Raw genomic sequence first — 121,896 nt, 5'->3', positions numbered from 1 at the left:
CTTGAAAGACCATTAGAAAAGTCATTTTTCTCTCAACAGGCCATATAATACGTTCTTGTAAAAAAACATTAACACCATTGCAATCTGGCTAAGGCGCAAAACAAGTTAGGAGAATGAAATTATCACCCATCGACGTCTATCGTATAATCATTAATATGCACTTACACGTGAATCATAGAATTATGCTAAAAAATTTTCATAGAAAATTAGTAATTTTATATTTTTAAGGATACAAAAAAAAGTGAAGTATAGAAAAAAAAAAAAAAAAAAAATTACAGCATACATAGTGGAATGTGTGCGTATGGACAGTCGATACTCGTCATGGGCAATAAGTGATTCTCCGCGTCCCTGAAAGTGCTCTGCTTTGTTCGTATCTATCACTTTTTCTTATTATTCTCTGCTATTTCTCACGCAAATACTACATCATATTTTATTAAAATACATATCATTTTGTTACATTTAAAGGCACAGTTGTTCATTGTATAATATTGTCTGCTCCGCATTTCATAAAATTTCATTTAAAAAAAAAAAAAAAATTACATATTTATAATCTCAAATTATCAATCGTCTAAACACTTCTCCCCCTTTTTTTGTTCATGAGTCTTGGTATATTTTATATATAAATATATATATTTGTATTCATGAAAAAGGTGGCATACAATTGCTTCTGTATATGTATATATTTATATATGTATATATAAAATCTGTTATAAATAGCTAGGAGGAAATAAACGCATTTTCCTCTCTGATTCATGTTTTTGTGTGCGTGAATGCGTGCGTGCATGTACGTACGCGTGTGTCGGTGTAATCGTGTAAATTATCATCTCCTAAGAATTAAAAAATAAGTAAGGCAGTCGCGCGCCCATAATTATCTCAAAAAAAAAAAGAAAAAAAAAAAAAAATCACTATTACACATCAATAACAGTTCTGATCGCTCACTGCTCGGACCGTATCGACGGCGTTGGGGGCGTGGGGCACCGGCGACACGCAGATGAGCCGCTCTCATATGTAGATAGCCTCGGAGCCCTTGTTGCTTTGGTGTCCTGTCGCGACGCCGACCGAGCCGTACGCGTGGGGCGAGGCCATGCACTCGGACCAGTCGCTGTTCGAGTGGGGCGAGCTCGAGGACCAGTGACCCGGACTGTCCGGCGAGGGCGTGGGAAAGCTCTCCGGCGCCTGCATGATGTGCTGGGGGGTCACATCCGGGCCCGAATGGTGCGACGGCGGCGTCAAGTACTGATAGTACTGCTGCTGTTGTTGTTGCTGCTGTTGCTGTTGTTGCTGCTGCTGCTGTTGCTGCTGCTGTTGTTGGTGTTGCTGCTGAAACTGTTGCTGCTGCTGCTGGGTGGGCTGCATCGGCTGTTGCTGCTGCTGCGATTGCTGGGTGTAGGGTAGGTTGTCAAAGTCAAACCCCACGGGCGGCATGCCGCCGTGTTTTTGGTGCGTCGCTTGGCGCATCGCGGCTATGTGGGTGGGCGAGGTGGGCAGGGATGGCCGGTTCTTGGCCGGCGAGGGCGAACCCATGCCATAGCTCGCTTGCGGCGACAGCGTTATGTTCGACTGAACCGAGTGAGGTGGCGACTGGTTGCTGTAAGGCGGCGACAGCGTGTTCACCACCATTCCCCCGTTGCTCGTCGGTTGACGTTGCTGCGTTTGCGAATGCTGCGCGGCCAGCAGCTGGTCGTGAAAATTCGGCAGCCCGTAGCTCGTGAAACTGTCCAAATGGTTCAGCTGCTGCAAACTGCTCGAAGGAAAAAAGTATTATTTAAAAGAAAAAAACAATTTCTCGGTGTCATTTACAATCTACCGGTGTCGTTGGAAGAATACAATTGCAATCAACAACACATACCTGCTTTGCTGTTGCATGGTCTGGCTTTTGATACAATCCTCGTAGGGGGGTGGCTGTTTGGCCGCCTGCGCGGCTTGTACCGCGGCTACCGCCGCTGCTTGGGCCGCTGCCTGGGCTGCCTGGACAACCGAGGTCTGAGTGTGAGTAGCTCCCGTGGCGACGAGGGGAGGCAGAGCGTTGCTAAACAGACTCGCGCTGTCATAGGGACTGGGCAGATTGCCTTCCGCGCCCTCGGCACCCTGCGGCAGCTCCTGGTTGGGGTTCGGCTGAGCGGCGCGCTTCGCTGGCTGCTGCTTCTTGACCGAGGGCTTTCGGCGCGCCGCGGACGCGACCACGCCGTTGACACTGATGCCCCCGTTTTCCGACTCCGGACTGTTGGGATTGCCCGAGCCCGGTTTCGCACGCTTCTTCGACTTGCTCTGCTTCGGCGCGTTCCCGATGACCGTCGGATGCGATATGAGTTGTGGATGGTTTGGCGAGCCTGTTGTAAAACAAAGTTGGAATTCATTGGTCAGCAGATACACAAGCAGGTACCAACTATCGGTACGCTGAGCAATACAAGATGATGATTGTAAGAATAATAATAATAATGAGGTATACTAAAACTCGAAGACTCACAGGCAAACTTACCCATGAGCGGGCCGTTGGGCATGACGGTCACCATTTGCGGTGACCTCGGCACGTGCTCGTCCAGTAGCCTGACGATGTCGTGGTGCAACCGCTCGCCAGCCACGTCTCTTGGCAATCTGTCCATGTGATCCGTGATCTCCCGGTTGGCAAAGGTATCGAGGAGCGCCTTGCACGCCTCGAAGCTACCCTCGCGCGCTGCCAGGAACAACGGGGTCTCGTCCTTGTCGTCCTGCGCGTCTCTGTTGGCTCCGTGAACCAGCAGTATGTTCACCGCGTCGACGTTGTTCACGGCCGCGGCCCAATGTAAGGCCGTCTTGCCGCTGTTGTCGGCCGCGTTTATATCAGCGTCCGCGTTGATAAGATCCTCGACCATGCCCTCGGTGGCGAGACGCGCGGCGAGGATGAGCGGCGTTGTGCCGTCGTGCATGCGAGCGTTCAGGTTGGTGGCGCGGTTGCGCAACAGGATCTGGAAGACGCCCATTGCGTCCGCGGCGACGGCCGAGTGCAGGGGCGTGCGGCCCGTGTTGTCCTGCGAATTTGCGTCCGCGCCTGCGTCGAGCAACCTCTTGGCGGCATCCGCCCGGGCGTACCTGTTGCACAATGATAATAATGTTAGATTCGTTAATAGAGCGATTGAGCGTGTTTATGGGTTAATGAATGCATTAGTACCTGGCGGCGAGATGCAGCGATGTTTCACCGCTCTTGTCAGTGGTTGCGTTGAGATCAGCACCCTGGGCTACGAGGTCCGCGATAACGGCAGCCGTGCCGTCGCTCTCGTCCTCCTCTTCGCCCGTGTCGAGGCCGCAACCTCCAACCGCGACCATGAGGGGCGTCATACCGCATGGTCCCCTCGCATCCACGTCCTGGCCGTGCTCCAGACTCGGAGGAGTGAGCACACCTGCGTCGGGCCTGTGAACTTCAGCGGCGTCGAGGTGCTGCTGCGTCCACATGCGTGGCTCGGCTTCCTCGTAGTCGGTCACGAGGGTGTGGTCGCTCGCGTAGCCGGGCTCGATGGCGCGCATACGCTTCGAGGGTGGCAGATCCGACTCGTCGTCGGACCACTGGGGCGCCGCGCGCCCGTTGCCCATGTCCATGCAGTTGACACCGGGCGGCTGCTTGTTGAGGTTGCGCATCTCCTGACCGTCGGGTCCACGGCGCCGGGAGCGCCTCCTCTGGACGTTACTGCTCGAGGTGCGGATGAAGCCGTCCGGGAACCAGGTCGTTATCTTGCCGGGATGGCGCCTCTGGGCCGTGACGAGGATGCCAAAGAGGGCGGCAACGAGGACGACGAGCATGGCGCCGAACAGCACGTACTTGAAGTTGGTCGAAGAATCCGGATAGTCGACGTTCGGCCCGATCACGCTCTCGACCTTCTCGATGGGGAAGTTGCGCGAGAGCGTGTGCTTGGACGCGGTGGCGGCGAGGTACTCGGCAGCTTCGGTCGCCGACGGGAAGCAGACTTTGTGTTTGCTGTTCGAGCACTTGCGGTTGTCGATCTCGAGGTAAGCCACGACCCCCGTCGACTTGTCACCATGCGTGTCCAGGGATATGCCCTTTATGTCGTAGGTCGGCATGCCACCCAGGTCATCCTCGTCGGGATCACGGCGCCAGGGGTATATCATGGCCTGACCAAAGTCGTCTTGCTTGACTTTTAAGGTAGTGCGCAGCTCGTGGCCAATGTCGCGCAGGAAGCCGATGATGTTCTTCCGGAACTGTTGGATGTCCATGCGCACGACCACCGAGAGCATACCCTCGGCCGGCGACGGTGGAATCGTGTCGTCGCAATCGAGACCATCCCAGTTGCACTCCTCGTTGTTACAGCCGTAGTCGCAATGACCGTCGGCGTAGTGCTTGCGACAGTAGGCATCGTAAAATGGACTATAAAAAGCGAGAATGCAACGATTAATGAAATATATGTATATATCCCAGGCATTTGCAAATAACAACAATTGTGCGTACGAAAATACAAACGAGAGGCAAACACTTACTTGCAAGGCTTGAGCCTGTTCTCGCAGTCCCTGCCGTCAAACAGGCACTGGGCGTTGTTGCACTCCTCGTTGCAGACGCCGTTCATAAAGACGTCCCAGCAGTTGATGGACGCCGTGCAGTTTCTCCACGGATTGATGCCGAGGGAGCAATCGTTGCCGTCTAAATAGCACGCGTAGTGGTTGCATTCCTCGTCGCACCTGTGGTTGCCCGATTTCTCATCGCAACGGTTCAGCACGCACTTTTTGCGCTCCCGCTCGAGATCGAGCTCGAAAGCGTTGCTCGGCATCGATGACTTCTTGCGCCCGTACAGGCCACCCCTGGACTCGGGATCGAAGAGCTCGCAATTCTTGCCGGTCCACTTGGGCGGGCAATAACACGCGTAGTCACCCGCCAGGTTCTCGCAGATGGCTTCGGGCTGCTGGCACGGATTGCTCAGGCACTCGTCCTTCGTGTCGATCTCGCAATGGGTACCGCCTGTCCCGGGCAAACAGTGGCAGCGATAGCCGACGCTCGTATCAGTGTCACGACACGTGCCCCCGTTGCGACAGGGCTCGGTTGCGCAGTACGAGCCGGATAACTCGCAGTTGTGGCCGTAGTAGTCGCTCGGGCAGACGCAGGTGTGCCCGGCCTTCTGGGCCGTGCAGACTCCGCCGTTCTGACAGGGCGAGCTGTCGCAAAAGTTGACCTCGACCTCGCAGTGCCGGCCCATGTAGCCGGGCTTGCAGTTGCAGTGGTAGTTGTTGACCAGCTGGACGCAGTCCTGGGTGCCGGGGGCCGAGCACGGGTTGGACAGGCACTCGTTGATGTCGCCCTCGCAGCGCGGGCCCACGAAACCCGGGGGACACTTGCACTCGAAGCCCCCGACCTTGTCGACGCAGGTGCCATTGTTGTGGCAAGCGTCGAGCACGCAGTCGTCGATGTTTATCTCGCAGAGATAGCCAAGGGTGCCGAACGGACACGAACAACTGAAGTTGTTGATCAAGTCGTGGCAGATGCCGCCGTTCTGGCAGGGCGATACGGGCACGGGACTGCCAGCGTTGAGGCTACAGTCGTCGATGTTGAGCTCGCAATTCTGACCCTGGAAGCCCTTGGCGCAGTCGCACCTGTACGAGCCAACGAGATCGCGACACGTGGCCCCGTTCTGACAGGGCGCCGAGTCGCACTCGTTGATCTCGGTCTGGCAGTAGCTGCCCGTGTAGCCCTCGTTGCAGAGACACGTGTGGCTGTTGCCGATGTCCTTGCAGGTGCCGTTGTTGCACAGCCTGCGCTCGGGGGCGGCCTTGCGCAGAGCGGCGTCCTTGCACGAGACCATCTCGACGTCGCATACCTTGCCCGTCCAGCCGGGCGAGCACTTGCACTCGTACTTGTTTCTCTGCTGGACGCAGGTCGCTTGGTTCTCGCAGGGCGACTCGGCGCACCAGTCGACGTAGCTCTCGCAGCGCTCGCCCGTGTAGCCGTACATGCAGTGGCACGTGTAATATTGCACGTGGTCGTGGCAGGTGGCACCATTTTGGCAGGGATTGCTGTCGCACTCGTTGATGCGGTACTGGCAGTTCGAGCCCGTGTAGCCGGGCCGACAGACGCAGGTGTAGTTGTTGATGCCGTCGATGCAGGTGCCGCCGTTCATGCACGAGGACTCGGTGCAATCCTCGTCGTTCGTCTGGCAATTGATCCCCGAGAAGCCGAGCTTGCACTGGCAGGTGTACGAGTTGACGTACTCCTTGCAAACGGCGCCGTTCTGACACGGGGACGAGGTGCACTCGTCAATGTCGACCTCGCAATGCTTGCCATTGAAACCATCGACGCACAGACAGTTGTAATCACCAATACCGTCGAGGCAGGTACCACCATTCTGACAAGGATCTGAAAAAAAAACCAAAAAAAATTTGTTTTATTACCATTGCCATTATATACCCACATTATTATAATCACAAAGAAGGTAAATATTAAACTTACACGAGGCGCAGTCGTCGGTGTTGATGATGCAATCGCGTCCCTCGTAACCCTTGGCGCACACGCACTGGTACGAGCCATTGGTGTTGCGACAGGTAGCTCCGTTCCTACAAGGCGACGTGATGACGCACTCGTCCACGTCCTCGTCGCAAAGCCGTCCCGTGTAGCCTACGGTGCACGTGCACACAAAGTCCAAAAAATTCGATGACGGCGAACACTTGGCTCCGTGAAGACACCTACGTGACGATTTTTGTCATTAGCCATCGTGCTCTGTTGAAGCAATGATTAAAAAGAAAGAAAGAAAGAAAAGAAAAACTCACTTGTTGGGCGAGCAAGGGTCAAGCTTGTTCTCGCAATTCCTGCCCGTGTGGGGCAGCTCGCAGACGCACTTGTAATCGTTGACGAGGTCGATGCACGAGCCACCGTTCTGACACGGACTGATGGCGCAGTCGTCGACGTTGGTCTCGCAATTGACGCCCGCGTAGCCGGGCAAGCACTGGCACGCGTACCCGTCGAGCCTGTCCTTGCAAATGCCCCCGTGTTGGCACGGGTTCGAGCCGCACTCGTCAATATCGGCCTCGCAACGCTTGCCCCCGTAACCGGGCAGACAATGGCAGATGAACTGATTGACCCCGTCCTCGCAGGTGCCCCCGTTGACGCACGGGTTCGAACTACACTCGTCCACGTCGCTCAGGCACCTCGCGTCGTAGTAACCCCGGGGGCACTCGCACCTAAAGCCGTTGATGAGGTCGACGCAGCGGCCCCCGTTGGCGCACGGGTTTGAGGCGCACTCGTTGATGTCCGTCTCGCAGTGCTGGCCCGTAAAGCCCGGCTCGCACTCGCACGAGTAACGATTGATCCCGTCGATGCACCGGGCCCCGTTGCGACACGGATTGCTGTAGCACTCGTTGACGTTGATCTCGCAATTGTTGCCCGAGGTGCCCGGCCGGCATATGCACTGGTAACCGTTGATCCGGTCCTCGCACCGGCCACCGAACAAACACGGACTGCTCTCGCACTCGTCAATCTGCGTTTGGCACAGGTTGCCCGTGAAGCCGGGGAAACAGCTGCAACTGAAGGAGTTCTCGCCGTCGATGCACGTGCCGCTGTGGCACGGGTTGGATTGGCAATCGTTGATGTTGGTCTCGCAGGAGGCGCCGTTGAAGCCGGCCGGGCACTCGCACGTGTACTTGGCGATGGAGTCGTGGCAGGTGCCGCCATTGCGGCAGGGTGAGCTCGCGCAATCGTCGATGTTTATCTGGCAGTGGACGCCCGCGAAGCCGTCCGCGCACTTGCACTTGAAACCGTTGATCAGGTCCGTGCAGATGCCCCCGTTCAGGCACGGCTTCGACGCGCACTCGTCAATGTTTATCTCGCACTGCGTACCCGTGAAACCTGCAAATACGATATTCGCTGTTAACTATCGTCATCATCATTTTCATTTTTACTTTTCTATTCACCCATGAGTCGCAACCAAGGTCTGATGCATGGCTGTTTGTTTTTCCAATCGCAACAGTACATACTTACCGGCGACCGAGATTTTTCGCAATCGGCCGAGCTAACCGTTAATCGGCAACGCAACAATTACCGCTAATTAGCAAAAAAAAAGAGAGACAAATACCGCTCCCTCGTACATGCATGTGTATAAACACTCGGAGGGGGGTCAAGCTAATTGCTCCGGGTCGCGATCCTTTGCGCCGTACGAGTACACCTATATACCAGGAAGAGGAAAATATAGTCTTTCTACTCGGTCATCGCTAGAGTGCGTGGTACTATTCGTTTAGCGGGTAAATATTATATAATATTCGAATATCCTACGTTTCTCACGTGGAAACCAATGGTACAAAATGGCACTTAAAACGCACACTGCTGGAATCGAATGATGATGATCTCTTGTTTTTTTTTTTTTTTCCACCCCTCGTCCCAAAAATCGATCTCCTCCGTTGAGAGTATATATACGGAGGAATGGCCGGTTCGAGAGATCGGCACGCACACTTGATACACGCGACGGAGAGCGGAAACGCCGCGGATGACGGAGACTGGTTTTTGGCTGCGCTACGCATATGGGAACGCTGACGGGGGCCGCCCGTCTTCTTTTTCAAGGCACGCAAAACGGTACACGCGTTTTTTTTTTTTTTTTTTTTTTTTTTTCATCATCCAAAGGATTCAATAAAATCCTTCTCTGGGCGGACCTCTCAAAACGTGACGCTTAGGCACTTTTGCGCCACTAATCGGTAATCGGCGCTGTAGGTAGACGAGTTCACATGCATATATTATACGGTATCACCTGATTCGCGCAAATTTCACGGGCACGCATAAGTAGGTACATATACATACATAAACGTGGATGTGTGTAATAAAGCTCACTGACGGCACGGTGTACACGCAAGAGGAGGATATATATATATATATATACTTGTACACGGGGCCCTGCAATCTTCACGGCTTTTCTGCGGTGAACTAACCGGACGCGAGCGATTTCCATAATTATCGTGTATATACGTATACATGTGTGTGTGTGTGTGTGTGTACCAAGGGGGCAAATCTCTCTGTCTCTCTTTTTTTCGTTCTCTGTACATCCTCCTATGTTGCTCCTCGTTACATTACCTCACGCATACACCCACAAAAAACCGTATTATGCACGTGTGTGCGTTTGCGTGTGTATATATATGAGAGAGCGCGTGCAATTACGCGAAGCCTGTATATGATGTGTACATATATATGTGTATGCCCGTCTATGCAAAGATGATTCGAAAATAATCTTTTTTTCTTCCTCCGGTTGTTGTAGCACTTTTTACATTTTTTTTTTTTCTTCTTTTCTTTTTTTTATTACCGTGCTCTCTCTCTTTGGACTGGCTGATCGCGTGACGCCGATCCCTCGTGTTTGTGCAGATTTAGAGAGGCGCGGGTCAGCAACGCCAAGTGTATACAACATGAAAGTGACCAATCGGAGAAATTTTGCAAAGTATGCGTTTCAGATTTTTCTGCCCCGCGCGCATCCATCATTAAACTCGTGTACGTTTGTGCGTGTCTCTGTTTCTTTTTTTCCCTCTGTCTGTCAGTCTCCCTGAGTTTTTTGTGTGCGTATGTACAAAGTCGAACAACCCGATCCTCGACAACTCAGTACCTATATAGTTCTGCATGACAAGATGCATTTGCAACCGATCGCTTTACGGTTTGCCGTGTTTGAGTGCATCGGGTGCATAATATGGGCACCGCGACGAGCGGATGTGCGTACGTACACACACACATGTACACTATTAGGGGGCGAAATTGGCTCGTTCATGGGTGCAGACGCGATTAGACCTGGCGCGTGCACCAAAGCAAGGCGAAAAAGCGCTGCAACAACCTGCATCGAGACGAAGGCACTTTTGTCGATGCCTCAAGTGAGAGAGTACCATCTTTTTTTTTTTTTTTTTTTTATTTCCTCGACGTATACCAGAGCATGATGTACCGATCGTGCGGGCAATTACTGTACGGGTATGCGTGTGGTTGGTCGGGGCCGAGCAGAGGAAGCGCAAAATTTCGGACGGGTCATTACACATTATATACTGGTAATGGGGAGCTGCTGTTTTTTCCCAGTGACGTGATTACTTTTCGACCATCGATCGTGCTACATACTCATCCCGAGGAATCGTCGTTCCGACCACGTAGCATGTACCTATACGTGCTTTTGCGACGAAGGTTTTTATTTTTCAAAGATATACTTGTGCCTCGCAACAGTGGCAAGTAAAAATACAAATCGAAAAAAGAAAATAAGCTCGAATAAATCACGGTACGGCTACAAGACGCAAACAGGTAATGTATATATAGGGTACATTTTGAGGATGCAAAACGCGAAAGAAGAGCGAGATTTTCCGCACCTGCACGCCTGCACATCGGAGCGCCCGAAAAGATTAACGAGAACGGAGCGCACACGCAAGGCATATATATACACACGACACACCATGAGCCCCGGGGTTCTTTTGAACGCCATCAACTATACACGACTCCCACGAGAAAAGGCACGAGGAGTGCATCCTTAATTGCAATCTATTGCACGGTACCTACTATACTGCTACACACGTGTTGGTGTGCCTGTCTGCACACACATTCGCGTTTCACGCGCGGACCAGCGACACGTGAAAAATCGTCGACTAATGCTCAATTGAATTGACAAAAGAGTCCTGTACCTTTGCTCATTTTCCTTTTTCGTTGTATTGGACACTCGAGGGGGAAAATTAATTCACTCGAGTTGCCTGATGCATGAGTTTTTTTTTTTTCCCCTCCCCAAGTTTCCAAGCGAATCGTTTTTGTTAATGGGAGACGATTTGTACGTGCGTACCTATACGTATAAGACAATGTCATCGCTCGCGTGATTAGGACTAATGAACGCGATGGGGTTTTTTTTTTTTTTTTTTTCTACGCCTAAGCGACCCACGATTTCCATGGATGACGGACTGCGAACGAGGCGGAAAAAAAAGTAAGATCGTGAAACGCATTCCCTTGGCTTCTTCCGCATCAGAGACTTTTGGTTTGTTATGCAGGCCACGCGTGTAAATTGTGTTCGCGACGCGTGCATAAATACAGGTATTACAAAAATCGTGAAAATCCACGCGTCCGTCGAGGTGTATAACACGCGTTTCTGAGGTGTCCCGGCGAATGAACCCACCACTGGTACACAAACAACGAAATAAATCGTGTACTCTTCTTTGTTCGCGCTCTGAGTGAACCGCATCGACCATTGGTCGATCGCTCGATTACCGATCGGCTGTGACGGGATTTTTTTTAAAAGCCACCCGGCTCCTCGAACCAAATGTACCGAAAATAACAAAACGAGTGCTCGTTGGGACAATCCTCCGGCTTACAACCCTCGATTTACGGTAAAAAATTTACTTACGATTTTTTTTTTTTTTTTTTGTAATCTCTCGGCGCTCCGAAGCTCAAGCTACAAATATCGAATCGCCGCGCGTACGGCGCGAAAGAGATCAGGGGGTGAGGCTTAAATCCTCTTGATTGGCACTAAGACGAGGGGAAGAGAGAGAGAGAGAAAGGATGAAAAATCGACGTCGGACCGCTACGGTGGAGTGTTATCCCGCACAGAAAAGGTCTACCGTATATATATATGTATGTAGGTACTCGTCGATTCGCGTCGCCGTTAATTCCCCGTGTCTTCATTTTCTCGGGCCGTACACGTGCCCGACGCAGGGTATCTATTAAGTATAAGTTGGTTCGAGTTCTTGACCCCAAGATTTTTTGTCGAAGCGTAACAGTAACCATACAATGAAGGAATACTGTGCGCCCCCCCCCCTCCCCCCGTCATTACCCATCAAAACTAGAACGCGCGCTTTATACGTATATAAGTGCAGTGTACCGATCTCGAATGAAAAGGTCACGTCTGAGTAGGGGGTGTACACACAAGCGCGTAATTAGGTGTATTAGACACCAACGCACAGCAGAGAGAGCCAAGAGGACTGATGGATCGGCTGGAAAATTCACTCGCTATGGTACAGGGTATATATGTAAGTATGGGCTTCCCTTCCATACAGTTTGTCAAGAGTATAATGCGGCCGGGGGGGGGGGGACACCAGACGCGAACCAAATAGCTCGGGGTCGAACGGTAAATCGTAATTAAGGGGCACCTTCGGGTGCCATTAATGTCGCCTTCTCGATGATTTTTTCTTCTTTGGCTCCGAGACTTTTTTTTTTCTCTTGTACACCTTCTGACGCTCCGTCAAGAGTGTGTACACGTGGATCAAGAGGAATTTGACGTTCGACGCGTACGCGTATTAAAATTGCATTAAACACCATCATCATCATCACCATTAAGATGTAACTGTAAAGTGTGTGTGGATACACGAGAGCTTATTAATCGCTTTTTGGCTGAAAATTGTGTAAAATGTTATAGCTGTGAGAAACGTGAAAAATCGGTTGACAATCGGTATATTAACTCAAGGACATATTACACGCTGTACCCGCTGTTTCCCAACTTTTGTCTGATATGTACTTACACGCGTTTCAAAAATATATAATTTTCCTTATCAATGAGGACTAAAAATCCGTAACGATCTCGGAGCTTTCGCGCGCAAAGAGCCATCAGGGGCAAATAAAAATGAAGTATCAAATGAGCGCAAAAAAAGCACACGAGAAAGCTCGGGTCGAGCGAATGAACGTTAATGCGGTGAAACAATGTTAATCCCATCGTTAATCACCGCGTACCACCTGATCTCCCTATGCTATACGTACACATTTACACACCCGTCCAAACGCCGATTTCGCGTATATAGATGATGCGCGCAAGAGCTAAAACTGCGCGTTAATATCAATTTCCGCGCTTTTTCTTGGCCCCTTTTCCCCAATGAAGAAAGTCAGCGGGTAAGTAGCCTGATGGCCTCGCAAAAATCTATTTGCCCGAGAGATAAGCGCCTCCCTGGCTAGCGCCTCGTTCGAGCTGCATCCATATACACTCTCGCAGCTACTGCTGTACCCCAACAAACTTTCACCCATCCATATCCAGCGTTTTATACCACTGGTGTACACAAGGCTCTCTCCCTCTCTGTACTCGTATATATATGTATAATAGGAAAAGCTTTATCTCCCAGAGAGATCCCGCCCAGCCGCCAAATAAATCAGAAAAAAGTATCGAAGCCCGTGTTACACACGTCTATGCATATATATATAAATATACGCTAAACACACGAACTCACACTGTAAGTGTGTCGGACATACATATACACACGAGAGGCGGACACACAAGTACATAATGGCTCTCGTCGGTTGACCTGGGTGTGTCTCGCGAAATGCATGCAGTGTATATTTATAATGTATACTGCAGGTAAGTGCGCAAGAGCACGTTGCTGCGGGCCACGAGTTCACGTGCACGGGGAGAGAGCGAGGGCGGCTTTATCATTGCTGTACACGTTGGAAATTCATACGCAAGCCGATCGATCTTTTTAGCGGTGGGTTTTTTTTTTTCATTTCGGATAATGGTATAATGGCACGTATCGCGTTTTTAATTCAAGTCGATGTGAATACGGAGGCCAAGAGATTCGTTAATGTTTCGATTGGTTGTTTTTTATTCAAATGAAAATAAGATGAGCACGGGAGGTGAGTGTAGCTATCGTATGGAAGATTGATTAACGCGCACCGCACTCATTTCGATCGACACGAAATGAAAATCTGCCCGTGTTTTGTCGACGCGTCCGGTTCGTGCTGTCATAAGCCTCAGCGAACGAAAATCGAGCAAGTGAGAGGAGAGAGATGTGGAAAAAAAAGAAAAAAAGAAAAATCATAGCATAAGCTGTGTTGTACGAGGCCTCTCTCGACTTGATTTACAGACGCGACTCTTGAAAAATATGGGGAGGCAAAGAGAGAGATCGCGAGAAATCGATGTATACGGCAATGAGGAAACGACGATAAGGACACGAGCGACGACAACGACACTTTACTTGTACCCATGGAGTGAGTTTTATACGCGCGCGATAAGGAACTAGAGCTGCTGATCTTTTTTTTTTTTTTTTTTTTTTTTCTTTTCGCAGCAGGGACGACGTGTATTACAAGGTGCGACAGAAAGGGAGGCAAATTAATGCTCGAGACAACTTTGGCCGCTCGAATTTACAAGAGAGATAGCCATAACATATACCTGCTTGCACGTATATGTATATACACATCCGCCAGTTCGGACTCGTTTGTCCGGACAATTATTTTAATTGCGCAATCACGGGGTATAGGATTCACGAGATCGAATTTGAGTGCATTTTATCTATCTCGATACTGCAAGTCCTGTTTGTATAAATACGCAACTAGATACCTTATTTCACGTCTCGAGGAAAAAAAAAAACAAAAAAAAAAAACTGGTCATCCTGGTAAACATAATACAGTGCCAAGGAGAAAGAATTTCCCAAAGCAACGTCGTGGCTGGTTTTCCGCGCGCGACCGCAGTTAAGTCACATGCAAGCGACAGAGTGCACGCTTGGTTTTCGAAAACCAAAGAGAAAAAAAAAAAAAAATAAAAAAATAAAATAGATAAATAAAGAAAGGCTTTTCGAGCTACTCGCGGCGCGAGATCTCGTGATTTATCGTCATGGCGCGGTGTAGGCTGTCGCTCGTCGGTGCGAGTTATACTTTCGAGAGTCGACGCGACGCGCGATAATTCACCACGCTGGTGTCCATGACGGTTCTGGGGCCTTTTTTTTCGCCCTCGTGTCTTTTTTGCACTGCACGCCTATACAAGAGCGAAACCCATTAAAGTTTCGCTGATTACACAGCCGCGGCGAAATCAATTGAACTTAGAGAGATGAAAAGAAAAGATCCTAAATGATGTACCTTATGTACTTAGAGGGGCCTTTTTTTTAATCCAAAGTCACCAAGGATGGCTTAAAAAACAGGTACACGCGTCCGCCTCAATTACACGTGCTGTGTACATTTTCACGCTGCATCGCGTGCAGACATCATACGTTTTGCAAACCGGTCCTTTAGACCTAATATACTCTTTTCTTTCGTATATACCTATACCTGGTAGATACCCGTGATCGTTATAGGCGATGAGACGATATTTAAAATTATAATTTCAGGAGCGTGTTGCCGCGGATTAAGGAAATAAAAAAAAAAAAAATGGCGTCAAAACTAACCGAGATCAATAATCATCGACGATGAATTATTGCCTACCATATAAATACGTGCAATGAAAACTGAATACCACGACTCAATCGAAAGGTGCCGAATGCCGAGATGCATATACAATTGAGTTTATTCAGTCGAGCTAGTGTTATCGTTTCGATTGTCTTTTGAAATGAGTAAAACACAAGGGGTCAACATTGCAGACTTAAAAAAAAAATCAAATGAAAGAAAAATCACGTCGCATTTTACATTTCAGCAACAACGACCGAGACTTAAGTATCTCGCGTCGTCGCAGTTTGAGTAATTGTTCGGGGCGCGGCCGCGAATCCACGTATCCGCGGACTCCCACGCGTGGCCCAGGCCCCGTGCACTCGACTGTTATAACCCGTCCCGTACGCGATTTATCGACGCCCGAGAGTTGGGCCCGATCAACACGAACGCGAGCAGTATATGCAAGCATGGGACCACAGAAGCTCGCGGATAAGATAACGTATAGGTACACCAGATCCGGATCTCTTGGCTTTTCCAACGGGTGGGAAGGTTTTTGGTGGCGTGGACCTTTTCGATTTTTTTTTTTTTTTTTTTTTTTTATTGGTAGATGTGTACGGGTGTGAACGAGGGAGTACCGAGGTACCCATAGGATATTGTTTTTTATGTTTGTTGCATCGTTATCACGTAATCGTACAATACATTACGCTTAAAAAATCAAATAATAGAGATTACGAAAGCAGAAGTACATGGCAACGGTTACAAGCCGATGGCGCGAAAAATCGTATTTATCGACCGATTGTGTGTATTTATATTTATTGTGTTGTACATTCGGTAGCAATAAAAATAAAGGTAAGAAGAAAAAAAAAATTCGCCCCAATTATAACAGGCATGCAACACGTATTATCAACAAGCTTTCGCTTCGCCGTGAGCCACATATTGCGAAATAAAATCGTGCGAACTGTGTACATATATTTTCACAAACAGCTGCACGGGATTATTTTATAATCCACTCAAATAGTGGTTAATAAAGTTGCGGTAATGTTTATAACGGGCCGCGTTTTCCCAAGTGCACCGCACGCACACACACGCGCTGAATCCGATCTGAAAAAGAGAGATAATGAAAATAATGTCGTACGACGCAGCACTGCAGTCGGATCTAAAAATTAAAGATATACGTATCTTTTTCATCACCCTGCACCCATACACATCCATCGACACAGTCTCGAAAGATGGAAAAAGAAATTATCGAGGCCTACGGCGCAAAGGTATAAACAAATTCGTATCTCCCTTGCTCGATCTTTTTATATATACAATCGTATGTATAGGGTGCAATAAATACATTTCCTCCTACGACTATGCTTCTAAAGTACACTGCACCGAATCTATAAGGTGGGAGACGACGATCTCGTTAACGATCTTTCTCAAAATCGGCAAGTGCCTTTGTACGAGGCGAGGAGTCTTCCCTTCCCTAACGTAACAGCTATGCCGTGATGAAATTCGCCCATGGGAGAGAAACTTTCTCATTCGGCTCCCACTAGCGCTCGCAATCGGCATAAATCGGCAGTATCTCGACGCGATATAACGTAATGTATTATTTACGTCTTCCTGAAGCTCAGATCTCTTAAAGGTAATGACAATTTTTAAGAGCGGTTCATAAGCTTATTTTTCACTGCAATTGAGTGGACGCGTTGTTTATTGGGATATACGCGAGATCGCTTACGATTGCTCCAGGGTTGGTTCATGGAGTTACGGATTTTTCGACAATACCGATCTCATCGAGTTTATCTATTGACAATGTGTATCTTGAGTTATTTTTCCTCAACGAATCGCCGTCTGACGTAGTTCGGTCAGTAGAGTGTAGGTATACACGGAAAACAAAAAGCGAACGCCGCAATAATTTCTCCACGTTCCGCACGACCAAATCGCAACTGGGTCGCGTCCATACGGAGCCAGCGCCCGCGTACATTACACGCGAGTGGAGGGTCATACGTACACACGTGCAAGTACAGATCGGACCGAGCGAAAGAGAGATCGTTGGATGGGAGGAGGCGAAAATAATCCACGGGGCGCCCCCCTTCACGACGTGTATATACATATATTATACCGATAGAAAAGCTGGATAGCGCAAACATTCGCCTGTATGGCTGAGTACTCATGCAATATACTATACAGCCATACATCACTGCTGGCTGCTTATCGGTTGCAACGCTCGACCCGAAGAGTTTCGCCCTCCTCTGCTGTATACGACTCTTTCTCCCGTGTAAACTCCGATCGAGATCCGCACACGCTACGGGGTACATAAGTGCAGCGCACGGGAGGCACATTGTGCACCGAGTCGAGAGAGTAAAAGATCGTTGTGTGTGTGTGTATGTTTAAGTGGAGCAGCGGTAGCTCGGATGCAAATGGGCCCGACGTCTGTATAACTCTGTCGAGTGTGTATGGCCCGCATATCGTGCAGGCGTTTGTGTGTGTACGTATAGGGTACACAATGAGAAAACGGATCTCTCTTTCTCTTGGGCAAAACGAGCGCTCGGAGGCCGATATACGTGGGTGTGGTCCCTCTGGTTGCGCTAGGCCACTCTCTTTTGCGCGAACTCTCGTTCTCCTTTGCAATTGCGCGGACCCGGTGTATCGTGCTGTTGTTCTCTGGACCGTTTGGTACACCCGTGCCCTGTCTTGGAGTCTTTGTTTGCATTAATCATTCCTGCGGTCCATACTATTACATTAGACTGCATATAAATGCGTTATAATTTGATAAGTATAATTTTGCATGGAGCCGCCGAGAGAGGTATCGTTGAAAGTAAAAACAAGTTGATATAGGGATTAATTAATAAGTATACGCGAGCGTCCGGAGCGAATGCTTTGTACACACAAATGATTAGGTGTATATAACGATATTTCCAGATAAAATGCACTCTCACCCGAGATTCAACGCGATGATAATATCTTGCGCGCTGTGTGAACGTATACATTGTAATGTATTTTGTATGCGCCAATGGTAATTTTATTCAATTCAATCTTTTTTGCGTTGCGAAAATATTGATTTAATGAGAGCCTCATCTTTATCGATTGTTTTACTGGTGTGGCAACATTGTACTGGCAATTTGTGCGAAAAATTGGATTAAAAAAAAGTGTGCCTGCGTGGAAAGGCACTGGAAACCGGTTTATCATACCATTTATTCCCGTATTTGTATCACTTATTGCAAAGACCCCCATACATTATATTCTTTTTTGTCTCACATTGCCGGATTAGGTCGATGATTGAAACTTAAACCCCAATATATTGAGATCACGCATGTATACAAGATGTTTTGCTATTATCATCTGACCAAAGAGAACCAGCACGACACCTTAGTAAAAAGAAACTGATCAGAGAAATGAACAACCGCACAAAAAACAACGACTATTCTTAAATAAAGTTTTTCGAACGTATATAGACACACTTGTACATCCGATAGCTCATCGGTGCACATTGTCAGCAGCGCTGTATAACTGCAGTAGTCAAACACGAGTCATTTTGTCGTATACCTCGCGGACAATCTTCCGTTGTGTATATGTACATGTATATATATATATATTACAGGGGACGCGTAATATCGTATACGTTATACCGTTACACGCCGTAAAAGTGAGCGAGCGAGTGCACCACGGTCGGCTTCTTTTGTACGACGTGACGAGCCTATATCGCGTAATTAAACCCGACGTTATCTCGCGCGCGTACGGAGCTGTATACACACACACACCGACTTTTTCTCCAGTTCCGATCGGACAGGTTTTAATGACGGGCTTTTTTTTATGCTGGAAGAGACTCTCTTCGTGTGGGGGCAAAAAATTTCCCATCCGACCAAATCAATTCCAGCTGGGGGCAGGGTTATTGTTTGTCCACCCGATGAATATACCCCGGGTAATCGAATTTTCACCCACCCCACTTTGACCATGAATGTTACAGGGACCAACGCAACCGATAACTTTTACGGTACAAAACGGCCAAGTTCTCCTGAAAAGTTTTCGTTTAACGAACAACAGGGGATACCCTGGACGGGCCAAATCAAACGGGGTGAAGGATCGTCGAGCCGATGAACAACCGATTGGAAAATTCAACGCGACGCGAGGATAAATAAACAAGGTGTGTTATAAAAGCTCCATCGGCATGGTTTTTCATCCCTTCGTTCATGGCTCGTATGAAAGTGTATGCAATGTCATTAACAAAAACAAGCTCGGCAGCTCAATGGAGGTGATTATGATGTACCTCTGCGGGGAGGGAGCAACGAGAAAGGCGAATTTAACGGAGAGCCGGGACGGTATGTAATGTACACACATAGTGAAGTAATCAACGACCGGGAGTCTCGTTTACCGGTACGTCTGTCATCGTTGACGTTGTCTCGCTCGAAAGTCAGAACGGGATTGACGATTGTACGCAATTTTCCCCACATTACCCACTGTATAAGGCAAAGTAACACACGTCAAAGGAATATTATTTCCTCGCGTGTATATACCTTTCGCGGCTAGCCGCGATAAAAATTACGAATCGAAAATCCCACCGCAGCTGGACGTTAAAAATACGTTGGACAGTCGTTGTTTTCTTCTATCTTCCCTCGCCGTTAGTTTATAAAAACTATTATTGCGTATTTTTGGAACTGTCGAACACTTGACACTGCAAAACACAGGGATCCAGAGACGCCCGTAACGGCATCCCGAAGGCAAATGCGTTTAATTTAACACCCGGCGTCTACAACATAATAAGCTATCATTAAAAGCCCATTGGCGAAATGTAAAAATCAAGGTAATCGAAATAAAATCGTTACAAGCCGCGCGCGGACGTGTGCACGCAAAGAGGGAGGATACGTATACGCATCAGGTGATCTAACGGTGCGAAAAACTTGGCCATCTCGCCGCTGTTTTACTATAACATATATATTATATGTGTGTATACGAGCTTTTTACAAAGATATAGCCAGATTCAGTGGAGTAGGTGTGTACAGGGGAAACGAGAGCGAGGGAGAGTCGAAAGTTATGTACGCTATACCGGTGCGAGTGCCAATCGTATCCGCGCGACCTGTGGAGAAAATTTACAGTTCTTTGGTGTTACGTGTATCGGAGAAAGATCGAAAGATCGGTAATAAATCCAAGAACTTCCACTGTACCTATCCCCTGACTGCGGCGGTCACGCGTGTCACGTAAATATATATATATACACATGCGTGGTATAAGTTATAAGAGAACACGTCTATGGGAGGAGGGGCTGGCGCGTCCGACCTTCGGCCCCGTAAGACCACTTCTCTTTCTCTCTTCATTTAACCACGGAGTATACTAACACTATATACATGTACACTCTAACCATCTATGTCGCTGTGGAATATACTTGTGAACGTGTGTGAGTATAATATGTAGGAGAGAGAGAGAGAGAGAGAGGGTACGAGGTGCGACGTGTCGGACTGGATCTAGTGGTCGGTTGGTCCACGGTACCGCTATCCCTGGACCGCTGCACTCGTGCAGATTGTAACAACGTCGCGTCGGGTCTGTTTTATACGTTATATACACCCTACCTGTAATATAATATATTTATACACGTATACGCAACTAAAGCTGCATCGGATGTTTGGTTGAGAAAAATTGAGGTTTCGCGTGATACGTTGTACCTCTGTGTATCATTGCAACGATCCTGCACGAACTTGTATTATTATTTTTTATTGAGATCAATTTTTATTGAATGCAGTGTACCACGTATAGGGTCATGGTGTAGTGTAGGAGATGCTGGATGCGCGATTCCAGCTGGTCTGTTTTCGTACACGAATAAAAGTGTTGGAGCATGCATTGGCTATACGACGCCAAACTTGTTTCGGTAAAAAAAAAAAAAAAAAAAAAAAAAAAAAGATGAATGGTGTGAAGGGTGGACGGAAAAAAGAAGACAATAAAAAAAACCAAAAGGCGATGAGGATGTGTTTTAGGAAGGAGATGCTAATGAAAGTTGAGCTCCGCATGTGGTACCTACAGCAAGTGTATTACTTTTAGTTCTTGAATGTGTGTGTCAGAATATTTTTTGAGATTAGCAGATGTGACTTTGAGTGCCATGGTGATGTCAAAATTGTATACTACAGCATTTATGAGTTCATGCGTTGTCTCTTGATATAGCTGCTGTTTTTCTTGGTACAGTGAATTTTTCAGCACCACAAGCGTGAATGCACATAAAAGATATTTTTACACCCGTATACACACTTGTTTGTACGTGTGGGAAAGGAACTCCACTTGCAGCGCTACAACAGGTGTTTGCTTCGCCGCCTGCGCATTCAAACGTCAGCCGGTCCCCTTTCTCGGATGAAATCTCTCAAACGAATAGCGGAGGAAAGATACAGGATTCACCTAGCCGCTTATCTATCCGTAGTTGGAAGCCGCAGTTTGTGACTTTGCCTTGGTTTTATTTTTACTCCGTTCCAACTTTGCTACATTTATCATACTTAAATTTTTGATGAAAATCGATATCTACCTAATACATGGTACGATACAATGGTCGCGCCCACAAAAAGCTTGCCCTCCCGCTCATTGTTGTCTCCGGCTCCTTAAATATAATCTTCGCGTACGTCGTGTCCCCTTGTATCCACAGTGGGTAAAATAAGGCCCCCGCGTACGAAGCGAAAAATCAAAGAAGAAACAGAGAGCGGGACGAGACGGTGCTTGTGGGCGTGTCGATGGGCCACACCAATGGTCCCCGCGTTCTCTCGTCGAGTTACCCTCGAAATCTAATGCCGGGCTCTGTATACTCTCGGCAAGGGAGCGCGTCGGCGCCAGTCGCCGGAAACCTCGGCTTATTTTTCACGAGCAAGGCCCCGTCAGCTACATAAACCCATCATGTATACAATCTACTCTCCGGGAATCGAGGGGTAATTTATGAATTTTTCGACTTTCCTTCGATACATGTACTTATTGGTCAAACGAGAAGCACGAGTTTCAACGTTCCCTTTTCTCAATTTACGGCACGAAGTTTCGAGAATTTCCACAAAGCCACCACCAGTTACAGTTTCAATTAAAACGCCGAGAGCTCGATTCGATTTAACAAAAAAGTAATGTGTACAAGGTGATGAGTTACGCGTACGAAAAATCAATTAATCCAAACAATATGATATAATGTAACGTGCCCGTGCGAAAAAAAAAAAAAAAAAAAAAGATATAGCGACGGCGGTGATGATGATGACCCCCGAGAGAGCCCCCGGCTTGTGGACGTAATTCACTTCAACTTCGCGTTACTTGCGAGTACCGTTACGCGTCGGTGGAAACAAACTCCCTCCCTCTCTCTCAGCCCCCTTTTGGGGAAAGGATACACCTCCCGGAAGAAAAAAAAGCCCCAGAAAAAAAACCCCAGTCAAGTAGCGCAAAAAAGAAGAAAAAAAAAAAAAAAAAAAGATCGGAGGGAAGGGAAACCAATTACGCGAGAGGTGTATGATTTTTCGTCCGCGTGCAAAAGGTCAAGCGCGGGGGGCGGCTCTTAACGAGGGCTCGGCTGAAACTCTCGCGCGAACACGACCGATTTTCAGCACCACCGCCTGTCCTCTCTCTGTCGGTGATAAATAATTACACGCGTAATCGCTCGTTCGCTCGAGTCTCATTTTTTTTTTTTTTTTTTTTTCGTTGCAGAGCTTTTGAACGGTGAACCACTCGTGCTCCTGATGCGACTCTTCTCTCACGAAAAACAGGACACCCTCGAGGATATCCTTCTGATGGCTCGTGTGAAATGGGCATAGTGGGGATTTTCGAGGAGCTTTTGAGAGTCCAAGAGTTACAGTACTGATGAAATCGTAAGATCCCAAGTCTGTACCATTAAGATATACCCAATAATGGGCCACGTAAGCACGAGCTTGAAAAGTTTTATCAATAATGCCTCACTTGTTTTGCTCTGTACATTTTGCTCGACATTTTGTAAATTGTAAATCATAGATACAATATTATTACAATTTCATCGTATTTCAAATCGACTTTAACAAGCCTTACTGACCTCCGTAAACAATTTAAAAAAAAAAAAAAGGTAAAAAAGAGAAAACCACTCGCGTGCGAGCAAGGCCTGATTATCGCGAAGAGTCCGTCCAAACGCATTAAGCTCCCATAAGCGACGATAATTAATGCTGTTCTCGGCGTCACCGCTGCACTTACTTCATCCCTCCCTTCTTTGTGAAAAAAAAAGAAAAAAAAAAAACTACAGGTATACTCTCGCGTGCACGTATAGTATACAAGTGCCACCCACTGTAAATTACAGCCTCTCTCCGCGGACCGTATATAACCTTACCGATATTTCTCTGATGCTTCACCGAAAACGAGAGGAAAAAAAAAAAAAGGAAAAGAAACGAGAAGAGAACGACCTCGGTGCTGCGCCACGGGCCCCGCAGGGTTTCGTCTTTCTTTTTGATTTATACATGCACGTACGTAATAGTGGTCCTGTGTGAAAATATATACATATATACGTTTCGGAGGTTACATATACTACAAATACTGTCAAGAGAGGAAAGCTTGGGTGTTTTAACTTGCAGAGCTCGGAAAATGCCCCGGGATGTCAAGTATTTGGGAACGACATGCTCAAACGCTGATGGTAAAAGAATCAAACGACCGATACCCCATCACCAATACTGAAAACCAGAAAAATCGACGCATCGGAATTTTGTACCACCTTCCTTTTTACCTCTATACGGTGCGCTAGACCAACGAGAGCCGCGCAATAATCAAATAATTGGCTCATTACCGAAGGTACCTATATATATACATACTCGCCCGATACCAGCGCGTGAGCGTATAATATATAAGCGAGCTTTAGCGCCAAAGGGGTGGAGGGGGGATCGCGTATCTCGCGGCTTCAATTAGTCAGACGCGGCATCTCGTGCCATAAATCGGCAGAGCGACGACGACGACGAAGAGAGAGGGTGGGATATATATATGTGTACGTATATGCGTGAACCGCGATGTGTTTACGAGGCCCCCACTTCTTTTTTATTCGCGTACCGATGTATCTTCGCTTTTTCTTCGAATCACTTGGCTAATAACCTTACGCTCAGCTCTGGAATGTAGCACATTATACGAGGAGGGTGAATATTACATTTTGGGGTGTTTTTTCATCATACACCATAACCCACACCTAAGAGGCAATGTCTGCAGTACTTTATATGTACGTATAAGCAAGATATTTTTTTTTTGTACCCGCGCTCCTAAAGTAATCCAGGCCGAGCTGTCGGTCTTTCGTCTCGGAAAATCTTCCACGCACATATAGGTACTTACATCCAGGCAATTAGTCCATGCGGTGTTTTTTTTTTTCTCTTTTACCTCCCACCCGTCGTTTAACCTCCGCTGGCGTAGGAAGTAGCACTACTGGTGTTGTATGTATAGGGGAGACCAGGTTTTGTTTTTGCCCCGACACACGGTGGGACTCCTCTCGTCCGTACTACTTTCGCGCGAGCTCGAGAAAAGCGCGCGAGTTCGTACCTTGGCGTGGAAATTTCCAACGCGAACTTTTTTTTTTTTTTTTTTTTCTTTTCTTTTGTTACAGCGGATGGGAACAACGTCGATTTACATGATCGGAGCGGCGAACCTGTTGGTACTGCAACATATTTGATGCACGTGTACAACCACGAGGAGCGTCTATATACACGCAGGCAAATGCGATTTCTCGCGAGCGCTCTCTTTTTCCCCTCCGCCGAAGTGGCGTTGTAATTTTACCACGAGCAATATTGCAATTTTATCTTTGCTCCTCTCCTCCCGAGTATCGCCCCCGAGCCATCCGATCTCTGTTTTCCATTTGGTTGGATCGACCCTACGTGTTTATAAATGTATAATAGTCGAGCGATTTATTCCGGATCGAGGCGATTCGAGGCTTTTTTTCAATACAGATTATCGAATCGATCTGGTCGACTTTACTCCCTGTATGAAATATGAATCGCGTACTGAAGGCAAAGAGGGAAACTAAAAAACATATTTCACCCATGACCGGTACGTAATAAAAAAAAAAAAAACAAGGGTATGGTGTCCCCCGCGTTTACGCGTCTCTAGTCTTTTCTCAAACATACGATGAGAGCTACGTTGTATGGAACTCCACTTCAGCCTCCGCCGACCAATTTCAATTCCAGAATCTCCGAGCCGCATTAGCATAAGAGAGTACCTCTCATCTCTTCTTTCGCGAGCGTGTACTCGGCGAGCAAATATTGCGTACAAAGACACGCAAGCACTCGATGAGGAGCATGTATAGCTTGTAGCGGGCTACCGGTTGCTCTCCGTCCCCTCTGTATACTTTTTTTTATTTTTTTTTCCCCTCCAAACTCTCTTTTTTTCTTTTGGCGTCATCGAGGGCCTTCCTTCCTTTTTGGTTCGCGAATAAATTGCGCTTTCCAGTTCTTAAATCAAAAAGCGCGCGGTTTGATTAATTTTCGGCAAAATGGGATGGTTATCAACTCCGTGCGTTTCGCCCTCGCGTAAAATATTATATATATATATGATCTTCACCATAATGGACATAAAATTAGACGGTGACGAGTCCCCGCAAGCGTATATTATACAGTGGACGCTCGTCATCGCGACAAGTCAATCTCCGCTGGAATTACGGGGAAAAACACCATCGGACAACTCATCGGACTACCTTGGGTTAATTACAATACGCAAGCACAAATACGAGTATGGAAGAAGACGTTTACACCTACATAACTTTATATACAACACATCCAAGCGCACAATAATCTTCATCTGAATTTTATTTGTAACGTATATGGTAATTGTGCTACGGAAAAATCTGACCTTGGTTGTACTAATGATTCTCCACTGCAACCCTTGAATTTATTTCGGCTTACCTGTAACAGAAAAAAAACGAGAAATGAATAAAAAGTACTGTAAAAAAAAAAAATAATATTATTCGTAATTTTTTTTATTCTGAATCAGGTATTGTATTGTATTGTACTTTATTGAGGCCCTGTGGCTATGCCACATTTGTATTAGTATGTGTGTATTCATCGCAAGCACAAACGAGCTCGATACTGAATAAACCATACGAATGGATCTTTAACGAACCCTCTCCACTGCAATTATTATTATTATTTCTCCGTAAAAACATCGGCTACCCCCCAAAATCAGTCCAAGGGCGTGAGATCGGATTGATTTTAAAACCACGAAAGAGAGTCGATCGCGATTACGAGGACGTAGAGTCGCGGGACTTTGAGGTCCCTTTTTCGAGGTGGAGTGCAACCAACGGCATCAGAAAACAACGAGGGCGCGAGGAAAGGGGGCTCTCCTCCTCTCAATAATTTTAACGAGGGGATATGGAGGAGTGGACCGGACACTGGTGCAGAACGCCCAGCCCTCCCGAATTTTAATTGGTCACGAAACACTCTGCCGGTGGCGAAGATGGAATAACTCATCCCCCCCCCCTCCCCTTGGGGATGCATTTTTTTGGAGCCGCGAAAAAAATAATGCAGCTCCCTGCATAGGTACAAGCCTCTCGAATTAAGATATCGAGGAAGAAAAGGGAGGGACGGGGGAGGCGGTGTCATCGGCCGAATCGATCTCCTCCGGGTGGTTAAGATACACCGAGAACTCCAGGAAAGTAATTTATAGTCAAAACTACGTTTCATTTCATCCCTACGGTGTATATATACACTTACGCACAGTGTTGCACAATTCGTCCAGACAAATAGATCAAACCTTGGTTGATTTGGATACTACAGCATTTGTATAGTAGTCACAGCGCAAACTCCGGGGTAAAGTTACCAACAAGTAACTATGTATATACGTGATATAAAAGGAGTCCGAGAAGAGTGAGGGGGGAGGGGATACCCGAGAAAAATGATGGAGAGAGCGAGCCGGGAGTGTTGGTCTTGCATTCCCCGGTGATGCAGCGGTGGTGCACGGCTCGGGCCAAGTAAATCCGTCCGCGGTAGCCTCGGGACATCACGAGCTGCCGCCGCATGGACCACGAACCGGCACACCTCCCGTGGCCTCCACTTCTTCTTCTCCTCCTTTTAAAACCCGACCCTCCTCCCTCGCGCTCCCACGTCGATCTACTCTCTCTCTCTCGAGCTCTTCGTTTTTTCGCTCGCGACTCTGCTTTGTCCGTGTGGATTGTATATACTTGCTCCTCCCCTACTTTTTTTTTTTTTTTTTTCAATCTCCACGTCCGCGTCCGGGTTTCCTTCCAACCTTTCGCGATGCTCTTGGACGAATGTTTATGCACACGCACGCGCGACGCGCTTATAATTAACGACCAAGTGCAAGCGCGAACAGGAGGAGAAAGCCTCCTGTGGACAAAGTTGTTCTTTCCTCGGTGTTATTTCTGAATCACAATGTTTGATGTGTATTCCGTTCGTGCGCACCCCAGAGTCCATCTTTTTCGTTATTCGTTAAATTTTTTTTTTTTTTATTTGAGTTTACATCGTCACTGTAAGAGAGAAAAATGGCAACTTTATAGAAATATCCATGCAGCCGGTATCGAAAGAGAGGGGGAGGAGGTCAAACCGATATCGTTGTCTATACTATACCCATCGAAAATTTCGCGCGAGCGAGGCCTTGCTACTTCTACAATTATAACAGCAACAAACAGTGGTACAATACGCATGCAGTATAGTTCCAGGATGACAAGGGTATAGGAGGGAAGAGCACACAAGCTCTGCATGTATACTCCCGTGTATCCCGACGCGATTACGACGTTTACGGATGATCCCGAGGATCATGAGCGAGGAGCGCGGGCGGACGGGAGAGCGGCACCGAGGGGGATATTATTGTATATACGAGCGGCATAGGCCACCGGAGTTGAAACGCGATCTCCTCGCGGTAGGTATACCGTTTGCATATGTATATGTGTGGCGCTCTACTATCTCGCATCGGGAGATTCAGCGCCCGGAGAAAGTATAATATCATCGTTGCGAGCGAGCTGTTGCGGTCCCCCGAGTTTTTCCCGCGGGTGTGTGCGCGACTCGCCGGGGAAAATAACACGTATTGGCCCGACCGCAGGGTTATGCGTAAAAGTTACACGCGCCCGGACGTATTATATAATATGGGACTCGAATGTTTTCGCTTACGCGAGCACATTGGAACTCGAGATGAGCTTGTCGCCTATCACATAATATACATAATATACGCGATGGGTACTGTATTCCGCACGTACGATCTCGTATACGAGGGTGCGAACCGGTATCGGACGACTCGGCGCGGTCATTAGCACGAGGGCGCGTATCCGTGATCGGTACGAGCGCAGTGCCTGTGTGATCTCATGATCGGAAATACGACAATGTAAAATGAAGCAACGGAACGGTATGTAGGTGTAATATCTCCCGGGTGATCCGAATGTGTAGCTCTCCCCTTGATGGGCAGGTGCAAAGAGTCGATGTTTACCGTTGCGCAGCTCTCGTAGGTGTCCGGGGTATCAATTTTTTTTTTCTTTTTTTTTTTTTTTTCACACATAAATGCCAAGCTTCCTGCAACGATTAATTGTTGAAGAGAAACAATGCCCTTGCGCATACTTTCGCCAAACGAGCCGATGATGCAAGTAATGTGTGGTGCATTCGGCTCACGCGCGCTCCACATTACACGTGGCTGGGAAAAAATGCCTGCGGAGCAAGAAAAGAGAAGAAAACGTCATATTCTTTCGTTTGCGCTTGGACGCGGTGTAGAACAAGCCAGGGGCTAATTGCACGGGATACAGTATAGGCGCCTATACTCGTGTGCAACGAGAGATCGGTAAAACGAATCGGGTACACTCCCCGCAAACTTCCGATGGGACGATGTATAGGGGATGTGGAGCGACGTTAATGACGAGCAGGTCAATCTCGGCTGATATCCGAGCGTGAATAGCAAGTGTATCGCTCCGTATGGGCCCTGTGCAAGTATAGCTACAGAGAGAACGGCTGGCTAGGACGACCCCCGAGGGCAATTAATTTCTTCTGCCATGCGTATACGCGAGTGTATATTATAATACACGTGCACCGCACAGGGTAGAGGAGACCGAACGGCTGCGGCATGTAATTCCGAGCGCGGCCTTTCTATTACGCGAGATGGCCTTTTAATTGCGGCGGTGGCTCTGGTTATATATATATATACGTATATGTACACGAGTTGTGCTCATCTTTTATGAATTTCCCCCGTAGGTGTGCAGCTTCGCCGAGTAATACGTTGTACACATAGGTATAGGACGGTCCTTTGGAGCTGTAATATTGTTTTCGGGCGAAAGTCCGAGAGGTGCGTTGTTAATTGCGTTGTCGCGCCTATATCGAGAGAAAGACCGGCATCTCTCCGATAGATGGCGGAGGCGTCGTTAATAACGTCTCTTTACGGCGTCCCCGTGCGTGATTCATTATAACTACTACTAGCCCTCGTCTATATATTGTGCCGGTGCGACTTTTTTGAGCGAGTAATTCTGTGGATTTTCACATGCGCAACGCCCCTCGTGGGCGATCTCGCAGCAAAAATGGCCCAATTTTCACCCTACCCCCCTCCCAAGTGCCCAGTGCCAAGAGTAGAGCCGTTATTATTGTGGTCGCGTTGAAATTACACTCCGAAGTTTTCACTTGCACCCACAAACGGTGTTTGAGGCCAACTTTTTTTTTTTTTTCTTTTTCAAACTTCCTCCATTAGGTAAGTATTGCGTATACTATAGCATCTTGCAGGCCTACGGTTCATGATGGAGGATATCAAAAGTTCAAGAGAACTTTTTCCCCCCGTTAACGAAGCCACGTGCTCCCTCGCAATTAGCCGGCCTTTTCTTGCCGATTCCTCAATGCACGCGCAAACACCGCAGTCACACAGCGAGTCTCCTCGTGCATTATTTTCCTCCCTCGAAGCCTCTTCTCTTCGGACACCACATACGGGGATCTCTCCCTCTCTCCCCCTGTCATTTTTTGTGCAATTACCGTACAATTACGCGCACATTACTGCTCGGGAGATTCAAATTAATTAATGCGAGTGGGGCGTGCATTTTGTCGTAGACCAGAACTTGGAACTGAGGGTTTTTTAGGGGTGGGAAGTGGTTGGCCTGTTTTATGTCCCATTTTTTCCCTTCCCTCTTTATATGCTCTGGCTTTGGGTAACGAATGGTATATATATATATATATATATATATATATATATATATACACACACGAGGAACAAATCGACGCCACGCACCGTCAAAAAATCACAAGCGGATACAAGTATTTTCTGTTTTGTGCATCGAAGAAGAACAAATATTACATTCAAGGACCGGAACAAACACCATGAATCTCGATACAAAAAAAAGGTACACCCTATTATCACGGATACAACGTACCGTGTCTTTTCGAAAAAGCTCCTCAAAGCTCATGGACCGCCAACACGCGCCGGTCAATTTTGTGATTATAATAAAAAGCGATTTATCGCGAGCTATATTATAAGGAACACCGAGAGAATACCTGCAGAGCGTATAATATACAGAGCGACAAAAGGTAAGAAAGACGCAAGAGAGGATGAGTGGAGTATAGCGGGCGCGATGAACCAATTGTATTGTTCTCGGATCGTGTTATTCATAATGACTCGGTATTATTGTTGTATTTACCTCATTAAAAAGAAAGAAAGGGAGCGAGAGAAAGACGAAAAATGATCGTAAGAGCATGGCTAGGATAGAGGATACACCCGCATTATCTTCATCGAGATTTATTCGATTGGGCTTTCTTTACCGCATAGTATATACACACGCAGCGAGGGTCTTTTTGTCATAGAATTCGGTGCGTTGAATTTCCGAGCTCAAATATAGTCTATATTATTGTGGTACCAAGTACCTCATAATAGTTTTTCAACGCGATGTATGGCATGTTAGAACCTATACATACATTCATTCGTGCACTCTGCATCCAATGGTAATGCGGTACAATGGAGAAAACGCGTCATCGTTAGTATCGTTAATACGTAGTCTCTGAAACGACAATGAAATACATTTAATCGAGTCTCCATGGGATACGTGGGTACTGAATAAGGGCCCAAGGCGGGCCGGACGCTCCACCGGTTTTGTGACACTCGTAAAGAAATTCTCGTTCACCTACGATGATGTGGTTTATACGAATAAATGCGTTTTTTCGAATCGATCGGAAGAGTTGAAAGGCATAAAACGGCAGTGAGTGAAACAAATGAGAAGCAGCGGGGCGGCCCCGATGATGCGTTTAATAGCACTCGTAGCTGTAAACGTCCATCACTAGGTTACATACTTTATTCGCTTGTACCGAATATCTCCCCATTGGTTTTTAAAGTTGTAGGTATACCTAAATTTCCCCGTTTTCTAGCCAAGAAACGCTTACTCGTTGATATCTATGATCCTCGTTCGCGCAGGCGTTGAACTCTCCGTCGATTCCCCCCTACTTCCTCGTTAGCTGCGGAGAGGATGATCATGAGGTTTCGCGGCGATCCGCCCTTGCCGAAGATAACGAGAAGGAAAAAGTGGATGTATGAAAAAAAAAAAAAAAAAAAAAAAAGAAGAGATTGGCCGGTCTTAATGGGCCAGACACGCGACAGTTCCGAGCTGACGTGCGCGCGCGCGTGAATAATGTATGCAAGCCGCGACGATAAACGCAAGTTGATACATGTATGGAAAGGATTATGAGTTATCGGCTTAGCGCATAGTATACACGAACGACTTTTCCCTTTCGTTTATTTATTTATTTTTTTCTTTTATTTTGCGGGTGATTGATAAAAATAGAGCCCGATAACGACAGATCGGTGCGTTTTACCCGTACCGAGAACCAACCGATCTTTCATCGGTCGACGGCGCGCGTGCAAGAAAAAAAAAAAAAAATCCCGAATTTCCGGTTGCTCTGTGGCCACAGTCGCACTAGCCGCGGCACGTCACGGTAACATAATTAATAACCATAGCCATATAGACCCGTACAGGGGACTTATGGCCCCCTTGTTGTGTCGGCCGAGCTTTTTACGAATTTTTTTTTGTTTCCTCCCCCCTCGTGGCCTTGGCACTGCTGCCCACAGCCACCTATCGAGCGCGCGGATCTTCCCAGAATTCCCGCTTTCTTAATCTTCAAGCTCGTAATCGGCGCCCCCCCCCTTTTCGTGAAACGAACGCAATTATTACGACTCTCCGGCCTCCACGGTTTTGGACTTTTTTTGGGGAGGAGACCGCGAGAGGACCGGAAACGTTAAAATTCGGAAATGACTCTAGAGGTGGCGCAAAACAACGAATCCTACGCGTGACCTCCGAAACAACCGATTTTTTCGACCTCCCATTTGTGTAGTAAAAGATCTCGCAAAAAAAAAAAAAAAAAAAAAAAAAAAACACCCGGAACGGCTCTTTGACGCGCAAATCGATGGCCAACGTTAAAATCTAATCGGCATCGGCACAATTCGATACGCTCGTTTTTCGCACCCATCTCCCGTTTACGAGGGAAGATCGTAAAACGAACGAGGGAAAACAAGTGTACTACGATCACTCGAACATATAATACTCGGCTAATTGCATTTTTCTGGTAGAGGTGCGTTTTTTTCCTATTAGTCACGTCGCAAAAGAGAAGTCTCGAATTTCGCGGCCCTTACAAGTACCGGAACCGCGAGGAAGACCGAGTTTCAATCGGAGCCGCTCCATCTTTAACGAGTCGAGTTACGTGATTTCTTTTTCTCTTCTTCATCCGCCTTCGTTCCCTTTCTCCTCAACTTTAAGGATCAATTTATATATACATCCCGAACGTACCAAGCCCTTCCCCCTTTCATTATCTCTGCCCCTATCAAAGGAAAAATAAAAAAAAATCGGCATACGAGATTTCGGCGGCACACACCTCATGCATTATTCAACGCACCGCTGTACTGTGTCCCTGTCGCATCGGTATCGCGAGAGTGTGTACTATATCGAGTTTCATCGCGCCGATTTTCGAGCCCACTGGCCCGGAAACCGAGAGATCGATTTTTAATTTGGCTTCGCGCCGTCATGCATACCACATCGCACGCTGTGCCATTGGTTTGCCGTAACAAGGTCTCGTTTCGCTGTATACGTGTGCGAATCCGCAAGTCGAAAATAACGATCATAATAATACCCTCAACTGCTTAACCCACACGCGCGCGCGTGTACAGTTTTCAAAAAAAGCCCAATGGAACAAAGGGCCCCCTCGTCGATCGGGAAAAAACGAAGCAAAGAAGGAGCGCATCTTTCCTTTCTCGGTTCCCCTTTCGCGCTGAAAAAGGCAACGCATCCGCGAAGGGAGAGAGCGGGAGGACTACGTAAAAGGCCCGATACTCGCCTCCCTTTTGCCCCTCTGTTCGGGCTTGAAATGCAAACTCGTCCGGAGACCGTGCGATTTCTCCGTTTATCTCCTTCCTCCTTCCACTATGTATATACATATGGTCCACGTATTGTACGTTTCGCTTTTATACAATCCCTCGTACGGACGACGACGCTCTCGTTCTCCATATTTTTGTGTCGAGCTCGGGATGGTTTTTTTTTTTTTTTTTTTTCATTCGGCAAATCCAATGAATCACTACTTATGCAGCTTGAGTTTTTTTAGTCCGAAACACAAAGTTACTAAGCGATGAGTACAGCATCAAGTGTGGAAGATAATTATAATTATAATAGAGCAAACTACCGCCTGCACCGTAGCAAAAATATAAAAAAGAGGACATGGTGTGCGCACAATGTAATATTGATCAGGAAGTAATTAAAAGTCACGTATGCGTATACGTGTTTGATATGGTCTCAGCATTGAGGCGAGACAAGGATGCGGGAAGTGCATTAATCATCGTATGATAATCTTTGTGTTACTCGCGTGCGAAACGATGTTACATAAGAGGGGGTTATATTAAATTTTTCAACGCAAATGATTGTGCACAAAATTAAAAATTTCAAAATCGAATTACACAAAAAAATGCGAAAATCTATTTCACGCGAAAAAAAATGAACTGTCCTTTATACGCGACATCTCCTTTTGCCACAGTCCATACAGAGCACTAACTTCTTTCTCGATTCATCATTCGTAGTATATATACGTATAACGCCAGCCATACCCATCCAAGTAACAGATAAACATACTCTGTTTACCCCAACTAACTCTGATGGATCATTATTTTGTCGACCAAAGTGAAAAAATATAAACATAACGTATAAAAACTAATGTCATTCACAATAAAAAGCTGTTACCACCTTTAGGTTGGAAAAATTAAACAAAATGGAAGCCGAAGGCGAGTGAGTGAGCACAGAAGCACGTATAGATGTGTAAGCTTAAAGGTTAATTGCCGCGTTCGCCGTTTAAAGAACACAGCACAGAGCTTTCTCCGCCACATACACGCATCGGTGCCCTCTCGTAATTAAAAAGTAAACTCGGCTAACAAGCCGATACCGTTTTCGGTGCCGGTATAGCTGCAAACCAAAAGGGGGGGGCTGAGATTTTCGATTATCGGCGATTCGATACACGTCTCGGCTTTGGTTCTCTCAAAGTTTTCGCCGCCGGTGCTCTCCAAAGACGTAATTGAAAAGCCAAAGGGATGCAGTAGCGCGTGTTTGCTCGCGCGCAGCGATTTGGACGCGATTATTCTTACCTCTTCTTTTGCGAAACGAGTTTTGGATCACCGCCATGGGATTTTTTTTGCTCCATTGTTGAATCGTACAATCGTCGAGTGCACGAGGTATATATATATATATATCGATGATCATCGGAGGGTAATGAAATATTTAATTCTCATTACGTGCACCGCATGACGAGATTAATTGGAGTAAACGTTTGCAGTAGCAGCTATGTCACCTGTTCGTTTAAATAGCCGAAGAGTTCGTTAGCGACATATTTTCGAGATACGCGAATCCACCCAAACAAAGGTCGTACAAATATGCATGGGGAGTTTTTAACGAGTACGGCGGAGTGAGCAAAAATTGGCGTATTTATTTTTTGTCCTTTAAAAAAAAAAAAAAAATAAAATAAATAACGAAACAAGGAAAAAGAGAGGTAGGTGGATATATATAAGACCACGATGCTATATGCGACGCCTGTACCCCAGAGCAAAAAGAAAAAGACGAAGGGGGGGGGAGACCCTCTGGTGGTGGCCGTACAAGCCAGACACATTGTCCTGTCGGTGGGCTGTTATTTATTTTGCGAGTCCTTCTCCCTGGCTATATACATATATGTGCATGCAAGAGAGGTAAGGCGATTGTGTGTCGAATCTCGCGAGTCGTGGACTTAAAAAGCTCGAACGAGAGACCGAGAAATCGGCAAGGAAATGGCGTTTTTTTTTTTTCTTTCTTGAAACGGGTGAGCTTTGATTTCTCACTTTTTGCGATTCGTCGAAAAACGCGAGAGCTCCCCAAAACGTGTGAACGTGAAGAAGAGTCATCGGAAGGGCGGAAACAAAGGCTGCACGGCTTTCGACAACTCGCGTTACTTTCAACAATGTAAGTGTACAACACACGCACACATACAAGTGGAGGCAAGTCGATACGATACGAGCAACCTCCATTGTGTGTATATATACACAAGCGGTATAAAAGGACGGCAACGGAGGGGAGGAGACGGAGCGTATAAATGGCGAGTCTCGTGGCTTGCTTCACTTTTTCCTCCGTCCCATATGGGCTGCGCACTGTCCCTGTCGCCCGCTCTCCTCCTGTCTTCCCCTGAGCACTTTGCATACAAGCCGCTGTGACTTTTTGCGTTCATCGGCAAGGAAATACTCGATACGAGAGAAAGAGTGTGGGGGGGGGGCAGTGCGTTTACGGGGAACTCGATCGGAAAGCCGAGACGTCGCCTCGGGGAAAACAAAAGATCTACCCTTTTTTTTCGCCGATCGCGTTCCAATGGCTGTACTTGTACCGCGAATTAATTTAAAGCTAAGAGGTAATGAACGCGAGGAGTCGAGTGTTGCGAATGAAAAAAAAAAAAAAAAACATCATCGACGTGCTCGACGAGAATTTTCAACCGTCAGGTTGCATTTCTTTCAGCGCACAGTGGTCTTTCCATGTACCATTTCGAAAGCTCGCCCTTATCGCCCGGGAGATGACGGAGGGTGCGATGGACAAAAAAAAGGGCCGCACCTCTTGACTTATTCCGCGAAGGAGGAGCTTACTTCGCGCTATCAAACCCTACCGATCTGGTCTCGTTTGGGGGGGAAACGATCTGCGTGCCTCCTCCTCCTCCTCCTGTGGATTTTTTTATAGTTTTGTGGGTGTTTTTCCAACGAAAAAAAGGGGAATGAGCCACAAATGCTTGTCTTTTTCTTTTGTTCTTCTTTATTGAAGGAAAAGCAAAAAACCTTTCCATCTGGTGCAAGGTCCACGCGGTGTCACGTAGGTACACTGGGAGACAATCTTGGTTGCGGAAAAAACAAAAGAGTCACAACGGGTAGGGCAGGACATTGGGGGAAAAAAATGCGAGGAGACGAAGTGAAAGAAGAAATCCGAGAGGGAAAAAGCTCGGTGTGCGGGAAACGGAGGAAGGAGCGAGAGACATCGCACGCAGACATGCGCGAGGATGGTCAGATCGGACCGGATAAAGGAGATAGATCGGCCGAAAGATAATGACACACACACACACGTGTGCGTATATGTAACGTGGGCGAGGAGGAGGAGACCCCCTCGCGTACGTGTGCGCGAGCAGAGATAGAAATCTTTCTCGGTCGCCATGCTCGAGAGCTTCAAAGAGACAGAGCGTATATATATATATACTTGCTATCTGGAAGCTGCACGTGGATATATATATATATATATATGTGTGTATATATTTACGGTAAGAAGGCATGGATACATTACGTACGCTGCCCTCCCAAGAGCTCGCGCTGGCTTTTCCCTGTTACGTAGTCGTCGTCGATTTTAAATCCTTCGATCGACCGCAAGTGCGCTCCGGAGTAGACGCGAGTATTGAGTTTCCTGGGGGGTTATTTTTTTTTCCTCAGTAGAAAATACGATATGAACTTGTATTGAAAATAAAATAATTTCCAAGATAACCGCGCGCATCGCCGCGTATGCATAATAATACCATGTCACTTTCCCTCCCGCGAGCAGCGCCAATAAAAATTTTCTCACGTATAAAAGGACGCACGCACGCACCAGAGACACCCGAGATAGGCATCTCTCGCACACCTATATCCTCCTACATGTACGGATATGAAGTGTATACTTGTATATTCCTTCGTTGGCCGCGGTAGCTGTGCGCGCGATAAGAAAAAATAAAGGAAAAAGAAAAGGCCCATCGGTAGGGGGATACACTGGGAGAGACAAAAGGGCGGCCATTGTCCTTGCTCGGAGAGTGGACACAATGCAAGGCTGCAACGTGCATCATGCACAACTTGGGTATAAGTTATATAAACTATATACGTCGTGGGCTGTGTGTATGGATATATATGTATGTAAGAAAGTACACGGGGACAATCTACATCTCGGACGATATATTTCATGTGTGTACGTACGTGTACTACGTGCATACATGTGCGCGTGCAAGGTATATAAGGGAAGAGGAGGCTCGAGGGGTTCCTCCTTTGAATATAAGTTCGCGCGAGCGGAGCTATATATATGCACCTCTCCTACTCCGTATCTGGTACACCTACTTGCATGACTGACTGCGGAACATGAAGATATGTGCATAAATACGTACATGGACGGGATTGCACGTATAGGTGCTTGGCTTTTGTGCGCCCTATAGGTAGGTTTTACAATGAATCTCGCACGCCCGGGAGGAATGATTATTCTCTTCTCCTCGAATTCTTCGGTCTATATTTTTTTTCTCGTCCAACTGAAAATATCGTACTAACGAAACAGTGCAAATATTATATTAACAATACATTGGCAAGGTATTGCTGAACGATGACCAATGTCGCACGTCACGTTTTGCCGGAGCTATTGCCTGTATATATATATAATTATTATTATGGCCAAAAGGGGCAATGGGAGAAAAGTATTGGCAATTGTTTAGCCAATGTATTTGTAGTGGATAAAAGCCATACGTTGGCAACACATTCGAGAGCTTATTGATTATTCCAGGGGTCTCTTACAAGTGTAGTTTATCCAAACGATTGAGACGAGCTGCATGCGGGGTGCACTCGGAGACGGTATCTTTTTTATTACACTGTCAACACGGCGGTAGCGTCTCGCGTTCCCGTATATCTTCGTGTAAGTACACTCGACAGTCGACTTTGTGTCATCTCTCTGCTCGGAATAAATCCTCGGAGGCGTGGGCGCGGGGACGTATTTATACGCTGTGTACATTACGCGACTCGAGATATACTTAACGAGGTTCGCCAGTCGACATCTAACGTGTAAACTGAGTTAAAGGTCTGGAAAATAAACAAAAGTCCGTGTAGCCGATCGACGAGTATATTTTATCCGGGGGGGGGGAAAAAAAATCTGGTCGTCCATGTCGATGATGTTGCGGGCACTTATCCGCCGATAATACTTGATATTACACGTGGTGTCCGTCAGGTCCAAGGCATGTGCCATCCAGCTAAACGGGAGCGCGATGTCGTTCCCGAGTACATAATATACGCGAAGCTAAAGTTTCGGTACAAAAGAAGATCTCGTCAACGTCTCGGGGATATGGTGCACACGATGGGGGTCCGCTACTGCGAATACAGACTGTTATACGAAGAGCCGGGGCCATCGACTACTACTCTTGCTCGTCTCAAAGTCCCGAAGGATATCCCATTTCCTCGCGTTCAACGTACACTCTGATGGCCTTTTTTTTTCCTTCGCAGAGGCTACGAGTGGACGGAGATCAGGTTTATTCGACACAATGCTCGCTTTAGGTATATATATATTTGAAAAATTGCGGAGAGAAAACGAAGAGTGTTAAAACAAGCCGCGCAGGAGAACGGGAATAATAAAAGCGAAAAAAGATCTCGCTCATCGGCGAATCAACTCGTTCAACCGACGCAAACCTCGCGTCTCGGCCATCACTTATACCATCACGCTGCTGCTGTGTTATCTCGGAAACACGAGAGCCAAAAGATGATGGGGGGGTGGGGGAGAAATTCCTCTGCAGCAAACGAGAGATAAAACAGGAAGTCCAGGAGTACACGTAAGAGAGAAGGAGGTGGAGGAGGACGGTGCGATGAGAGGGCCGAAAAAGCGGGAGGACAAAGAAGAAGGGAGCAAAAGAAGAGGAGGCAGTGCGCTCGAAGGGAGCGCATACATATGCGCGCACGGAAGGAGTGAAAGGAGAGAAGGAGGGAGGGGGTGGTGGTGGTAAAATATGATAGCGAGATTCGCGAAATATGAGACCGAGGCGACGGGATCCATTGCGCTGCGAGGAGAGAAAGAGAACAGATGGTTCTTATCTCTCTCTCTCTCTCTCTTTTTCTTGCTCGGCCTCCCTTTTCGCCTCCACGCGAGGCAGTTTTTATTTATTTATGCATTTTATTTTATTTTTTTATTTTTTCGAGCGAGCGAGTGCTTGATTCATGCAAATCTATAATTTCCATCTTAACGATCGGACTCTGCTGCGCGCACGCACATCCTTTCTTTCCTCCCCATGTGCTTCTCAAATTGAATCGTACGCGCACGCACGCGCGTCGTTCTGTTTTACGTACACGCGGATGGTGTATGGGAGTCGTTTGTTTTAGTATCAAGGGTGCCATTCCTCTTTCCTCTTTGTCTGCAATTCTTTTTTTTTTTTTTTTTTTTTTTCTTGCGATAAAATTTTTAGGGAAAAGGTGTCGCGTTACACAATATGCGTTTCAGCCCCGCATCGGGAAATCAGGAGTACATTTATTAGCTCTGAGCATCGTGTACCTACAGCTCGAGCGGGTTAATCATCGTTGCGGCACGTATGTCAGTATACAAAGGAGAAGAAGCAGCATCTTTTTATTTTTCGTTTCTCAATTTAATTGACAAAGACAAAAAAAAAGAATAATTTGCCATGGATATACTCGGTCAAATTTACCGTCGCAAGAATATACCAATGATGTATATCAGCATACATAGGGTGATGGAGTGCGCGCGCAAGATTTCCAGAAAAATAGAAAGAGAGTGAAAAAGAGAGGGTGGGTGCGGTGTATTGTCAGGAAAAAAACCGAAAAATCAAGTGTCGGTGTATAGATACAGAGCGTAGCGGCAAAGGGGAGCTTTCACTTAACGAGCAGCGCCACGGCTCGTATGGCAGGGTGATAAGGATCGCGATTTCCCCCCGGTGAGGTTGGCTCCCGTGAGAGACAAAAGTGCCGGCTCGCCGTGTCGCGTAACAAGAGGGAGAGAAGCCATTGGGGCGTTTTCCACGCGGCGAATGTCAAACAATTAAGGCACCGCGGAGAGCTGAACAAGCACTGCAGTATATACACATATACATATGTTGTGGCTGCATCGGATGCCTTGTCATATGTGCCCTCGCGAGGGGAATTTATCGGCGACACCGCAGCTTCTCTCCTTTCGCGTGGATTATGGGCAAACCTCTGCCCGACGACACGGAGGGACAGCTCGTTGCTTTTTGTTTGTTTTCCACTGAAGTATAGTGGTTGCACAAAAAAAAAAAAAAAAAAAAAAAAGCTCGAGGACTAAATTTCAAAATACACCAGCTCTCCTGTTTATTGGACACTGATTTTGTTTTAGCAAGTATTTGGAAAGTAAGAAAAAAAAAAAAAAAAAAAAATTAAATAACAAGCCTTTTCTCCACATGCTCTCCATTACGTTGCACGTCCAGCAATCAAACATCCATCAGTTGTTTTACAGCCCCCGCGGTTCTTAGTGACCCTCCCCTTGACTCGTTTTAACGACTCAGCGGCACTAAAGACTCCGGCAATGGCTACTACTGCTTATCTTTTCGTTGCAACCGCAGTAATTAATGGAAGAAGGAAGAATAATTCAAGCGATTGTAAAAGAGGTGGATGAAAAAAAGAAAATCATCGTAGCTTACCTGGCATGCAGACGCATCGAAAGGTTCCGGGATCGTCGAGGCAGGAGCCGTCGTTTCTGCAGGGAATCGACTCGCACTCGTTGACGTTGGTCTCGCAACGCGGACCCGTGAAGCCTTGCGTGCAGTTGCACGCGAACGAGCCGGGCGTGTTCACGCAGATGCCGTCGTGCTCGCACGGTGAACCTGGAATAATCAAAATTTGGACGAGTTTAAATAACATTGCGTGCAAAACAATATGATGTCTTCGATCGATCGAGTAGCTTTATTTGTGGCCAAAATGCTTTTTTTACCTTGCTTTGCAGAAATTAAAACGAGAATCAGTTTAACTCCTGTAATGGGAGTTTCTGTTTTTTATAAAATGCAAGTTTTTTCAACCTACATTGGTTTTTTCCATTCAAATGTGTCCAGTTTAGTGCAACTGTTTAACCACTTGGTGAACCATAGATGTATGGCTGTCCTTAAAATTATTATCCACGCCACCACGATGTGTTTTATAAATAAAAAAAACTTCAACTACCCGTTATAAATATAATATAAAGTATAAAGATGTACAAATATTGTACAAATTTTGTTTTCAATTCCTTTTTGCAAACACTCACACGTTTCCATCGAGAAACATGTGTTGTGTAAAAGCCTTAAAAAAAAAAGCCGCAACTGCTCGAGAGTCCCCAAAGAGCATTCTCCTTCCGAAATTATCTCGATCGAAAGTTTACGGCACAATTAAGCTTGTCGATCTCCCGTCACCGGAACTCCAGCGACAATCAACCTCCCAAGGAGCGAGCCAAATGAGAAAAAAAAAAAAAAAAAACGCCAAACAACCAGCAGCCGTTCAGCAGAATTTTTCCCACAACGCATACCTTCGCACACATCAAAAGAGATCATCGGACTGACTTTCTATCGATCCCTCATCGTGTCCTCCTCAAAGTACGTATAGGTACGTATACATATACGAGCATACCGATACCGGTCATCCCATCAAAAGCAGCAACAGCAGAGATCAGCCTCCGAGGCTGAGAAAAGCCTCCTCGCGGACTTTCACCCGACCGGCAATTATCGCTTATACGTGCGTTTGCGCGCCTATATATACATCTATACATGCGTGCGAGCACACCTTTTTTTCATCTCCTGCTCCTTAGATGGCATACCGACCAACCAATACGCACACGTGGACATATTATATGTGTGTTATACGAGATCTTTTCGATCCCCAACTGCTTCTGGCGCGAAAATTTTCAATCTATACCTACGGGATTCTCCAACTGTACTTGTCCATACACGTGCAGGTAATTATTACAAATTATCGTCAACTTGATGGCTCTATTCTGGAAAACATCGCTCTCACCTAATGAGCGCGTGTTTCTCTAAAAAGCGATGCGACGAATACGTGAATATAAACAAAACGAAACAAAAAATATGCGAACAAGTTGAACGAGAGAGAGAGAGAGAGGTGGGTAGGGAGTGAAGGGACAAAAAAAAAAAAAAGAGACGTGTACACGCGGTCGCTGGATCCGAGAGGCGAATTACGCGCCATTTAAATGCTGATAACCGGTAAAAATCCAGCGACATCCTTATAAAACGTTTATATATACGTCCACCTCTTACCTGCACGGAGGAGTGACTATATACGTGTACTCGAGGAGAACTGGACGAGCTTCAACCACACGTGTAACCTACGGACTCGTGTACTTGCGCAGAGAGAGACGCAACGACAAGAATTAAGGGAATAACGAGCCAAGAGAGAGAGAGAGAGAGAGGCAGCGGCAGTAGTGTATTATAGTGACAATTAAAGGAGAATCGGTAAACGTGCGCGGAATGACAAACCTACGCTTTATATACGTGTTGCGTCGCGTCATTTGTGCGTACGACGTGTATATGGCGAGCGTGTGTGTAGGGAGCAGAGAGCGAGAGCTGCTACTGTTGTTGCTACCGACCGCGCGCGCGGGAGACGAGAAAGACAACGGCGACAAATGCATAATAAACCACCTTAATTGGCGAATTCCCGTCGAGTTGGTCTTTTCCTCCCCCCTCCCCCCCCCTTCATTTCGACGGGCTTTTAAACCTCCTGAGATTGCTCGCCGCCAAGACGCTTTAAACAGCTTTGCAGTCGTTGCTTGTGATTTAGTAGCACGGCTTTTTTTTTCCCCTCCCCGTTTATTGCCATCGCCGAGTTTTTCGTTGATGGTGTATACTAAATGTGACCCAAGAAAATTCCTATTCCGTTACCAATGCCCACGATTGGTCATTATTATAAAAAAAAAAAAAATTAAAAAATTAAAGAAGTTTCAAGTATATGACACTATTGATATTGTCCATCCCCTCGATTCGTCAACTAAAAATAAACTCCTATTCGATCCAATGCTGGCGTAGATGTTCTCACTCGTCGGTACGACAAAATGACAAATAATTGGAACGTCATTGCATCCCATGAGTATCAGATGGATCGAAATACGCAAGATACGCCAAATTGTCGCTCCTAGCGCGCTGCTGCAGCGAGCAAGTGCTATTATTACTTAATGTCCCTTGATAAAAACAAAGCGCGTCTGCATACCACGTACCGACTGCGTATAGAGTTCTCTTCTCTCTCTCTCTCTCTTTGCCATTATATCGAGATTGCATATTTCCTGCTTGATTAAGCCGCTGCCTCCTCCTCCTATACTCTTATATACTTTCTACTGTGCACCTACTGCCACTATACTCCCGCGCTCGCGCACATCCGGAGTTTGTGTTACATACAGATTGCATGTACTTACCACGTTTACCCGTAGAGAGATGAGAGAGGGACGGAGAACTGCTCTGCTTCTATATAGTTTTATTGTGCATATTTAGTTGATACATCCGAAGGAAAGTGCTACGATTTGGTAATGTCGGATTCAGACAAAATATTTTATATGTGCATTTAATATTATTATTATTTTTTTTAATTAAGTAGTAAGAATAAAAATTTGAAAACAACAATGAGTCTCGAGAAAAGGGAATAAAGCAACTTAGCCACACCACAGTAAGTAGCTATTACAAATTGATTTTTCGTACACCTCTAAGGTAACTATCACGAAATTCTACTGTCTTAACAAGCTGTATTTGCAGTAATAGAAGACCAAAGACACGTTCTCCTAGATTTTTGCCTACGTATAAGCATTACCATCTACTCCCTCGTAAGCAGAATCAATCTTTCAACATCAGCAATGTATACGATACAATTATGCCAAGCTGTATGCACGACCCTTTCGAAAGATGCTGTACAGTTGAAAAAAAAAAAAAAAAAAAAAACATAACTGAGGTGATAAATAGACATGTTCTTATTTGCAATAGGTCCGTTGTTAAAATTTATCGACAAAAAATAGTTTTTGAAGAAAAAACCCTCAACGTCACTATGGTATGGATATTATTATTGTGTGAAAATCTGATCGGATAACGCGGTAGCATCGGCACCTATACATAAAAACACAATCCACACTCAGGAGCGGCCCACGCAGATGATGTAAGCCGACTCCCCTGCTCGCTGTCTTCTCCTCCTCCTCCTTTCCTGTACACCATGCGCTCTCTATTGCCTATACCCTCACAGCGGTGCACAGGTATATTGGCCACCAAGGGTTCTTGTACCAATACGGGGTATCGGGAAAGAAACAGGTAGCCGCGTCGAAGGAGGGCTACGAGAAGAATGAAAAGTAGAGGGGCATCGAGGAGCGATGGTACCTATATGCGCGAGCGCGCGAGGCGACTACCGACCCAGGAATATCAGCTTACAGGCAGCCAAATTTCTTGGCTATACGCCAATACATTACACCCATGTACCCGTACACCTAACGCAGATGCCTTTGTTTGTGCTCTTTCTGCTCGAGAACACCCGAGAATGGGGGGCAAAAATAATACAGTACACTGCAGGGTTCTCTTCGAAGATTTTCGAGGATATCGTGTGTGCGTATTTCGATCGGAACGCGGGAGGATGGGCCATTTTTTTTTTTTTTTTATTCGGTCTAGATTTTTTTGCCAAGTACTGTAATTAGTTGTGCCTTTGAAAGTACAAGGATTAAAAAGAAAAGTGTCCTGCGTATGGAAAAGTGCCCATGCAGTAAAAAATTTTCCAAGCTATACATGTCGAAACGAAACACAACACTTGAGAATTGTTCTCGTGGTAAAAGCAAATGAAAACAATTGATTGATAAAGCGGAGTGAGTTACGGATTAGTCGAAGGGCAACGTGTATACATTTGAGCTCGAGAAATAAATGAGATTCTTTGAGAGGAGCATTACACCGGGAGAGTTTAATAATGACCGCGCATACCGTACGCTGGATGCATTAAGAGCACCTCGGCAGATAGAGGCGACGAAATTTCGGCATCACTCGACGATAAGAGCAGCTATACGGGAGGAGGGAGTGAGGACGCTATTAAGGCGAGTACATACACTCAGCGGCAGTATATAGCTTGTCAGCGCGCCTTCAAAAGCCTTTCGTCGCACTCACGCACAATAATGCCACTGCATGTATATATACATATATATCCGCCCGTCGACTCCTCCGTATACTGCACCGACGGTGGTCCCCCCGTATACGTATACATATACATATATACCTGGTGCGCCGTGCACACAGCCTGTTCCGAGTTTTTATTTTACAAGAATGCCGGTTAAATATTTATAAGCGGCAGGGCAGAATGAAAGGGACGCGGTGTCGACAGCTATACTCTCTCTCCCTCGTGATTTAAGGGTCTACTGGATTTTTGGTCGTCCCTGACGTGTTGTACCGTGTATACTTTTTTTTTTTTTTTTTTTTTTTTTTTTTTTTTTTTTTTTTTCCTGTCCTTCCCTTCTCGTTTCGCATTAATGCGAATCGACGATTACAGTTATTTCGGGAGGAACGGGTTGATAAATAATAACTCGCGCTTGCTCCGATGGAGTTATTAAAAGTGCACTTTGAAACGACTTTGCGGACGAGAGGTAGGGGTGTAACGGAGCGCATTACGTGCGAGATTTTAAAAGCTGCACCGCTGGCGAAGGATGGCAGCGAGCGAGAGCTCGTACGGAGAAATTGCCTCAATTAGTATCAGCGCGGGGTGGGATATTTCGATTCGTTTATTTATGACGTTAGGAAATAAGACGCGCTTGCAAGGTTTGGAACGAGTGAGGGAAAAATTTCGGTTCCGAGAAATTCGCTGTGAATAATCATTCGTGTTTCACATTGGAGCATAAGCGTGTGCGCGGGTATACGAGATTAGAAATCAGAACATGGGAACGGGATTATCGTCTTTATGTTGCATACGAATTTTTGTTTGAAAAGAGAAATAAAAATGCATGATGAATGAAGTCTAATCATCGAAAATATTAAATTAAATGCTATGGATGCGCGTACATAATATATACGCACGAGGAGAAAGTTTTTGATCTTGAATTAAATTATTGTGATTATTGTGGTTGTTGGAGAAACTCCTGAATAGCAATGCTAGTACGTACAATTATTGTTAAATATAATATATTTGAATTATTCGTACGTGGATCAGAAATTTTAATGAGTAACGGCATTGAGTTGTAAAATGCTCAAAAAGTTTCATTGTCGCGTAAATACTGTATGTTATTTGCAATTTTCTAAGTGCATTATTAGCATATGAAATAAAATCAGGTACTAACTGAACTTAATAGTGCCTATAATTCGTGTAAAAGCTCTGGCTATCCTTTTGATCTTAATATCCACCAACTCCGATCTTCGAAAAATTAAAAACTTAAATAGCTGTGCAAATAATATATTATGTAAGTACACAAACATGTAAGCGAAATTTCGTACCACAGATTTTTGGCAGAGGCAAAGAGAGAGTTTAAATTAATTTCTTGGCTCTCATATAAATAATGAATTGTAAATAATAATCACTTTTGCAACAGTTCATAATAAAAGGAAAAAAATAGATGGTCAATATCACTCTCTTGCCCTACTATTTAAATTTATGTATTAAAGTTAAATCGAGATAACCGAATATACGAAATGTTTATCAATAAAGCTGTTCTATTCAAAGTTACAAAATGATTGTTAGTTTTTTTTTTTATATTAGTCATAAGCATGAATAAAGTCCAGTTTCAAAATCGTGGGTTATCTAGAAAATAAGTAACACTTAAAACTTTCTGTAATTAAAGATAAGGAGTCTACTACGAAGTTGTCAAAAGTGAAAACGTTTAAAGTTAAAAATCGACGTGGAATTTAGCTACAAAAAAAAAAAAAAAAAAAAAAATGCAATTAACAACAAAATTTATAGAAACGATCGACACGATTATCTAAAAAATTTAAAGAGGCTTTGCAAAAGTTGCGAAGAGCATCATTGATATTTCCGAATCTTTCAATGTTTAAAGTAAGCGGCTGGCGAGTTGGCAAGCTCGACACAGAAGGCGCTAGAGAGAGCCTCCAACCAATGGAATTGAAGCTCTATTAGAACAGAAAACATATCCGTATATTGTGCAGCGCCACGTTTATAATAGATATGTACAGACATACTTCCTATTGCAAGACGGAGGCACTTTTCTCTGGTGTCCTTTAGGCTCAGCTTGCCAACACGATAGCCCCACAAGTGATAAGTGCCCATACCACACCTCGAAGTGGATACTAGTTTGACTCTTCTCACACCTTCTACCAACACTGAAGAATCATCTCAAAACACGCAATCGAAACGAGTGCATTATTAAAACTTATTTCGAAGTGTACCACTTAAATAGTATCATACACGGTCGATCCATTGGTTAGTCAGTTGGTTTTACTCGCGCAAGCAGGTACTTCTAATACTCTTTTTGTAATAGCTCATTACTCCCTTATGAAACATAAATAACATTTTTTTTTACAGAAATTAACATGTATGAAATGTTTGGTCAACAAGCAGCACGAACTACGCCTCAGTCAACTGAGAATCCTATGAACGATTTTGAAGTTGTATCACCACCGGATGATTCGATAACAAGTATGGCGTTCAGTCCAGCATACGTGTCTCAAAATTTGCTTGTTGCTGGCTCTTGGGATAGTTACGTCAGGTGCTGGGAAGTGGAAAAAACTGGAAAAACTGTTGCCAAGGCCATGCAGAGCATGACAGGACCTATCCTGGACGTTTGTTGGAGTGATGTCAGTTTTTAGATACTTTTTACTTGCCATAAATGCCATGGCAAAGTTTTAGGGTGTTGTAATAATGCATCGTCAAATACTTGTTTTAGGATGGGACCAAAGTATTTATGGCATCTTGTGATCAAATGGTCAAGTGCTGGGATTTAGCTTCCAATCAATCAATCCAAGTAGCTGCTCATGATGCCCCAGTGAAAACTTGTCATTGGATCAAGGGTTCAAGTTACTCATGTTTGATGACTGGTTCATGGGACAAGACTTTAAAGGTATTTTATACTGCGTATTGAAAATACTAGTAACTAATATCAAGTTATGTACGTGATATTTCAATAATTTCTCATTTCCTAGTTTTGGGATCTCAGAACACCTACTCCAATGCTTACGTTGAATTTACCAGAAAAATGTTACTGTGCAGCCGTTGAGTATCCAATAGCTGTTGTAGGCACAGATGGAAGATGGTTTTTAACCTATAATTTAGAAGGCCAGCCAACTGAACTCAGCAAGGTAGATTCCATTTTACAACATCAGAGCAGATGCATTGCCATATATAGGGATAAAAAGAAGGCTTCATTTAGATACGCTGTGGGCAGTGTAGAGGGCCGTGTCGCCATTGTATCCTTAAACAGTCCCAAAGATACTTTTAGATACAAATGCCACAGATCATTTGATGTAACGGGTAAATTTCTGGATATTTGTGTGGTACGTATTCTTATTATCGTCACATTTTTTATTAAATGCAGCAGATTACGTTAAGAATGAAGATTCATTATTTTCAATAGGTAAATGACTTGGCGTTTCATCCGGTTCACGGTACTTTGGCAACTGTTGGCGGTGATGGGACATTCGGTTTTTGGGATATAAATAGTCGGATAAAATTGAAAGGATCAAAACCAATGGGGAAACCTATCACTAGTTGCTGTTTTGATCGCAACGGGGAACTTTTTGCTTACTCTGTCTCCTATGATCGGTCCAATACGGTACGTATAATCGTGTAGTTAAAAATTTATCAATACATTTTGCTTATTAATAATTGATGTTGCTTTTAGGGTGATGAGCATTTTAATCCTAATATGATAAACCGTATCTTTCTTAGATCTTGTTTTCAAGAGTTAATACCATGATGCCATAAACAGCATAACTATTAAAAATGTACATGAAGCCTATTACATATGAATTAAAAATAAAACTTTTGTAGGTGGATACAAACAATAAATTAGTAATAGTAATCGTTTTAATTGGTACATTACTATAAAAATGATTTTATAAATTTATTGAATTTACATTTCACGCATTGTTTTACAATGCACAATTTTTCTTTAATACTAATGTTAAAATAAAAATTTACTGAAAATGTCACGTTTGGATATGAATCATAATAAATACACTCAAAAACGAAACAAGCAATGTAACTTTTACCTTCACTAATACATACGAATTTTCCAACTAACTTGTTAGGTATGAGTAAATATTAAAAACACTGATGAGATCACGATGAAACATAGATGGACGAAACCACTGTTACAAATTTTATAGTTTTCGAGACAAGGATCAAATCAGAGAAAAAATATAATGAATATCATTCTCGAGAAGCCACGTGTTCTTTTATGCCAAAGATACGTTTAAATTTAGGGTATAGTTATAGCTTTTAAGTAGAAATCTCTTTTGTGAGTTTTTAATGAAAGAAAAAAATAGAGGGCTAGTGTCACTCTCTCACATAACCAATAAACTTTATGTATTGAAATTAAAACAAGATGTTAAAATAGGCAATTTTTTTATCAATGTATGAAGCTGTTTTTTTTCAAAGTTCCTCAAGTTTACAAAATAATTGTTAGTTTTTTTTGGTTTTTCTTTTAAATTAGTCACAAGCATAAACAAAGTCCAGTTTCGTAATCGTGGGTTATCTAGGAGATAAGAAATACTTAAAACTTTCTCTAATTAAAGATAGGATCTACTGAGAAGTTGTCGAAAATGAAACTTTAAAATTTAAAATTCGACGTGGAAGTTAGCTACAAATTTTCAAGAAAAATAAAATTGATCATAAAATTTATAGAAAAATATGATTAACGATCTCTCCGAATCTTTCAATGTTTAAAGTAAGCGGCTGGCGAGTTGGCAAGCTCGACACAGAAGGCGCTAGAGAGAGCCTCCAACCAATGGAATTGAAGCTCTATTAGAACAGAAAACATATCCGTATATTGTGCAGCGCCACGTTTATAATAGATATGTACAGACATACTTCCTATTGCAAGACGGAGGCACTTTTCTCTGGTGTCCTTTAGGCTCAGCTTGCCAACACGATAGCCCCACAAGTGATAAGTGCCCATACCACACCTCGAAGTGGATACTAGTTTGACTCTTCTCACACCTTCTACCAACACTGAAGAATCATCTCAAAACACGCAATCGAAACGAGTGCATTATTAAAACTTATTTCGAAGTGTACCACTTAAATAGTATCATACACGGTCGATCCATTGGTTAGTCAGTTGGTTTTACTCGCGCAAGCAGGTATGTTATATATTTGATACTTGAATATTGAAAGGAGCATTTTTTAAAAGATATTTTACAAAGATACAGATAAAGCATGTCGATTATAATAAAAGCAAAGTAGATGATTTAAATGATAAAACACTATTAAATTTTGAAAATATACATTCTACCAAGAACTTGTAAATATTAGCATAAAAAGTATTTGTGGTTATACTCGTAGGACAGGTTTTAGTATGCGTTATTGCCGCATGATGATTTTTCACATTACAACGTGGCATTAAATTGGCACTCTTCTTTTCATCAAGTCGAATAGGACAGGTTTTAGTGTTAACTTCGGCCACTTCATTTGGTTTTCTACAGGCTCTTCGGCGCGAGTAGTCGCGTCTCACTTCAAATACCTAATAATATAATGCAGAAAATTGTTCGTGCTTTGTGGGATAAAGGACGGTCTTGACCATTACTAGCATAGATATATTAGGTATACTTTTTCTTCCTATCGGGCGCGAAGTAGACGAAGTACTTTTTATGCTTGCGTCAATGGCTTAAATTTGAACCAATTGACCCAATTTTGGATATTTTTTTCAGAACGATTACTTCAGTTGTTTTTTAGTCGGGATAGGGAGGGGGGGGGGCAAGCACCCTGGACATCGCACAACTTTTCTGGAAATCCTACATTTACCTAAATTTTGAGTACACACAACTTTGAGTAACGAAAAAACGTACATCCATTATTTACGAAGTATAGCTTGGTATTCATATGAATAATGCAAGGTGCATGAGCCTTAAACATACTCATGTGATTTACTCACACTCGATGTCGGTGCCACTGCGTGATCAAACTCGTGTCACACAATAATGTGATTGACTGGCACTCATTCCCGTCAACTTTGATCACTAGTACGAGTCAAATATAACTTGCTATGTTTCGTTATTGAAGTACAAAAAAAAATTATACATGTGAAAATCATATAACGTACTTCAAGTTTCACATGCTTTGATTAAAAATCACTTTGCACCCTTAGAGAGAACAACAATACACGCCACTTGAACGCAAGCCTTTACACCCTAACGAAAACTTTGCGCCCTTCGACTACTTTGGGCCCTAATGCAAAAAATACTTTTTCCTACCTTTAGCGTTTTTGAGAGGCTGGTATGCTCTCGGTAGGAAAAATGGTATTCGCCACATAAGCTCCATCCCTCCGGGGCAACCTTACAAACCCTCGGGCCTGCTTCGCAGGACCCTCGGGCCGCAAAATAGCCCCAGAGGCGATGGCGCTAATCTGACGAAAACTACCATTCTGCCCACGGTCACAAAGTGAGACTTTGCGCATTAGTGGCGAAATATACTAATTTTAATGGCTTATTACTCTCTTGTGAAACATAGAAATTTAATTTTTTACAGAAATTGACATGTATAATATGTTTGGTCAACAAGCAGCACAAACTACGCCTCAGTCAACTGAGAATCCTATGAACGATTTTGAAGTTGTATCACCACCGAATGATTCGATATCAAGTTTGGAGTTCAGTCCAGCACACGTGTCTCAAAATTTGCTTGTTGCTGGCTCTTGGGATAATCACGTCAGGTGCTGGGAAGTGGAAAAAACTGGAAAAACTGTTGCCAAGGCCATGCAGAGCATGACAGGACCTATCCTGGACGTTTGTTGGAGTGATGTCAGTTTTTAGATACTTTTTACTTGCCATAAATGCCATGGCAAAGTTTTAGGGTGTTGTAATAATGCATCGTCAAATACTTGTTTTAGGATGGGACCAAAGTATTTATGGCATCTTGTGATCAAATGGTCAAGTGCTGGGATTTAGCTTCTAATCAATCAATCCAAGTAGCTGCTCATGATGCCCCAGTGAAAACTTGTCATTGGATCAAGGGTTCAAGTTACTCATGTTTGATGACTGGTTCATGGGACAAGACTTTAAAGGTATTTTATACTGCGTATTGAAAATACTAGTAACTAATATCAAGTTATGTACGTGATATTTCAATAATTTCTCATTTCCTAGTTTTGGGATCTCAGAACACCTACTCCAATGCTTACGTTGAATTTACCAGAAAAATGTTACTGTGCAGCCGTTGAGTATCCAATAGCTGTTGTAGGCACAGCTGGAAGATGGTTTTTAACCTATAATTTAGAAGGCCAGCCAACTGAACTCAGCAAGGTAGATTCCATTTTACAATATCAGAGCAGATGCATTGCCATATATAGGGATAAAAAGAAGGTTCCCACTAGATACGCTGTAGGCAGTATAGAGGGCCGTACCGCCATTGTATACTTAAACAGTCCCAAAGATACTTTTAGATACAAATGCCACAGATCACTTGATGTAACGGGTAAATTTCTGGATATTTATGTGGTACGTATTCTTATTATCGTCACATTTTTTATTAAGTGCAGCAGATTACGTTAAGAATGAAGATTCATTATTTTCAATAGGTAAATGACTTGGCATTTCATCCGGTTCACGGTACTTTAGCAACTGTTGGTAGTGATGGGACATTCGGTTTTTGGAATATAAATAGTCGGATAAAATTGAAAGGATCAAAACCAATGGGGAAACCTATCACTAGTTGCTGTTTTGATCGCAACGGGGAACTTTTTGCTTACTCTGTCTCCTATGATTGGTCTAAGGTACTTATAATTGATTATTTAAAAATTTATCAATATATTTCGCTTATTAATTGGTATTGATGTTGCTTTTAGGGTCATGAGCATTATAATCCGAAAATGATGAATCATATCTTTTTTAGATCTTGTTCTGAAGATTTGAAATCTGAAATGAAATAAACAGCATAACTATTAAAAGTATATATGAAGCCTATTATACATGAATTAAAAATAAAAATTTTTTATGTGGACGCAAACATCATCATTTCAATTGATACATTTGAAATAAATAAATATAATAATTCATAAATTTCATTTTATTCTTTGTTCCTTTTAGCACACTAATAAAATTAATCAGTAATGAAAAATACAGGGGTTTGACATTAACAAATATTTGAAATAAACGCATTATAAAATAGTGTAGACGTAAAAAATTTAATCTCCGAAAAAGTAAATGTACAAGTATATATAACACAAACTCATTAAAGAAAGAATGTAATAATCATGCTATCGTTAAGAAAGTTACGAACTCACTAATAAGTAGCAATGTCCATTAGCTCTATCCAAATATCCTTGAAATGCTTCGTGCTTTATAATTATCGATGTGTTCGAGTGCGCTGGAAGCAGTTCTATACTGACTGTTTCAAGTATCAGTTCTCCAGCAAACTTACAGCACGTGATATCAGTCTCGAAAACCAAAGCGTAATTTGTGTGCAACAGACGGACTTAAGGTAAAATCACCTCTTGTAAAACAGGCACTATCACTACTAACTCATCTTTTACTTGAGGATTTATATATTTTTATTAAATGACAACGTCAATATCTCGGACCAACGTTTTTGCCATTTGAACTATTCTGTTTTATAAATGAATTTACACTTCGCACAAGGTTTTTTCCCACTTTCAAAAGATAATGTAATACGTAGTGATCACAAATATTAATATTAGATTTTGAAAAATTCATAACAATCCTATACCGACTAAAATTTTGACTGCTAGGTTATACTTTTATGCGGTTATCGAGAATGCTACGCTGATTTCATAATTTTTTTGAAAAACCAAGAAAAAATAGCCAATGGATGGAATTTTTCTGAAAATTTTTTTGTATGACTTCAGTTCTTTATTACTAGCAAATATAACGCAATTTCGTGACGAGCACCAAGTGAATGTTTCTGGTTTATGAAACAATATTTCCAATTTGAAATTGAAAATAAAGATTAATATTTTAATGATTTCATATCATTCGTACAAAAAATACAGATAAAAAATTATAAAATTTTCGAATGATCTTAAAACCGGTTTGTACGTATTGTATCTTAAATTTGTAACTACCTTTGAACTTAGAAATTTTATCTTATGTGGATGACCTCAACTTTTTTTTAAAACTTATGTCACGCAATACTTGTTACAAAATAACAAAAAAAATTTTTAATGAGATAGCGTAAATTAATCAGTACAAAAGTATTCTACATTTGTAGTCCATGTATACATTAAAGAGTAAGTTTTTATCGTTTTTATCACAAGTATATATATTTAAATACAAATCGTACGTGTTGTATCTTGTGCAATGTTTTCAAGTTTTTGTTGTTAAATTTATTTTCCGCATCATAAAAAAATGTATGGATTTTATAAAACCTTTAAACTCCAAGATTATTGGAAATGTTAAACATAAAATCATAATTAAATATATACTTTACAGAAGAATAAATGAGTATCACAAGCAGAGAAGTGCATAGCTAACTAAGCTACAATTGCTTTTCGTTATGATAGTACCTAATTAAAAATTAAATATTTTCTAAATAATTATTGGTTTATTCGTTTTCTATGATCAACTACATCTCTGCATCAACTAAAATTTAAGATGGATGACTTCGAGAGCCTATACAGTAAAATATTGGACGTTGCTGAAACACCTGAATATTTTTTGAGGTCCAATGTCGAGCTGAGGATTTCTACCGATAGCCTTGATCAACTGGGCCTATCACCCTATCAGGCAGAGATTCGGATGAATAGGCTGCTGCCTTATGCCGATCAGCTCGACGAGGAAGCAGACAAGCTACTCGCCACTGTCAAGGCTAAGCTGGGAAAGTGCGTGATGTATGGGGATATATATCCGGGCTTACATTATTGGTCATCGGTCTTCCATACGTAAGTACTATGCTCTTCATGCTTTAAATACAATGTCACAGCGCGAACCTCATTTTTATAGTTTTATTCGTCATCTTAAACGTTGTTTAAAGTATGCACCTTACCCACTGTTACAGCTATATTTATCTTTATGGATTAAGATTTACGAAGGAAGAGCACGTTGCTTTTGTTAAGCTATTTTACGAATTGACAACCATTCCTGGACTTCAGGCTTCATCAATACAACAGTTTGCCGAAATTTTAATTTTACTTCTCGTGTGAGTAACAAAGCAACGTTTATAACTGTACCACTCGTTTTGATGAAATTAAAAAACTTAATTGTTTCACCAGGAAAAAAGAATTACTTTCACCGAAAGATTTAGAACTGCCATGGAGACCACTTTATAATTTGTGCTTAAAAATAAACAAAAATATGCATGCTATAAATGTGTATAAATATTCTTGGAGCCTAAGAGATATTATAAGAGACGTGGCCGCAGTGACAAACATTTATTTTCCAGTATGTGATTCAGTTTAACATAATTTTAACTTCAGGATGTTTTTGATATTCGATTTTGTATTTATAATACTGTTTGGTTGACAAACTGGAACAATAATTTGAAAATTTAGTTATATTTTTATTTTTTACTTGATTTTTTTCAGTTAGCAGCAACGCAAGAGATATTAGATGAAATAAGACCTCATTTTTGTTCCCTGACCGAAAGATTTATCGGATATTTTAACTTTTTGCAATGGTTTTTACCAGTGGATTTACCTGTTAATCATCATGGAATAGGTCATGAATTGTGGTTTGACGAATTTATGAAATTGTGGGCAACTCGATTTATGAACACAGTTTTAGAGAAAAAAATGATGCGTATAATGACAAAACTAGCGTCTCGTAATATTGGCTACATCGATTGGAATCCGTATATTCCATTTATTTTCACTACGATTCTTCATAGTTTGAAAATGCCAGTAAATTACAAAGAATACGGATATGAACGTGACCCAAAAATTGATCCAATTTTAATGGCTGAGTGGGTTACATCGGTTCTGGTAGGTTTTGTAAGCTTTTTTTTAAATAAATTATACGTTATCATTTTTTATTTTTAGGGTGGCAGGAGCACCGCTCAATTTCACTTGGAAAAACTTCTCAAAACTGTTGAAACATATTTTCATCCTGCTAATGTTGGTGAATGGTCTGATGTACTATGCATATTTCTGAATCATCTACCTTATTATGCTTCCTTGAGAATTTACAAGTATGCAATACAGTTTAAACAGTTTGAATTAAAATTTTTTAACTCTTATTTCATAGTATGATTTATTTCAGAGAGCGTTACAAGAAGGAAACGTGGGAAACTCCAATACCTGAAAGTCAGAAGCTTACAGACACAAATATAGATGCTTTTGTTTCAAGTATGATGCCATTGGCCAAAATCTCTATCTTTAACACGAGTTCTGGAATATTTTTATACAAAATGATACGCGATCTGTCTGCAATGCGACCCAATATAGTTATTCCAAAGATACTAACGAATCTTTATGCCCTACTTGATAAGAATGCAACTGAATATGTGTTTCTTTGCATTACTTCGATGCTCCGTCCATTAGTTTTAGGTTCTCGCTACTTTGACAAAAGTACTCATATTTTTACAACTTTCGTATACTTTATTGTACTTGAAAATTTATCAACTATATCTAAATCTGATTTAAATCGTTTACAGAGCATGCCTATCCCGAGGGACCTACTCACGTGATGAACTTTCTGTATGCAGCTTTGTCAGCAATAAATATAAATGAACCAGATATATGTTTGACTGCAATTAATTTTATTAAAACTTGTCTTTCGGTCATTCCTGTGGTCGATTGTTCCAAGACAAGGTTAAAAAGAAGTGAGGATGATAATATCATCTGTAAGCAAACAACACGTTTCAAGGACTTCATTCTACAGCTTGTGGATAAAATTTGTTTACTTATAACTTCGGGTACTCATGCAGTCGTTAAAAATGATAATACAGAGCCCGAAGAAATGGACAGTTTTGAGCGTATGTTGTTGCAATTTTTGTACGATATCTTCTGTGTGCTCCAACTGCAAACGAGTAATGATTTATTTACTACTGCATTCAAAAGATTTGATTCATTTGTAAAATTCCAAAATTTTGAAACAAAAGTTGCTATCGAAATGGTAGCAACCATTTGCAAAGCTTTAAGTTTGAAAAATGCCGAATTAGTTCTTCGCTCTTTCGTACCTTACTTTACAAAAAAGATTGAAATTTACTTTGAAGATTATGACACTTCTGGAGAGCAGTTGGAAAATCATTTAGTTTATCTTCTAATAGTACTGAAAAAAATACTTTCCACTCAGGGAAAAGTTATCTTGCCATACTTAAATTCTCTTTTACCAGTAATTGACAAAGTTGTAATGCTAGAGAATCAAGAAATTAGTCTGCTAGGGTGTGATTTACTAAAAAATTTAGTGCATTCACTCTGTAATGTTCAAGTTGTGTGTTGTGAAAATGATGCTATCAATAACCATGAATATCCACATTGGGAAGATTGGGGCAAGGGTGTGGATGCCGAATCAGCACGAATAAAGTGGAGTGTACCTGATGAAAAGGAATTAGATGCAACCCAAAAAATATTTCAGCGTTATTTCTTGCCTGCTGTTAATAAAATTCAAAATTACATCAGTAATCCGAATACCTTATCTCAGTAAGGGTTTTTTTTCTACTTTATTAAAGTAGATTTCTTGGTTCATAAATCTTGGAAAAATATTTCTGAAGTTGTAAAAAACATCTAAATTAAATTTGATTTTGTTTTCAGAAATGAGCTTCAAGGAACATTGAAAATTATTTATACTTGCTTGTATGGGTGTCATACAGTATTACCGTTTTGTAAAGAAGAGTTTATACTTTGCGAAGAACATGAGGATTGTGACTTTGAGTTTAGCCCTACAGTGGGAATAAACTATGAAATAACTATGCCCGATGGTAAAAATGTTAAACGTTTTATGGTCCAAGTTCTGTCTGATCTACAGGATGTGATGTTTAAAAATATTGAGCATAAAACAGAATGCTTTAAGCTTTTAGTGATGGTACCGTGTTTATAACTATTAATTATGATTTTTTCAAGTGTTCATTAGATAAATACATATTTTTTATCCAGATTTGGTCAATTTTGAGTTACAACAGAAAGAATCCTCTACAAAACTACAACAATGATCACATGAAATTTTGGAAAGCAGCGTTAAAAATGAGAATTATTGGTGACAAAGGTGTTTCATCTTTTGTTTTGCAAGAACATGTAGAATTAAGGCATGGACGTCGGAAAACAATTTTTATACGTCGACTAACTCAAACGACTAAAACTGCTATGATGAACTTGTTAAAATTAACTGGGCATAAGTATGAAGAAATTCGTAAAAGAGCTTCAAAAATCCTTGCAGATAGGATGGAATCATTTCAATGTTCGTATGAAATATTTGCTCCCTATATGATAGAACTTCTCCAAAGTTATACAGAAACGAATAAAGATGCCTACATTGTAAGTAAATATTCATCTTAATATTGTAACTTTGTTAATATAAACGATTGTTCGTCTGTTATATGTAAAACTAATATAATTGTATTTTCAAGGGAGTTTTGCGTTTAATAATAAAAACATTCGATGATTTGATGGAACAAAATTTTCAAATCATAACAAAGTTATTAACAGCTATAGTATTCGCTAATCCTACAGAAGATTCAGAAACTATGGAATATCTTGATGAAATTATCATATCATTCAAAAATATCTACTCAGTGCCTAATATCACTCCAAATCATATGCCAGATGGTTGTACAGCTACTGCGTCGCAATTGTGGAGGATCGGATTGAGACCATCAGAATTACATCCTAATGAAGACAATATTCAAAGTAGATTAACTCTTGCTCAAAATTTAGGATGCAAAAGTTTGAAAGCTTATTACACTTTTTTGGAGGAGCTGATCGATGCTTTTGTTTGTCGAAAACTTAACTGGCGATATCAACTTATGGTCACGCAGATCATCACTGCGATTGTCCAACCAGACCACTTGCTGCCAGCAAAAGTTGTACGGTATTTTCTGAGTACTTTGATTCACGATTCTTTTTATGAGAGACAATGCGCTTTGTGTTTAACAGAAATTATTTTTTACCAACTCAGACGAAAGAATCTAAAGGTAAATCATAATTAATACATTTTTATCATTATAAGGATACACTTTCACTCACGCAATTATAATTACATTAAGAAATTTTGCTTACAACTAAACACTACTCATAATTTTTGTGTTCAATTGACATAAAACGTTAAAATAGATAAAAGTGGAACTTCCAAATCAAGAAAGAAATCTCAAGACAGGAATCAGAGCTGATAACGAGTGGCTACTTTACGATTCTTCCAACTGGCCAACCACAGCTGAAAAATGGGATAACTCGAACTACGTGCTCGGAACAAACATTGGTTTTTATGTCTGGCCAAGATCACTAGAGATGTATGCGCCATACGCTAAGCAGCCGAACTACGATCGTACAGTTCGTAAAATGTGTGAGCAGGAAAAAGAAGTGGACGCGTTTTTCTCTGACCCAAATAATATTACTCAGTTGATAAAGTTCTCAAGTTTGGATGACGAAGGGGATGAAAATGAATTTAAAGATTGGTATATGTGGCTTTTTCACGGTTTATTCAAGAACCATGGTGATGATCACTTGGTCCACTTTCTGCCTCATTTGTCCCGCTTGGTAAAAGATGATTGCGAGAGTTCACAACGTTGCGCCTCCGAAATAATATGTGGACTCATTCGTGGTACGAAGCACTGGCCCTATGACAAGACTAAGGCTATGTGGACCAAGTTGTTACCAATTATCAAACTTGTTCTCGATCACGCTAGCATGGACACTTTACGTAACTGGGAAACTTGCTTTTCATACGCTATTCGGGACTATAATCCGAATAGGCTATTTTGGTTAATCGAGTTCATTAAAGATGAGACGATAAAGAACGATTGCTTTAAAAGCGTTATTAACACACGTACGAGACTGTCAATTTTTATTGGAATCTGTATATCAAACTTATGGCATATGATTCCATGGTTACATCGGCTACTACCGCAGTTTGAATCTCATTTATTTAATAACCCTTTGGAAAATGTAAGACATGATTTGGCTTTCATAATATATATGGTATATGATTCGGAAATTTATTATGAAAAAAAAGACACACATGAAGGTAGGCGATGGCTCTTGTACACAGCTAATATGTATGCATTCATGAGTATGATTTTGGATAATTTGATATAATAGCAATTGAAACGATTTTTCAGGAATCCGAAAAACAAGTGAGTTCATAAATCCTAATCAACCGCTTCTCCAAAACTTAATGGATGAAAACTCAGAAAATGGTCGAAAATTCCTACAAACGCTATGTGATTTTGTGCGCAGGTGGTCGAACTCGTATGTCATAGACAATGGAAGTTTTTACGATCTTCTTCCTGTATTTGTTAAAATGGAGAACAACGATGCCCAGTATCCAGAACTAGCTGAAAGCTGTAAGGTAGCGATATTTCTTCTGGCCTCGTCGCGAATGCCTGAAAAAATTCCGTCTACCCTCAAAGTTATTCACAAAATGTCGAGAAGTAAATTATGGTGTGAGCGAGCTAGCACCGTTCAATTTATCGAGCTTGTCTTGTTTTACAATATGAGCCTATTACTCCGCAACCAGGACTGGATTGAGGAAATTCGCTTGGTGATTTTAAATTTGCTCGAGGATGAGGTTGTGGAGGTTCGTGAAAAGGCTGCCACGGTTCTCAGTGGGATGCTGCATTGCACTCTAATCACAGATCGACAAGCTCTTCTGGTATGTAAATTTATTTTACATTATTTAATTGATTAAATGAGGATGAATAATTCTTTGAATACAAAAAAAAAACATGGAAATTAAAATTGAAAATTATAATTGAAAAAATCGACTGTTCCTTATTGTGTGGTCAAACAACAATAATTTGTAAACAGAGTAATAATAATATTGGTACTTTATCATGTTGATAACCTGAAACTAAATGATCTTCAAAAAACCAACTACGTGAATTAATATTGTTTGCTACGTAGATAAATGATAATCCATAAATCGGAACGTGATATTTTTATTATAAGTTTAGGTATACTAAGGACATACTTTGTTCTTCAAAGTATACAATTTAGAATCGGTAGTGCCAAGCTTGTAAGCACATGCTATTAATTAATAGATGTTTTTATAAAAATGTATTCGATACGTGTGTGCAGGATAAGTTTGTCAAAATGGCCAAAAAGAAAGAGATCGGTAAAACAAAAGAATCCAACAATGCTAATTCTATGGAAACGATTCGTTTACGACACGCCGGTATACTTGGAATGTGCGCTTTTATCTTAGCTCATCCTTACGACATACCCGGAGAAGTTTTCCATATATTCGAGCACTTGAATACACACTATAATGAACCAGAGCTGATTTTAGTAAGTACATCAATTTTCTTACTGATATGAAAAAACCATGCAAAATTTTTAAATACACGTTTAATTTTTTAGGCCACAATACGCAGAACGTTCAGTGATTTCAAGCGTACTCATTGTGATATAGAAAATGATCCTCTAGCGGGACAACTGACTCCGGAACAAATTGAACTTTTCAGAAATATAAATATCTCTTACTCGTATTATTCATAGATCCAAGTGAAAATTACTCGATGAATGGCATGGAGTCGAACAAAAAGTGCCATACTGAATTTTACTCAACTTTATATACGTGTAGAGAAAAAAAAATGATGATGATCATAGTTTATTTTTCTTATATAAATTTATTTCTCACGAGTTTATTAAATTTCAAAAGTAATTTTTAAATTGTGGTTGTTATTTTTTTTGGTTATTACTTATACGAGTACGAGGGGAATTTCGAAGCGTCAATCGATTTTACGCATAAAATTGTGCTCCATTACAGTCATTGATGCCCGAAGCTGGAAATCATATACACACTTGACTTCGAATTGCACATACAAGTAATCCTTATTTATCTTTCACCAATGCTTGTGATCAAGTAAGAGTACAACTAGTTTTGGATAACTTGCAGAGTTACAATCATGAACGAATGGGCAAATTAAAAGATGCAAGATTAGGCTTCGAGACACTTGTACAGCTTTTCCCAAGTGCTACATCACACTGTAAAAACAGCTGGTTCAGGAAAAGGTTGGAGACACAGTGACCGTAGGACCGTATGAAAAACGAAATCAGCGGGGGCGTGTTATCAACACGAAGCATCCGACTCTCAATGAAGTGCACAGGTGCTATCAACGCAATGACCCTCAAAGAATTTCCAGAACCAATAATATTTCCATTCTTTGCAAATAGAACGATAAATAATCAAGGTCGCGGTAACAGGAAAAGATGAAGCGGGAGAGAGAGAGAGAGAGAGAAAAGGTCCAATTGGCCGAAATAGCCCGGAGGGGGACGGTCGCGGAATCATTATCGAGAAACGGCCGCGCGAAATAATCATTACCGGACACAATAGCCGGCTGTAAACAAAGGGGAAATTTTTGCGGCCCCGCGCCATGTATTTCCCAGCACCGGCGTAATGGGCAGAACTACCGGCACGCACGTGTACTAGTGGTGGTAGCTGCGACAATGAATAGAGCTGGCTCGAGAGGGAAGAAGTATACCTGTGGGGCCCTCGCGCACGAGAAGCTATGTGCTAAACGAGCCGGCCAGAGACAAAGACACTTCATTAATAATCGGAAGCATCTCCGCCTTTGTGTCGCCTCTGGAGATAGGGTCCGCTAATATACCTCGATACGTGTGTAGTTTATGGCCCTTTTGGTATGGATGCTTTGTTTTAATCCGAAAGTGCACGAGCATGTAAACGGTACTGCTGTGCGGCCTTTGAAAAAGAGGCTTGAATTTTGTGGAAAAGCTCGTTGTTTATTTATAGTCACGAATCGACGGCCAAAAATTCACGTTATCTCGTACTTTTACAAGTATTTAAAATACGGTATCTTAGTGGACTTCGTAAAAGCTCGGAATTTTCTTTTTCTCCGGATGCTTTGAAATGATGTTGTACTGATGTAAAAAGTCAGAGATCAATTATAATACGATTATATCCACGCGTGCTCCATGCACGCTCGGAGTCACTGCATCGTAAGGCTCTCTAGTCATCAATTCGACCTTGTAGTATGCAACGAACATGCATCCCTTGGAGCGAAAGAGACGTTTCGAGGTTAATGTCGGGCCAGCTTGGGTTTCGCCAAAGGCTGTGAGCGCCGACGAAAACGATAATTTAATTAAGGACGTCGTTGCAGTGGAATTTCCATACAGTTTTCTGGTGGAACAAGAGTCGTTAAAAAGTAATTATTACTACGCTGTACAAATAGCACTATCTGTTTTTGTTGATCCATCGCTGAAGTGTAATTTGCAATTTTTTTTTTTTTTTTGCCCCCACGTATAAGTGCATGCCGCACTTGGATTTGTGTATCGAGGTCTCAACGACAAAGTAGGAAGTGTGCATCAGTGAATAATATACATTAAAAAAAACAAAGCGTGCGTAAGGAGTTTTCTTGCTGAAATTAAGGCCCAAGAGGCACAGCACGAGGCGCACTGCACGAAGTTGATTTTTCTTCGACCATATTGCTACTGTTGATCTTCCTGCTGTAGATCTAAATAATTATACGCGTCCCCCGAGTCGGTGACGAGCTGAAATTTCACTCGATGCTTCGGTACAGCGTCACCAAGGCCCTACTGTCTTGCATCTTCTGTCTTTTCCCGCACACGATTCTCTCCGCGATTTGGCGAGCATCCACATCTCTTGTTAGCCAAATTGGCGCATTGCTCATGTTTCATGCATTTATTCAGATGGCCTGTACCCGCGAGGAGCCCTCAAAATACTCGTTCCGTCCCTCGTTGGCCATTTGAAAATAAATTTTCGCAGTGTTCCCAACCATTTCTCAAACGATACTGTTCCAACGACTACAGTCGCGAAACTGGTTATTCCTGAGAATCGAAAATCATCCGTGCAGAGAGGGATTACAAATATACCATCGGAACTGCCATCGATCGCGGACTAGCGCGAATTTTCAATTTTTTACCCTATCAAACAAATTTGGATTTTGATAAAAAAATGTTAAAATCAGTGAGGTCTTTTGTATCCTAAATTTTTTGTTCAATATTCGTACCTAACGCTGCTAACTGATTTTTTGTGAATTTCAATCGTTTTTTTAACGGTATAAAAAGAAATAATGAATAATCGATACCCGCAGTTGTTTTATCCATACCTTGTAATAACAGACGAAGCCACGATCGATTTTCCAATAAATCGGTAGAAATGTAACGACGATTTTTTTCTTTACCTTGAGTTTTGAAAATGAAGCGAAAAACAGTTTTCAAAATAAATTTAAGCCAATTACCACTGATTGGTAAATTAATCTCAATTACCAGTGGATGATCTACCAACCTTTGAAATATTTCGGCGTAGAAAAAAATTAATAAAATGATACCTTTTTTTTCTTTGAATTAAATCACAGGGGAAATGAAAACAAAATGGACGAGCTTGAGCAGCGTATATTTTCATTGACAATGCAGTCATCTTTCATATACTATATGAATATTCACGTCAAACGCTCAAATTTAAGGTAAAAAAAAAAAAACATATTGGCCATCAAATGCAAAAGAGACACGAGTATAAAAGTGTACAGCGACTTACCTTGTTTGCACTCGTCGATATCCTCGGAGCAGTCGATGCCGCGATAGCCACTCGTACACGAGCACGTGAACGAGCCGTTGATGGGACTGGTTTCACAAACTGCGTCCTGGTGGCAGGGGTTGGATGTACAGGCGTCGTCCAGATGGCACAGGAGACCTTGAACAAACAGACGAAAAATCGAGATTTTAGTTTTAAAGGTAATCCTCGTCCTCCGAATGAAATGAAAGCCTGATAAAAAGACAAAGTTGTGCGGAAAAAAAGACAACCAATGTCAATAAAGATCGATTAGAGCCGAGGAGGAAAACACAAAAAGCTGCTTTTCGCGATTTCAAGCCAGCACGAGGTTTTCTCGGGAAGGGGAAGAAAAAAAAAGTAAAATGAAGAGACCCGAGGCGATCAGCAGCAGTGGCGGCAATTTCAGCAATTTACCCAACGCGAAAAACGAAAGTGGGACTCGTCACTCGATCTCTCGCGCGGCTGCAATTACTCTACACATCTCTCCTACTCCCCTCTAATGATCACAGGGAGAGAGCAATGAGCTGATGCTCTCTCTCGTTGTCTCGCCCGCAAGCCCCTCTTTTGTTACGTGCTCTGCCAAGGAATTTCGTACTCCACAAACGTGCGAACGCCCGCCCGTGCTCTCTCTCTCTCTCTCTCTCTCTTGGGATCGGTGCTGAAATTTTCCCTCAATTTTTTAAATTTTCGTAACCGCGTGCCACTCTGTTTCCGTACGCGTACGTCCTCGCTATCTTCGGTCGACACGGTAAAGCTCTGTACCACATAGTCTCAAAGTACTCTTGATCAAAGCTTCCGGGGCATCCATACAGTAATCGATTGAAAAGTTAAAAATCTTCCTTTTGTTTTTCATACATTTTTATAAATTACGCACAACGAGCGTATTGAAATTTACTAGCACATCTTATGGTACGCTTGGCAAGATAACGAGAAGCCCTTAGAAAAAGAAAAAAAACACACTCGGCTGCATCTGTTGCGTGAATTCTTCAACGCGATGCACAGCGCACGGCTTTCTGGGTGACGGAAAATTTCGTTCCACCGACAAACGCAACGTATGTACACAATCCATGGCCGGACGATTCACCGGGGGAGCTTTGAAAACGATATCACGGCGAACAATCGACATCCCAATTAATCGCATCGCTCACGAGCCTCCGTTATACACGTGTAGCCGTCGCGCCGCAACAACATCGAATCAATTAATCCCAACCGCGGACGATAAATCCAACGTAATCTGCAACAGTAGCGGCTCTCGCTCATCGGAGTATATACAGGCATGCACGGATGTTTCATACAACGCCCGTATCGCGCTCCTCGAATCTTCGATTGTAGTGCTGGCTTGTGCGCGTTTTTTCACGACTCTTTTCGTCCACCAGCCCGTGTGATTTTGTAACCAAACAGCTCAAAAGAAGCCAGTTGGCTGGACATGATTAATAACGAGCTCCCGCACGTCTCGCAATATCTGATTTGCCGTAATAAGGGAAAAGCTTCCGCGGCCGCGACGCACTTTGTCGTTAACCGAGTCGATTGGCGACTGCGTTTTATATACAATGGGAAACACCATCTCGACCTTGCTAGAACCGGTGGACTTCTCGTTTTTCTTTTTTTTCCCGACTCTTTGCGCGGCGACGAGAGAGAAAGTTCATCCCGAAGGTCATTCATACACGAGGCGTCGCGTGGTGTAGGCATAATAAGCACACGTGGCGTGCACTATCATACCCTTTCAACGATTGCGCGATCGAGGGAGATGAAAGAAAAGCCGCTCCGTCGCGTATGCGTCTCGATTCATCGGTGAATCGAAATTTCGGCTGCGCCGACAAACGTTGGATTAGGACGAACGAATGAATGGAAAAAAAAAAAAATTGTCGACTCACCGGTTTTTCCCTGCGTGCACTGGCAGTAGAAGCTGCCGACCCTGTCGATGCAGGTGGCCCCGTTGAAGCAGGCGGCGCTGGCGCAGTCGTCGATGTTGACGCTGCAGTCGGGCCCGGTCCATCCGTTGACGCATATGCACGAGTAGCTGCCGTGGCTGTTGGTGCAGGTGGCCCCGTTGTGGCACAGGGACGGCCTGACCGAGCACTCGTCGACATCGTGCTCGCACTGGGGACCCGTGAAGGCTGGCGGGCACAGGCACGAGTACTCGTTCACCCGGTCGATGCACGTCGCCCCGTTCTGACAGAGGTTGCCCACGCAGTCGTTTATGTTGGTCTCGCAGACATCACCTTGAAAGCCTGCAAATCATACCATGCGTTTTATCATCATCATCACATCGTGCATTAACTTTACGTATATGTACATATAAGTGTTGTTGTTGTTGTTGTTGGTATTGGTAAATTACGAGGCATCATGTATACAGTGCTGAGTACAGTGCTCAGCTGGTTTCAAGTGCATGATCGTTCCAGGTGATATTTCCATTATGAAATGAAAAAAAAAAAAAAAAAAAATGGTTGGTATATACATTCATTTGAACGCAGTGGTTGCTCTTGCTAGCCAAGACCCGATTAATTGAGCGATTCGATTTGGTAATCGATCATCTGCAAATTGATTTAACGCAAAATAAATACTACGAGTGAACAAAAAAAAAAAAACCCATCCAAATTTAATGGTCCCTCCCGTATATACATGAAGTACTTACAGCATACAAACCTAACTCTTATATGCACAAGTAAAGAAATAATGATAGAGATAAACCTCAAGTTAATGGCACGTAATGGACAGATCGTAAGAAGAAGAAGAACGACACAGGATTATCTGTTGTGTATACATATACATGGAGTACCATTGGTAATTGGTAATAAAGCCATTATTCAATGAATCCACGTCGCGCACGTTAGGGCGCTAACGAGGCTGAAAAGCCACAACTACAGTTCCTCAAGAGGGAAGGAGGAGAATCCGATGGATCCCTTCGCAGGAGCGGGTACTTGTTTGTTGAGAAAAATGGTACCGATTGCATATACAAAGGATCGCCCGATCGCTGACGTTTATTGAGACGACGATCGAGGCTCGTTCGGTGGACGGGTTTTGGTGCTCCGACAAGTATGCCGATTGGAAATATATGACCACGTGATTGAAGTAACGATTGCGCTACGACAACGAAGATTGTGAACCACGAGGTTATTGGTTCAGAGGAGTTGAAACGGCTTTAAAAGATAGGGATGGTGCTTTCGTGTATACTGTTGTCTGAAAAGAGGAGCTTATCAGTAAGTCGAAGGGGGTCATAATCGATTGAAGGACATGTCATGTGATGTCACATTATTACGTATATACGCACTGCACGAAAATCAATTAATCATAAGTCACTCTTGAGACATGGACCGCAGGTGGGCAGCTGATGAGCCTCATCGTGCGTTGGACATCGGTTGTAAAGGAGACACGAGTCATTAGATTCCGTGTACACCTCAGCGGGGCGTCGATGGGCGGAAACTTTTCACGGCTGCATTTTGCTTCTTTATTTGCACTTTGTTGAATAAATGCAGCATGAGCTAAAACAACCATCCATCCGAGTGGTAAGACTGTTCTGCTCTCGTTCGATTTCCAATGAATGTGCTCTGTTTTTCTCGCGCTGTTTTTCACCGGCCATCGATCGCCTTCTCTATTGCTTCGATCCGTCTTTAATCAGTAGCGAAATCAAGCGTGGCGCGCGAAAACGACGGGGAAACAAACTGCAAACAGTCGCCGTCGTCGTCGATTGTAAACGAGGAAGAAAACGCAGATTAGAAGATGGTGGGAACAGCGCATTACTGCCTATATATATTATACAATGCACGCCCGCATTGCTGTAAAAAAAGAAGGCTTTTGTTCTTCCTTGTGATTCCAGTAGCCGGTGTGCGAAAGCCCGTCGATTCGTTTCCCCAATAGAATGTCCGGCATCAGGTCGCGCGCGAGATAAAATTATCTTTTTTCGTCGAATCAACTTTTTTCACCTCTAAATCCGTGCAGTAGCACCCAACGGTGTCGCGTGACGATCGCATTTTCTTCTTTTCCTCGGTAAATCAAATATTTGAGATGGCAAGGGTCGTTGGATCGGTCGGCCTCGCCGAGTCCGGTATGGGTTTTTCCGTTGAGCACTGGGTGTGAGAAAAAACACGGTGGGACGTTAAAATTAAAAAAAAAAGAAGCCGGAGGAGGAAACCGCAGAGATAAAGAGCAGACTCGAGAAGTAGAGCAATGACAATTCAAGAGGGAGGGACGAGGATGACGATTGCGGTCGGTGTATCAGCAGCTGCTGGTGTGTATCTCGGTCGCGGCGACAAGTTCGTTCGTGAACGCTCGTAGGTAAGTGGTCCCAGAGTACAGCGATAACAGCGTAATTTGCTCCCTTTGTTTTTTATTTTTCAACGGGTCTCTATGGTGATTAAATTATCGAAGTATAAACTTCCTTACATTCGGTCAAGAGCAAAATTCCTGAAGATTTCCGAGATCACAGGATCACAAGCTTTACAAGAATAGTGAAGACAAAAGGACTCGTAGCCAATCTGTTGTTTGTACTGATTTTTCGAGCCAACCATATACTGAAAGTTCTTGTCGTAATTCAAGCCCCTCGGTCATTACCATGTATGTACGGTAAAAAATCACCATCGATGCAAAAACACACGGCGTTCAAAAGCGTCGTTTTTTTCAATAGACAGTAGAAGTAGCGCACGAAGCGACTGTAAAACGGAGCACGTGCAAGTTTCGCGATACCAAATGTTCGTTAAAAGGAAGCGGCGTGACCGCAAAGAGCTCCGTATACCACCGATAAGAGGAGGTGCCGCGTGGATATATATATATATGTGTATACATATAGTTAGGTTGTTGTATACGTGTGCGGGCGATTTCGAAACGCGAGCGTCCCTTTAACGACCACAGGCAGGCGCGATAAGAGCAACCACCATCGGCTACAATAGCTATACACTACGTGGGAAACGAAAAATCATGCCCCCCCGTTAATCTCGTTCCGTTCGCGCTCCGCTGGCTGCTTCCGACCGTATATTATATACAAGTACGTATTCACACTCCCTTCGTGGCCTTGCGCTAATTGTCACCATCTCTCTTTCTCCTTCCATATGCGTTTCGAAGAGTGTGAGAAAACAATATCATAAGAGCCCGTGATTTTTCTTTTCGCGCAGTATAGTCCTTCATCCCTTCTCCCCTGCCCCTCTATATTACATACTCATAATTATTATCTCGGTCTGTACGAGAAGGAACAGATATGATTAATTAACGCTTGTCCCGCTACTTTTTTTTTGTTTTCATTAACTGGTAGGTACACGTGAGTATATTATAAAAGCCTGTACCGCGATTGGCGCTATCGCGTGTCTCGGATTGTCAATTTTTCGTCCCTAATTTGAATCAACGTCCCTTGCTCGACTGTTACCGCAAAGGCACAATGGTCCTCGAAGCAAATAGTTTTCCTTGCCCTTGTTCACTGCGAACCGACTATTAGGAATCCAATTCCGACGGCAAGGGGGCAAACAAATGAGAAAAAAAAAAGGGAGCAAGGAAAAATGGTAACAAATGGCAACAACGAAAATCCTATCGTTCCGAAGCAAAAGCGAATAGCACGGATTCCGGACACGATATACGACGACGAGAGTGTTTGCGCTCGGTGCTCCCCCTTCTCGATACCCTCTCGAGAGCCCATTTCGTATGTACAAAGTTTATATATATAGACAGAATAAGGAGCCCGAGAATCGAGAGGGTACTTCCGTATTTAAGCCAATGTCGGACTTCCTGCTCGCCGCATCTATTAAACCGCCTCGGACAGCTCGCAGTGGACGCTCCAAACTTGGGCCTGGGGTTTTACCCGCGAGGAGTACTCTGCTCTCTTTCATCGCGCGTGAGCTCGTATAATACACGTTACATCTATTGAAATATGAGGAAAAAAGAGTTGGCAATAGACGGTCGATCCCTTGGCTGAGTATGTGCGATTTTGTGTGATGAAGTAGACGTTACGGGTGGCGGCTACGGTGCAAATAATCGACATGTCCGTCAATAGGCGCATCCAAGCTTCTCACGCGATCTTTTTCTCGATCCGCATAGCTCAGTCGAGCCTAACTTTATTACGGCTCGGAAGAGAGAGAGAACACACCGTGGAAAGGAACAGAGAGCCATCAGAGAACGAAGAGCATATAATATGATATACACACACGATCTGTACGTATATGAAAATGAAGAAATTCATAAACGGGCAAACAAAGTCCGCACGATTGTTCGAGTCTCGTCCGGCACACGTATAAGTATATGGGCACAAGGTGCAAGAAATGAATGACTGGTGAATCGATGTACCAAGTACCCGTAATCCCACACAGCTTTTTTGTCTTTGTGCATACATATTGGACTTTGCTGCATAGAGTCAAGAGGAGGTGGTGGAAACGTGCCTTCTCGCATCGTGCATGTGCATGCACACGCCTGCATGTATGCACATGTATACGTAATACAAAATCATTAGGCTCGATAACGATTATATGCGCGCGGGCGCGAAGAGGTTATTACGAGGCTTTTGTGTGCGCGTATCGAGTTATGGGCCCCGGTGCGCTTGTATGCTGATTCAGGCGTGATTTAGTGCCGCACGAGGGTATAATATAATATGTTGGTATGTGTGTATGTACACATATATAAGCATCCTGTGAGCTAACTGTACATATTTCCGAGAGGGTGCCGAGAAAATGGAAGGGAGGTTGTGGGAGTGCGAGTTATGATAGGCAAAGTTTTCTTTTTTTTTTTTTTTTTTTTCTTTTTTTTTCGTTCCTTCGTACGGATACACACATTCGTTTGTGGGTAAGCACGTGAGAATCGACTTTTCGAGCCAAGAGCTCTTTTTGTTCGACGCCGCGGTCTGTTTCGGAGTATGAGATCGTGCTGGTTTAGGCGGTGTATTATTGCACCTCTGTGTACTTACATAGGGATATAGCCCACGGGTGTAATGGATAATTTTACCGTCGAGGAGGGACGATTTATGCACACGCTCGCTCGGGCCGATCAATCAGACCGGGACACGGAGCTCCATATACACCGTCAGCTGTACAGTACAAACGAGATATAAAGTACCCTGCATCTACCTACGGTGAAAAAAAAAAAACAAAAAAACAAAAGCCAAAAGCCAACACTGACGTAGAAGAGGAAGTGAGGCTACTCGCATCCCGCAAAATCCACGTCAACGCACTCGATCGCGGGGCATGTGGGGGTGAAGTATAGGAAGACCGCATTAATTCCGAGGCGACGCTTGCGAAGAATGTCCAGGCGCCGAGACTTCTTCCCCAGCCCCCCTTCTCGCGTTACCTGCAACAGTAGGGGTTTGCGAAGGCGGAAGGGAAAAAAAAAAAAAAAAAAAAAAAAAAAAAAAAAAAAAAAAAAAAAAAAGAGATCACGGCACATCGTCACCTGGACGACGACGTACAACTGCACGTGTATCCGCACAGAGCGTGGGATAGATATACCCCTTTTCCAAGGGGGCCCTTAAAACCCATTACACGCCGTAGCGCGCGTGTTTTTCTATATGGTGTATACATCCATGTGTGTGCACGCGGTCTATTGTACGGAGAGGTGTGAAAAAAGAAAAGGGACGAGGTGTGTCACGCGCGTAGGCGTGCTCGGATGATTTTTGGTTTGTAACATAACGTATATGATTTTTTGATCGAAGAAAATATAAGTACAAAAATCACGTGCGCGGCAACAAGTGCGCGTATACTTCCACCGACCGCGAAGGAGCGGAGGTGACGCGCCAAAACACATAATAGCGAAGCGTAAGAAATCGGAGGGAAAAAAAATTAAGCACGAACAAAAAAGAGTTGCACAGCAGCGGGGAGAAATCGAGCGCGACGAATCAGCGTGCCCGCGTTTGTTAATGTTATCGATGCAGCGGACGAACGATGAAACAGCGGTGTGAACAAAGCCTCGCGTGTATCATATATATATATATATATACATACGGTACTTGTTTGCCCAGCGATTGGATTCGCGTTTTTTTGCGGAAAACGGCGTGCCCCGTGTTTTACCTGCAAGGGCTCCTTCATGTTGTTCTTATTATCATTGCTCCCCCTGTGCTGGAAAATCGATTAGCTTTGAATGACGTGGATGAAAAAAGGGGCGCACGTGAAGAGCCTTTGTTCTCCACGGAATTTTTGCCACGGGGGATAATTAGCTGCGCCACGAGAGATGAGACGAGAGGGTTAATTAAGATCGATGACTTAACCGAAAAGTTAGCATCATCACCGCGGCGGTGTATTAATCGATCGATCCTCACGTTCACTGGCACCTCTTTGAATCTACTTCGCCTCTTCTATGCATTGTTTTGTTATCATCACATTGTTTTATGAAAAAACTTTTTTTTTTTTTTTCACAAAGAAGACACGCGATCAAATTACAGTGAAAAATGCGGTCATTTCCGTAAGTCCAGCTCAACCGCAGGCAATAATTGCAGCATCGGCTATAGTCGAAAATAAGAGCACGACGGTGACGACGTGTCCGTTTCCCACGTATACTTACAATGGATTTTACCGAGACCTTCGTATAGCAAAGAATAATGGTGTAAAAGGTGCCAAAAGTCTCTGGTGTAGAATACGTTTGTATGTATGTATAGGCGAGCCATGTTATTCATGCGAGTCTGCGAGAGACGTCAACACAGGACTGGCTTTCGTCTTGGGAGACAGGAAGAGGGGAGCATCGGAGAATAAGACACGTACGCATCAGCAGCGCAAAGGAGAAGGCGCCAAATTTTTTCGGCTTTCCAGTACAAGTGTACGTACGTATAGTTATGCTTCACGAGCTGATTTCACAAAAAAAAAAAAAAAAAGAAATTAGCAACTGTAATTAAAAGACACGAGATTTTAGGTAAAATATCTAAACATCAACCAAATGAAAAAAGGATGAAAATAGAAGAAAATAGATGACAAAGTAAGCGCGCACTGCTGCACATCACATACACTTGTCCCATACGTCTTTCCCACACATGTGCTTTTCTTTCCCTCTTCTGCTGGCATGCACGCATGTTCCTTCTTGGGAAGACTTTGCTTATTGCATTTTCCACCCACGCGTACGAAGCGTCACGGCTCGATGCGCACGCTCCGCGCATCGCGATGGCTACACCGAGTTTGATTTGTATGTATACACACCTACAAAGTACCCGTAGATCGCTCCTTTTTTTTTTTTTTTTTTTTTTCGTTTTATTGCTTCGGACTTCATCTTTTTTCATTCGCCTCTGTAATACGCATACGTATGCTCGTTTACAAAGTATTTGACGCCCGTGACTTTTTTTTTTTTCTACCTCGTTTAAAGTACCATGTACGCGATGTTACGCTCCCTGAAACTACATTCACGTAAAACAGCTCTCCATATCCATACAGGGCAAAACGATCGATCTCGTCGTCTAGCTGAGTTGCGTCGGTGATATACTTAGTGCAAAAGCATGGGTGCAAAGTTACAGAGGAAAAGCTCGAAAAAGAGAGAATAATGTGGGAAATAGCTACGGAATGGGTTAAGAGATGAACAAGGTGGGTTTGTCGAAGGAGGAGCAGGCCTATGTAATGGCATGCCCTATACGTGCGTGTGGGTGGACTAGTCCTGAGATCGGAGCTAACCATTGGGATTCTTATAAACAAGTGTGTGTGTGTGTGTGTGTGTTCTTGGGTGCGTGGGTGCATGCGCCTCTCCTCTATTTTCTTCCCCTCCGAGTCCCTCTTCTTTCTTCGGGTAATTACGATTTGTCCACAGCAGCTACATGCATACACACGGTGATGGTGTAGCCGATGATTATTCATGCGCGTTAACCGAGGGGTGTGTAACACCCTCCCTCGTTTTTTTTTTTTTTTTTTTTTTTTTTTTACCTCTAACGAGGGTACACGAGCGCGCAAGCGTCTGTATAAAGACTTGGAGCGTACACGCGCATATTTTATTCGTTTCGTCCGAAGCGCACACACATATATAGATATTTTATCTTCGAAGGATTTACGACGACCCGATATTTAACTAATCCAGCGATGGTTAAATATATAAAGTTAAATGAGCGCGTACAAGTGCTGGAGTTGTGTATCAGTAAATCAGTCGCAGCGTATCTTGGTTGGGAAGGAAGATGTGTAGTTTTCGAGGGAGTGCATTATCTCTGCGTCTTTTGAGGAACTGATCAGAAAGAGAGCGGGGACTCATGGACCCCATCTAAATATTTCATCCAGATCTTTCGGGCCCGAGTAATTTCCTTCTCCCCCCCTCCCCCGTTCTCATCGAGTCGCTCGTCCCGTGTGCACTATCGCCTCGTTTCATCCTCTAGATATATTCAGCCTCGAGGTACTAATGCACTTTTGGTAGATGAGTCCCCTCGTAAGCAACGATAAAGTGCGTCCCTCGTGAGATATGATTATTACTCATTGGCAGCTCGCTTTTATCTCGAAAAGAACCTAAAGTGTGTACCCTATATTTTCGACCCAACAATTGAAACTGCCACACATTCGAGCGCAGAGAGTTACAGGGAGCAGCCACTTGACGCTTGATAGCATACGATGGTCCAAGTTAAACAAGCTCCTTTCGAAAAGGTGCTTCGTCACCGATCAAAAGGAAGATTTGCTTTTCCGCCCGTCTCTGAAAACAGAGAGAGGGAAAAAAAAGTTACATCCGAACCTCGAAGAGCAACGGCCACCCGTGAGCTTATCCACAAACTCTCTCTCCTCGGCATCAAGGTGGTCAACCCCTTCAATGTCTTCATTAAGGAGACTATATACAACACGCTGCGGTGGATGCCTGTAGGGGTTGTGTGCCGATTTTCGTTCACATGGCTCTACGATTGCCAAGCTGCGGCCGAAAGGAGGGGCTTCTTCGCGGGCACTTCCTCGTCCCGCTTGTGGCTTGTTGCGCTATGGTTCCTTCCGCCCCGTTTTCTCTCTCTCTCTCTCTCTCTTCCGTCTTCTGTTACTCCGGTAACGGAGATACCTACATGATACATATTATGTGCTCTTTTGCCAAAATGACGGTAATCAGAGGGCCAAAGTTATGCATTATCAATTTTGGACTTTGACTCGAGCTTGCGTGATTTTGCCGTGAGAAAAAAAAAAAAGAAAAACGAAACTACACTTTGAAACCCCGACTAGGTGGTTTTCGGACATTCCCGAGTTTTGTTATAGTTGTGTACATGGCCAGCTGTTGCCGATCTTATACTTGAAAAATCCGTGTGTAGGTGCCCTCTGCGACTGTATCCTCCAATAAATGTAAAATACCGGCACATAGGGTTGCCAGGTGCCTCATGAAATTGCTTTCATCCCCGATTCCTCGATAGAAATTAATCACCGACTCCCTAGCGGTATATCCAAGCCAGCAGTAGCTCATCCAATTAACCCCCTTCCCATTAAAATGCCATACTTTCGAAAATTTTCTTCGATTCTCCTACATCATCTATACCTCCCGCACGGGCGAGAGATGTGAGTCGGTCATCTTATGTGCAGGATAAAAAGATATAGAGAGTCCTCTGCTCTTCCTCAGGCGCAGCGTCATCGGCATCGGGGCACGTGCGATCTCCTTTTCTCGCAGACTCCTCGGGTAAACAACGGCCCACCGCGCTCTGGCAGCCATACGGCCCCAACTTTTTCTCCCTCCTCTGCTTTCGCAGACTGCTCCGAAGGTGTGGCAACGCCGCGCGCGCCCGACCGAGAGAGAAGAAAGAGAGAGCGGGTGTGTGCGTCCCGAGTCCCGGTGTGCTGCTGTGCAGCGCGCGGCCTGTTCGCCCGATGCTAGAGGGACTGTGGGAAAATTCTCATGCCGCGGAATACGTCGCCCGCTCCGTCGACAGTGGCGCCCAACCAGCGGCTCCTCCCACCCATTAAAAGGCCCCTTTACTTCTATATACTTATAGCTGCGGCTGTATCATGTATAATGTATACACATACACGCGACGACTGCCGCGTTGTTTTCTATATGCTACTTGATTATTATACTGTACGAGAAGCCCGATGCTCTTTCTTTGGATCTGCATGTTCTTTTCGCTCGACTTCTCCATTTTATCATATTCTTCCACTTCCATAATTATTCCATTTTCACTTTGTTTCCTCATTCGGGCAGATCAACACTGGTGGTCAAAGGCACTTTTCATTAAAGATTTCTGGGACTTTTGGGAGATCTAATACCATCCCAATGATGGTGACACGAAATGAACCAAAGCCCGAAATTATCATTATCATCATCGGAGGGGGAGTAGGAGGAGCTCGAAGTGAAAAGCTCATGTGTGCACATACCCGCGCTGAAAGTGTATACAGATGCATGATGTATATACACAAGCACATATGGATAGCAAAAGCCGGAGCGAGCCGTGCGGGCCAGGTATATACCTAGATCTCTCCTCTAGGTGTACTTTCTCGTCGTCGGTTCTTATTCTTTTGTGTGTCTCATTTTTGCCGTTCCCCACCTCACCGAGGCTCTCGGGGCGACTGACACACACTTACACGTACACGTGTACACCTACATAGGTAATAAATGTACACAGAGAGAGGCACGAGAGGACTCCAAAAAGGTGGGAGCAGAGAGAGAGAGGGACTGCCCCGGTGTAACGAGGGCTTCCTACTTTCACGATTCAAGATCGATCAGCCCGGCTGTAACAGCATCGAGAGAGAGTGACTGTGGATACATGTGCACGTGTGTGTGTGGATAAGTACCTCCCGTTCATTCACGCTCGATATCGCAATGACGAATCCACTATTAGGTACAATGTATAGAAAACGCCCGTCGTACGGTGTACGTGCTTACCACATGTATTTGCAGTTATTCCAAGGATATATGCAAGTAGACCAAGAGACGTACCATATGAGGATTTCAGCTGCACCTATCGGTGTGATTGTCGTCGTGATTATTGAGACCCCGAATGATTCGGGTATTTGATAGAGTCGGTACCGAGTTGAGAAGATCCTCGTAATTCTCTTTCGAAATCGAAAACGGAGTGAGTGGTACACGCGGGAGAAGAGATAAGTTGAGAGCCCCTGGGCCGAGAAGGAGACAGAGAGCGAGGTGCCTTGGGCCCGCGCTGGTTCCCCTTACGCTTGGGCCCATCTTTCTCTCTCTCTCTCCTTCTCCCCCAACTTCTCCAAAAAACCACTGGCTATGAGCGCTGCTGCGCGGCCAACGACGACGACCAAGCACGCCATGGGGGTGCGCGCACGTAGAGCGAAGGAGGAGGGAAAAAATTATTTGCCTGACGGGCGCAAGGACGCGGCTGCAATTATTGCCGGGGTTTCGGATTTAGGATGCCGTAGAAGCTATATATATATATACACACACGGAAAAAGAAGAAGAAGCAACCTGTTGCGCATTAGCATCAAGTGGTTGCTCGCATGTGCGATTGGGGAGAAGCTGTTCGACCAACTGTCGGCACTGAGATGCACGCATGAAACAGATCCATGCTGTAAGTTATCGGTGTTGATCTTTCGATGGGCGTAATTGATCGTATAAGTATCGCAAAGTGATGTCCTTATCGCTAGAGATAACAGCCACGTGTTGGTGCAACCTTTGGTGTGCGGATTGATAAGTCCTTTGAAGTTTACTGTGTGGAGGATGGAAAGTTATCCGTCTAAACCCAGCGAGTGATGCGAGGGGTGAACCGTGAGGATACAGAGAAAGCGTATACAAAGAACTCATGCCGGGGAGGAGGTAAGGAAAGGGGGAGAAAAAAGGAGAGGGGTTCGCTGGTTGGACAGGCCAACTCGGATGGATGGATGGATGGATGGACAGACGGCTATCCTCGGGATTGGGAGTGGTCCGAGGGGGCAGGAAGAGAGGAGGGAAAAGCAGTCGAACGAGATTGAAACACGCGAGCTCGAGCGCAGAAGAAGCCGAGGATGAAGGAGAAGGAAGAAAGAAGGGCAGCACATGGGAGGTAAATTTAGGGAAACGCTGGGTTCTTCCTCCTCCTCCTCCCTCAGCATCATCGAGCCACGGGCAATAGGGCATTCTTCTATACCATCTCCTCTCTTCGCATTCGAATGAGCATGTGTGTAGTCACGGATTAATCAGATCTCTCTTTTTCTCTTTCTTCTGTATGTTCCTGGTGCCGATGCTTTTTGCCGACATTGGTCTTCTACTTTTCTCCAAAACGAGTTTGTTTCTCCTTTTTTTTTGCAACTTGTGTTTCAAGCTCGCCAAGAGTCCTTAAAAGGACTCTCTCTCTCTCTCGCACCTACACACCAACTTATCGCATAGCACACGGGCGAAGATAACTACTACAGCCTCATATCATAGAGCCTCCTCTTTCCGTGATAAGCACAACTTGAATGGGTTATGTGTTTTGAGCGTGTATTTTTTTCTACTCTGTGGTGCTCCAATGGAAGAGCGTTATGGTCTTCTAAGTGAGACGAGAAGAGAGATCCCTCTTGAGACGCTTCCAAAAGGATATGCATCGCTCTTTCTCTGCTTGACAGGAGTGTCTTGCGAGGTATAAGGACATCGCGCTCTGCGCGGAAAAGTAGTGTCGTGAGAGCTAACTTTCGCATCCAACGCGTAACATTAGGTGCGATTCACTTGTTTGCTGGATTTAGACAAGGACAAGTTGTTCTCGACGACTAATAACCAATGGTCCACAGTGTTTTTGGCTAAAGTTTAGACCAAGGACAATATGCACACGATTGGCTCCCGATGGAGATCTGGACTCGATTAAAACTGGTGATTGTCTCCTCCTGCATTGTGGGACGATGTAAAACAAGAGGAGGAGCCTCGAGCCTTCGTTCTCTTTCTTTTTCAACTCATATGTATCTCTAATAGCTGCGAAACAAAGCAATTTATCACTCCCTCCCCCCCTCGGTGTCGCAGTCCGAAATAAATTTTCCTCCTCTCCTCTGCTCTCTCAAGAGTCGCCAGTTCCAGTACGTGGAGGAGTCGCCAAGAGTTGAAGACTTGCAAAAAAAAGAGACGTCGCATAAATTACCCAACTAGTCTCAGCGTTCCTCCTCGGATCATAATCGATTGGGGAATTTTTTCCGAGAACTTTAGTCGGAGAGTAGGTGGTATCCGAACACTGCTAATGGAAATCAATCTGCTCCAGTTCATTTGAATGCAGGAGACGAGGGACGATCGGGGCTTTCTGGGGTGTTTTTTGTCGCGCGAGAGTAAAACAATCGTAATTAAACGCATTTTCTGGTCCCTCGAGGGGCATAGAAACAAGAGGAGCATAATGGCACGAGAAACTCGGGATATGCTCCAGAGAAGTGGTGTAAAAAAGAAGAACATCGGGAGGAGGAGGAGGAGGAGGTGGAGATTGAAGCACGCGAAGATTGCGCGTAGAGGTATACAGAAATAAAAAAGGCTGACTGCTCGAGGAGGCAACAGGTATATAAGACAATCAACAGGTTGTTTCGCATGCCGGCCATCGTAAAGGCACGCCGGATCCCTTCTCTCCTAGGTTTTGCCTCTCTCCTTCTTCCTCCTCTCTCTCCCCGTTTTCTGCCATTGGACGCCTTGCTATTCAGAAATTCCCCTCTCGCGCTCAAAAGCTTCCTTCGTGTGTACCCACATATACACATCATCATCTTTTTCTCCCTTCTTTCTCTCGTTCGCGCGCGCGCTCAGCCCTTTCTCTCTGTTGGCGCTCGCTCGTTCGACGTGTACACCCGTGGATGTATACTTTTCGCTATTTTACGACGCGCAGATTACCGTAAACTGTACCTTCGGTAGCGAATTTTTCGATCCGCAAGCCAAACTGGAGGTATTCTGGATCATAACGCGAGTTACGGGATCGCGGAGCGCGCAGTTGCGAATATCTATACATAATATGTACACTAGAACGCTGCGAGTTGGCTGGAATTTCGTTTGCTACTGTGCACATTCTTGACCATATACCTGTAAAGATGGATGAAATGGTAATCGGTAAAAGCCAAAGTTACGATGATGAGCTAACAATTAGCAAACGTCACGGGTTAATCCATACTCGAACAAATTGGTTATTATTCGTCCCCCTAATCGGAGTGATTCCCTCGTCAACTCTAACGGAGCCCACTTACGGACATACACACACACACACACACACGTATATCCACGTAATGCATAACACTGTAACGAGTGACTAGACAAAAAAGCCGACACTCGCGCGATTATGAACGCGATTCACGTGAAATCCGGTGAGTCCAGTCCCATAACGGCTTTCCCCCAACCCCCTTATTTTACGTGCACACAGATCTCGTGGGCTTGTATCATGTACAATATGTATATATACACACGATACATATATACATACTTGCGCGGGAGAAAGCCAAGAAGAAGAGAAGGAGGAGGAATATTCCAACGCGGGCCGAGCAGTGTATATAAACACGCACACACTTGCGGCCCGAACAATGGCCCTACCATTTTTTACGGGCAATCAGTGTGGGGCCTTCCTCCTACTTCTCCCTTTTTCGCCAGTGTGTGTGTGTGTGTGTGTGTACCCAAGGGCTCTCCGAGGGGCCGCTTAAAAGGACAATCGCGTCCTTATTTACGATTCGGACGCACGGCATACGGGCTGGGCCTCTTGTAATCCTCCTCCTATATCTCGTACAATATACATATATACATACACACCCTTCCTCGTCGTCTTTTTTTTTCTCTTTCCTGTCCGTACATACTCTCCCCGTTTGGCAGGTCCAACGAGAAACACGCGCGTGTGTGCAGGGATATACATAAATACATGTGTGTGAGATCGAGCGAACGATCTCCGGGCGCGTATTATCGATTTTTGTCCCCTTTTTCGATGCCTTCGTCTTCACGCGCTTCGACACCACATTTATACCAACAACAGTCTCTCGATCCTTTTGGTTCGGGTGTATTTTATATTTCTCGTGACGGCGTGTCTTGTTTTTTGTCGGATTCTCGCTACGTTTTCCGAAAATTGTTTCCAGAAAGACAATGTTGCTCGATTCAAAAGTCTTTTGGGGCTTGAAATGTTTTCCCGACGCGTGTACCCCAATACCCAACAACGTCTCTGTCTCGATGTTTGCAACACTCGGTCGGAGACAAAAAAAATACACACACACAACCGCACACAAGCTAATAATTACGTGCGAAACTCGGCTTTCGAGGAGCTTACAGCAACAATGGGCTCCGAGGCGGTTCTCGCTGCGGATTTTGATTTACGAGAGCCGATCGTTCTTCGGCCCTCGAATGGCGCGTATTTCCTCTCGTCCTGATTTCGAGTTTGAAGATGACGAAAAAATGAAAAAAAAAAAAAACCCTGAGTTATCGACTCTCCCTCGACGGATATCGTGGATCCAGCCTATACGTATAAATACTCTTGCATCAGGGAAGAAAAAGTATAAAAAACCGAGAGACACGCACCCACACGTACGTTCATACATCCCGACGGGCAAAAACCGCGTGCGGCATTAGATTTTTACGCGGTTGAAATTCGACGGCCAAAGGTACACGAAGGAGGGGGCTATAAACATTAGTCAAGGATACAAGTGAAAGGCGCGAAAAGAAAGAGCTGCAGGCCAGATTCCTCGGCTTGAATCACAAGAACGCGGCGTTTAATTACCTATATACGGCGAGTTTCTACCATTGCGTATCGAGCAACGTGTGTTTTTTTTTTTTTTTTTTCCTTCGTATCGTCTGTACACGAAGCAGGGCTTTTGAAAGAAGAAGGAAGCCAAGGGTCGAGATGGGTGATTTTGTAAAACGCGCTCTAATGGTACGTCTCTAAACGCTCCGCGGGATCCTGTGCCCTCCCACACGCATATACAGTCCCGGTCCAAGCTTTCCGGCTCATCGCGAGGGTATATAATATCTCTTCTCTTACTCGCTTGGGATAAAGGCGACACTGTGTTCGGCAACGTACATACATACGTGCACGCGAGAAGCAAGGAGGGGGGGGGGGATATGGGAGAAAAAGAAAAAAAACGCATGAGGGTCCGTGGGGGTGAATACAAGTGGGCGTGGGCCAGTGATTTACATACATACGCTCGCGCGCTATTCCGTGTGCGTTACTTTATTTACGGCGTCGATCATCCTAGCGCCGCTGCCTTTATCTCGTATACCATACAACGTGTAAGCGCTTGTGTGGGTATATATACCTACGAGACGTTGAGAGGACTTATGGGGCAAGCGAACCGCGATAAAGAGGCCCTTGTGTGTATGTGTGTTATGCACTCGCGAGAGAAGAGGGAACAATCCGAGGCTTTGAGCGGGAAGAGATGTATTCTCTCCTTCTCATCCTTGCGAGCGCGTTCATATACGTATATGTGTATACACATGCACGTATACTTTTAGCCGGTTCCTCCTCCTCCCTTTGTGCACCTACTCGTGAGTTGTGTTAATTTTTGCAATTATGGGCTCTTGACATTGTTATTGTGCATTGTTATTCCGGACGAATGCGCGCGCTCGCGAGGTTGTTGGAAAATCGGTGAGGAGTAGCGCATAGCGCGGATAAGGAACTCGAAGGCTGGTGCATCACGTCCTTCGAGTGTATTGTATTGCTCTGAGAAAATTTTAAGGATTTCTAATGAGAAGGAAAAAAAAAAAAAAAAAGCATACGATTCGGTTCTTCATACTTTCGTGGAGATTGATGGTCTTGACCTACACAGCAGCCTCATTTGACGTACGTATACTTATACACCGTTGCGTAACACACGCAGCTGAAACGAGGAACCTCCGACACCCAACTGAATTCTAATTCGACATTCCATGAGATTTTCATACAACACCTACAGGATGTCAGGTCCATCCGAAGGATTCTGAGTGAACAATCTTTACTTCGCAAAGGGGATTCAAATGATTCATGCATAATGAGGTTCCCAATTATAGTATTAAATTCAGTCCAAAGGATATTCGGCTCCTTGCTAGCCTCAATCTCTTATTCGAAAACCGCGTAAAAGCAACAATATTTTGTAACTTTATCACAGCATCGTTACTGAGGATTCCACAAGTTGGATTCCAACACCGCGAAATAAATCAAGTATCGGCCAAACCGTATACACGTATATCGCTGGATGGTGGAAAAGAAAAAAAAAAAATCCCCCAACAGCGCGTTAGCCGACCAATTGGCAGTCGTGGCAGGGTAGCAGCCTCGCGAAATTTATATCATCGGTAGCTGCGATGTATGTTTTTCGTAAAACAAACCATCCCCCCCCCCTTTCTCGTTTTCTGGTGTACCATGTATACACATATCCAACACGTACACCACATTATAGAAGCGCGAGAAGAGATCGTTTCTCATGGGGGCGAATCTATATATATTATATACGAGCGAGTAATTGCCCGCGAGATGTACATATACGTACAAATGTACGAGGTGCTGTTGGCGCGCTGAAGGGTTGCACGTACGAAAATTGATTTTTCGACGAATGAACAGCAAACGTATATAGGAGCTGAGAGCCAGTAGCCGTGTTTCGTGTATTTATAGAGGGATGAGGGAGATTAACGATGACGGGGGACTACCGGTTAATTTATAGGCGCCATCAGCGAACGATCGAGGGGTCATCGTAGTACCTATACAACAGACTCATTGTGGGATCGATAGTCCATCCAACTTTCAACTCTCAAAAATGATGGCGCATACAAGTAACTGGAACGATCATACCTTGATTGATCCGACAACGATCGAACGTTAACGTATGTGTGTGTGTTGGGTTGAAAGATCGGTACAAGTGATTTAGTGCATCTTACCTGCAACAAGAAAAAAAAAAGACACGTACATTAGTCAACGTATTTACACATTTATGGGAAATATTGAAACAAGAGAAATATACATATATGCATCACGGTAAAGGGCAAAACATTTGCAAGTGCAGCGAGTCGAGTCATTAAATTTAAAAATATCGCCGCTGCGGCGCAGCCGTTCTCGAGAAAGCCATTATAAAATCGCAAGAAATGGCCATTAAAGCAAACGAAGAACAACAACGGCGGTGGCAGCAGCTTCTGCCCCCCCCCCGCCCCGTGTGGCGTGTAACCCTTTCCGAAACAAAATGAAAAAAAGAAAAGACCCTCTCTCACGAACTATCGCGAAAACGCAAATGCAGCCGCAGTACAGTACGGGTCGCCGAAGCAGTGGTTGTGGTGGTGGTCGTCTATCCGCCATTAAAATCCCTCGCTAACCGGACAATATCAGCCGCATCAATCAAGGGACGTCGAGCGAGAGAGGAGCAGCTGACCGGACAGTGATGACTGCCGAGTTGGGTCGGCGTCACCGAGGCAAGCGCCCGCTCAATCAATCGGTGACTTCTCTCTCTCTTCTTTTTTTTTTTTTTTTTTTTTTTTTTTGCGATAACAGGAGGGTCGCGCTCGCCAGAGAGAGAGAGAATCTCTCTTTTTCTCGTATGTATGTATATATGTCTCCTAGGGCCGAAGCGGGAAAAGCTGGACGATCGATAAAAGCGGGAAGAGCGAGCGGGCGCGAGAGTAAATCATGAGAGGAGAGAAGAAGAGGGATATTCGTGAGAGCCGCACGACTCGGCGGAAGAGAGAGAAAAGTTTCGGTTCGACATATCAGCCCGAGGTGGTCACGAGAGAGAAACCGTGTACACGTTTATGCACATACTTACAGAGTAGAGAGAGAGAGAGAGAGAGAGAGAAAGGTGTAGTGGTTGTGGGTGGGACCCGGTACGCCTTGGCTTCATGATCCCGGCTTTATCTTTCTCTCCTCTTTCTTTCTCCTTCTTCTCGCGTACGTATGGGTATACACGGCATCGCGGGTTCGGCTATTCCACTATTTACGATGCCCCTCTCGAGGGCCTCGATAATCTATGAAAATATATCAAGAACCGAAGGAAGGAACGATTGCGGGGGGGTTGTTGCGTCTCTACGCCATATAACGTGAACCTGAGGTGAGTACGAGATCATTAAAACTTTGCCAACCGGCCAAAAGAGCCCGGGATAAACCACCTCTCAATCTGATGCACCGCTGCCGCACTGTGTGGGAGGGATAACATGTATTCCGCTACTCCCCCCCCCCAAAGGAAATTCAAACTCACGTCGTGTGTGTGTTGCATAATACGGAACCTATGGCTCTTTTTTGCTGAGCTTCGGGCACTCATGTGCACATAGATTGATTTCTTTTTGCGATTATCCATACTATACAAGCCGTAGCCATTATAACAGAGATAGAGATCCCCCGTACGGGTCTGGCTATCGAAGGCCCAACTAATTCATATCGGGACTATGCAAAAACACTCGTTAAGTTGTCCGGTGGTATATGTTGTATACGTTGGGTATATATATATATGCACCAACGAAACGACGATCGGTCGCGCAGACGCTGCAGGATAATACCACACTCGCAGAGAGAGAATCGATAGCCAAAGCACGAGGAGTCGCAGCAGCCGAGAGCAAGAGAGTGTGTGTTTTTTTTCTTTCATCGAGATCGCCAAGGACTAACGGTACGCTATACAAATACGACGACGAGGACGACAAAGAAGATGATGATGATGATGATGATGATGATGATACGGTGGGATGAGCTTTCTTTTGCATAAAAGGCAGGAGAGGAGGGAAAGACAATTTCCTGTGGATTCGTCACACAGCTCTCGGACTCCCCCCGCCGCCTACCCCGTTTTTTTCGCTTCCCTCTGGCGATGGTTCCACATTCGCCGCGTAACGAGCTCGTGTGCATACCACCGGTCTTTTCTCACAGCCGAGTCTCAAGAAATGATGACTCTGGAATTTTCTCGTGTTTGTACAGTGTTTGTACACTGTAGAGAAAAAGAGGCGCGGGATGAAGCCACAACTTTTCGCGCGCGACCGTGGAGAATGGAATTTCTTTTTTTTTTGTTGTTGTTGTATCATCGAGTCGGGTATAGGTATACACAGGGACCCATTGACTCCACGGATGATCCTTCGTGCAATGTTTTTCATGGATTCGTTTCTCCCGTGCATCCAAGAACAGCACCGTTCTACGGTCCATAATGTACTAAAAAGGGTATATTATACAGGATCACGCATCCTGCGCGCGTATACGCCCATCGTCAATCTGTGACCCCCGACGTAACGGCCTCTGCCTCGCGACTCCTCTCCCGAGGACGACGGCGAGTCAGGGTTGGATATGGAGGAGACGAGAAGGGAAACGGGGGGGGGGGCAGAGCGCGTGTCTTTAAACGTCACCGATCCACCGATCGATACCTGTGTGGGATATATCCCGGGTCGGATCTTGAGGGGGGGGGGGAGACGTCGCACGGCGAGGATGAGCTTATCTGCGTTTCGACATCCGTCGAAGGATCCGCGAGGTTGACTCGCCGCTCGGTCGGGAGAGCCAAAGGGAGTATAGAAAAGTGGAACGAAGGACGAGTAGTCTCTAAACGCTCGGGTTGTACCCTCTGCCGAAGCAGAGGAGCAATTAACGAGGGCAATCCAAAGTAGTCGAGATACGGTTGTGAGTGTAACGGCTGAGGTTGGCTGGTGGGAGGTGGTGGGGTACAGTTTGGCACCGATGCCTAAATAGTTTATGGGATCGGTGACGATGGCGGAGCTCCGATAGCGGACATTCCGACCGCGGGACGTTGATTGGCGGCGCACGCGGACCTCATCTATCCTCGATCGTGGAAACGGGGTTGATCGGCGAAAATTTGCAAAAACTGGGTCCCCCATCTCCCCGTACCGGTGCAATGGAACTTTTACTCATGGGATTTTCATGGTGCTTGTGTAGTCGCTGAATATTTCAATAAATAATAAGCTCGTCCTCGAGAGAGGAGAAAATGATAATGAAATAACATTGCACACGCGTCTCTGGCATCCAGTTGCGGGGTACGTACAACACCCTCCTTCTCATCTTGTCGCGCAGTAGAGTCGTACATATACACACTAGAAGTACAGAGAGGGAGATTAATAGCTCTCGTCCCTTTTTCAAAGTGATATTCGCGCTGCTTTGCAGTGCCGCGAAGGAAGAACGAAAGACGACGACCACAAGGGCTTCGGTGGAAAACGAGGTTTTGACACGCCGTAAGCTCTACCGTGCGCGCTCTTTGTACCTCGTATATGCAAGCGGAGGTGATAAATGACGAGGCTCTTTTTTTTTTCATTTTTCACTTTAAGGCTCGTTTATTCGCACTGAAACTTTTCGCACCTGGTTTCGGTGAAAAATCGATCCCCCCCACAAGGTACGTCCCAGCAGCTTTACGATCTCGCATTAGCACCCGAAACGTATACAATATACCAATAACAAAGAGGAAAAATAATCATACGCGCGCGAAGCCGTAAGTAAACACGGGCGATAAAAACACGTACGTCCCGTGGGCAGTTGTATACGTACACTGTCTCCTCGCGTATAGTACGTAGTATAACACAAGGCCGGCATATGGGGAGGCAAGAGGGGGGGGGGTGTCTCATTCCGGGCACACACATAAGAGCGACCGTTCCGCGGATATCTCTGTAGATATGCTAATGGTGAGGGGGTCGACGGACGACCCCCATTATCCTTCTCGCGCGCATAAGGTAAACATGCGTACGCCTATGTGTACATGCGTATATGAAAACAGGTAAGATGGAGAGAGAGAGACAAGGTGCCGTGTCGTATATACTTGCTGTTCGCGTACATGTTCGGGTATGCGCGAAAAAAAAAGTGTTGGACGAGGTTGGCTTGTCGCTGCCGCTTGCTGCTGACTGACTTCCTTCGCTCCGCAGCGGTCTTTATCATGCATTTCCTACCCATACGAGTGTACCGAACGACTTTCTTCCTTTTTTTGTTGCGTGTTCTGTTTGTACGCGGGTTGTTTGTCATCGATGCATCGGTGCATGTACGATTTGTACATGCCGAGAGAGACTTTTCATTCTTTGAGATCGGATGATCCGTGTGTTGTGTACGATTATTTGGGAAATCCACGTCAGCCAAACAAGTTTGAGCATCCTTTCTTTTTTCCATCTCCAAACTCGATTGATTGACGAGCGCGAGTATACAAGGCAGCGCGTACTTTATTATCTCTTTGGCCCTGCTTCGTTTATTTTTTCCCCGATCACCGGGAAAAATCAGGGTTACCTCCACTGCAGATACAAGTAAATGGCAAACTCGACGAATCAATATTCCCTTGTTTTAAGGGATGATCGTCAATGAAGTACCACGTATCCACACCCGTACACAAATTCAATCACACACACACAATAGCAGGGACCATCGAGGATGCATGGAAGTCACCGTTCGCAGCATGCACGTACACATACATATATACATACGTGTAAGTGTATATACAAAAGAAACGATTCGTATCTCTCTTAATTACCTCGAGAACGATAGAGAGAGCAGAGCAGGGGGGGGAAGGAGGGTACAGTGGTTTTTATATATAACGGCGAGCAGCAGCCAACATTGCGAAAGGAGGGGTTGGGGTGGGGGGTACACAGAACACGTGCATGCGCTCCGGGCTTGTATACGCGCTTTCGCGAAAAATCGCTCCCCCTCGACGTGCGCTCACTCCCCCCCCTCCACCTCAATTGCCTTTATATTCATTATATATGTAGGTGAAGGGAGGGGGGTTGTTATAGCGAGGAGAGCGCGTTTGATTATTACTCGCGATTAACATGCCGCGCGCTATCTCGGGGTATATATGGGCCTACACACTCGGTCCCTGCGTATAGACGTATACGCGCTGCTTGTTGTCGATTTTTGCTTGTATGTATATATACTTTCTCCCCTCAAGTTCCGTGATTTACGAGAGAGTTAGTTTTTAAAATGTTATATGTATGGACTTGAAATTTTTTTTTCCGTCAGAAGGGAATGAAGGAAAGAAAAAATGAAGTGTACGGTTGCACGCGGAACATGTGGGTCGCTGAAAAACTGAATCAACCGTAAAAGGTATAGGATTAATTAATGAAACCGGCTCGGATTTTTGTATCGGTTACCCGGTGAAAATTCTTGACCGTATAGCGCACGATTGTCGCGAGATTGCGATTAATTAGCTCGCGGAGAGAATATTATGATACCTACAGCCGTTGGGGACCCTCGAGAGCTTAGATTTGCATCTGTACCTCGCGGAAGTCTTGCACGGGGGAAATAAATCAGATCGGACTCGTGCGTACGCGTGTATGTATATACCTGTAACACACATACGTGTGTCTCGCGTACAGAGAAAGATAAGTAACGTCGCTGCGTATATTGATGTTTGTACGCGTACGTGGTGGAGTGGCGTTATCTCTGGTTAGGTGCCACACGTGTGCGTGGGGGTTTCTTTTTTTTTTCCTTGCAAAAGGAGGGGGAGGAGAGTAAGACAGACCCGTTACGGGTGAAAAACGGTCGAAGCGAAGATGAAGAAGTGACATTTTTCAACGACAAATGAAGCGACATGCTGCACAGCCACGCATGTAGGTTACCGAAGGGTCCGCTACTTTTGTCGTTTTACTTTATCTTTGCGTATATACAAAGTGGCTCAATGGCTTTTTTTTTTTTTTTTTTTTTTTACATCTCACGCTCCCATAGAACGGAATGCTCGTATAATTGAACATGTAAGAGCATAATTTAATCACGGTGTAACGAGAATCGAGGAATATGGAGCCTCTGAGAATTGGGCCAAAAAAAAATAAATCCGGCGCCACTACGAATCATTTGGTCCGATAAATTATTCATAGTCATCACTTCAACCCTTTGCTGTTCAACAGCTCGGTTTGGCAAATAAGTCCGGATTTACGATTCGTTTGACGACTCCGAGGTTTCCGATACAGAGTGGCTCACTAATCGTAAAAAAGTATCATTCAAAATGTTCTTCTACCATTACCTACCCCATTTTTTTTGGTATAGTGCTGACCCCCATAATCCAAAGCTCATCCGGGGCCCCGCCGATACATATACATACATGCACAGCTCGGTAGATCAGAGCACAACACACACACACACACACACACAGGTATGGGGAGCAGCGGTGAAATATACCCGTCGATAGATCCTATCGAGTTCACCTGCGCTCTCTCCGGCCGCCGCCAGTATCGTTGCTGGCGCACGACGCCTCTCATCTCGGGAGAAGAGAGTCCATACGGTCGGCGCTGTCGGATAAAATCGGCGCGACCCTTCAGCGGTTTCTTCATTTCTTTTTCTTCAAAGTAACCAAGAAGAAGAGAGAGAGAAAGAGAGAGAGAGAGCCAGAGAAATGAGCAGAGAGAAGAAGGAGGAGGAGGAGATGGGGTAACGGGGCATGTAAAGTAGAAAAAGCCGATCGTTGCGCGCACAGCGAGGGGGGAGGACAGGGAGATGGGCTTTGATGAAGAATTGGATTTGGTTTCGCGATGACGCAAGACTCGTATAGCCCCCAGTGGTTCCTCGATACCTACTCTGATCAGCCGGTTCCGATAGCAGAGTTGGCTACGTTTTTTTGTTCCTACCTTTTCGCCCCAACTCCCCTTTCCCATACGTAACTGTAATCATTAGAATGTACTACCTGTGCATGCATACACATTTGTTGGATCATTGTTGCGTTGATTTTGGATGAGCTGTCTGGGCTCTTTGGAGAATTGTTATTTTTAATTACCTGACATAATATATATACATATACCTATGCACATTGTTCCCCGTTCATAAAAAATACAATCTCGGGGGGAAATTTTATTTAGTATAAAGCAAACCGACATGGCACGGGGAGAAGGAAAGGATCAGTGGTATACACATAAATTATTCGGAGGAATCGAAAACGAGAGGAAAGAGAGATGGGGAGAGGGGAGAACTCGAAAGATGGAAAAAAAAAGAAAGAGAAAGAAATAAAGAGAAACAAAGAAAAAGAAGACACGGAGGAAGAGGCGAAGGTAAGGAAGAATCCCCGAGAGCAAGAAAATATTCCGCGCGGGCCGTGTGTGGTATATATATGTGGGTCCTTTTCTCTCTCGGTGCGCGCTTTCAGGGTCAGAATCGTGTTCCAATTAGATGGCATTCTGCGCAGGGAGAAAAGAAAGAGGAGCAAAACCCCGTGCGGCTACTGCATTTTTCGCCGGCCACAAGGTGTACGTGTATATACATATATACATGTACACGTGTAGAAAGAAGAGAGACGCTGCACCGGACCGACCGATGGTTTCTACGTTCTCTAATAAGGTGCCTTATTCGCCTTTGGTTGCTCTCTCTCTCTACGCGCTCTCTATACTTCTCCTGCCAGCGGCTTCTTACAAGGGGTTAAAAGGCTCCTCTGTGCTCTATAATACCTATAGTTGGAGGGAGGGGGAAGAGATGCAAAGGAGTAGCGCGCGCGTTTGCACAACAGTAGCTGCTAATACCCCGAACGTGTATATATACGTGCACACGCTTGTGCACAGAGGGTATACAAGGGGGTATATAAGGATTAGAGGGGGCTCGGGGTATTACGATGTAGTTGCTATATATACGAGAGAGCAAGATCAAAGCCAGGTATAGGACGGGGATAAGGTTCGACGTGGGCCTGTTTGATCGTATAACCGAGAACTATGGCTGATCTCCGTTTGCGCGCCGCGTTATACGTATACGGGCAAAATAGTTCCACGGAAGAAGAGACTGTTGGGGGGGAGTGGGATGCTAATTAGATGATGCTTCGTTGTGCGCGCAGTGCAGTCTTGGAGAACGGTTTCGCGCAATTTCATCGCAAGTGCGATGGATACGGAGTAAGACTCGAAAATCGGAGCCAACGAAACACAGCACTCGGAGATCCACTACACGCGTCGCCGATGCGTTAGACAACTCGTCGTAATTGAGAGGAGGATCACGAGGCCTTTCTCCTCTTTTTATATACGATTCGGATGAGTCATGCGGGCGTACATATAATGGTACTTACTGTCCCTCACGTGTATATATTATGTACACACGTGTAAGCGTGGCGTGCGTACATAATATTATACACTCTTTGGAGTGACAGATTCTCTCTCGTCCCGCATCAGTATACTCAGGGCGTGTGTGTGTTGAGTGACGGTGAACAGCTGTGGTTCATTGGCTTGTCCGAGGGCGGTCTTCGCGCATTGTCGTACAATAATGTCCGGGTTCATTAGAAACATACACGCGCGAAGGTGCCGTGTCAAAAAAAAAAAGCACGAGCATGGGATTGGTTTTCGTTGACGATGACTCGACGGAGTCTGCGCGTGTTCGTGAAAAACGTTCGCACGAGGGGATCGTCAATTGGAAACTGTATATTGTACATCGCCAATGTTGCCCAATAATGTTATTTATAAAATACAGTCATTTTACTAAGCCTTGAAATGTAATTCGAGCAACTGGTCCATTAAAAAAAAAAAAAAAAAAAAAAAAACGAGTGGACATCAATACACGTCCGATGGAAGCTTTGGACCAAAAAATTTCAATCCGAAGCATCGTTCGGGTATAAAAAAAAATATACTTCAACTTGCAGCAGTGCACCTAATAAAGCACGGATGAGTCAGTGTATTAAACGAGCTGTATATACCCACACACATACGACGGTACAAAGGAGCATCATTATCCCCCACGAAAGTGACACTCGCGCGCCGATAAATAATCACCGAGAAACAACAACTCGCCCCTATACATACCCTACAACTAAATAATAAAGGCTCCCGTGTACATGTACGTGGGGATTAGAGAAAAAGAGAGGCCATTAGAGAGCGAGATCTCGACACGTCGTCAAAAGGAATGCAGTAGCACCGATGCATCTCAAAGCTACTCGAAAATTGGCTGGACCTCGCGCACATTATACACACATATATAGAGAGTAGGAGGAGGAGGGTCTCTCGTTGGGAGAAGAAAGAGCAACGCCGTACGTATATACAATACATATTTATATCTCCATCTGTCGGAGAACAAAACACAGTCTGGTGGGGTGCACAAGCCACGGTCACGTTTTCCAGAGAAGGAATCAAAGAATGGCTCGTGTATATATATATATATATTATTATATTGCATATATACACGAGGAGAGGAGCAACAATTGTTGTTGGGGGCGGGCTCTGCGTATGTATCGAAATACCAGATCGATCTCTGCCTTCCTCTCTCTCTTTCTCCGAAATCCTCTTTCATTCGTATACATATACACTCTTCATGCGCGAATCCTCTTTATCATCATCATCATCATCATCGTATACGATCAGCCAACGTTTTCCAAGTCAGAGGGAAGAGAGAGAGAGGGGTATAACATTCCATCAGTCAGAGATGCTCTGCTGCGTCGGGTTGCATGAGCTAGCGTGCGTGCGAGTCGTTCGATACGTATCGCCGGAACATCGGGAAATAACGAAATAACGCGAAAAATGGTCGCTGACTGGCCGCGAACGGGGATGAGAAAAAGAGAGAGGGGCACCTGTATGGCCGTGCTGTCCATCGCGAGAGAGTAAGCACACATGTATATACGCGTGTGCGCGCTAGAGATACAAAGGGGACAGGCTGATCTTGATAAAAGAGAGAAGGGAGAGAGAGAGACCGGCTGGTGCAGCGGAATAGTATACGTGTGCGCACGCGGCGAATGGACGTTGTTTTTATTATTTTTTATTTTTTCCATCAGAGGGAGATGACGCGGGGAAGCGATGCATCTCCTAAAGGGTATACAGACGCGCTGTGCCACCGCGACGGGGCTGATATTGGATTTTTGAGTCAATTAACGAACGATGAGGGAAACGATGAGGCTTCATCTCTTCCTCCAAGAGAGAGAAAGAGCTAATTATTTTGATAACTGTACAAGTGCAACGGTAGCACACGCCGAAGGGCTTTTGTCAAATGGTTTGGCTAACGAATGGCTTCCTCCAACCTGCGTAATTACGCGAACAAAAAAAAAAAAAAAAAAAAAAGTACCATTAAATCCAAGTGGTGTTCAGTAAATCCAACCTCTCCCTGATGCACGGTACACCTGAAAATGAAGCGAGAAACTCATCCTCTCTCTCTCTCTTTCGCTATTCAGTTGATATAATTTATGAAGTTAAATGGCCCGACTGCGCGCACGTGTAAATGCACGGCCGGTATGACGGCAACGATGAAAGTAAACGCCGCGGACGCTTAAATTTCCAAATAAGCCGGAGAAAGAGAGATCTGATACCTATGCGTGCTCGCTGGCTGCTATAATATATATATGGCAGAGGTAGGGGGTTATACGCGATACTTAAACTCAGGGCAAAACACACGCGTAGCATAAAAATATAGCGATCAACGACGCAACGGCAGCACAAGGAGGATGGTGGGGTGGCCTAAACCTTTGAAGCTTCCTCCTTTTTTTTTTTTACACGCGAGTGTACCTATATATATGTATATATACCCGGGGTGAAGGGGAGGGGGGAAGAAGAAGAATCGCGCGCATTCCGCGATGGAGCGAGCGCGATAAGTCACGCGAGGAGGGAAAAGCCCTTGCGCGGTGGCTGGTCGTTGTGCGCATTAGCGCGTACGCGTAAGTATGTACGTATACACCCGTCGAGTTTTTCGCCGCTTTCTGTGAATATGGCCAAGAAATGCAAAAAGGCCGCGAGCGATGCCGCGCGCGCCTCCCATAAATCTGCGGACGTCTTTTGATTATCTCTCTCGTGTGGTGGTGGCGGCGCGCTTGCGATTCGTACGATTTTCATTTCTCGGTTGTTTTTTTTTTCCCCTTCCTAACTTCTCGGCTTATTTGAATGCGGCGATGGCGGTATTGCGGGGAAAAAATGAATTTTCAAAATGTAGGCACTCGCGGAGTCGCCACGTTACACGTCTCAGGTTCACCACGAGCTTCCGGTAAGTCGTTCCCTCGGGGGTTTTTTTTTTCCCACCCTCCTGCACTGAACCCTGTCTCTCTTTGAACGCGCTGCCCATCCGCGAGAAAGCACGTCCGCGCAAGACAGGCTGTTGTACTACTCCCTTGTAAGTCGCGCACCGAGGTGGTATTTAATCATCATCACCGGCTTTATTACCGAGAGGCTGTTGCCTCCTCTATTGGTCCGGCTAATGGGGCAGTTAACTTATAAGGGCCCTGTATACTCGCTGTTTTCTAATTGCATACCTTTGCACGTGGTTCTTAGGTTTATATACACGCGCGCGCAGGTACATTGTTTTATTTTGTTGGGGAATAACTTTGTATTGCTACACTATAAAATCAGTGACAACAAACTCGATTACTCAGCCTGATTATGGTATAGCCCTGTGTCCTTGATACCAAGTTTAAAAAGCGTGTGCTTACCTGTAACAAAAAAAAAAACACAAAATCCATTAGATCACCAGTAAAACTATTAATAGGTTCGTACTATAAAGAGTGTAAAAAATAATAATAATAATAATAAGAATAACGATACGAACGACGTATTCGAAGTAATCCTAGTCACTCAGAAGACTCAAGCACACTGTGGCAATCAACTAAACAAAAAAAAAAAAAAAAAAAAAAAACACCTCGTCACGGTAACATTGAAGTTATGCGTTGTTTCCGTGGAGGATCGAGGTTTCCATCCAATTCTCAAAGATTGAGTGAGTAAATGTTACACGTGTAGTGTATACATGTACATATGCGTGGGCTCTGAACTAGTGACGAGCAATCAAGGGCAAGGCAAGACCGAGCAAGACGCACCTTGCCCCATGTACACCTACGCGCGATTTCTTCCATGTTAGTTACGCTCGTTTATGGTACAGCTCACGCGATGAAAATTGTAAGCAACAAACACGTACGCCTAGGGTATTTTTGTTCTCGTACTCGAATCTGTAAGCTATATTGTTATCATCAAATGGCTAAACGCAATTCCTCGTTGGAAGAGATAAAACAGTTTGCGAGTTCCTCGTGTCTAATGCGAGTATTGTGCATACGCTAAATGCGTATACTGTATTTGTACGAGCGCCGCGTTACACGCTAGACCGAGCGTATAGTTACAAGCGTGTACATAATAGCTACGCGATGCATATTGAATATGCAACTACGATGATTTCATATATGTATGGCATAGACTGTGTGCGTGCACCGAAGCGAGTCGATAAGAAGTGCGTTTTGATTGTATACGTAACTGCTTGCGCGTGTGTTACAAGCGTCGTGTCGCTCTCGTTGTCATTGTGGCGTTATACATTGATGGCTGCTGCGCTCTACGATGATTTTACAATCGCTATTACGGAGCACAGGTGGTTCGCTAACGACATTGCATCGTCTCCACGAGTCGAATGATGTGCGTGACAGTGATGAGATGAGATGCATATCTATATTCCTTGTTTGCGAGCTTCTTTGCATCAATAATCAATCGCAACGCCAAGTATCAAACGTAGGCGTACATTACGCGCTATATTTTTCGCGATGGCGAAAAAAAATTCACAGTCCTCACAACGGAAGGGATATTATAATAAGCTTAACGTAGACGAACTCACTTTTACGGGTAAAAGAATGCACACACGCTGAATCAAGTCATAAAAGCATCTACGCAGTGAAAAGCGGTGCAAAGGTCAAGAGACTCTCGTCACAACTCCCTCTGATTATCAATTTTCCTATACGTACACCATTACACGAGAGTCTGAAGTTACTGCATGCTCGTACATCATAGGTACACGCCTTGCATTTTGAAGGCGTCGAGAAGAGTCGGAGGTGCTTTTGTCGGATCGGAAATATTTCTAGAGAGACAAATAGAGAAAACGTCGCGACGCTGCATAACTCGGACAAGCCTCGGGGGTATATATGGACTCGTGATCGAAGATGCGGAGAGGATGGGTTTCTTAATAGGAAAAGTAAATCGAGTCCCTCTCTCTCTCTTTCGTCTGTCTTGTGGATCTTGTTTTTTCCTTCCATTCGCTATGGTGTCGTGCTCGTCGAGAGAGGAGTACCGTTTGAAAACGAGTCACCCGGTGGATGATGTAATTTAATTGGACGCGAAGCATATGAATTATCTTTTTTTTTTTTTTTTTTTTTTTTTGCTCACGTGAAGTAAAAGTCGCCGATTTATAATGTATGCATAATTCTCGGTATGAGATTCGATAAACGTGCAAATGTGAGAGTTTTCAAGTTAAACGCACAATATACTTCGCGCAGCTGATGACGGGAGGTTTAATTGAGAAATTTGCATAAAAGGCAAATAAGCGAAAGGAAAAGAAAGGAAAAAAAAAAAATAGATAAACCTCCCGTTGCAAGTTCGACGCGAGAGGGTACGAATGAGTTATGTGATTGAACGATGATTTCGAGTACACGTATATAGATTGTGTGTAAATCGTAAAAATTCATGGAGCCGGTTTTTGACAAATGCTTGGCCCGAAAACCTCTCAGCCACGAATGTATAGTAGTAAAGGGGGAAAAAAAAAACGAGTTTCCGTGTCTCGAGAAACAACTGTACCTACCACGAAAAAAGAAGGTAGTTTCGCTCTAGAGGTACCTGTTTTTCAGGCTCTGTACTTCCTCGCTGTGTCCATTTTAGAAACGTATGCATACGATTATCAAAAAAGCTGCCGTGTACGATGACGAAAACTAGATCAACGCTCGAGGTACTCGTTCGTAACAGGCACGTACAAAGTAAGGAAAAAAAAAAAAAAAAAAAAAAAAAAAACTAGCCGAGGAATCCAACGAGTCATGATTGTGTAGTTTGCGCGAGTCTGATGACCTGCTTTTATCTTAATCGTGATCTCGTTAGTACAGGCCGCGTTTTGTACGTGCACTGTGGGCGCTATTCCACGATGATTTTTTTCACTCCCAGCTTCGAGGGAGTCAATGAAAGCACGCGGTTCGCCGGCACCTCTGTGTTTCTCTACTCAAGGAGTGCTTGCACAACTGTTGTACAGGCACAGGTACAAATTTGTTCCACACCGTCTACTGATCGATTGGACAATGTGTATATACGAGCCAGTCTCGTAGGCACGGTGAAACTGCACAAAGTGTGTACACGAGGTATATAATGAGTTATACATCAGCCGTTACGAGCGCATTTTTATCAACTACCACCTTCGTTTCGACAACACCAAGTAAATATCGTAACTTTCGGATGGTGCATCGGCTCTCTTGGCACTGACCACTGGAAAAACGCGAGGAATAAATAGAAAAAAAAAAAGTCGCGCAGTACTTATCTCCGTGCTGCAGCCGTGCGATAAAAGTGTCACTCTCTGGTTGTACCTATACCACACGCGCGCGCGACTGTCTTCCGCGAGGATCTAAAAATATCAAATGCATCTAGCTCCGTCCTTTCCTCCTATAGGGTCGAGTCATCGTAACGAGGGAGCAAAAAAAAAAAAAAAAAAAAAAAAAAAAGAGCGACATGGACTCGTACGAGTCGGAGCACGGTGCAGTCGTCGTCATGGATATGTGGCACAGAAGGAGAGAGAGATGGAGAAAAGTTGTTCTCCGTATACATACTTGGGAGGGCGTGTGTGTACACGTACATGTATAATACACGTGGTGTTTAATAAGTGGCGGCGTCGATCTCCGCAGTCACGGGGAGCCCAGTTGTGCGCTATAATGTAGCTCGAGGGGAAAACCTGATATGGTAATGGTATATAAAATGCGAAGACCACGTACAGGTAGGTGTACACCTAAGCCAACGTGTGCTCGTACAGATGATATCGAAAAGTCTACATAACTGTATATATATACGACGTGTATAGCTTGTCCATGGTATACTTGACGAGACGAGAACGTGATGGTATAAAGACAGAGAGAAGGAGATACAGAAATATCTCGGAATATCGGAATTAGATGACGAGTATGGGTGATCCAAAAAAAAAGAATAAAGGTAATTGGGTTAGGCTCCATATATTACATTATGTTTGTGGAGTTCAGCTAGAAAAATGTTTGAAATCCATACCAGGCACATACACCGACGTGCGCGCTCTGTTCGGTGAACGGTCCGGAGATCGCGGGAGGCTCGCTGAATCTTATCTCTCGTCCATGTGCTTTCTCGAACCGTATTATATACACGCGTATCTGCTGGCAATTGTGGGTACAAGATCTGAGTTTTGCATTGCGATTTGCCCCGTAAAAGCACACAAAACAATGCAATCGATCGCGGATTATCAAGCAACGTACGAAAGCATAATTAAAGGATCTATCATCTCGGCTTGTTATTCGCATGGACTGCCCCTATATACCTGCACTCGAAATCGAGATAAGATTACCTCGGTTACTTCGTAACGCGCAAAACAACTCTAAACCAAGAGTAGGTATAGTAACATATTTGTAGATCCGAGTAGGGAATAAGCTTTCCACGGTGTAAGGGTGTGGTCCTTTCTTTTCTCTCCTCTGCTTGAAAATGCAGAAGAGCGCGATTGTTCTCTCCTCCTGCGCACAAAGGATCCTGCTGCCCCGGACGATTTTTACTCGTAAGTGTCAAAGCGTCCCTTCTCCGCTTGGACGCACGATTTCCATTATCTTACGGCGTCGTCGAGGACTCGATTAATTTTCCCTCCCGAGTGGTCCAGCGACACGAGGTTTCTCGCAGCGTCCAACGGAAGCCAACGATGGGAACGTCTCCAGATAATCAAGACAGAGAGAGCTATACGTGAACTCTCGCAAACAAACACAGCTCGATCGAGTACTTTTGGATCAGTCCAGAGGAGGATGAGGCTGCGATTCAAGAATCCCTTAGCTATACGGAGAGGGAAGTGTATACGTTGTACATGTAAGTTTGCAATATCGGAATTTCGTGACGCCCAACTCGCTTCGATGCATACATTGCACCTATGCTTGATAAAAGCACGTATATGTATGCGCGCGTTGGTATTATCCCGAGAGGATGTAATACGCGCGGCAGCTGCGAGCGTGACCTTAGCCTCGGAAGTGCTGGCTGCACCTCTTTTTCTCCTCCCCGACCTGCCCCGCCGCTATGCAGGATTCTCCTCTCCTCGTTTTACACGAGAACACTTTCGACTCCAGAGAGAGAGAGAGAGAGACCGTTCCACCGTGGAAAGGCTCGAGCTTGTGCCCGTACTCTTGAAAAGCTGACTTTATGCGCGAGCACTCGCCCACTTCTATGGATATTATACACATGTATATAGGTATGTGTACACACTCGCCTCCGGCTGCGGCTGCATCTGCAGGTATTTACGCCTCTCTTCTGACTCTTCCGCGCGTCTTATTCTTTTCTCCTCGTCCCGACCACTCGCGTGTGCGTTCCTTCGTTCGAAAAGTGCTTATGTGGTCGCTGCCGCTCTCCGCTGTCTCTGAATGGCCACCTTTGTGTGCGAGTCCGGGGTTAGCTTGTTGGAAAAGTCAGAGGAAAGATCATAAACGAGTCTGCCCCTTCGTGCGAAAAAGGAGTGCCTTATATATATACACAACATACGCGAGGATAGTCGAAAAACGGTAGTCGATGAGCGCTCGCTCGGCGAACCCTATCTTTCCCTGCTCGGCCTCGATTCCGTTTGACGACGGGCGTGTGCAACTCTATGGGAAACACTACCTGTTGTGCGTTACATATATAATACGTACACACGAGTCTCTCGAGTGTATCTTCTTGTACCTATATATATACATGCATCCGTACATATACCTATACCTACTCGTCGAACGAACGGCCTCTTATCGGGCAACAAAGTATGTATGCTCGAGCAAAGTATCGTGTGCATGTACCCATGTATATACCTATACGCGGACTATAAATGGAGGTAAAAGGGGAAAGGAGCCAGCTTTGGAGAGGCGGAGGTACTCGACATTAGTGCAAGTTTCGCCTAAGCTGGATGTATATATACATAACTTTTCGTATGGGGGGTATACATAATACGTGCACGTGTGAATGTCTAACTTTCTCCGTTCGCTTGTATGGGTAATGCACGTACGCGGTCCAAGCCTATGTGTATCGTGCATATTATATCTCGATATCGATGTTCATTAAAAACTCTCACCCCCCGTACGGAGGGGTGGGTTGTTTCGCGCGTTTTGTACCACGTGTGTGTATATTATGTACACGGTCTATCGACGGACTGTAAGAAAGTAAGCCACGAAGACTCGTAGGCGCGTGCGCGCACCCCAACAACGCCACCCCCTGCCACACACCCTCGAAGAGCACAAACCTCCTAGGTAGACGTGTTAGCCGGATCGGGAATCCCGCTGGTGGAATCTCACGCGAAATTTCCGGGACCGCGGAAAATATATTGCCCGCTCGGGCGTGCAGACTCCGCGACGCCATTATCGATAAGTGCAGCTGTGTTGGGGTTTCGGGGGGGTTGGAGGAGGGGTGTTTTCGTATGCACATTTGGACGGAGCGGTGGAGTGCAACTGTGTTTGCAAGTCTTTGGGTCTCCTCCTTCAAGGATAATTTGGTTTCAATGTTTCTTTGCTTTTGTCACGTTATTTTTCTTTCCGAACGATGATGACATACATACCTAATGCATTGTGCGGTTAAAATAAGACAATTTATTTTTCAAGTGTTGGAAAACGTATGAAACGATTTCAGCCATTGCTAAAAGAAGCATAAAAACTAAAGAGGTGAAATCAAAGCGTATATTATTGGCAAAGGATCGATACGGGCGTCACAGCAGTGACCTTATAAGTATCCAGAGAAGTGGTGCATCGCTTGATACAAGGAATAAAATGTGACAAGTGAAGGAAAAAAAAAACATCAATACGGTAGGGGGTTAGGCGAGTATAATACTCGCTCATCGCGGTCGTACCAGCGGCTCGCGGTCTGATAGGGTAGAGTATCACCCAAGGAGGTGGTCGCACTGTTGAGGTTCCAGGGGCTGCGCGCACGTACGCTCGTTTCCCTTTTTGGGCGTGACGCGGAGTAGGAGAGAATGAAACGAGACTAGGTCGTTCAAACTGTTATATACGTGCACGTGTACAGTCATGTGTGGTATACGTAGTGGGGGATGCTCGCAAGGGTCGTTTCGACGTTGGGGTGGGACTCTTAATGGCGATATACACGCGAGCTTGATGTGTTTTAAACATGGAGTACTCTGGTAAGATTTTTTTTAGCAATTTTTTGTTACGATCATCTGGTTTTTTTCATTTTCACACTTTGGCTTATAATGATACACGTGAATCATATCACGTTGAATTTTTATTGACGAAATGCTCTCTAGCTCAGCTCTTCATGAAAAAAATAAAATAAAATAAAAAAATAAATAAATAAAAAAGAATCACGGTAACCCTGAAAACTCCAGCCATTACCCAAAGGAGTATCATAAACTTTCGTGGCCGGACGAATCAAGCCACACTTGATCAACTATACAATGTCCTTAGAGCTCAGCAACGCAAAATCCACTCGATTAACCACACAGTGCGCTATTCCCTACCCAATGGAGATAAAACAACTCGTCAAAGTCCTTAATGACAAAACATCATGACATCCGGCAACGAAACAAAACACATCGTACGAGGATAACATAAAGTCCTGGCGATGCAATGTCACGATGCACCGCGCGTTTTGTTGCTTGGCGAAAAGTGCCCCGGCAATCATCGAATGACGGTACAAGTACGGCCGCGCGCGCCTTCATAATACCCCAATAGCGAAATGCCACGGAGTCACCTCCTTTGCCGGCACTCACGGAAGGTGCACACGTTACATTTTTCTCTCTACAAGTATAATTTTTCACGGTGCAAAGATCAAGGAACTGTTATCCAAAGATATCTTCTTCGTCGCGCCACCGTCTCGCGGAAGCGCAAAGTAACGTCAATCGTAAGAAACGGACCGCGCAATCGGCCATTACCACCACTTGAAAGAATAGAAGGAGAACGACGCAATGGAGACGATTAACGGACGCGCGTGGGCGCTTGCAAGTGCATAATATATGATACACCACCTCACGCGGGAAAGGCTCTATTCTCTCACACACAGCGACACCGAGCCGTACACCGTACCAATTTTCATCGTTGGTGGTGTACTTGTTATAGTCTGGAACGACGAACTCTCTTTGTGATACGTGCGCTGTTTGGGAACGTCTCTCCGAGTGTAAAATTCATCCTCGCGATGAGAGCCTTTATTTGAAAACGATGAGGACGAAACGTCGCTACCCTGTTTAAGTCCCCCACAATCGAGTGCTCGTGGTAACCACCCAAAGCGATGTCGCATAGTATACATCGCGTTAAGTGGCGTTTAGGGCAGACGCGTGTTTTAAAATTCATCAAAGGGGAACGATCTGCTCTCGCAACGTGTTTCAGAGTTGGGGTAAGAAGAGGCGCTCGCACACATACACATACGATAAAAAAAAAAAGAGAGAACCGAGGGGTTTCGACTCGACCGAGAGACGGACAGAAGGCAAGAGGGGGAATCCCCGTATACCGATATATGCCTCAAAAGGGGAGGAACTGACTCGACCGTGTGATCTGTTTACCGCGCGGTGATGGTTGCGCCATCGCTTGTCTGGCATATGGCGCGAATGCGTGCTTATAGGTATACATCTCTGCGGCGATTGAAACTGATGCACCAGTGCTTTCAGTGGCTCCCTTGAATGTTACGTGCACAGATTTTTTTTTTTTTTTTTTTTTCAATCACTCGTGCAAAAGCGAGCCGAAATTTTGCAGATGAAATATCTCATTGTCTCGAGAACTAGTTACCGTACGAAAACAAGATACGAGAAAAACCCCCGAAAGAGGAAGCAGAAAGTAGAAAATCAGGCGTCAGCCGGTCACTCCGTTCGTTTCTGCCACCCTGGTACTCGTACCACGCGCTTTGTGCTCGCGCACCGAGAGCGCTCCCTCTTTTCTCTCCTCGGAGTGTATAAATCAGCGCAAGCGCGCGTGCGGTTACCGCCAGCTGACTATAATCTAATTTTTTATTCTTTTTTACTTACTCGAACGACAGTGTATGTGTGTGTGTGTAACCAAAGGGTTAGGGAGAACTCGACAAAGTTTTGAATATGTCTGTACGAAGTAGCCTACGTATAGGTACAATGTATACCTGGTTGATAAAACTAATAGTCGTTTGCCTCACCTTTCTCTGTTCAAGGAAATCACAAAGTTACGTAAATGTATTATTCGGTGGAAAAAATGCTTAATTTTATTATCACTGATCTAAGTAAAACTCTCATGTTTGCCTCTATTGCTCGTTGTAGTCACCAAACTTTGATTTAATATTAATCATCACGTGTAAAAGCATATCTCGAAGAGAGAAAAAAAAAAAAAAAAACGTGAATGTACGAAAGTACACAATACTTCAGTGGTCAGACTTCCTGTTTTTTTACGAGCCGCACACGCAAAAAATGCCAAAGCGAAGCTGAAAAAAAAGGATACGCCAACGGAAAAAGGGGGGACAAACGCCTTCTTGGACATGGGAATCAAAAAAGATCGAGTGTGTTTTCATTTTCGCCGCCGTTGTACCATCGGGAGAAAATTCCTACCGAGGGACCGCATTATAATGCCACTGAGCTTAGCGACCCTTTCCAATTGAATCGCACGAAGGACCCCGATTATCCTTCTCGAGTGATTGCCTTGTCTTATTTTTATACCCCCTCCCCCTCTTATGCACCTTTCGATCGGGTGTGCATGTATTGTCGTTGCAAACGTGTAACCTTGCACTGCTCGGCGCATATCATATTTTTTCCACGCGTTTTAAAAACCCAAGTAAAAAAAGAGCAACTCCGTCCTATCGCTCCGAAGCATTCCGTCTTATTAACATTCACCTATGTCGGGACGATAAAATACCCGAGTGAATTCCTCGGGTGCGAGCAACGAGCCTCGCCCCAAGTTTATCAAAAGGAAAACTTGGGGAATAAAGTCGTGCAGAGGGATACTGCGCCTGTACGTACATTCACAGGCCTGATGCAGGCCTCCTTTTATCTCCTCTTGTGCCCTTCGTGAGATAACCACGTTGGACCAAGAGAGGCGGCTCCCCTGTGCGTATATGTACGCATCGCGTCCGAACCAATTAATTCGCGGCGTCCCCCTGAGGATCATTTGCATCGATACAACCGCGCGGTTGTTGATTTTCAACCGCAATTATAACAAACGAGCTGTGAGATACGAAGAGTCATTTATCCACAGCCAATGGTACATATACACGCGGGACCATCTACCGTTGAAGTGTAGACGTAAAAAAATGCGAATGGCAGTGATGGAATGTCCATTAAAAAGTTGGTTGTGAAACTCAGTTATCTCTAAATTCAAACTAGTGGATGCTCACTCGATGGCTGCCCCGGAGTATCGATTTTAATCCATCGTACGGGAGGGCATAGTATACACGAGGTAAGTATAGGATGAATAAAAAAAGCATGAGACTAAACGACGCGTATCAGGAGACCACGACCGAGAGGGTGACACTGTACTTACGTAGGCGCGGAAAGAGGAGTGACGGAAGGTGTATACCTATTTATGTTCGTCTGCTCGGCAAGGCCATCCCCGAAGCAACTTTATGGCCCATACAGTGTTAATGTACATATACATATACACTTAGGGATCTGCCCATGTAAGTGAGTATAGCTCAAAGACCACGGCGACTGTGCGCATCGATTAACATTCATGTATACCCCTGTCTTTCGGTGCTCTCTCGCTTTATCTATCAGCGGGTATTCAAATTTCACAAGCACCATCCTCTCGGGAGATGATCCTGCACGGACGCCTGTGCCGAAGCTTTTAGCCGTGTGAATAAACGCAAAAAAAAAAAATCCACGTTGAAGGTCCGCCTGTGTACGATGTATACAGTTTTAGGGGGCGGGGTGGGGAGAATAAAGAGTAATTATAAATACGAGCGCCGTAGCTCGCGATTACGAGCTTTTGACTGCTACAGCCGATTATATTTGCCGATACGTAAGAAAAAAAGGTCGAAATTTCGTGTGGAAAAATGGTATAAAGAGACCGTGGAAAACAGGTTCCTTCATCAATGAAATTAAAAAAAAAAAAAAAAAAAAAAAAAGGAAGTCGGAGGAACGCGAGCGAGTGCGTCCCCGTTGAACTGCAGAAATCATATACATCTCTCGAAAAGCCGAAAATTTTACCCGATTACTGGGTATACTTTACGGCGATCGAGCAAAGAGTGTGGAGGAAGATTCCCGTCCTCCGCTCTGTATGTCGGCGATGCCAGTCAACGCGTACACACGAGAGAGATGATACGCTTCGAGAACGAGGATGTGATTATGAGCTATACTTGTACGAGTGTGTCGTGCAGTTAATCATCTTCTGTGCACGCGTGTATGTATACATATCAAACCGTATAAGACTCGTAGTGTGCGGCTAATTAACGACGAGTGGAGAAAAAAAAAGGTAATGGAGGTAAGGAGGATACGCTGCCGCTGCTTCTTATTGATTGAGATATTTTTTTTTTTTTTTTTCTTCGAGACCTCCCAATTATAATTGTACTCATCGGAGCCTCGATTCCGGGGGTGAGTGTGCACGGTAGTTATGTTCCTTTAGCGGTAATGTTCGGAAGCAAAAAGAAATCAAGAAAAGGAATAATCGTCTCGGCCGAAAATTTTCACACGCAACGGCAAAAGAAAAGAAAAAAAAAAAAACAGGTACGAGGCAAGAGTAATGGCTTATATCGGTGGGTGGGGCGTATAGGGCAGGTATAGGATAAAGAGTCATCGAGCCGTGGAGCCGGCAAGATCGCGCACTTGCGCCCGCGGCGCGTCGAGAGCTGCAGACGCAAAATCGAGCCCTCGAAGCACGGAACGGCGGGGGAAGGAGACGAGGAGGTAAAGCGTGGAATAAGGCGAAGGAAGGGAGGGAGGGAGGATAAGGTGAGGGCGAAGACGGGCCCGCGAGGTATATGGAGGCGTAGGTGGGGTCGCCACGGTGCCGTGGTCCGCCTGGGAAAGTTGCGCCGCGGAGGGACCACGCATTGTGATTCCAAGGAGGCCACGCTAGGCTGACCCCGACGCCGTGCCGCTATACATAAGAACCACCGCGCGAGCTGCCGAGGAGGAGGAGGAGGTGGAATGAGAGAAAAGACTTTACATTAGCTACCCAGCCGTGTCGAGCACGCACGCGTTTGATGGTTGTGTGTGCCACATTACATTGTGTACGCCCGCGAGGAATAATACATCGGGGATATTTATGTATACATGTGGATGTGTGTATTATTTTGTACGCGAGTAAGAGAGAGAGATGGGGAAAAAAATTGACGTGATATTTTGTTTTTTTAATGAGGCGAAGGTAAAGGAGGGGGGTGGCGAGCGCGAGAGAACGAGTTAATGATCTTCCTCGTGCTCATTTTTGTTGTTGTCTCCCCACTTGCAGTCTGAATTTTTTTTTTATATTTTTATTTTTAGTCAACTTCAATGTTTTTGCCATCAAGTCATGGATTTCTTTTTTTTTTTTTTACACCGTGTTAAATCTTTAAATGACTTACGTTAATTTTTTATTTATTTTTTTTTTTACTAATAAGTCACTCAGTTTCAACCTATTGTAGCCTCGATTAATCTTTCATGAAAAAATTGTAACCACCACCCTAGGGTAACTTGTATCCTTATTAAAAAAAACCAAAAATATTATTCACGGTTTGTTTCTCAAATCGCGACGTGACGCGTCCGATTAACGATATGAATTCGCCCGCTTATCTAATTAGATCCAAGGCCCAAGCGCTCGAGCAGAAAAGAATAAAGAAACAGAATTAAAAAAAAAAAAAAAAACGAGAGAGAGAAAGGGATATAGGCGGATGGCAAGGTATGTATATACATACCCATATACATATAAAAGAAAGAAAGAAAGACGGCGCTTGTGTAATTGAGAGAGACGGCGCGGGTGAGTTTCCCAAGGTATGCAGCACACCACTGCCGCGGCTATACGGTGCACACACACACACTAAGCACGTGTGAGCAGTCTTTTCGTCCTCCCTCCACCCATTCATCCATCTACCCACCCACCTACAACGAGTGCAAGTATCCATACATATAGTACGGCCAAGACGTTGCGCAACGCGAAAATGCCGCTCGCGAGCTCCAAAGAAAGACATTATATTATGTGGAAGGGGGTCGTCGCCGTCGTGGGGCTAGTCTCGAAACAAGCCAAAAGTAAATAATACAAGGGGACCGTGATTTTCGGACTTTCCCACGCTGCTCCCCCTCCTGGGATGTATCTATTGTTGTGGCGTCTTGGGTCACCTATGGGACCCTCGCCCTCAAGACGAGGAGCTTCCGCGTGACAGACAGAGTCCGGCAGGTTATTACACCGGCACAGTGTTACCCTCGTCTCCCTCCCCCCCCCCAATACAGTGCATTAGCCTCTATGTTACTTTAATGCTGCTCCGCTGGTCTCGTTTAATTGGAGATCGAGACTGTGTTTAGGTGTATAAAAGAGAAGGAGCCAGACAAGGACAGGGAGGGGGGGGGCATAGGATTCTCTCGAGCGTTGCAAAGGAGGCGGTCTTTGTGCAGCGTGTAAGTATATGTGTATGGGATACGGACGTTTGGCCACTCGTGAAATTGACGTACACCGTGTACAGTATTTACTATGTCTGTAGGTGGTGGTTGGAGGCGTACTCGCAGTACTTAACACACGTATGGATTTAGTTTGACCTTTTTTTTTTTTTTTGTAAGGAGGAAGGCTTGTTTTGATTTCGGCCGGTGTGTGGGAATTTTTATCGGGAAGTCGGTGGCTCTGCTTGGATAACTCTTTGTACGCTTCGAGTGTTTGTTTTGACATCGGTTTGACTCGTACAAAGGGTTATGAGTTTTTGGATGAGCCACGATTGTCTGGATCTTTACGGAAGCTGACGAATGAAAATATTTTTTCAAGAAATTCCCAATTGAACAATTTTTACGGGGTTTATCGTAGCTCATCTGTATTGTTTTTTTTTTTGTTTATTATCGTGAGCCTTAGTGTTTCACACTGGATTTATAATCAAGTTTCCTGACTTAAGGTTTTCCTCCAACTATGGTTTCTACGCGTGACAAGTTTCGTACGTATAGTTTTTGAGCATGACTTGTGCGAGTATAGAATATCTACCTTCAGAACCTACAACTAGGAGGTAGGGTTGTTGTTTTTGCCCAAAATTTTAGTTTTCCCATAAAACTAATATTGAGGGGACAAAAAACTACTCGACAGGTCCAAATGAAAAGCATTACCCTGAAATCGTGAATTTTAATTATTTATTAAATCAATCAAGAAAAACATCCCTCATAATTGCGGCTCGCTAATGACAAGTTAAGGCGTCAATTTTCGTTGTGGCATTTAAAAAAATCTTTCATTCGTACGTTGAATAGACGTATCGCGCAGTGGTCAAGCAAAATATAACTACTCTCGATTAACTTTCGCGCTTTTTCCGCATGGCACACACGTATATGTGGCACGGGTGTGCGAGTGTCCATCCATGGGTTCCCCTACATTCTTTCATTTCCTTTAATCTTCGCCGACGCCCTCGTTTCCTACACGAGGACACACAAAGCCGCACAATCAACGACAGGGAGAGAGACACGACCTACTCGACTTTTATTCGAAAGACGGTTCTCGTTTACGGTCGTCTCCTCTCTTGCACTGATGTGCCTATTTTGCTCTCGACTCGACGAGAGAAGCCCTCGCTCTACGTGTATACCCGGTGGTTTCGTGAGTAACACATTACGTACGGCGCTACACGTGACGTGTACACCGTGAAACCGGCAAACGTACGAGTTCAAGCTACAAAACAATTATCCGCTTCTTATATCCATGGGTGCATAATTAAACGTCCCCTGTGACCATTTCATCGAGCGAAACGAAACAAGTTGTTCCGAGTTGTTGGCCAAAGAGCGAAATGACGACGTTTCATTGTGCGGCTTTCACGATCGGTATTTTCGAAGCTTATGGAGTTCCGTTTCTCCGTTTTCTTGGGTACACTGTGGGGAATTCTTTGGTCAAAGGTTCGCATAGTTTTCCCCCCACTGTCACGTCTTTTGTTTTTTCTCATTCCTCAAATCTCAACGGGAAATCCTGTTTGTGTGCGTGCACGCAAGTGTGTAGGTGTGCTTACGGAGGGGAGACAAACAGAGTGACTTTCGAAAGACATTGGGTCGTCCGAAGGAAAACTATTGGGTTGTTTCGTTTAGCTGTGCGAAATTTTCCACGAATACGTCGTTCGTTCGTTCGATTTTGTGAGACCAAGATAAATATGTATGAGGTGAAGGAAAAAAAAATAAATAAAAATAAAAAGTAACTCACCTTCTGGACATGAGCATTTGAAGGTCAAGTTGTCGATCTCGTGGCAGACGCCGCCGTTTTGACACGGCGACGGACTGCAGGGTATGTACTCGCTTTCGCAATTTTGGCCGGTGAATCCGCTGTTGCACATGCATCTGGAAAGAAAATTGGGCCATTATAGAGGGAATCACTGTGCAGGCACGTGAAAGAATAAATCGTGAATCTTATGACTTGAACTTGATTTGGGGATTGTTAAAATATGGTTTTGTTTGGGTACGACATAATTTTACATTACTAAAGAAAAAAAAAAATTTGCTCAGCGAAAAGCCACGTTCTCTCGTCTTTGTAGTGAAAGCAAAGCTACGATAAACTGCCTATTATGATACAATACCTCAAATATCCACCGTAAGGTTTCGGCGAATGGAAAAAAAAAAAAAAAAAAAACTAAAAGCTGATAGAGGAGAACCAAACGACGCAGTGCACGAGTAGGGGGTGTGTTATCGCTCGCTTTCCGAGGCAAAAAGGAGACTACTGCTACTATACTGGCGTTTATAGTGTCTCGCATTACTCGGAGACAGCACACACGCGCGGCGTTGGATTACGCAGAGAAGGACGACGACGACAGCGTTGGTACGAGGAGTTTCGAGTGATTGACGATTGCGTGGTCGATGTACGCTTGATTTTCATTTATTCAGACACCGACGTTTCAGTGAATTGTGGGTATGAACCAATAACCAAGAGGGTCTCACGGCATCTTCTTAGATACGCAAAAGGAAATTTTAATCGTTTTCCAGTTGCTCATCATTGCTCCGAGTGTCATGCTTCAAAGGAGTGATTGAACGACTATTTTTTCTGTCAACGCCTACTTTGTTTTGTATATTGGAAATATTAAGAACACAACGGCATATACACCATATTTTTGTGTGGTAGTAAAAAAAAAATAATGTACTAATGTTACCAATCGATCTGATTTCGTCAGATATGCTACACTACACCAAGAGATCAATCGTTGCGTTGCGTATGATCACAAAAAACGAGGAACCGTAAACAAGTAAATTAAAAAAAAAAAAAAAGCACAAACACAATGCGACTGGATACATTTTTACACAATTTGCGTCACGCCACTTATACTTGCGAGCCGTTTAAATCACATGCGATATCGGCAATAATACAGCAATGTGTAAACGCGAAAAAAGGACATTGGAAGTATCATTTTTCTCGATATCGTCACATCGTCATCATTTCAAAAAGTAAGAAATAACAAAGCTTGATTAACCACGAGTTTTTCGTTCCCACAGGTTTCAGTTTGATGTTCACACGATGAGGTCACATATGGGAAAATATCGATGAATTATATATAGATGGCCCTAAACGTTTTTTTTAAATTGAAAAGTCATAATTAACAAAGTACTGTTTCTCTTTGATACCGTTTTCGTATTATGATGGAACATTAAATTTGTCAATGGGTAACATTTTTCTATAAGATACGGATCAATGACAACTGACTTTTATGATTGATATCAATCGCGATCAAATATGATTTTCTAGACATTGAATCCAAGTGCATTTGATGATGTCCCACGTAATAATTTTTACGTTTGGCCAAACTTGCGCAAAAGTTCTTGTGGTCAACGTTTGGCCAAACTTTGGCCAAGCTTAGGCAATGAGAAAATCCCAAACTTGGATTTTCGTTGGAATATTTGACTCAATATTTTTCGTAAGCAGACCAACTAATATCCTGATGCAACAAATTAATTTTTTAGACGTTTGGATGAATATTTGCTAAACTTGAGTCAAATATTCCAACAAAAATCCAAGTTTGGGATTTTCTCATTGCCCAAGCTTGGCCAAACGTTGACTACATGAACTTTAGCGCAAGTTTGGCCAAACTTAAAAATTTTTACGCAGAGTTTGATGGGATTATTCGTGTAATTTTTCAAGGTATAAAGCATAGAAATATTACATCAAATAGAGACAACATGTAAATTACAGTTATGTAAAATTTTATGTGGTTATTCGAATTTTTGCACTAAAAAGTATTTTAAATAAAAATGACCAATGGACAAATAATAAAAATTACCATACAAATAATAATAAAATTATCATAAATAATAATAATAAAAAATACCAAGAATTACACAATTTCGTTAAAAAGTATTTCTGTAATACATTCAACACCCTTGCATCACATGCATGTTATTGTTTCAAGCGAGTTCTCGGTTTTAAGTCTATGACGAAAAAAAACTGGTCTAGCAAATGATCTTTTTTACCATACGCACGTTGGAATCGCGTAAAAATTTGAGTACCAGTTGGTTTGTCAGTCAAAAAAAATAATAAACAACCGACATCTGGTGCACTACTCCCATCAGGTCTTGTTTAAGCTCGAGGTAAAAAAAAAAAAAAAAAATATATATATAAAGGGAGATGGGGGTGTAATATGGGGGTTCGCACCTCGTGCCAGCAGCGAGCAGTAAAAGCAGAATCACGCGCGTGAGAATTCTGGTCGTCGTCGACGTTGTCGTCGTTATTGTCATCATGATGATGATGTGGTCGTGCCTGGCTGACGCTCAGCGAGAAGATATTCCTCATATTTCGCCAAGCATATTTTTCCCCATCCGTCGAGGGCCCAGGCTCTTTCTCTCGGACACTGTTATATATACACGCGTTTTCACGCAATTTTCATTCTTATCCCACAAATGTATGTAATCCGTACATCCAACACTTATTTCGTACCTGTAGGCACGATTTCTCCGACACTCGATATATTTATATTTTTCTCCTAGCGAGCACACTGTATACTACTTATTAAATTTTTTTTTCCTTTTTTTTTTTATCACACACTAGAATTGGTACTTTGATATTATCATTACTATGTACTACTTCAACTTTTTTTTTCTTCTTCTTTTGCACTTTATACACGCGCGATTGCACCACTATACCTGTAAACGCTAATTCTTATCCTGTTTTGCACACAACTGACTATATTCCAAAGAACTTGTTATTTGTACAAATTTGTGATATTATTTTTCTTCTTTCTTGTCAAACTCACGTTCACAATTATATATTTATTGCACTCAACAACAACAACAACAACAACAACAAAAACAACAATAACAACAAGAAGTATGGATCATCAACAGCAGCAGCAACCAAAAATTTTTTCCAAAACACTTTCACGTCCTACAGTATCCCTTGTCGATTTTTCTTCCTCGTTCTCAAAACTCACGGGGCAGTGCATAGACATACACACTCACCGACAAATCAACAATTTATCAGACTCCTTTGCACTGGAGAAACAAAAAAAAAAAAAAACAAGGCCAACTCGTGGCGGTGCGGTGAATAATCACGTCCACGAAAATTTATCCCCGAAAACTCTCGGTCTCAAGTCTCAGCCTCCGCTCGGAAAAACACGAGAGAACCAGGCCCAGAGCAAACACGCACGGCCGACGAGATGGCGTCGGGCCGCCGGGGTCCTTCAAAAGTCCACAGCGCGCCTTTCTCTCCTCTCCTCCTCCACGAGATCTCGAGCGCCGCTGCTCTCCAAAGCCGGTTTTTCTTCCTCGAAAAAAAAAGAGGAACGCGCTTTTTCACTTGTGCTCCACCCAAGGTGCACACGAGGGGGTAGTTTCTACCCTGTGTTTCGGACCGCAGGTACCGGGGCAATCTTATCCATGACGGCCGATGGTGCGGCGCGCCGCGACAACCACGACTGCCGGGCGTTGCCGTCGACGATCCTCGACATGAGCGACCTGCTCCGATTTTCCGAGCATAACGGTGTGTCCCTCGATTGCCAAGTACCGATCACCTCGTGCGCTTCATCACGGATTAACAACAGATCGGTCGAACTGCACAGCACCGCGCGACACTCAAAGGTACGATCCGATGGCACTTTTCCGGGAGAGGGAAAAAGTTGGTAAAATCCACAGATTGACGGGTCCAGCGAGCCAACACCAGACGAAGGCGCGGAGAACGTCGTCGTGCCTGGACAGATGCAGGGGAGCTCGCGCAGCGAGAGCCAGAGAGAAAGCCTCCTCGTATATTACACAAGGTATTCTGCACGGGGCTCGTGGCGGCTAACGATCGCTCGATCGGGCATGCGTCTTGTCCCCGGACGGCTGGCCGACTGACTATGGAGAACGGGACGGGGCTCGCGCGACCCAGCCTTCCTTACTCGCAGATGGAGCCTCTATAGGTGGTATGTGTGTATATAATACCAAAGGACCATGGGGAGTTGGGGAGAGAGAGGGACCTCAACAGACGACGGGCACACATATACAAGCGGCGGGGGCCCGTTCTACGTGTGTGTGTGTGTGCGCGCCTGTCGCGCTCTCTCGAGCACACACCGAGAGCCCGTCCCCTTCCCACGCCCGTGCTCGACAACCTGTATATATATATATTTCCCACTCTCTCGTATATATATATATATATATATATATGTATATATTATCCATGGGTTCTCTTCTCTCGGTCCTGCTCTTTCTCGCGGGGGACTCACCATACGGGGCACCCTACGAGACTATACTCCTCTGGCTGACTCTCGTGCCCGTGTGCAGGAGGCTTTAAACGACGGCACGGAGAGTATAGTTGCTTCTCTTCGCCCCTTCGGTGGACTCGTTGCGGTGCAGATCGGAGCCTGATGCTCTCTCTCTTTCTCTGCAGTTGATGCTGCTTGCCGATGCCTCTCGTGCACACATATACGATCTTTCTTTCGGAGCTTGTCCCCTACTCGTATATATATTATATGAGGGTATTCGTTCCTCCTCCTTCTTCTTCCTCTTCTCGCCGAGAGAGGCCTGAATTTTGAGATCGCCTTCTTCTCCGCGCGCATGCATTATAACATATACACTATATCTATACTTATTATACATGTGTAGTCCGAGGTGTGTGTGTGCTTATTTGGACTCTCTCATCTTCTTCTTCTTCTCCTTTTACATGTATATTTATATGTAGGTATAGGCTTTTTGATTCATCCTCGATGACGCGCCGGCGAGGCCGATCGCGACGACGTTTTCTTGGAACCTCTTTCGAGTCCGCGGTTTCTTTACCTCCTTCGTCCTTCCCTTCGTTCTTCCATGCAATGAAAGGATGGAGTTTTTTTTTTTTTTTTTTTTAAATTCTTTATTTCCACGTGGTTCCTCTGCTTTTCCTCCCTCTACGCGAGATCATCGCTGAAATTCACTGTAAGTCGATGTGAACGATTTCAATGGGATCGTCGCTTATACTTGCAACTACCCGCAGCTATCTGTACATCGGACAAATCGAGGGAAAAACGGCCAAAATATCATCCAGACAGGGACCAAAGTGCCTACACCACGATCGCAAACAATGAATAAAACTCGGCACGTGACCTCTTCTTTCGTTTCTTTCTTTCTGTCGCATCGTTACCCAAAAAAAGGAGGGAGAGAAAGAGAAACAAAAAAAAAATTGGAATCGGAGAAAAGTAGCAGAGACAACAACCGCCATCCATACGATTTCCCTTCTACAACGCACTTAACGCACGTATAAAATACATGCACGTATACATACGTAGTGCTTATATATTCCCAAGTGCTCATTTTCACTTGTTTGCGCCTATATACATAATATATACGGGGAAGGTACGCCCCTCCGTAGGGTAGCAGAGCCTGTAACAACCACCACCATCGGTCGGGGGGGTGGAAGGGATGCAGAAAAAAAAATACACCGTCCACCGAACCACCCCTCCAGCGATTCTCACACGTGGACGCGGGGGAAGGAGAGCCCGAGGCGCAGCTCTCTTCTCCCCCTTCCCCCCCACCCTGCGCGTGCTTCCTAAATCTATTATATCGGATGATCGGCACCCCGTGAAAGATTCGCTCTGATAAGTATCGTGGACATGTACGCGCACCGCTGTCGCTCATTTTTCGACATCGTGCATGTGTTTTGTACGTGTATATTATACTATACTGCGTTGTACAGTGTCTCCCCGGGGTCACGAGGTGCCGACGATAGTATATATATATATATATATATATATATATATATATATATATATATATATACCTACACCTATTCGTCCCGTCATTGTGCCGATCTTATTGGTTTTATTGATACACGCGCGCCCCTGTGATGTACAACTTTATTGTTCTGGTTATTATTTGCGGGAGGGTGCACACACACACGCCACAATGGCTGAAAGCGGCTGCTCCTGCTTGATGGACCATTAAAATTTGTCGAGCCGATGTCCATTGGTATTGTACGCGCGTGTGTGTGTGCTGGTACACGCGGATTTGAACGAATGACTTCTTCTCTCTCTATTTTTTTACAAACCTTTTCATCGCGTGTAATGTAAGCTACTGTGTTCTTGACTTTGATGAATCGGTGCGCGTCGATTGGCCGAGGATCGGTCGTTATCGACGCTCAAACTTTTCGTCCTCGGGAATAATAGCACACACGTCCCTCTCGTTTCGCGCGACCGATCAAGAATTTTGATGGCCTCGGGTGAAAAGAGAGAGAGAGAGAGAGAAAAATAGCGGAGGAGAGGCTCGCACCCGAGAGAGAGGGTCCCTAATGACCGGCGGGGCGCATAGCGTTGGAAACTGTAAATTTTGATTTATAGAGGCCCGCGTCGCAAGGATCAGATCCCAAGGCGCGAGATGTGATCTCGAGGATTCTGCTCGGGGCACTCTAATTTTCGACACCTCTCCGCAACACATCATCATCATCATCTCCGATCTCGAAATCCAACATCAGGCGAAGAACGAGAAAAGTCAGAGGGACACCGAGAACCCACCTCGACTCGTCACACACTCGATCATAATATGATCCCTTCGCGTGTTAATACGAGTCCCAAATATATTATAACCAATACCAGCAACAGCCGAGGGTCGAGATCTTGTGTTCCTCGAAAAAATCGCTTTCCTCCCACAAGGTGTGTACATATACGTGTACGTATATATAAAACAGAGATCGACGCCTCGGGTAATTAATCATTGTTTTCCGGAGCGACTAATTAATTAGGCGCACTCTCCTACCCCTGTACTCCGTTCGAGGGAACGATATATATATATATATGTACACACGGCCAATTAAGATCTCAGAAGCTCGGCTATACGTGTCGTCGCGGTACCATCGCGCGTAGTGCCGTTAGCTTCTAACACCGCGAGCACTTAATACGTGCCGTCGCGAAATTACCCGCACTTCTTCGTACACACTTTGTACTGTGTGTACGTAAAAAAGGCGCTCGAGTCGTGTATAAGTGCGCAGCCGCGAGTGGGCCATGTGTGCCCGCCCGCTCGAGAGCAACAGGTGGATTTCTGCGTCGGAGAGACTTCAATAGCACAAAGTATGTACCATCGTTGCTCGTCACCTCTGCATCGGCCATTCAGCTTCTTTCGCCACAATATGTTTTACCTGGTACCTTTGACGATGGAAACAAAAAAAAAAAAACAAAAAAAAAACAGTGGTATATATTGCCTGTACCGGCAACTTTATACACAAGTCCGCGCGTAAAACGAGTCCAAGCATCAGCGACGTTAGCTGGATACCTGTATACACACGCCGCGAAACGTACAGAAAGAGAGACGTTTCTATCGGGTGGTTTTGCCGTCGTCCAACATTTCCGGTATTATACCCACGCGCGTATACGTTCCACCTTGTACTGTACTGGGACGACTCTGCAATGGAATGCCGATGCGGGGCTTCTTCCCTCCCGTCGTATATAGGAGGACGAGGGGACGAACGCGCGTTGCTTTGGTGTATTTAACCGTCCCGGGAATCTTTTGCACTTTGGGAAACTTTAAAGCCATCGAAAGTCCTGGATTTGACTTTGACAGCTTGTCTTTGTGTTACCACAAACGACTCGAGCGTCTTTTCGAGACTTTTGCAATATTTTTCAATGACTTGCGCAGCCCCTCGGGTTTTTGATGTTTTTACCACGTGCGAATCAATAAACCACCAAGTGACACTACTTTCGAGAATCCGGTGGGTTACGTAAACGAAGAGAAACCTCCAAGGTACACGAGGTATGCGAGCAGGGAAGCGAGCAAAAAGTGTCATGCGATATACCGCCAAAAAGAAGATCGATGTAAAGAACAGAAAAAAAAAAAAAAATGAGAATCCGAGCCAAAGTCAAGTCCGGTTACGTCGACGCTAACGTAGAGAGACACAAGGGCTAGTCGACGTAAAATGACGATGATCTCGGCGGACGGGGAGAATATTATATCGAGTACGGTGTAATTTTATTTTGCATACGTGCAGCAGAGGCGGTGACATCGTGTAACGAGGTTGGAAAGGGAGAAGGACGCAAAGTGCATTCCTCGTTTTTCTCTCGTACTAGCGTGCTGGTATAATATATATGGTTTTGCTGTACCAACAAGACGACGGCGATCGACGTTTCACGGTCGCGTGGTCTTTTTATATACTGTTGAGCTGTGCTGTGCAAAGAGACATTTTTTCCGATTTTTTCATTACCGTAACGCGTGTATGTGTAAAGCCCGGTTTTGAAATCGGTATACTGGGAGCCAATTTTTTCTCCACCGGATCGGAGTGCACGTGTGGGCTGAACAATGCGAATCATTTGTCATACTCGACTCTGAAGAGGAAAGGAGACTTTGCTTCCAGTGACGTACAGTAGTGTGTATTTAATACGTATAATACGGTTCTACTGGACGATTGCGCCGGCGATACGGGCACGCTCTCAAAGTGTAATAAAAGACGCGTTGCGCAACCAGAATATGTATATTATAAAAGCGAGAGAAAGAGAGAGAGAGAGAGACCGATGGATGTAAAACGACAGCGTTGCGCATTAACGGGCGGAAAAAAGCGTGGAAGGATACAAATGTAGACTGCTGGGATGCTGGTGCCCCGGAAGAAGTCTAATGTCGTTCATCGGCCGATTTTTATCGAGCACGGAAGTTGTTTCTCGCGGGGCTATTTCTACGATGCACGTAAACTGCATGGAGAAATTTTCTGTTTTCGGTAAACAGCTCTGCATCACATGAATAAAAAATAAAAAAAGAAAATCAATGTGAATCATAAAAGTTGTAATATTCGTTATTGGCGATAAAGGTGACATATCAACTCTCGATTTCTCGGACTGTCTCACAAACCATGCCTCGGACGAAAAAATTTAACAAAAATACAAGACCATGGAAACCTTCTCACCAACAGAGAGAGAGAGAGAGTCCTGCCTCCCGGCTGCTTTGTCTCATCAACGCGCGACAATTAGGGATTAATTGAGCATCGTCTGCTTTCTCTACACAACAGAGTGCAAAGTAAAGGAAAAAAAAAAAAAAAAGAAGATCGAGCAGCGTGCGAATTCGCCGTAGTTGTTGCGCGAACAGCCGCATTGTGTCGCTTGGTCTCACGTTGATTCGTTAGCTAATTTTTACTTTTGCTCGATTCAATTCAACGCAAACGCGTACATGGGATGAGCAGCGTTTCCGTGGCTTTTGGCGTGGAAGCGGGGCCGGTCGAACTTTTCCACCGCAATGATGCGACAGCAGCGTTGTTTCGAGCGTTTTCATCTAAATTGATGATGGGAACACGGTGACGCAAACCCCAATTAATCCCGCTACCGATGAGTACATCACAATTGAAAGACTGCACTATGCAAATTCCGTTTGGTGGGCAATTTTTTTTATTTTTCATCTATACATATTTCACACTTTGGATACAAGCTCATCGCCTCTTTCATCTCGAATAGATAATTTAGGACATGTTGAACTAGTGAATATTCACTATTTCTACCAAGTTGACGTTTCACGCTATTTAAATTAGTTGGTAAACTTATTATTGATACCACTTGAAGTAATGTGTACGGGTTGTAAAATTATCTTCATTTGGATCAGTATAATTTATTGGATTATTGATAAATATTTAGAATTGAAATTAATATCGACTGGGCGTGAGTAAAAGATCGTAATTTTTCACCATTTCACCAGTGAAAATCTTGTTTACTTGTGCAAACAGTGAAATTTTCACTATTTCAAATTTAGAGAACAAGTCGTTTATCGAGAGCAAATAAAATCATACTTCCATGATCCCCATGACGGAGAGTAGCACCCGGTAAAAAGTTCGATGACGAGACAGCCGCGCGCGCATTCGCATTCCCAGAGACTCGGGCTTTAATTGCCTGAATTGAAGCGACTCCGATGATCACCGCGTGGATCCGTCGACGCTCCCTCGTTTCGCTTAATTTTAAAACAACAGCAGCAGCGTCCATCTATCCAGACGGCACATAGTTGTGGTCTCGTTTCGGTGATTTTCCATGTGACGTCGCCACGACTCTCAATTGATCGTTAAGTACGCGGGACGAGTCGGATTGTTTTTGTTTATACATTTAAATTGAGCATATAAGTACACACGACTCGCTGTTGATCAAGCCGCTTGGGACTCGTGGCAATTGCTTTTGGTATACACCAGTGCTCTTACGGAATAAAAATGCGAGTCGATGCAATCGGGGATGCTCAATGGAGGGCCCAGTGGAATACTTTTAAAAACCAAATATTTTTTACAACTTGGAAAGCTTTTTCAAAAATAAAATCTAAAGACACAACTTACAAGCCGTTGAAGCACTTAATCACCTATATGATACAAGCTTAATATATATATACATCCTCATACGGTCCCACCCACGTAAACTATATTCTCAAACGCTTGACGAGTCTTTACCTGAGATACACATTTTACACGTGACAAACAAAAATATAACAATGTAAGTACCCCCATTTAACGATGCATACAAGAGAGTATTGAAAGACGCATGTTACACGGGTGGAGTAAAAGAAACGACGACGGAGTAGCCGATTGGCGTTTCAACGTAACGTGCCAAGCGGTGCGGAAAAGCGCTATCGATCTCATCGCCCGCGTTTCCTTTCACTCCGTGTGTACAAATATATATACTTACATGCTGCAGCTGCGCCACTTGTCTCGCGACTGAAATTCCGTTTCCTGCGCAGCATCGTCGCTGCCCAGACATTAATTTCTATCGCCTCCCGGTTTTTTATGCTCCCGGTAAATAAATTAATGGAAGCTCGGAGCACGAGGCTTTTTCACGAGCCATTCCCACGCGAGTTTGAACCAATTAATGCGAATGTGCGCACGAGTAGCGTGAAATTTCGAGAGTTGATGGATAAAAAAGAAAAGTGCACACGTACGCGTGTAATGCAAATAGCAGCTCTCAATGGGTATTCAAATTAGAGAGCCGTTGCAGATATTGAGAAAAGAGAGAGAAAAATATGAGTCATTCGCAAAGGCTAACAGCTGTAATTAATCGACTAGAGAAAAAAGAAAAAAAAATAGCAACACTCGACAAAGAGCTCGACTCTCGATATTTTCGTACATGTATACATATCACAAGCTATCGATGGCCGCCCATCTGCTCAGG

At 44.5% G+C, this 121,896-nt stretch overlaps 4 protein-coding genes across 5 annotated transcripts; 3 read left to right on the top strand and 1 right to left on the bottom strand.

Annotated features, from left to right (window-relative positions):
* Positions 1–572: 572 nt before the first annotated feature.
* Positions 573–113,855, bottom strand: N (neurogenic locus Notch protein). Its single transcript, XM_089588438.1, has 12 exons — positions 113,001–113,855; positions 110,571–110,704; positions 66,741–67,097; positions 64,852–65,007; positions 40,783–40,965; positions 6,742–7,816; positions 6,425–6,657; positions 4,468–6,331; positions 3,149–4,357; positions 2,480–3,069; positions 1,850–2,330; positions 573–1,741 (listed from the first exon to the last, which is right to left on the bottom strand). The coding sequence occupies exons 1-12, from the start codon at positions 113,084–113,086 to the stop codon at positions 1,003–1,005; spliced, it is 7,107 nt and encodes a 2,368-aa protein (XP_089444564.1). The 5' UTR covers positions 113,087–113,855; the 3' UTR covers positions 573–1,002.
* Positions 47,142–49,077, top strand: LOC106638536 (protein Rae1). The gene is made up of 6 exons (XM_089590264.1): positions 47,142–47,528; positions 47,600–47,871; positions 47,961–48,134; positions 48,217–48,567; positions 48,648–48,845; positions 48,915–49,077. Exons 2-6 carry the CDS (start codon positions 47,608–47,610, stop codon positions 48,987–48,989), a joined length of 1,062 nt encoding a protein of 353 aa, XP_089446390.1. The 5' UTR covers positions 47,142–47,528; positions 47,600–47,607; the 3' UTR covers positions 48,990–49,077.
* On the top strand, positions 49,986–53,227 carry LOC111644014 (protein Rae1-like). Its single transcript, XM_089590046.1, has 6 exons — positions 49,986–50,376; positions 51,761–52,032; positions 52,122–52,295; positions 52,378–52,728; positions 52,809–53,003; positions 53,076–53,227. The coding sequence occupies exons 2-6, from the start codon at positions 51,769–51,771 to the stop codon at positions 53,157–53,159; spliced, it is 1,068 nt and encodes a 355-aa protein (XP_089446172.1). The 5' UTR covers positions 49,986–50,376; positions 51,761–51,768; the 3' UTR covers positions 53,160–53,227.
* LOC149376025 (proteasome activator complex subunit 4-like) lies at positions 53,620–61,971 on the top strand. Of its 2 annotated transcripts, none has more exons than XM_089592898.1 (15): positions 53,620–53,710; positions 54,841–55,127; positions 55,244–55,384; positions 55,458–55,626; positions 55,770–56,165; positions 56,223–56,371; positions 56,443–56,750; positions 56,837–57,824; positions 57,936–58,206; positions 58,278–58,655; positions 58,748–59,311; positions 59,451–60,360; positions 60,455–60,987; positions 61,413–61,622; positions 61,695–61,971. In XM_089592898.1, the coding sequence occupies exons 2-15, from the start codon at positions 54,841–54,843 to the stop codon at positions 61,830–61,832; spliced, it is 5,442 nt and encodes a 1,813-aa protein (XP_089449024.1). In that variant the 5' UTR covers positions 53,620–53,710; the 3' UTR covers positions 61,833–61,971. The 2 variants fall into 2 exon arrangements, with proteins under 2 accessions (XP_089449024.1, XP_089449020.1); XM_089592894.1 differs by having other exon boundaries at positions 55,458–55,630; positions 55,774–56,165.
* Positions 113,856–121,896: the final 8,041 nt, after the last annotated feature.

The sequence above is a fragment of the Copidosoma floridanum genome, unplaced genomic scaffold (genome assembly GCF_036245765.1).
Source record: "Copidosoma floridanum isolate Cflo_tuat_1 unplaced genomic scaffold, Cflo_Japanese_pri ptg000001l, whole genome shotgun sequence".
Taxonomy (NCBI): Eukaryota; Metazoa; Arthropoda; class Insecta; order Hymenoptera; family Encyrtidae; genus Copidosoma; species Copidosoma floridanum.
Note: the sequence above shows the minus strand (reverse complement) of the source record. Positions and strands in the feature narration are given on the sequence as shown.

Coding starts and splice junctions, on each gene's coding strand:
- LOC106638536 (XM_089590264.1), top strand. CDS start 47,608: ATGTATGAAATGTTTGGTCAACAAGCAGCACGAACTACGCCTCAGTCA. Junction 47,872..47,960: donor TGGACGTTTGTTGGAGTGAT/GTCAGTTTTTAG, acceptor TACTTGTTTTAG/GATGGGACCAAAGTATTTAT. Junction 48,135..48,216: donor CATGGGACAAGACTTTAAAG/GTATTTTATACT, acceptor CTCATTTCCTAG/TTTTGGGATCTCAGAACACC.
- LOC111644014 (XM_089590046.1), top strand. CDS start 51,769: ATGTATAATATGTTTGGTCAACAAGCAGCACAAACTACGCCTCAGTCA. Junction 52,033..52,121: donor TGGACGTTTGTTGGAGTGAT/GTCAGTTTTTAG, acceptor TACTTGTTTTAG/GATGGGACCAAAGTATTTAT. Junction 52,729..52,808: donor AATTTCTGGATATTTATGTG/GTACGTATTCTT, acceptor TATTTTCAATAG/GTAAATGACTTGGCATTTCA.
- LOC149376025 (XM_089592898.1), top strand. CDS start 54,841: ATGGATGACTTCGAGAGCCTATACAGTAAAATATTGGACGTTGCTGAA. Junction 56,166..56,222: donor AGTGGGTTACATCGGTTCTG/GTAGGTTTTGTA, acceptor TTTTATTTTTAG/GGTGGCAGGAGCACCGCTCA. Junction 58,207..58,277: donor GCTTTAAGCTTTTAGTGATG/GTACCGTGTTTA, acceptor TTTTTTATCCAG/ATTTGGTCAATTTTGAGTTA.
- N (XM_089588438.1), bottom strand. CDS start 113,086: ATGATGACAATAACGACGACAACGTCGACGACGACCAGAATTCTCACG. Junction 6,332..6,424: donor CACCGACGACTGCGCCTCGT/GTAAGTTTAATA, acceptor TTTTTTTTTCAG/ATCCTTGTCAGAATGGTGGT. Junction 2,331..2,479: donor GCCCAACGGCCCGCTCATGG/GTAAGTTTGCCT, acceptor GTTTTACAACAG/GCTCGCCAAACCATCCACAA.